Raw genomic sequence first — 144,179 nt, forward strand, 5'->3', positions numbered from 1 at the left:
GATGGTGCTGGTTACTGCAGCACTGCTCCCCTTTGAGCATAAACAGCTGATTGGCAGGGGTGTGGCATGTCAGATCCCTGCCAATCAGACTTTGATGACCAAACCTAAGGATAGGCCATCTCTAGTAAAAATTCTGGACAACCCCATCAAGTCAACAACAGAATGCTAAGTCTTAAAGCATGAGCTAGACAGTATTTGGAGAATGCTATATCTAATTAGGGAGAGCACCCAATTGGTGGGAGGAGTCTCATAGGCCAGGCAACGCTTGTCTGGAATTCTGGGAAGAGAGTATGCAAATGAGTTCCACGCTTCTTTAGCCAGACAGTAACACTGATCTGAGGAGCCATCCGCTTCAGTTTGTCATCAGTGGTGTGAGGTAATAGATGAGATCAAACATCGAGGCGCTAGCAAAGGGGTTGTCTCACCACTTGATGTAAAATAATAAAATAAGTAATACCAAATTCTGGACACCTGTAGGACATCAGTCTAACCTAGTGGACATAAGTCCTTCGCTTGAAGCTGGTACAGATGCCTGCAGATGTTTATTTGTGTGTTTATAGACTTAAGTTAGGATTATATAGGGTAATATTATAGGGGAATATTAGTGTATGCCAGTTTAAATCTTGGCTCTGTATGTTGTAGCTAAGTAAGGATACTGCACATTATTTGGGCACTATATGACGGTATTATGTGCACTGAAATTCCTAGAAAAACTGAGTAAAAAGGAGGGGGTGCTGAATCTGTAATACTGAATTCCCCCAGTGGTGGCACTGCAGGAAAAGTGAACTGTTGCTGCTGCCTTCCTATTTAGGGTGCATTCACATGACTGTATGTATTTTGCGATCCGCAAAACGTGGATCCACAAAAAATATGGATGACGTCCATGTGACATTCGTGTTGCATCCGTTCTTGTTTTATTTTGTTATTGCGGACTCATTGTAACAATGCCTATTCTAATGGGGCTGCAGAATGGACATATGGATACGTACAACACACGGTGTGCTGTCCGCATTTTTTGCTGACGTATTGAAGTGAATGAGTCTGCATACATTCCACAAAAAGTGCGGATCCAATGCTGAGCAAAAATATGGTTGTGTGAATGGGGACTATCCAATTCTAAAAATGCCCCCCACAATGCCCAGGCCCCGCCTATAGATCATACTTACCCCACTCCCCGACATTGGCATTACTCCGGAACCCTGCACAGACACCGCTGCATCTCCTCGCCGCACGGATCAAAATATCCGGCAACTAGGGGTGCAGCCAATAGCAGGGCGTAATGGTGAGCATTCTTTTGCTCTATAGGAGGGGCTCTTGCATTGTGGGGGGCATTTTTAGAATTGGATAACCCCTTTAAGATCAGGAGTTGAGTGTGAATGGAGCCTTAGTTTGAATGCACCATTATAACTAATTCCTGTGGACTCCGCTAACAATAACAGATTGTCCAATGCGCGAAAACCCCTGAAAGCCTCCATCACTGGATTCAGAACGAAGCTCCCAAAAGCGAACGCTGCAAAATAGACACATTTTATTAGGATCGCAGATGAAGGTTGTAAACATTATGGCTGCCCATGAAATAGATACAGATTGACGATGGCTGCTGTGATACTGACCAGATGTTTCAGAGTCGTATCCTAAGCTGTAAACAAGGAGAGGGCGCAGCATGGGAGCAGCGAAACGGCACAAGACATTAACCCTATACAGCCTAAACTGAGGAAATGTAGACATTTACGACCAAGATCTGTGGATCGATCACAATGACTGGTCACTCTGTATATACACGACAGTAGATCTGGTCACAGAGGAGGTCAGTGTGGCCCAGAGCTGACCATCGCTTCTTCAATGTCTGACCACTGGTTACTGAAGGCGGAAATAGTTCAGCCCAGAGAGGGAGGGGGGGCACTTCCCAGTGACAGCTCAGGTGGGCCCTGATTAGGATTTACTGTGAATCTGCTGCCTGTTCTGCCTATACTCCATAGCTGAAGGACCTGCGATGACATCATAGTCATGTGATCTTTTCAACACTGGAAGTGATGGTAGGACCTGTCACCATCATGTAACCAGAGCAGAAGGAGGCAGCGCTCAGCAGTGAAGACCTGTGATGCCGTGGAATGAATGTAAGTGCCAGAGAAATGCTGGGAGATGTGGTTCTCATAACACACTCCAAAATAACGTTAGATGGTATACGTTCAAGTTATAATCATAAATTCTACAGCCTGATAGAACGTTACAGGAAACAAAATAATAAATGTTTATTATGAACAATTGTATAAAAAGGGGGCAGTTACACCATATTCAGTCTTATACAGGCGAGCAGGATACAACTGGTTACCCCTCCCCCTCTGTACCCTTAATGAAGGCTAATAGCAATTCAATTATAACTTCTAGTAGAAATAATAAAGGAATGGCACAACATAGAGCCATAAGAATAGATGCTCCAGAATTATTAATCGCACAAAAACTGAAAAAACTATGGCTCTCAGACTATGGAGACACTAAAACATGATTTTTTTTTGTTTCAAAAATTAAAATCAGTGTAAAACTTACATAAATAAATAAAAAGTATACATATTAGGTATCTCCGCATCCGTAATAACCTGCTCTATAAGATATCACATGACCTAATCCTTCAGGTGAATACCGTAAAAAATAAAAATAAAAACGGTGTAAAAAAAGCCATTTATGTCACCTTACATCACAAAAATTGTAATAGCAAGCGATCAAAAAGTCATACGCACCCCAAAATAGTGCCAATCAAACCGTACCTAAGATAATCGCCCAAATACTGAAAAATCTATGGCTCTCAGAATATGGAGACACTAAAACATGATTATTTTTCAGTTTCAAAAATGATATTATTGTGTGAAACTTACATGACTCAAATGCCAACTTTGTATAAAAAAAAATGGGAAAAGTTGTCTTTTGCCGAGATATTTCTCTCACCCAGCATGGGTATATGTAAAATGACACCCCAAAACACATTGCCCAACTTCTCCTGAGTACGGCGATACCACGTGTGACACTTTTTTGCAGCCTAGGTGGGCAAAGGGGCCCACATTCCAAAGAGCACCTTTAGGATTTCACAGGGCTTTTTTTACACATTTTGATTTCAAACTACTTCTCACACATCAGGGCCCCTAAAATGCCAGGGCAGTATAACTACCCCACAAGTGACCCCACTTTGGAAAGAAGACACCCCAAGGTATTCCGTGAGGGGCATGGCGAGTTCCTAGAATTTTTTATTTTTTGTCACAAGTTAGCTGAAAATGATGATTTTTTTCTTTTTCTTTTTTCTTACAAAGTCTCATATTCCACTAACTTTTGACAAAAAATAAAAAATTCTAGGAACTCGCCATGCCCCTCACGGAATACCTTGGGATGGCGAAATAGCCGCAGGACGGATCCGACATGGTGAACAGCCTGTCGGATCCGTCCTGCCGCAAGTGTGAAAGTACCCTAAGGTGAAAATGAGCCCGATCCCTAAGGGGTTAAAGGGCATCTATCAGCAGTTTTGTACCTATGACACTGGCTGATCTGTTTTATCTGCACTTGGCAGCTGAAGACATCTGTGTTGGTCCCATGTTTATATGTGCCCGCATTGCTGAGAAAAATTATGTTTTAATTTATGCAAATGAGCCTCTAGGAGCAACGGGGGCGTTGCCATTACACCTAGAAGCTCTGGTTTCTTTGCAACTGCCACTCCCTGTCTACTTTGACAGGGCCTGGCAGTGAAAATGTCATCACAACTGGCCATGTCAAAGTGCAGAGGGCGTGGCAGTTACAGAGAGGGCAGAGCCTCTAGGTGTAATGGTGATGCTCCTAGAGGCTTATTTGCATATAATAAAACATCATTTTTCTCAGCAATGCGGGCACATAAGAACATGGTACCAAGACAGATGCCATAACTACTGTGAAGGGGTCACATATCTGGCCATAACTACTGTGAAGGGGACACATATCTGGCCATAATGATTGTGAAGGGGGGAAATATCTGGACATAACTATTGTTAGAGGCACATATCTGGACATAACTACTGTGAAGGGGGCACATATATGGCATAGCTACTGTGAAGGGGGCACATATCTGGACATAACTACAGTGAAGAGGGCACATATCTGGTCATAGCTACTGTGAAGGGGCACATATCTGGGCATAACTACTGTGTAGGGGGCACATATCTGGGCATAACTGCTGTGAAGGGGACATCTCTGGACATAACTACTGTGAAATGGGCACAGATCTGGGCATAAGTGCTGTGAAGGGGGCACATATGTGGGCATAACTACGGTGAGGGGAAACATCTCTGGGCATAACTACTGTGAGGGGGAACATCTCTGGGCATAACTACGGTGAGGGGAAACATCTCTGGGCATAACTACTGTGAGGGGGAACATCTCTGGGCATAACTGCTGTGAGGGGGAACATCTCTAGGCATACCTGCTGTGAGGGGGAACATCTCTAGGCATACCTGCTGTGAGGGGGAACATCTCTAGGCATACCTGCTGTGAGGGGGAACATCTCTGGGCATAACTGCTGTGAGGGGGAACATCTCTAGGCTGATATTATTGTGTGAAACTTACATAAATAAAAAAAGTATACATATTAGGTATCGCCGCGTCCGTAACAACCTGCTCTATAAAAATATCACATGACCTAACCCCTCACATAAACACCGTAAATTTTTTTTAAAAAAGCATTTTTTTGTCACCTTACATCACAAAAAGTGTAATAGCAAGCAATCAAAAAGTCATATGCACCCCAAAATAGTGTCAAACAGTCATCTCATCCCGCAAAAAATCAAACCCTGGCCAAGATAATCACCCAAAAACTGAAAAAACTATGGCTCTCGGACTATGGAGACACTAAAACATGATTTTTTGTTGTTTAAAAAATGAAATCATTGTGTAAAACTTAAATTAAAAAAGTATACATATTAGGTATCGCCGCATCCGTAATAACCTGCTGTATAGAAATATCACATGACCTAACCTTTCAGGTGAATACTGAAAAAAAAAAAAAACCCTACCTAAGATAATCACCCAAATACTGAAAAAACTATGGCTCTCAAAATATAGAGACACTAAAATATGATTTTTTTTTCTGTTTCAAAAATATTATTGTGTAAAACTTACATAAATAAAAAAAAAAGTATACATATTAGGTATCGCCACGTCCTTAATAACCTGCTCTATAAAAATATCACATGACCTAACCCTTCAGGTGAATACCGTAAAAAATTAAATTTAAAACGGTGTAAAAAAATGCCATTTTTTGTCACCTTACATCACAAAAAGTGTAATAGCAAGCGATCAAAAAGTCATACACACCCCAAAATAGTGCCAATCAAACCGACATCTCATCCCGCAAAAATCCTACCTAAGATAATCGCCCAAAAACTGAAAAAAACTATGGCTCTCAACTATGGAAACACTAAAACATGATTATTTTTAAAAAAATGAAATCACTGTGTAAAACTTACATAAATAAATAAAAAGTATACATATAAGGTATCGCCGCATCCGTGACAACCTGCTCTATAATAATACCACATGATCTAACCTGTCAGATGAATTCTGTAAATAACAAAAATACAAACAGTGCCAAAACAGCTATTTCTTGTTACCTTGCCTCACAAAAAGTGTAATATAGAGCAACCAAAAATCATATATACCCTAAACTAGTACCAACAAAACTGCCACCCTATCCCATAGTTTCTAAAATAGGGTCACTTTTTTGGCGTTTCTACTCTAGGGGTGCATCAGGGGGGCTTCAAATGGGACATGGTGTCAAAAAAACAGTCCAGCAAAATCTGTCTTCCAAAAACCGTATGGCATTCCTTTCCTTCTGTGCCCTGCCGTGTGCCCGTACAGCAGTTTACGACCACATGTGGAGTGTTTCTGTAAACTACAGAATCAGGGCCATAAATATTGAGTTTTGTTTGGCTGTTAACCCTTGCTTTGTAACTGGAAAAAAATTTTTGAAATGGAAAATCTGCCAAAAAAGTGAAATTTTGAAATTGTATCTCTATTTTCCATTATTCTTGTGGAACACCTAAAGGGTTAACAAAGTTTGTAAAATTAGTTTTGAATACCTTGAGGGGTGTAGTTTCTAGAATGGGGTCATTTTTGGGTGGTTTCTATTATATAAGCCTCACAAAGGGACTTCAGACCTGAACTGGTCCTTAAAAAGTGGGTTTTTGAAAATTTCTGAAAAATTTCAAGATTTGCTTCTAAACTTCTTCTAAGCCTTGTAACATCCCCAAAAAATAAAATATCATTCCCAAAATGATCCAAACATGAAGTAGACATATGGGTAATGTAAAGTAATAACTATTTTTGTAGGTATTACTATGTATTATAGAAGTAGAGAAATTGAAACTTAAAAATGTGCTAATTTTTCAAAATTTGTTGTAAATTTGGTATTTTTTTATAAATAAAAATTATTATTTTTTTACTCCATTTTACCACTGTCATGAAGTACAATATGTTACGAAAAAACTATCTCAGAATGGCCTGGATAAGTCAAAACTTTTTAAAGTTATCACCACATAAAGTGACACTGGTCAGATTTGCAAAAAATGGCCTGGTCCTTAACCACCTCCGGACCGCCTAACGCAGGATCGCGGTCCGGAGGTGGCTGTCCCAGGCACAGTCACGCATCGGCGCGTCATCTCGCGAGACGCGAGACTTCCTGTGAACGCACGCACACAGGCGCGTGCGTTCACAGGATCGGAAGGTAAGAGAGTGGATCTACAGCCTGCCAGCGGCGATCGTTCACTGGCAGGCTGTAGATGCGATTTTTTTTAACCCCTAACAGGTATATTAGATGCTGTTTTGATAACAGCGTCTAAAATACCTGCTACCTGGTCCTCTGGTGGTCCCTTTTGCTTGGATCGACCACCAGAGGACACAGGCAGCTCAGTAAAGTAGCACCAAGCACCACACTACACTACACCCCCCGTCACTTATTAACCCCTTATTAACCCCTGATCACCCCATATAGACTCCCTGATCACCCCCCTGTCATTGATCACCCCCCTGTAAGGCTCAATTCAGACGTCCGTATGTGTTTTACGGATCCATGGATCGGATCCGCAAAACACATACGGATGTCTGAATGGAGCCTTACAGGGGGGTGATCAATGACAGGGGGGTGATCACCCCATATACATTCCCTGATCACCTCCCTGTCATTGATCACCCCCCTGTAGGGCTCCATTTAGACATTTTTTTGGCACAAGTTAGCGGAAATTGATTTTTTTTGTTTTTTTGTTTTTTCTTACAAAGTCTCATATTCCACTAACTTGTGTCAAAAAATAAAATCTCACATGAACTCACCATAACCCTCACGGAATCCAAATGCGTAAAAAATTTTTGACATTTATATTCCAGACTTCTCACGCTTTAGGGCCCCTAAAATGCCAGGGCAGTATAAATACCCCACATATGACCCCATTTCGGAAAGACACCCCAAGGTATTTGCTGAGGGGCATATTGAGTCCATGAAAGATTTAACTTTTTGTCCCAAGTTAGCGGAAAGGGAGACTTTGTGAGAAAAAAATAAAATAAATCAATTTCCGCTTACTTGTGCCCAAAAAAAAAAAATCTATGAACTCGCCATGCCCCTCATTGAATATCTTGGGGTGTCTTCTTTCCAAAATGGGGTCACATGTGGGGTATTTATACTGCCCTGACATTTTAGAGGGGCCCTAAAGCGTGAGAAGAAGTCTGGAATCCAAATGACTAAAAATGCCCTCCTAAAAGGAATTTGGGCCCCTTTGCGCATGTAGGCTGGAAAAAAAATGTCATATGTGGCATCAACGTACTCAGGAGAAGTAGGGCAATGTGTTTTGGGGTGTCTTTTTACATATACCCATGCTGGGTGAGATAAATATCTTGGTCAAATGCCAACTTTGTCTAAAAAAAAATGGGAAAAGTTGTCTTTTGCCGAGATATTTCTCTCACCCAGCATGGGTATATGTAAAATGACACCCCAAAACACATTGCCCAACTTCTCCTGAGTACGGCGATACCACGTGTGACACTTTTTTGCAGCCTAGGTGGGCAAAGGGGCCCACATTCCAAAGAGCACCTTTAGGATTTCACAGGGCTTTTTTTACACATTTTGATTTCAAACTACTTCTCACACATCAGGGCCCCTAAAATGCCAGGGCAGTATAACTACCCCACAAGTGACCCCACTTTGGAAAGAAGACACCCCAAGGTATTCCGTGAGGGGCATGGCGAGTTCCTAGAATTTTTTATTTTTTGTCACAAGTTAGCTGAAAATGATGATTTTTTTCTTTTTCTTTTTTCTTACAAAGTCTCATATTCCACTAACTTTTGACAAAAAATAAAAAATTCTAGGAACTCGCCATGCCCCTCACGGAATACCTTGGGATGGCGAAATAGCCGCAGGACGGATCCGACATGGTGAACAGCCTGTCGGATCCGTCCTGCCGCAAGTGTGAAAGTACCCTAAGGTGAAAATGAGCCCGATCCCTAAGGGGTTAAAGGGCATCTATCAGCAGTTTTGTACCTATGACACTGGCTGATCTGTTTTATCTGCACTTGGCAGCTGAAGACATCTGTGTTGGTCCCATGTTTATATGTGCCCGCATTGCTGAGAAAAATTATGTTTTAATTTATGCAAATGAGCCTCTAGGAGCAACGGGGGCGTTGCCATTACACCTAGAAGCTCTGGTTTCTTTGCAACTGCCACTCCCTGTCTACTTTGACAGGGCCTGGCAGTGAAAATGTCATCACAACTGGCCATGTCAAAGTGCAGAGGGCGTGGCAGTTACAGAGAGGGCAGAGCCTCTAGGTGTAATGGTGATGCTCCTAGAGGCTTATTTGCATATAATAAAACATCATTTTTCTCAGCAATGCGGGCACATAAGAACATGGTACCAAGACAGATGCCATAACTACTGTGAAGGGGTCACATATCTGGCCATAACTACTGTGAAGGGGACACATATCTGGCCATAATGATTGTGAAGGGGGGAAATATCTGGACATAACTATTGTTAGAGGCACATATCTGGACATAACTACTGTGAAGGGGGCACATATATGGCATAGCTACTGTGAAGGGGGCACATATCTGGACATAACTACAGTGAAGAGGGCACATATCTGGTCATAGCTACTGTGAAGGGGCACATATCTGGGCATAACTACTGTGTAGGGGGCACATATCTGGGCATAACTGCTGTGAAGGGGACATCTCTGGACATAACTACTGTGAAATGGGCACAGATCTGGGCATAAGTGCTGTGAAGGGGGCACATATGTGGGCATAACTACGGTGAGGGGAAACATCTCTGGGCATAACTACTGTGAGGGGGAACATCTCTGGGCATAACTACGGTGAGGGGAAACATCTCTGGGCATAACTACTGTGAGGGGGAACATCTCTGGGCATAACTGCTGTGAGGGGGAACATCTCTAGGCATACCTGCTGTGAGGGGGAACATCTCTAGGCATACCTGCTGTGAGGGGGAACATCTCTAGGCATACCTGCTGTGAGGGGGAACATCTCTGGGCATAACTGCTGTGAGGGGGAACATCTCTAGGCTTTGCTACTGTAAAAGGGCACATATCTGGCATAATTACTGAGAGGGGGCACATATGTGGGCTAGGGCTGCAGCTATCGATTATTTGAGTAATCAAGTATTCTACTGATTAATCCAATGATTAAATCGAGTACTCTAATAAGAAAAAAAATAATTAAAATAACGTTTTCTATAAAAACTCATCAGCACCCTCTGCCATCAGTCTTCCCCCCCAGTGGCATCAGTTCCCCCTCCCTTGTGCCATCAGTTCCTCCCCAGTGCCATCAGTTGCTCCTCTCCAGTTCCCCCTCCAATGCAATTAGTGCAGCTGGCCAGCTAAGGCTACTTTCACACTTGCGTTCGGAGCGGATCCGTCTGGTATCTGTACAGACGGATCCACTCCTATAATGCAAACTATGGTATCCGTTCAGAACGGAACCGTTTGCATTATATTTCAGAAAAAAGTCTAAGTGTAATTTGTATTCAGACGGATCCGTCCAGACTTTACATTGAAAGTCAACGGGGGGTGGATCGGTTTGAAAATTGCACCATATTGTGTCACCTTCAAACGGATCAGCGTTCGGGTGTCCGCCTGCTGAGCTGAGGACAAACGCTGCCAGACTGAGGCATTCTGAGCGGATCTGCATCCACTGAGAATGCATTAGGGCTGGACGGATCCGTTCGGGGCCGCTTGTGAGAGCCTTCAAACGGAACTCACCAGCGGAGCCCCGAACACTAGTGTGAAAGTAGCCTTAGACCTGTCCTAGGTTGCTAGTATAGCTTATATGTGTATTAGCTAGACCTGCTAATAACCTTAATACAGTTCCTATGTTAAAGACAAAAGCAGAGTTATTTACGGTGACATCATGTTTTGGATGTCATACAACTGTTCTATTTTGTGTTCACAGAAGCAGAAAAAGATAATATGCCTTTAAGATTCATTTTATAATGTAAGGTAAGCTCAGTGACACAGCAGAAACAACAGAAAGTATAGTGTTAATCTGTTGTTGCTGGGCAAAAGTCTAGACCAATCACAGCCTGGTTCTCACACAGCAAGAGTTTTCAATCACAGCCAGCCTCACAGACAGTCTGTCTGGGAATTCCCCCAGCTCCTGCTGCTAGAATCATTATTCACCAGAGACAGGAGCTGAAGAGACATTCACTCCATTGAGAGCATAGTTTTATGGGAACAAAAGGCCAAAAATAGTTCCACCAAATACAAATTCAAACTACAGATACAATTGCAAACTACAAATAGCAATCCATACAAATTGCATACAGATCAGTAGCACTATCGGTCAAATCTTAGATATATCTCTCATAGAGATCATAAAGTGCTTAAATAACTTTAAGTGAGAGTACAGATAATCAAGAGAGAAATATATCCACTATTTTATGTTGAATAAAAAGATTGAACAGTTGAACCACCATCTTATGCATACCGCCATTTTGTGATATCTTTTCAACACGTGTTTTATAGTAGTTATATTCTTGTACATAGGAGGCAGTATTATAGTAGTTATATTCTTAACCAAAACTCTTTTTATTGAGAGTGCAAACGGTCTGGTCAAAAAATACGCATCAACATATAGCCATATGCAAATGGCAGCAGTAGAATGGGTACAAATATTCTTACAGACCATATCATATCTACTAACATAGTGAGTGTGAACAAATTTAGTTAACAAAAAATGAAAGAAAAAGACACGGACAAGAGTGGGGAATTGGGAGGAGGGGTAGAATGGGGTGGGTAGAGGGAGTTCTTCCAATTCACTCGGGATTGCGATACTTCTCCCACGTTCGCCACAGTTTGAGAAATTTGGAACGTGTGCGCGTTTCCCAATGGGCTAGTTCCTCAAATCTAAACAGTTCTTCTTCCAGAGGAGGGGTATCAACATACGTGCTGCAGTAAGAAGCATGGTCGGGAGGTCAGCCTTGGCAGGAGTAAGGGAATCATTGGGACACCAGGGGAGTACTAGTTTTGCATCCAGACGTACCTTAGAGGCACATATCATAGTAGTTATATTCTTGTACATAGGAGCAGTATTATAGTAGTTATATTCTTGTACATAGGAGCAGTATTATAGTAGTTATATTCTTGTACATAGGAGCAGTATTATAGTAGTTATATTCTTGTACATAGGAGGCAGAATTATAGTAGTTATATTCTTCTACATAGGAGCAGTATTATAGTAGTTATATTCTTGTACACAGGAGCAGTATTATAGTAGTTATATTCTTGCATATAGGAGCAGTATTATAGTAGTTATATTCTTGTACATAGGAGAAGTATTATAGTAGTTATATTCTTGTACACAGGAGCAGTATTATAGTAATTATATTCTTGTACATAGGAGAAGTATTATAGTAGTTATATTCTTGTACATAGGAGCAGTATTATAGTAGTTATATTCTTGTACATAGGAGCAGTATTATAGTAGTTATATTTTTGCACATAGAAGCAGTATTATAGTAGTTATATTTTTGCACATAGAAGGCAGTATTATAATAATTACATAAAGACAGAGGACAACTTGTCTTTAACAGATACAGAAAGGAATTTGTACAATGTTACAATTCTTATCTGAGAAGGAAAAGAACACATTTTCACCTAAAACTGTACAATGCTGCCATCTAGGGACCAACTATATATTTACAATACTTCTAAAAATGAGAAAAAAAATACAGTACATCTCTCCTGCAGTGCAATACTGATTCAGATAGTGTTGTAACGTAAATGTACTCTCCTCAGTCTTGCCCATTTTTAAGGTTGCTTGCAGCATATAGCATTTTCGTTCGTCACTGTCCAATAACCTAATTAAAATTCACAGCCGGATTAAATGACAAGTGTTCAAGAGCAGGCGTTTTAGTAGAAAAGTCCCAGGGTTCTGTTTTTACCATCTGCTCCTTACAACTGCCCACTTTGATGGTGACCTGAAGGTACTTACTAAAAAAAGAATTTTAAAGCCTTTATCCCTGTTTTGATGGTGCAGGCAAAGAAAAGAGAAAAGCTGTTCTTTTGATGGACGACTTAGAGCGGATGCTTCTGCTTAGCAGGGGGAGCTTTGAATGGTCTTTTCTATGAGACTGGAACTCTGTGTAATGACTGCAGAGGACAGATGGACCAGTGCAGTACAGGAGAACCTACCAGAGCACGTGGTGTAAGTTTAGTATCAGTTACTCTACACTAAGAACGATTTGTATACTTGCCACCAACAAGATTTACAGATTCTAATTTGCATGTTTCTACAGTGGTGCTTCAATGTTTCTGAACCTTTCAGGATTTTCTATATTTCTGCATAAATTTGACCTAAATCTACATCAGATTTTCCTACAAGTAGATTAGAGACAGACACTGATTTACAAACCGATGTTTCTCAACAATATGTATCCGAGCAAAGCAGATGAGAACAACTTTTCTAGTTGCTAGGCCTTGGGGGGGAACCTCTGGGTGGATACTATTTCTATTATGGAGACCAGTTGATATAAGTGATGACTATTGTAGGCTAGACAACGCCTCTCTTGATTTCTAGGGAAAATATTAGCAAGCAAATTATCATGTCTAACATCTGCTGGCAAAAGATAAGCTTAGGAAAGCTAAACTGAATATCTTTCTCTGAAACCCATAGGTGCATTGCCTGGTCTACAATACTGCGCACATGTACTCCGCATACTAGGGACTCTCCATAATGATAAAGAGTACTAGTTAGACAACACATATATATTGTCAAGAAACACAGGTTTGTATACTAATATCTCTCTCTCAACCACAAAAAAAATTCAGCTTCATGCGATTCTGAACTTTTTTCTGAAATTCGGAACTAATCCCAAACCAGTAAAACCAATTCGCTCATCCATTTTTGTCCATTCTTTGGTAGAACAACTTGTGTGCTTAGGGTCGTTGTATTGCTGCACGACCCACGTTGTCTTGCGATTCAGCTCACAGACAGATGTCCTGACATTTTCCTTTAGAATTTGCCGATATAATTCAGAATTCATTCTTTCAACAATGATGGGAAGCCATTCTGGCCCAGATGCAGGAAACCAGGCTCAAACCATGATCCTACCACCACCATATTTCACAGATGGGATAAGGTTTATATGCTCGAATGCAGCGTGTTGCATTCTGCAAACCTAACGCTTCCCATTTAACCAAAAAGTTCTATCTTGGTCTCATCCGTATACAAAACATTGCTCCAATAGCCTTCTGTTTTGTCCAGGTGATCTTTAGCAGACTGCAGATGAGCAGCAATGTTCTTTTTGAAGAGCCGCAGCTTTCTCCTTGCAATTCTGCCATGCACACCAGTCTTGTTCAGTGTCCTCCTGATGAACATTAACTAAATCAGAGAAAGGCTTTTAATTGCTTAGAGGTTATCTTGTGTTCTACTTCCTTTGTGGCCTCATGGACTATTACACACCTTGCTCTTGGCATGATCTTTATTGGTCAACCACTCCTGAGGACGGTAATAATGGTCTTGAATTTCTCCATTTGTACACAATCTGTTTGACCGTGGACTGGTGGAGTCCAAACCCTTTAGAAATGGTTTTGCAACCTTTCCCAGCCTGATGAGTATCAACAACTCCTCTTTTGAGGTCCACACAAATCTCCTTGGTTTGTGGCATGATACACGTCCACAAATGTGTTCTGAAGATCAGGCTTTAAGGGCTCTTTCACACGAACGGATCCCGTGCGTGGAATCCACTGCGTGAAAGTGCCAAGCCCAGTACCGGACAGCAGAGACACTGAGCATTACCATGATTGATAATGCTCTTTGCCTCTCTGTGGTCTTTTTACTACAAAATCAAAGAGAGGCATGGAGCATTATTATTCATGTTAATGCTCCGTGTCTCTGCTGTCCGGAACGGGGCTTGTCTCTCTTTCACGAAGCAGATTACCCGCATGGCATTCGCTCGTGTGAAAGAGACCCAATAGATCCCGGTTCTTTCCATAAAACAGGTCGACCACTCATACCTGATTGTCATCTCATTGACTGAAATCAATTTCACCTTCACATTATCTGCTAATCCTAAAGGTTCACATACTTTTTTCCCCACTCAATATTGGATCATTTCTCTTAATATTAATATTTTTGACTAATTTGTTTTATTTAGTTATCTTTATCTACTTTTAGGGCTTTGAGGTAGTTTTAGGTAAAAAAATAAATAAAAAAAATTAAGTTTCACAAACTTTCAAAACCACTGTAAGGGTCCATTCACACATCCATAATTTGGGTCTGCATTCGTTTCGCAATTTGCGGACCTATTCACTTTCAATGGGGCTGGAACGGATGCGAATCCGCATTTTTTGGGATCCCCATCCATTTTTTCGGGATCCGCAATTACGTTCCTGAAAAAAAATAGAACATTTTCTATTATAGTGTCTGTGTTGTGCGGTCCGCAAATTGCGGATCGCACATTGCAGGTGTCCGTGTTTTGCGGATCTGAATGGACCCTAAGTGGTATTTATTTTGACGGTTTCTAAGATGGAGGAAGGAGGAGGGGACATCAGCCATAGATCTTTATAGTGAGATCATTGCAACTAGAGATAAGCGAATTTCCGGTTATGAAATTTGTTTGCGATTTTTTATTTTATTTTTACTGGTAAAAGGTGAATTGGGTTATGGATTCCGTTACCATGGACCATAACGCAATTCTATGACGGGATGCCTTTATAGGCATTCCGTTTATTTATTCCGTCATAATAGAAGTCTATGGGCTGCATAGCGGATGCATCCCGTTTTCGTTATGCAGAAGAGGACTCACCTGCATAACGGAAACGGGACGGATCCGTTATGCAGCCCATAGACTTCTATTATGACGGATAAGCCATCAATATCTAAATAGGCAGGGGTCCAACACCCCATACCCTGTCAATCAAAAGTTCTGCAGTAGCTCAGGCGCCATAAATCAGAGCTAGAACTATACAGCTCCCTCCATGGATGCAGCTGATTACTGCAGCGCTGCTCCCATTGAAACGAGTACTGCAGTAGACAGCAGCATCCATTACAAGGTGGAGTTCCAACATCAGAGCTTCCCCAAAACAGCCGATTAGCTATTGATGGCCTTTCCCGAGAATAGGCCATCAATACTAAAATCCTGGACAACCCCTTTAAGACCATACTTTTTATTTTTATTTGTCGCACGCCACGTGTTGTAACTTTTTTAGTTTTCCGTCCCTGTAGATGAAGGCTTGTTTCTTGCGAGCCGAGTTGTATTTTTAAAACGACATTTTGGGGCACACAGGATTTATTGATTCACCTTTTTTGATTTTTGGGGGTAATAAAAAAAATAAAAATAAAAAAAATAATATGCATTTACACAATCCATTTGGATTTGTTTTCTGGGTTCCAATTTTACGGCGATCGCCATGCACTATAAGTGACATGCTAACTTCATTCTCGGGGTCAGTACGATTACGTTGATACAAAATGTATACAGGTTTTTTTATTTTACTACTTTTGCACAATAAAAAAAAAAAACTAAAAAAATAAAAATTCGTTTTTGTGTCACCCTATTTTGAACACCATAACTTTTTCCTTTTTGTACCAGTTTTTGGTATACAATTGTTGTACGCCCCCCCCCCCCCCCACTTTTTGCAACTTTTTGCAACTTTTTAAATGCCTGTGCGACAATATTTTGCCGCACCAGCGTTTTACGCCGCATAGGAATGTCGAAGGAGTGTCAGAGACGTGATGGGACTTTCACCCCAATACATTTACACTTGGAAACAGGAGTGAAAAACTACTCCAGCCGGGCACTGGTCTAATTTTTTCACCAGGCGCACAAACTGCACCTAATTTATGAAAGGGCGCATGCCTTGTCATAAATTAGGCGCAAAGCCAGCGCAAAAGACAAGTAAAAAGCCAGTCTTTGTGTTTCAATTCCTCATTAATGTCAAGATCCATGCTGGCTGTCAGTGACTGGGGAATATTCAGATCCAGAGTCTGAAAAACGTGTCTAGTACTTCTCATAGCAGAGCTCTTGTTACCATTGCATTCAGTCCAGATAATACTCTGTGTAATGGAATGTCAGCCATATTTGTTGTCACCCAGTTTTTTCATCCAAACTAAGGAAACGGATAAAAAATGTATTCCTATCTTCTCGTTTCTAAGGAATAGTGGAATTTAGTATTTGTTCTACTGATCCAATGCATAAAAGAAATGTCAAAAGTTGCAAATAGTCTTGATTTAAAGAAGAAAAAAAAAAAAAGATCAGTTTTCAGTACACAGCTCCTTTGTAGTTCGATGTGTTTCTATGACTACAAATTCTGTATAGTCTGATCCTACCTGGGCCACTCTCAATAAAGAAAGAAAGGAACATGTCTGCTAGAAGGGACCACACAGGTCTGTGAGGAGCTGTATACATAAGCTACCCATTAGTTGAATGCTGGTTTGGTCGGCAGCCATCATACACATTCAGCTCGACTAAGATGCCAGACATCTCTAACGGGGGTTGATCTCCTGGGACAAGGATGAAAGACAGTTTAATTTTCTGATCCGTCCCACCCAACAACCCCTCTGAGACCCTCACCTGTCTCTAGAAAGAGGCAGCGTGCTCACCAGTCACGGTTACGAGAGTCCCGAAAATAGCCACACGAGCTCACTTGGCCAATATCGAAAGCGGTGGACGGAGGGTGGACGTGGCGGCTCTGTTGCTCTCCCTTCACTTCAGGGAGCCCGTTCCGGAGGTGGTACCGGCACCTATCCGACATTGATGCCATGTCTGAGATGAGAAAACCCCTTTAAAGCAGTTGTCTGACCCCCTAAAGCAGTTTTGATTATGACCCTGAAAGTGATTAGCATAAAGACAAAAACAGACACTTACCGATTCACTGACGTTCCTGCACCAAGGTTCTCATCCCCCCCTGCTTATAGTTTGCAAGTGGTGAACGTGATGATAGACGGGACACTTTCAGTCCACAACTTTTTTTTCCCTCTCAAAAACGTTGATTAAAGGGGTCGTGCCACAAAAAATATTCTACATTTTTCAATCCAGCCCCTGGATCTGAATACTTTTGTAATTACATGCGATTAAAAAAAAATTGTATAGACGCTGAGCTAGTCAATAAAATGTATCTGCATAGCGCCACCTGCTGTTTCTTCTATTTCTTGTCCACCTCACTGAGGTGGTCGCACGCGCTCAGTTTAAATCTTCAACTGCCACCAGCCATATCTTCTGTTAGAAGCTGTGACAGTTAGGACCCTTGCAGATGAGCGTGTGCAGATTAGGTCCGGATGCTTTGCGAATGCATTCGGTAAAAAAAAATGTGCGATTTCGCAAAGTCAGTCAGTTTTGTCTGCGTTCAGCGATTTAATGCGTTTTGCACGCGCGTGATAAAAAAACTGAATGCTTACAAACATCATCATTTAGCAACCATTAGTGAAAAAGGCATTGCATCCGCACTTAGCGATTTTCACGCAGCCCCATTCACTTCTATGGGGCCAAGAAAATCGCTGAATATAGAACATGCTGCGATTTTTCACGCAACGCACAAGTGATGCGTGAAAACCAGAGCTCATGTACACAGACCCATTGAAATGAATGGGTCCGGATTCCGGATTGCAAGGAGAGAACAGGCGGGAATAATTGCACATAAATTCTTTATTTTTTTATTCTTTTTTTTATATTTAAATAGAAGATGTCGATAAGCGTCCACACGTCTCTGAGGTACAAAAAGGGATTTAAATAAAGTGGAATTACCAGAAACGCCAATCAGAAATAAAATAAAAAAAAATAAAATAAAGAAGGCACGTCATGGGATTATTAATATTAAGAATAAAAAAAATCTGCTCAGGACACCGGCGGCCTGGAACCTGATAGATAAAACTGAGGCTGGATTATTAATATTGCTTTACATTTAAAAAGTCAGACAAAATAAAAATCGCTCTGTTCCATAATAATATAGATATATACATCAAAAAATAGAATTCTAGGAAGGCATTGGATCGATGCGATTAAAATTAAAAAAAATCCTATATAAATGTGCAGGTGTCTTTATTGTAAGGGGAGAACCAGGAATTGCATTTATTCTTAAATAGCCATGGTACCTGCAAAGAAAAAAAAGAATATATTAAATATGATGAGAATACATTTTGCAATGGTTATATATGGGGTTTGGGGGGCAGAACCACACAAAAGTGGCAAAAAAATGAAATAATACATAACATTATGATAGAAAATGTTATAAAGGTGGCATAAGAGATATTGGAGGCAGAACCACACAAAACTGTACTTTTGTCTGTGGCTGTGTTTTTTATTGCAATTCATTCAGTTTAATTTAATGGTGCAGTACCAGACACAGCCTATAGAACAAGGGTGGCGCCGTTTCTTGAATTACAAGCAGACCCTTTATTCTAATTCTACAGAAACCCTTTATGATACGCGATTTACTTAATGCTGGTGATAACGGTCTTGCACGGCCCAATGTCTGTGGGAGATGACAATGGGGGATCCGGCTGTAATACATGGTTGGGCTCCAGCCGTAACTGCCGGAATCGGAGCTAGCATCGCTTCTCTCATGCTGTGCTGTCACTATTGTATGGAGAAGTGAGAGAAGAGGGGGTGATATTTGGGGAGTCACGGGAGGACTCGTAGGAGGGCCTGCTATCAGATGCTGGGCCCCCACAGTCGTCCACGGGGCCCGGTATAGTCATAAGCACCTGGGGAAGCTTCCCGATAAATATGTATACTAGACAGATGCCAGACAGTGCCATCCATTACCCATAGGCGATTATGGCATCCTCAGAGCTTTATAAAGTGGGAGGTTGTCACCCATTGAGGGTCCTCATTTATAAGCCAAAGCAAAGAGTGCATCTCTTGTGCTGGAGGACTGAAAACGTCTGCATATTACATGGACAGCCCATAGAGCTCAATGTGAACAGTGTAAATCACCACTAGGGGGAGCATATGTGGTTTATTATTTGCTTAAAGGGGTTCTGCAGTTCTTTTAAAATGATGATCTATCCGACACCCGGGACCCCTGCTGATCAGCTGTTTGAGAAGGCATCGGCGCTGGCAGGAGCGCCGCGACCTTCTCTCGGTTTCCCTCAGGCCCAGTGACGTCACGACTAGTATTATTGGCCTGGGCGAGGCGAAGCTCTGTTCACTTGAATGGAGTTTAGCCGCACCCAGGCCAGTGATGCTAGTCGTGACGTCACTGGGCCGGCGGTAAACAGCGAGAAGGCCGCGGTGCTACTGCCAGCGCCACTGCCTTCTCAAACAGCTGATCAGCAGGGGTCCGGGGTGTTGGACCCCCGCCGATCAGTTTAAAAGAACTGCAGAACCCCATTATTGCACAGCTGTGTGAAGCCTAGAGACTAAATCCCATGAGCCATAAAGATCTTCTGACGTCGCAAGGTCACCTGACATGCTAAAGTCACATGGCTTTGAAGCAGAAGTAGGATATACCATCAGGGGTCATGTGTACCCATGCGCTGTGGTAATAATAATTAGTAATATAAAAAAATAAAGCCTAATGATGCGGTGTTCAGTAAGGCTACTTTCACACTTGCGTTGTCGTTTTCCGGTATTGAGATCCAGCAGAGGATCTCAATACCAGAAAAATACGTTCCCGTTTAGTTCTAATGCATTCTGAATGGAAGGAGATCCGTTCAGGATGCATCAGGATGTCCTCCGTTCCGGCAGGATTCCATTTTGTGAATGGACGCAAAACTACTGCAAGCTGTGGTTTTGTGTCCGGTCATAAAAACGGGGAAAAATAAAAAACAACGCAAGTCAATAGTGACGGATCTCTTCTTTTAGAAGCCTAAAAAACGGATCCGTCACCCATTGACTTTTAATGTCTTTAGTGATGGATCAATTTTTTATGTTTTGATTTCACACGTCCGCAAAATGGGTCTGCATCCATTCCGCAATTTTGCAGAACAGGTGCGGACCCATTAATTTTCAATGGGGCCGGAATGTGCTGTTCGCATCCACATTTGCGGATCCGCACTTCCGTTCCGCCCCAAAAAATAGAACATGTCCTATTCTTGTCCGCAATTGCGGACAAGAAAAAGCCTTTTCTATGAGAGTGTTGGCGATGTGCGGTCCGCAAAATGCGGAACGCACATTGCCGGTGTTCGTGTTTTGCGCAAAACACATACAGACGTGTGAATGGACCCTAACAGAACGGATTCCTCCTGATGTGCAAAATCAAAACGGATCCGTTTAATTCCAGTATTGAGATCCTCTGCCGAATCTCAATACCGGAATTAACAACGCAGATGTGAAAGTAGCCTTAGGTGCATGGTGAGTTTGGGAACGAGGCTTGTGACCCTGCGACATCAGAAAGTCCTTACGGTGCATGGGATTTTTAGACACTACCCTGCGTGATGGGAAGTAGGAGGTTTGGAGCTCTGTATCAGAAAAGGAGAGTCCGGTTTATTAGAAATATAAATGGATTCTGAAAATTAAAGGGGTTGTGTCATTTAAGCACTGGTGACATATTGCTAGGATATGCCACCAATGTCTGATAGGTGTGGGTCCCACCTCTGGGACCCGCACCCATCTCTAGAATGGAGCCAGCGAAGTGAAGGGGAGCGGACCACACACGTGCCGCCACCCCCTATTTATTTTTGTGGGAGTGCTGAAAATCGCCATGCACGGCCACTGCTCCATTCACTTCTATGGAGCGGACAGAAAGAGGCAAGCTCGGCTAATTTAAACAGTCCTATAGAAACTAATGGAGGGTAGCCGTGCATTCTAGAGATAGGTGGAGGTCGTCGAGGTGGGACCCGCACCTATCAGACATTGGTGTCGTATCGCTAGGATACTTGTGATGACATAGCCCCTTTATTCAACACAGAATTGTTAATTGGTGTAATTAAAGGGGTTGTCCAGGAATGATTTAAAATGGCCGCCAGTAACCGGTCCTAGAATGTGAGCAGGACTGGTCGCCACCACTTGCAGAGAAGCCCAAGAGGGTGAGGGTGCCTCACAACCCACTGCTCTGCTGTACAACGGATGGGGATGATGCGATCCTGCCTACGATATGCCATCATGACTGAGCAGCCTGACAGGAACGCTCACCAATATGTAGTATAGACAAGTGCCAGAGTGTGGCGAGGACCCATCCTCTCACCCTCCTAAGCCGCTATGCAAGTGTAGGCAACCAATCCTGCTCACATTCTAGGACAGGTTGCTGGCGGCCATTTTAAATCAATCCTCGAGAACCCCCTTTAAAGGGACACTGACAGGCCCAATAAGCATATTTAGGTGTGTATATATATATATATATATATATATATATATATATATATATATATATATATATATGTACAGGTCTTATAAAGTGTATTAAAATCATCTAAGTATCCCCCCTGTCCACCTTATAAATACAGTAAACTGAAGTTTTATAACTTGCTTGAATCGTCTTCAATCTGCCCAAGGGGCGGCGTTTCATCTACACTTGCGCCCAGCAAGCCGCCCCCCAACTGCCGTTTTGAAGCGCCGCCCAGCTCATCAATATTTCACTTTGCTGGGCGGCTTCTGCTGTCCCCGCTCTGAAGCGCTGCGCTGAACAGTGCCCGACGCATGCGCATAATGCAGAGGCTGAAGCGGTCTCTAAGATGCTTACTGTACGCAGGCGCGATGCTCCCGGCCAGTGGGGGTGCCGGGCGCATGCGCTGAAGATGAGACGGAGGCCGATGCCAATAGGATTGTATTGGGCATGCGCCGGATCTTGTGAAGTCGGGGACAGTAGTAGCCGCCCAGCGAAGTGCATATTGATGAGCTGGGCGGCGATTCAAACCGGCAGTTGGGGGGCGGCTGTCTGGCCCCAAGTGGAGATGAAACGCTGCCCCTTGGGCAGATTGAAGACGATTCAAGCAGGTTATAAAACTTCAGTTTACTGGTGTACAGGGGGGATACTTGTATGATTTTAATACACTTTAGAAGACCTGTACTGTCATATATATACCTAAATATGCTTATTGGGCCTGTCAGTGTCCCTTTAAGCCTAAAGGGGTCCTGTTATTCTAGTTCTATGGGATATGTGCACATACAAACACATTAGGTGTTCTTACCAAAGACAGAAAATTATGTTTCCACAGAACTCTCTGTGTCACTTTCAGCGCTTCGTGCAAGTATGTCGGCCATTAATGCCTCTTCTAATTTCTTTCGAACGTGTTGCACTCTCTCCTCCTGTTTCCTGAAATACACAACATAAGACAGGAGTTGTGAGAAAGGCTAAAAGACAAAAAAAGAAAAAGAAAAAAAAAGAAAAATTTGAAGTGACCCTCCAGTTCAAGAAAAAAATAAAATAAAAAAATAACATAAATTAGGAAACGAGCAGAACACCAATTCCCGGGCTCCTTATCTGCCATCCAAGATGGCGTGCCGCTTCTCAGACTGATAAACACTGGCCCAGATTTTCTGTGTCTGCTCCAAATATATGTCTAAAGTGGCGCATATTGGGGTTTCTACACTTTTTCCGACATGATCGACAAGGGGTGGGGCAGGAGTTCATGGGAATGGGAAAGGGAGCAGGGCCTATGTTGCGCCATTTTGCACTTAAACTGTGCAGCAATTCTGGCGTAAGACTCTGTCTCAAAGTAAACCAGCCGATAGTTGGTATAGAGTCAGTCAGTCCCTGCACCACATTCATCATCCAGCCTGAGCCCCCGAGTTAAATCTGGTGCAGATCTAGACACCGGCCTAAGCTTACCCCATCTACAGGGTCAGTAATGTGCATCAGAAGTCCAAGACACTTTCTACTTGCATTGGCCCACATGGTTCACGTGAGTAGTGCTGGCCAAATCAAGGGCAGGAGGAAGGGTCTTGGGCTACCATATTAACAGTATGCATCAGGTAGTCGGAGAGGCGGTGTGGCCATGTGGGATGGCGGAAGAGGAGCCTAGATTGGCGGATCTGCAGCTAAATAAAGCAATCGTGTACTTCTCTACTGATCCTGAGTTACATCCTATATTATACTCCAGAGCTGCACTCACTATTCTGCTGGTGCAGTCGCTGTGTACATACATTACTTATCCTGTACTGATCCTGAGTTACATCCTGTACTATACTCCAGAGCTGCACTCACTATTCTGCTGGTGCAGTCGCTGTGTACATACATTACTTATCCTGTACTGATCCTGAGTTACATCCTGTATTATACTCCAGAGCTGCACTCACTATTCTGCTAGTGGAGTCACTGTGTACATACATTACAATACTTATCCTGTACTGATCCTGAGTTACGGTACATCTTGTATTATACCCCAGAGCTGCACTTACTATTCTGCTGGTGCAGTCACTGTGTACATACATTACATTACTTATCCTGTACTGATCCTGAGTTACATCCTGTATTATACTCCAGAGCTGCACTCACTATTCTGCTGGTGCAGTCACTGCGTACAGACATATCATTACTTATCCTGAGTTATACTCCAGAGCTGTACTCACTATTCTGCTGGTGCAGTCGCTGTGTACATACATTACTTATCCTGTACTGATCCTGAGTTACATCCTGTATTATACTCCAGAGCTGTACTCACTATTCTGCTGGTGCAGTCACTGTGTACATACATTACTTATCCTGAGTTATACTCCAGAGCTGTACTCACTATTTTGCTGGTGGGATCACTGTGTACATACATTACTTATCGAGTAACCATCCTGAGTTACATCCTGTATTACACTCCAGAGCTGCACTCACTGTTCAGTTCATGTACACTATTGGGTGCCGAGGATGACTGACTCACCAACAAGCCACTGTGCTATAATTAGGGTTTTTAGGTAAAAGGGGCAAATAGTCAACAAACTGCATTATTGACCAGAGCTGAATTCACAATTCTGTAGCCATCAGAGTTAAAGATTACAGCAAGTATTGATTCATATGGATTTTCATTCACAACTGGAGGTAAACTTTAGAGCTCACAGCCAAGAAAAGACCAGCAGAATTATAAATGTAGCCGTGGAGCAAAGAATTAGTACCTGGTAACTAAAGCTACATTTTTACAATATAGTTCACACTTGATATGTTTGTTATACATAGAATACTTCAAATCTTTAATGGGAGTCTGTCAGCAGTTTTGACCATGCGAATATGAAGTTTTATGCTGCAATGTTCTGCTCCTGCAAGCAACCAGGAGGTGGAGCTTCACTTTGAAGTGCTGTCTGCATTTGAGCTGCTTCACAGCCCCTCCCCTCTGTGACAGCTGGACTGGTCTCCCTGTTGGATGCTACAGCTGTCACTCAGAGCAGAGGGGCTATGAAGAAGCTTAAAGCAGAGAGCACTTCACAATGCTAAAACTAGCAGAACAAAACCTCATAATCACACTACTCCTGATAATAAAAGCTCCTGCTGTCCCCAGCCCCTACCTAGTGCTGCCAGCAGTTGTGCATGCTCAAAACTGCTGACCGACTCCCTTTAAAAACCAAATGCAGTTTTTCACAACTCATTTCTACACTGGAGATGTCAGAACTGTATATATTCATCATCATGCAGATAGCCCGAAAGACTGAAATCGGAGAATATCTGTGACGCACCGCGGGGCAGGCTGACGGCGCACAGACTACTAAGATCCACGATCAGTCACTGACAGAGTTTCAACTCCAGAGATGAAACTCCAGGGACGACTCCGAAAGACTTGGCAGGACAGAGGATTCGCAAAACGGCACCTTCAAGCGAGATTTGTAGCGCTGGGCAAGCTCCATTAATTTATTGATTAAACGACCTGCCTGCATTAAATCCTAATGAGCAGAGGCTTTCACACAAACTGCGTCTAAGCACAGTCCTGACCGCAGCAAGGAGAACACAGCGCAGGGGTATACAGCCAGCAACGCACCGTGCTTAACCCCCTAAAGTCCAGGCTTACAGAACACAGATTTTTATTTTAGTCGCTGCTTTCCAAGAGATGTAACTTTTACATTTTTCACTGACGTAGCTATAAGGCAGACTGAATTCAGTTTTTTGTTGGTTTTTTTTTTTAGGAAGAAGAGGATTTTTTTGGACAGCTTTCAGGAACTTATAACTTTGAAATTTAATCTCTTCATTTATTTATGGGAGAGGTGGGAAAAAAAATGCAGTTTCAAATCCAATTTTTTTTATTTATTTTTCTTCTACTTTTTTTCACCGCTGGCCATGCTACAGGCCGATTACAGAGGGATCAGCTTTTATCTCAGCTTTTCACCTGTGGGACCCGCACCTACAAGGAGAACGGAGCCGGGGAGAGTTGTGGCTGGAGGACCCCGGGTTTCCAGGGGCCAGTCCACCACCAGGCGCAGCTCCCCGCCTCTCCCATTGAAGTGAATAGGAGCGCACCGCGCATGCGCGGCCAGAGCGCCCATTCTTTTCTATGGGGCCGACAGAAATAGCCGAGCCAGCACTCCGCTATTTTCGGCGGCTCCATAGAAATGAACGGAGGGCGGCTGCGCATGCGCAGTGCGCCCTCCTCAAGTTTCTCCGCTCCCTTCTCCTTGTAGGTGCGGGTCCCAGAGGTGGGACCCGCACCTATCAGACAATGGGGGCATATCCTAGCGATATGCCCCCATTGTCTAAGATGGGGTTGTCTCATCATGGACAATGGGGGCATATCACTAGGATATGCCCCCATTGTCTTATAGGTGCGGGTCCCACTGCTGGGACCCGCACCTATATCGAGAACAGAGCCCCGCAAGTGAAGGAGGGCGCCCTTAATTCATTTTCTATGGCTCGGCTATTTCCGTCGGCCCCATAGAAATGAATGGGAGCGGGGGCTGCGCATGCGCGGTACGCTCCCATTCACTTCTATGGGGGGCCGGACTGGTGGGACCCGCACCTATAAGACAATGGGGGGCATATCCTAGCGATATGCCCCCATTGTCCATGATGAGACAAACCCTTTAACCCTGGGTTCACACCTGAGCGTTTCTGAGACGCGCGTATTTGTCGCACGTTTTTTGCAATAGTAAACGCGCGTTTGACGCGCGTTTGTGTGATTGACTGCAGTGTTGTCCAATGAGTCTATGGCCCAAACGCGCGACAAACGCCCCAAAAAAAGCTCAAGTACTTGTTTATGCGTCGGGCGTTTTACAGCGCGTTCAAACGCGCTGTAAAACGCTCAAGTGTGAACCAGGGCCATAGGGAAGCATTGGTTTTCACGTGTTGAGCGTTTTACAGCGCATTTGAACGCGCTGTAAAACGCTCAGGTGTGAACTTACGCTGGGTTCACACCTGAGCGTTTTACAGCGCGTTCCTACGCGCTGTAAAACGCACAACAGGCAAGAACCAAATGATTCCCTATGGGAAGGGTTCACACCTGGGCGTTTTACAGCGCGTACGATCGCGCTGTAAAACGCCCGACGCTCAAACAAGTACAGGAGCTTTTTTTGGCGCGTTTGACGCGCGTTTGGGCCATAGACTCTTTGGACAACACTGCTGTCAATCACCCAAACGCGCGTCAAACGTGCGTTCACTATTAAAAAAACCGCGCATAAAACGCGCGACAAAAACGCGTTTGAGAAACGCGCGTTTGAGAAACGCCTAGGTGTGAACCCAGGGTTAGGGTAAGGGCTTGTCCAGCCCTATTGAAAGGGAACCTATCACCATGAAAATGCAATGCAGGCTACAAGCGGCATGTTACAGAGCAGGAGGAGCTGAGCAGATTGATTCTGTGGGAAAAAAATTCTGTATAATGTGTATTATTATGTCAACATTTCAGGACGACACTGAAGACAACGGGAGCAGCGCTGCAGTTACAAGCACTTTTCACTACAATATGGACGGTGCCGTGCAGTTCTAGCTCCGGCTTCCGGTGACAGAGCTACAAACAACGGGTGCGGATTGCAGGGTGGTTGTAACCATGGAAACGAGCAGTGTATAATGTGATAGAAAAATGAATCCTGCCAGCAAAGGAGGCAATATGGACAATCACAATACATTAGTAAGTGCCTTAACTTTCTCTACATAATAAATGCTATTTTCTGAAGTGATAAAACCCTTTGGCCCCTTTCACACGGGCGTTGCGGGAAAATGTGCGGGTGCGTTACGGGAACACCCGCGATTTTTCTGCGTGAGTGCAAAACATTGTATTGCGTTTTGCACTCGCGTGAAAAAAATTGCGCATGTTTGGTACCCAAACCCAAATTTCTTCACAGAAGTTCGGGCTTGGGATCGGTGTTCTGTAGATTGTATTATTTTCCCTTATAACATGGTTATAAAGGGAAAATAATAGCATTGTGAATACAGAACGCATAGTAAAATAGCGCTGGAGGGGTTAAAAAAAAATATTTAACTCACCTTAGTCCACTTGATCGCGAAGCCCGGCATCTCCTTCTGTCTCCTTTGCTGAACAGGACCTGTGGTGAGCATTAAATACAGGTAAAGGACCTTTGGTGACGTCACTCTGGTCATCACATGATCCATCACCATAGTAAAAGATCATGTGATGGATCAGGTGATGACCGGAGTGACGTCACCAAAGGTCTTTTACCTGTAATTAATGCTCACCACAGGTCCTGTTCAGCAAAGGAGACAGAAGGAGATGCCGGCTACGCGAACAAGTGGACTAAGGTGAGTTAAATAATTTTTATTTTATAAAAAAAAAAAAAAAAATTAACCCCTCCAGCGCTATTTTACTATGCATTCTGTATTCAGAATGCTATTATTTTCCCTTATAACCATGTTATAAGGGAAAATAATAATGATCGGGTCTCCATCCCGATTGTCTCCTAGCAACAGTGCGTGGAAAATCGCACCGCATCCGCACTTGCTTGCGGATGCATGCGATTTTCACGCAACCCCATTCATTTCTATGGGGCCTGCGTTACGTGAAAAACGCACAAAATAGAGCATGCTGCGATTTTCACTCAACGCATAAGTGATGCGTGAAAATCACCGCTCATGTGAACAGCCCCATAGAAATGAATGGGTCGGTATTCAGTGTGGGTGCAATGCGTTTAATCCGCGTGTGAAAAATACTCGCCCGTGTGAAAGGGGCCTTTTTAGTGCCACCGTGGCAATTGACTGCAGCATCTAAAAGGTTAATGTGCCGAGATCAGAGTAATCTTCGGCCCTGGTTGCTGTAATAGCAGCAGGAATGTATTACATACGGCCTCTTTCCTGCTTAAAGGGGTTCTCCGGGCTTTTTAATACCGATGACCTATCCTCAGGATAGGTCATCAATATCAGATCGGCGGTGGTCCGACTCCCGTCACCCCCGCCGATCAGCTATATGATAAGAATAGGGCTTAAATCAGTGTTTATGACCTCCTAGCAAATTAGAGATAAGGGTTATTAGAGTGAAAGTACCAGTCACACAGCTAGACAAACAGAGAACTGCTCAATAGTTTTAATAAAGACCAATTGAAAATATGATTTTTAGTCCAAAATGAATAAAATGCAAACAAAGACCAGTTGCATGTTTCTAGCTGCTGCCATTCAGGAGATAGCAGCATCTAAAGCAGCCCTCCCCCCTCCAGTCAGCTACTTTTCCCACTGCCGGAGCTGGACATTAGCGATTTAGGATACAGTCAGCTCCTATCTGATCGTGGGTCTATCAGACATGAACTGACTGTATTATAAATCACTACGATGCAGTCAGTTCGGAGCCGCGGTCCGTCTGCAAGATGATACACGGCTGATATACGCGCCCAGTTTCCTGGACCGAGCACGGTCGTGTGAATTGGCCTGGAATAATGAGGGTCGTAGTTTTCCCACTGCTGCAGATAATGAAGTTCTCTGCTATATTTGCTGGTAGAGGGTACTGTGACTGCAGACTATTACTCCCAGGCAGACGAGGGGAATGCAGAAAGTCCACACACACCAGTAACACCAGTTACAATGAGCAGAGGTTTGGCTTTCATAAAGCCAGGATTCTTCCCGGTGTCTTCTCACACAATATCTCTTCATTTAGAAGACGCCGGGGAGATTCTCTCCCTCGACCAAAAGCATTTTTACAACCTTTTCACTGCCCTTTCAGCTCCTACGACATAAAACTTTCTGATTCCAGCCGCGTTTCTGTGTAACGTAGCCGCATTCTTAGTATTGGAGGGGTGTAAATCTAACGACTGATGGATCGGCTGGATAATGCACCCGAGATTCTTCACACAAAGCTCCCGATAAGGGGGATGCATCACCGAACGGCAGGGGAGACATTCGCCTTCGGAGATGTTATATTGCGCAGGCTGTCACTGCTGTGGTAGCGGCGTTGGCTGTACGCTTGTGAGAGCGGCTGATTTTTATCTTCAGCATTTTGAGGGATAATAGAAATTTACATAGGGATATTAGGAAAATGGTATGAATTTGTGCGCTTGGCCGAACAGCAAAAAATGAGTTTTCATAGATCATGTTAATTTACAGGCTGTAAAACCAGATCAGAAAGAATTACTCGTCGCTGCCACCTAGTGGGCGCATTGCAGAAAACCTCTCCCTGCACAACATACAGCGATCAGCCAGTTCTTGATGTGTTGGAAGCAGGAGTAATAGGCAAGAGTCAGGATCTGAGCTCTGACAGGGGGCAAATCGTGATGACTAGAGCACCTCCAAAATGGCCAGTCTTGAGGGTTATGTTTCTGGTAAGTAAACATAGAAACATAGAATGTGTCGGCAGATAAGAACCATTTGGCCCATCTAGTCTGCCCAATATACTGAATCCTATGGATAGCCCCTGGCCCTATCTTATATGAAGGATGGCCTTATGCCTATCCCATGCATGCTTAAACTCCTTCACTGTATTTGCAGCTACCACTTCTGCAGGAAGGCTATTCCATGCATCCACTACTCTCTCAGTAAAGTAATACTTCCTGATATTACTTTTAACCCTTTGCCCCTCTAATTTAAAACGATGTCCTCTTGTAGCAGTTTTTCTTCTTTTAAATATTCTTTCCTCTTTTACCTTGTTGACTCCCTTTATGTATTTAGCAGTTTCTATCCTATCCCCTCTGTCTCGTCTTTCTTCCAAGCTATACATGTTAAGGGCCTTTAATCTTTCCTGGTAAGTTTTATCCTGCAATCCATGTACCAGTTTAGTAGCTCTTCTCTGAACTCTCTCCAAAGTATCAATATCCTTCTGGAGATATGGTCTCCAGTACTCAGCACAATACTCCAGATGAGGTCTCACTAGTGCTCTGTAGAGCGGCATGAGCGCCTCCCTCTTTCTACTGGTAATGCCTAGTAGTGGTTAGAACCTACCAAAAGTGGTCCAAAGGAAATACAACTAGTAAACAGGTGACAAGGTCATGGGCACCTAAGGCTCACCGATACATGTAGGGAGTGAAGGCTAGCCCATCGGGTCTGATACCATAAAAGTGAGACTGTAAGACAATCTGCTGAAAGAGTGTCACGGTGGGGAGTGGGGGAAACCTCCCACCGTGCAGTGTCAAAGGGTAAAGGGGATCAGCCTGGCCAAAAAGGAGTAATAAGGGAGCAGGTCACCTCCTACAGCGTCCCTAATCCTCTCCCTGACTCCTCACCATATGAGTGGACCCCGATGGTGGGACGGCTCATACACTGGATACCTAATATCCTGAGTCGCCCTGAAAAATCGCTCACTTAGGAGCAGGGGAGAGACGACCTGTTCATCCACAACGCGGAGGAACAGGAGTCTCTAACTAAGGCCAGGCTGCAAGGAGGGGAAACGCATACAGCCAAAGGAGATGGCAGGTAAGCGAAACCAGTAACACACTTACCTGCCACAGACACACTGACTGGAACCCGTGCACAAGTGCTAGTGTCCACACCAACATTAAAGGACACAGCACACACCACAAACCACACAGGAACCCAGGACACCATTAGCTGCAATAAACGTGAGACACCATAAGAACATCTATGACCACAAGGGTGGCCCTCACTGGAAAGATGGTAAAGCCAGGAGCAGAAAACCACCAGCATACACCAAGGCTGAAGGAACCCTCAGCTTCAGGCATCCAGCAGAGGCTAAATAGCCCAAGCAGCCACACCCAAAAACTGAGTTAACCCTTCCAACACCAGACAGAGGAAGGAAGCCACTTAAAGGGGAAGTGCACACACAAGCATGCCAAACCACACGTAACCAACGGCAACAGCATGCGTGGCAACCATGTCACGGCAATCACCCAGAAGGCCGAGACCCTGCCACCGCATGCTCTCACAGCAAAACGTTGCCACGGGCAACCGGAAGTGTGGCAACAGTGTCACAGCGTACACCATAGGCCATGACAAAGAGTTACTGCTGGCGACATGGCAGACTGGTCAGAGTGCCCATGCTGTCCCCAGTGTACCATGGAAAGCGACTACAACTACAATAGGCACCTGAGCATCAGAAGTGAACCATGGAGCAATGGAAAATTAATGCAGCCTGGCCTGATGACATGTGTTACGTCATGTGGACAGCCTGGTGCGTGTGCGTCACTTACTTGGGGAAGAGATGGCGCCAGGATGCACTACGGGCAGAAGACAAGCCGGTGGCGGCAGTGGGATGCCCTGATCAATGTTCGGCTGGGAACCTTGAGTATGATGTGAATGTGATGCATATCACCTTCCTAAACACTGTACAGACACGAATCTCCTTCATGCCAGTGGTGGAAGTGCAGTGGTGGAAGTGCAGGCCACACAAAGACTGTTCAGGAATAGCTTGAGGAACGTGACTCCAAATTCCCCAGATCTCATCATCAAGCATCTAAGGCAGGCATGTCCAAACTGCGGCCCTCCAGCTGTTGCAAAACTACAACTCCCAGCATGCCCAAATAGCTGTAAGCTATCCAGGCATGCTGGGAGTTGTAGTTTTGCAACAGCTGGAGGGTCGCAGTTTGGACATGCCTGATCTAAGGGATGTGCTAGAAAAAGAAGTCTGATCCATGGAGGCCGCACCAAGCATGTGCCAGATACCACAGGACATGTACAGGTCCTTCTCAAAAAATTAGCATATTGTGATAAAGTTCATTATTTTCTGTAATGTACTGATAAACATTAGACTTTCATATATTTTAGATTCATTACACACAACTGAAGTAGTTCAAGCCTTTTATTGTTTTAATATTGATGATTTTGGCATACAGCTCATGAAAACCCAAATTTCCTATCTAAAAAAATTAGCATATTTTATCTGACCAATAAAAGAAAAGTGTTTTTAATACAAAAAAAGTCAACCTTCAAATAATTATGTTCAGTTCTGCACTCAATACTTGGTCAGGAATCCTTTTGCAGAAATGACTGCTTCAATGCGGCGTGGCATGGAGGCAATCAGCCTGTGGCACTGCTGAGGTGTTATGGAGGCCCAGGATGCTTCAATGCGGCGTGGCATGGAGGCAATCAGCCTGTGGCACTGCTGAGGTGTTATGGAGGCCCAGGATGCTTCGATAGCGGCCTTAAGCTCATCCAGAGTGTTGGGTCTTGCGTCTCTCAACTTTCTCTTCCTAATATCCCACAGATTCTCTATGGGGTTCAGGTCAGGAGAGTTGGCAGGCCAATTGAGCACAGTAATACCATGGTCAGTAAACCATTTACCAGTGGTTTTGGCGCTGTGAGCAGGTGCCAGGTCGTGCTGAAAAATGACATCTTCATCTCCATAAAGCTTTTCAGCAGATGGAAGCATGAAGTGCTCCAAAATCTCCTGATAGCGGCTGCATTGCCCCTGCCCCTGATAAAACACAGTGGACCAACACCAGCAGCTGACATGGCACCCCAGACCATCACTGACTGTGGGAACTTGACACTGGACTTCAGGCATTTTGGCATTTCCCTCTCCCCAGTCTTCCTCCAGACTCTGGCACCTTGATTTCCGAATGACATGCAACAGTCCAGTGCTGCTTCTCTGTAGCCCAGGTCAGGCGCTTCTGCCGCTGTTTCTGGGGAATGCGGCACCTGTAGCCCATTTCCTGCACACGCCTGTACACGGTGGCTCTGGATGTTTCTACTCCAGACTCAGTCCGCTGCTTCCGCAGGTCCCCCAAGGTCTGGAATCGGTCCTTCTCCACAATCTTCCTCAGGGTCCGGTCACCTCTTCTCGTTGTGCAGCGTTTTCTGCCACACTTTTTCCTTCCCACAGACTTCCCACTGAGGTGCCTTGATACAGCACTCTGGGAACAGCCTATTGGTTCAGAAATTTCTTTCTGTGTCTTACCCTCTTGCTTGAGGGTGTCAATGATGGCCTTCTGGACAGCAGTCAGGTCGGCAGTCTTACCCATGATTGCGGTTTTGAGTAATGAACCAGGCTGGGAGTTTTTAAAAGCCTCAGGAATCTTTTGCAGGTGTTTAGAGGTAATTAGTTGATTCAGATGATTAGGTTAATAGCTCGTTTAGAGAACCTTTTCATGATATGCTAATTTTTTTAGATAGGAATTTGGGGTTTTCATGAGCTGTAGCCAAAATCATCAATATTAAAACAATAAAAGGCTTGAACTACTTCAGTTGGTGTGTAATGAATCTAAAATATATGAAAGTCTAATGTTTATCAGTACATTACAGAAAATAATGAACTTTATCACAATATGCAAATTTTTTGAGAAGGACCTGTATATATCAAGCGGAGAAAAACAGAACTGGACCGCACATCCACAATGCTATGCTTGGATCTAATTAAATTCGCTTCTCAGCGCAATATAAAAGTGTACAGCCCCCTATACTGCCTGCTTCTTTACCACTGGTATCAGCACTCCTCCCATTCGGCACAGGTGGTTTTAATTTCGCAGAAGTCTGCATAGAAGTGGTCATTGACCTGTAGCTCCTGATAGCAATGGACATGTTGTGTTAGACAACTGTTCACATGATGCAGTACTGCGTGGTGGCCTTTGTGGCGCTGTGCTGGTGGGACCCAGTGTCATGGGTGGCATTGTCTGACAGCAGGGTTACTGTTTGACTCCTGGGTCCCGCCGCCTACTAGCGCAGTGCTGCTTTGTCCCTGCATTGTGCTGCACCTTTTTGTCAAAGTAGGTCCCACTCAGAGGCGACCTTGGCGTGGTGAGTGGGCTTATGCCTTTTGATCAAAATGTACACTAATGCCTCTTGTACAGCATTAAGTATGGGGGGATGTACACTTTAATATATCGCTGAGAAGCGAGTTTAATTAGGTCAAAGCATAGCACTGTGGATGTGCGATCCAGTTCTGGTTTTCTCCCCCGGACATGTAAGAGATCTTGTGGCGTCCATGCCTCAATGGGTCAGAGCTGTTCTGGCACAATTAAGGGGGTCTACCCAATATTAGGCAGGTGGCTTTAAAGGGCATCTGTCAGCAGATTAGTCCCTATGACGCTGGCTGACCCGTTACATGTGCTCTTTTCAGCTGAAGGCATCTGTGTTGGTCCCATGTTCATATGTGCCCGCAGTGCTGAGAAAAATGATGTTTTAATATATGCAAATGAGCCTCTAGGAGCAACGGGGGCGTTGCCATTACACCTAGAGGCTCTGTGAGTCTCTGTATCTGCAGCGCCCCTTGCACATTGACTGAGGGCCTGAAAGGTGTGATGACGTTTACACTGCCTGGGTCTGTCAAAGCGCAGAGGGCGCGGCAGTTTCAGAGAGAGCAGAGCCTCTTGGTGTAATGGTAACGCCCCCGTTGCTCCTAGAGGCTAATTTATATATATTTAAACCACATTTTTCTCAGCAATGCGGGCACATATGAACATGTAACAGATTAGCCAGTGTCATGGTTACAGATCTGCTGACAGATGCCAGATGGGGTTATCCGTATTCTGAAAAATCCCCCCCAATGTACCGGGCCCCTCACAGGTAATATACTTACCCTGCTCCTGGTCCCCGCACCGCCGCTTCTCCCTGCACACGAATGAAAACATCCGGTGTCAGGGGGGAGCAGCCAATGGCAGACGGGGACGAGCCTCCCTAGCATCGCCCGCGATAACCCCTTTAATTTTCCGGATGATCGGTGTATACACTACTGGAGTGAAGCATGGAGCTCTACTATAAATGTCGTAGGTAATGGGGAAATGTCTATACTCACAGGACTGGACGTGTGACTTCCTGCGCAGCGTCAGTGGTATCTCTCCTGTGTACACTCACACCTTCAATATAAACACTATGCACCTACTACACATAAAGTGCACCCAATTGTACACACAACAGCCTCTAAATACATTCGGCACCCCCCTGTGAGCTCAGGACTTAATGCACTGAAGCCCCATGGGGTATCATCATGTTCCTTCTCCCCCATCAAGGCCTTACCTGATATCCTCGTCTGTAACTATGAAAGCTTTGCAGAGCGGCTGCGATGTGTTTAACCAAACGGACGGGTTTTTCTCTACGGCTGCGGAGAGTTGTCCTGTGATTGGTGCAGAGCTGGTGTGCAGGGCGCTGGCGATGGCGGCGAGGAGGGTGTCTTCTCTGTTCCCTGGCCCGACCGCTATGGCGAAAGAAAAAAAAAAGAAAAAAATTGTTCCTTTTATGTAACGCACTTCACCAAGCACAAGGTTATTCTTACCGAGACGCGAACCTACAGCAACTTACCGTACAGTAAGTGAACGGAGGTTTCCCCAAAAGCTCATCTACAGGTAACAGCAAAAATAAATCTACACGGAAATCAGTCCCTGCTCATTCCTGTGCAGACAAGCAGCAGATTTTCACCCCTTAAACTATATAGAGTGAAATCTGCAATGAATCCATAATAGGTAACACATGGATTTTGCATAAGAATCGCACCGGTTTTAAGACCTCTGCTAGCTGTCAATGAATGCAAATATTCTTATTTACCTCCAGAGGGTAGAAACATGTACAGACCTAATACTCCTCACAGCAGAGGGGCTGTTGCAACTGCATCCAGTCTAATGGAACTCTACCATACAAAACCGCACGTAGTGTCTCACATGCGGGTTTTAATGCTGCTTTTTACCTAACATAAAGGGGCTCTCTGGGAATAAGGACATTTTAGCAAGTGCGCCCAGGCTGCCTCCCTAAGCTGAGTATTCATACTTACCTTCTCCCCGCCGCTCCGGTTCTTCGCGCTTTCTCCGCTGTGTCCATGTTCCGGTCCCCGCACAGTTGACATCCGACTTAGCAAGGGCATGGTCACATAATCCGCTGCAGCCAATGACTGGCTTCAGCAGTGATGTGCTGCTTTTGGGCAAGGACCGAAACATGGACACAGCGGATGCAGAGCAGGTAAGTATGAATCTTCAGCTTAGGGAGGCAGCCTGCGGGCACTACTAAAACGTGCATATTTCCGGAGAACCCCTTTAGGGGTGCTTTCATACGCTGAGGTCATGATGCATAGCAAAGAAGGCATGCGTTTCTACCGGCCACTGGATGTCCTTATATTAGAGAAAAGCTAAGCTCTGACCTCCATTACAAATATTAGCACAGTATTTTCCACATACTGCGGTATTAAAAGTTGGACATTCACTTAAAGGGGGTTCTGTTATGAGTAACATTCATCAGCGGCTGTGTCAGGAGGAACAGGGGTAGGTGGGTCTGCTGGCCTAGTGATTGGTGCAGTCAGTGTGCAGACCTACCTTGCAGACCCTTAGGAAGCTCCATGGACTTTAGGACTTGTTCCGTTACATCCGATGCACTTAGTCCTTGTAACCTCTTCTCCCAAAAAAGCTGGAAAGAGATAAAAGGATGGAAAATGATAAAACTGCAGCAGGCCGAAACGTGTACACGAGTGTGACCAGTGTATGGCCTGCAGACATTTATGGGTTCCAGAAGTAGCACACCCCATCCCCGTCCTGCCTGGTGGGGCCAGGAATGAATGGAGAGGTGGTCGTTACCATGTGAGCAGAGGTCTCCATCCACCTCTATGGGAGTTATGGAAACAGCCGTCTGTGCATGGCATACTGTCTGTGGGTGTGCCATAGATGTCTGGATCCCTTTAAAAGAGGTTATCCCATGAAAATTATTCATCACCCATCTACAGAATAGGTGATAAATGTCAGATCGTGGGGGTCTGACAGCTGCGACCTCCGGGATCCAAAAAGTGAGTCTTCTCTGTGAATGGCGGTGCGCACGTCAGTCCACTGCTCCACGGAGCGGCGGTGCGCACGTCAGTCCACTGCTCCACGGAGCGGCGGTGCGCACGTCAGTCCACTGCTCCACGGAGCGGCGGTGCGCACGTTCTCAGGAGTCTTAGTGATCAGACCCCTCACGATCTGTTATTTATTAACCCTTGGATAGGTGATAAATAATTTTTGTGGGATAATCCCTTTAACTTCTTCCCATGTACAGCACATGTTGGGTCTTTAAAGATGGCGCTCACTCAGGAGCAGAGCACCATAGACGCCCGGTGCCTGCTGTTACACACAACAGACACAAGGGGCAATGGTTTTGATCGGCGATAATGCCAATCATGGACACTTAACCCATCAGATTCCATGGGCAATTGTGACCACGGCATCTGAGGCGGTTTTTCCCAGGAGCTCTGCACTCCCGGAGCCCGAATGGCTCTGTCGTGCAGCGATTGAGCGAGCAGTTCGGTTGCTTGCGATGGCAGCCTTGTGCCCTCTGAAGGAGTTTTAGTATATGGCTGCTTTGCGCCGTTTCGGTTATTCCCCTTAGAAATGTATAAATGAAGGCCAACTGAATTCTACTATTCCCACTATCAATATGCTGTGGCCTGCACGATGCAGGGAGATGAGTGTCCCGTGCACGGGGGAGAGAAAAGTAGCCCACATACTGGGGGGGGGGGGGGGAAGGGTGGAGAAGAGTGGTCTGCACACAGGGGGGAGATGAAGAGACCGCTTGGCTTCTCTGACAGGTCTCTGTTTGCGCACATAGAGACACCCATCGATGAGCGCTATATTGGTGGTGTCGCCATTACAAACAGGAGCCACGATGTTCCAGATGTGAACAGAGCCCCAGACATCAGATCACCCTCATCATTGGAGAAGTCTCTACCTCCGGCTCAGTAGAAGGTGATCTCTGCAGCGAGATATCAGTTTCTCAACCACAAAGGAAATTAGTTGGGTGCAAATATAAAGCTGTGGCTTCCTGCATGTCACCCCCGCCATTCATTAACACTTTGCTGACTGGAACCTCTTTCGTGTACGTGAATGGCTGAACGAGTATCCAGGAATGATGGCTTATATGGTTGTACATTTAATGGGGTACCCAGTAACCAGTTATACCCCATAGCAGAGACTAGAGAGAGAAAGCTGTGCATGTGCAGCACCCTCTCCAATCATGGCAGAGCCCCCTTCATGAGAGAGAGATCCAGTATCCAGTCAGCTCCCCCTAGTGGCTGATGAAGGTAGGGAATCTGGAGCTCGGTAGCGACGGATCGGTCAGCGCGTCATACGGCACTTGCTTACCTGGCGAGGCTGTTCAATGACCCGCTGCGGGTCGGATCGGACTTTGTTGTTGGGGTGGTTGGTTATTTTGGTAACCGGCTGCTTGAAGATGGACGCCGTCTGACGTATGGGTAACGTCGTGTTCAGGTCTGGTTTCGACTGTTGGCGAGAAACAAACCAAAGTGACTCCCGGTGTTAAGCATATAAAAAGGACATATAATGTACACGCCATTACACGGGATGGTTGTGTGATGATCACAGAGGTGGAAACCTGCTACAATAGAGCACTCCGATAATGTCATGTGACCACCAGGAAGATTTTCATCCACTGAAAGCAAACCGTGAAGGTTCAAATTCAATGACTGCAAGCAGAGATCACATAAGAAAAAAAAAAAAAAAAGTTTGGAGCTGGCAGTGCACCATGGGAGCTCCAATGACCATTACATAGCTGTGCCGGGACCCACTGAGTCCCTCAAACCCACTTTCACTGCACATAACACAACTGTAGGAGAAAGTTTATAATATACTTTATTTCCCAAAGTTGCATTTATCGTCCCCGGTCATGTGACGCTTCTCTTCTGATACTCCAGCTTCTGCCAATGTCAAGTCCTTTACTAGGTCAGACTATGGACAGGACGTCATTTCCGCTGCAGACGGGGTGAGCACTATCCTTATTTCTCGTGCATGCGCACACTCCTGAACCCACCTTTTTTGCGCAAGCGCGTAAGGAAAGGGCAGGGTCTGTCCCCCCCACCCACAGAAAAACTGAAAACCTCATAAAATCATGTTAAAGGGTCACCAAGGTTTGATGTGTTAGCGACATATCAAACCTGATCGGTGGGAGTCTGAGTGCTGAGACCTCCACCGATCACTAGAACGAAGAGACAGAAGCTCTCACATGTTGCGCTCTCTCTCTCCTCGCTGCGGGAGAAAAAGCAGGAGGGTCTCAATCCCGTCCTCTCGTGATTTGTGAGCACTTCTCCCTCCTCGTTCTGAGCGCTGAAACCCCCACTGATCAGAACTTTCCATAGGTCTCTATGACGTATCCAAAGTTTTCTCACAGGCCTTTTAAACCGACCGTACATTTTAGACAGTCGTTGGGCGAACTTTCCTTTGCCCGACATCTACTCCTCCCGACCCCTCCATCCTTCCCGCCACACGCCCAGCATCCACATTTTCTCAATAAGGTAAGCGGGGTACATCACGACACATCTGAGGGCAACGTATCCTCCTTGGATACAGTGGATCGCCCATGGGGATCTCGGTACCAACAATCATAAATAAATAACCAATTTTCCACCCTTCCCCCCCAGAAATTGAACAAGGCCTCAATTAACAAAATGAAGAAGTGATACTGGCGCCCGAGAAACCACAACGCGAAATGAAAGTCGCTCTGGTGAGAAACAGGTGCACGAGATGGTGGCACTTCTGCTACAGCAACCAGACTCAGAAGCTCATCTGTCCTGAGGTCACTAGAACATTAGCAGGAAGCAAACTGGAGGCAGCAGAAGCTGAGGCCCCAGGAGCATCGGTAAGAGCCGCCATCAAACTGGGATGAAAACTAGGGATTTCGCCCTGTATCGCAACGCTCTCCCCTCTAAATTACATTGTGTCCCTTCCAGTCACAATATTACATAGTTATGTCAGCCATTATGGAGTATAATACAGGATATGACTCAGGATCAGTACAGGATAAGTAATGTATGTACACAGTGACTCCACCAGCAGAATAGTGAGTGCAGCTCTGAAGTATAATACAGGATGTAACTCAGGATCAGTACAGGATAAGTAATGTATGTACACAGTGACTGCACCAGCAGAATAGTGAGTGCAGCTCTGGAGTATAATACAGGATGTAACTCAGGATCAGTACAGGATAAGTAATGTAATGTATGTACACAGTGACTCCACCAGCAGAATACTGAGTACAGCTCTGGAGTATAATACAGGATGTAACTCAGGATAAGTAATGTAATGCATGTACACAGTGACTCCACTAGCAGAATAGTGAGTGCAGCTCTGGCGTAGAATACAGGATACAACTCAGGATCAGTAACAAAATGCACGTACAAAATTTACAATAATTAAAAATACCCTTTAAGAAATCCCATTTGCCACTGTTTTATTGCTTGTCCAAAGGGAAAGCACCATGATAACAAGATAACGCTGATCACCAGTAATCATTGAAGTAAAGCCAACTACCCCGCCCATCATTCATCCTCCAAAAGCAAGGACGTACTAGATTTTGCACAGCCATTTTCAGATATGATGTGTTAACCTCCGAGCTGATGCTAAGGTCAACCGTCACGGAATATACGACACTGCAGAAAAGTGCGTCGTATGAATATTGTTCTGTGATGAGGGCATCCACAGCGATCTATCTGACCAGTTCCGCAGTCACTACCGTCACGGCGACGACCCTCCCATAGGGGGCGATGCAACATATTCAATTGTAGAAAAGGCCTGCTTCAGTCAGACAGCGGCGTGCAGGCAGAGCTGTACCGTGTATGCCATGTGTGTGGAGGCACCGTGTCTGCGACAACCTCCATGTCCACCTGAGCTTTTACTGGTGCGGAACGAGACATAATATGGTGGGGAATAAAATATACAACCGGGGAGAGTATAGTCTACCAGCACACAGGCGTTACACTGAGTGCATGTGAAGGATATGCATTACTGAAAGATGGCGCGGGGTTAAAGAGTTCAGTGTAGCAGAGCCAGATTCGTTTGACTGGCTCTGCTATGCTGACTGGCTGGCTGGCTGGTGCCTATATACAGGGTATCCTGATGTAGTCAGTGTTATGTCCGACTCCATAATATAACCTAATATAGCGGAAAGCCAGGCCACGGGGGACACACTAGAAACGACGTACAGCCCCACTCCTCCTCTTTTCCTTTGATCCCAATTTGTCTAAGGGCTCATGCACACAAAAAACGGATCCGCAAAAAATGCGGATGACGTCCGTGTGCATTCCGTGTTTTGCAGAACGAAACAGCTGGCCCCTAATAGAACAGTCCTATCCTTGTCTGTAATGCGGAAAATAATAGGACATATGTTTTATTGCGGAACGGAAATACGAACATACGGAAACTAAATGCAGACGAAGTAACTTCCTTTCTTTTGCGGACCCATTGAAAAGAATGGTTCTGCATTCAGTCCGCTAAAAAAAAAAAAAAAAAACACGGAACAGACATGGAAAGAAAATAGGTTCGTGTACATGACCCCTTAGGCTTAAAACAGAATGTTGCTTTGTGTGCATTCCGTTTCCGTATGTCTGTTCCGCAAAACAACAGAACATGTCCTATTATTGTCCTCATTACGGACAAGGATAGGACTGTTCTATTAGGGGCCAGCTGTTCAGTTCCGCAAAGTACAAAATAAACACGGACATCATCTGTATTTTTTGCGGACAGAAAAATACATACGGTCACGTGCATGAGCCCTAACTGAACAATTACCGGGGTTCTCCGAGACTTTTATACTGATGACCTCTCCTCTGGATAGGTCACCAGTATCTGATCATGGGAGACTGACACCCGGGACCCCCGCCGATCAGCCGTTTGAGTAGTGCCGCAGCCTTCCCACAGCTTAGCCTAGGCCATGCGACGCTGGATTCATCAGTCACATGGCCTAGATGCAGCTCAGCCCCACTGAAGTGAATGTAGCTGAGCTGTGATACCAAGCACAGCCACTATACATAGTATGGCGCTGTGCTTGGCGAGTTGAGAGGAGGCTACACATAGGAGCGCCGGCCAATGCCTTCACAGACAGCTGATCGGTGAGGGTCCTGGGCGTCGGACTCCCACCGATCAGATACAGATGTCCTGCATCTGGCTGCAGCAGGAGCCTCCCCACCCTCTGCTCTGTCTGACTTTACGGGTCCCACCCCTTCCCCAAGCCCCATCCTCTGATCTTAAAAATGGAAGAAATAAGCAGGACATTAGCCCCAGTATTTTCTGCAGGATTTCTACAAGGCTTTTAGTTTCGGAAACATGCTGAGAAAAAAAAAAAAAAAAACGCACAAAAAGTGGGGGAAACCACCTAAACTCGATCCGCAGGATCGGATATTAAATAAATCAGCATTTGAGATTCAGACATGGTCAAAGGATCTAACGCACTCTGATGTCATTAAATTATCTGACCAAAATGATTCCTGTTATTCCTGATTGTACTACTAGCTACCACCACAAGGTGGCGCTGTAGGGAGGGGGATTTTTTTTTTTAAAATCATTTGTGCACACACCACTCAGGCCAAGTACATGAACATATCATTGGAGCATCTAACAAACCTTCGTCTGATTGAGAGGGTCATTTCTTAGTCTTTGTTTGTTCTTCTGTAATTTACTGGGCATCATCTTTCCCGTTCTGAAGTCAAAACTGCTGAGGTCAACAGAATTCCCCAGGTACCTGGCCAACTGAGGCTTGCTTCTGAACTTCTTACCGCTCGGACTGGAAAGAAGAAAATATATAAGTATGGCTCCCCTGAGACCAGAGGGGTCAGGAACAAGTCCTACAGCTCTATGGTCAAAGTTACAGATAAAACCCATCATCGTCCGCTTATAGTCCAAGTCCTTAAAAAAATTAACGTATGCATGAAATATGACTTTAAAGGGGTTGTCTCACTTCAGTAAGTGGCATTTATCACAGAGAAAGTTAATACAAGCCACTTACTAATGTATAGTTATTATCCATATTGCTTCCTTTGCTGGCTGGATTCATTTTTCCATCACATTATACACTGCTCGCTTCCATAGTTATAGACCACCCTGCAATCCATCAGTGGTGGTCGTGCCTTCACCCCCTATATTTCTCAAATTATCTCTTTCTTCAATCTCAGGTCAACAAAAAAAAACTAGTCCACAACATCCTCCCATCTAACGTTCTCACCCTCCTCCAGTCCATCCTCACCCGCATGGTTAGTCCGCCTCTGCCAATCCCTTCACTGCCTGCCCATTACTCAACACAATGTCCACCACATGACCGAATCTCTGACCTAATCTCCTGATCCCTCCTCAGAAGTAATCCATGCCTCCGCTCCACAAAAGATAGAACAGGTCTTATCTTTTCCCATATCTTGTGGATCCATCCAAGTCAATGGGTCGCAATACGGAGACTTACTGCCTTGTGAATGGACCCTTGTCCTCACCAAACCTACTTCTTTGCTCTCCTCCTGTCTGTTCCTCGCACAAATATCTCCAAGACTTCTCCTGTGCTTTCCCTATACACTGGAACTCCTACACCAGGGATGCCCAACCTGCGGCCTCCTCCAGCTGTTGCCAAACTACAACTCCCAGCATGCCTGGACAGCTTAGATATCAGGGCATGTTGGGAGTTGTAGTTCTGCAACAGCTGGAGGGCTGCAGGTTTGACATCCCTGCACTACACCATCAAATAAGGCTCTCTTCTCCCACCACAGAAGTAACCTGAAAATTCACCTTTTTAGGAAAAGCCTCCAATGACAACATCCCTGCTGCCAATCGAAAAGCTTCTGCGCTCACCTCCTGTCTCCTTCCCCCTAACCTTGTAGGCCGTAAGTCCTCAAGGGCAGGGTTTTCTCTCACTACGCAAGCTCATGTTTATCATACTTTTTACTGTTTTTTGTTATGCACTTAGACCATTTTTCATATGTACAGCACCTTGCAATTAAAAAGGGATGGACTATAGTACTGCTGATGCCAACTAGGGTAGGAGGGGTTGTCATACCAGTCAGAAGCACGGCTGGATCTCTTGCCGTGGTGACCCCATGCATTTCTATGGGATCACCGCAACTTAGCCATCCTGGCGTGTGACCAGTGTCGCCGTGTAGCCCTTGCCTTAACAGCTGGTTCAGACCTGAGCGTTTTACAGCGCGTTCCTACGCGCTGTAAAACACTCAACAGGCAAGAACCAATGATCGCGCTGTAAAACGCCCGACGTCCCAAGTAGTACAGGAGCTTCTTTGGGGCGTCTTGTCGCGCGGTCCCGTACATAGACTTCAGCGGGAACGCGCGACAATGGGCGTTCGCTTGTCTCTGTATGCGCAATTGCAAACGCCTGTACAATCGCGCATACAGAGCGTACGTTCAGGTCTGAACCCAGCCTTAGATATTTGCCCGGTCCTGCCACAAATCAGCGAGTTCAGCGGCCTCACTCCTCCTCCACTGTATGACTGCAGATCCTATGTTAAAGGGAATCTGTCACCTGTTTTGAGCATATAAAGCTGCTAACATAGCAATGTTCAGTAAACTACCTTCATTCCAGCACGTGTCTTCTTTCTTTTATTCAACTTTTCATTTAGATCAAAAAGCAATTTTTCTGATATGCTAATTAAGCTTCAAGGTGCCCAGAGGGGTGTTATTCCTCTTCTCTAGTGCCCAGTAACGCCCCCCTGCAGTGCCCAGCCCGCCTTTCTTCCAAGCCCAGCACGCCTCCTAAGAAATAAAATTTACTCCCACATCCTTGCCGGACGGCGCCGCCCCCTCCACTACGTCATGTAATTTATTCACCCCACCATCCTTGCGTCCTCCTTTCGTGGCCTCCGAAATCTCGCGCAGCCGCAGTATCGCTGACTGCCTGCGCCTGTACGATATTCCGGCAACAGGAGCCAGAGTATCGTACAGGCGCAGGCAGTCAGCGATACTGCGGCTGCGCGAGATTTCGGAGGCCACGAAAGGAGGACGCAAGGATGGTGGGGTGAATAAATTACATGACGTAGTGGAGGGGGCGGCGCCGTCCGGCAAGGATGTGGGAGTAAATTTATTTCTTAGGTCTCTTTCACACTTGCGTTGTCCGGATCTGGCGTGTACTCCACTTGCCGGAATTACACGCCGGATCCGGAAAAACGCAAGTGAACTGAAAGCATTTGAAGACAGATCCGTCTTCAAAATGCGTTCAGTGTTACTATGGCAGCCAGGACGCTATTAAAGTCCTGGTTGCCATAGTAGTAGTGGGGAGCGGGGGAGCGGTATAATTACAGTCCGTGCGGCTCCCGGGGCGCTCCAGAATGACGTCAGAGCGCCCCATGCGCATGGATGACGTGCCATGTGATCACGTCATCCATGCGCCTGGGGCGCCCTGACGTCACTCTGGAGCGCCCCGGGAGCCGCACGGACGGTAAGTATGCTGCTCCCCCGCTCCCCACTACACTTTACCATGGCTGGCGGGACTTTAGCGTCCCGGCAGCCATGGTAACCATTGAGAAAAAGCTAAACATCGGATCCGGCAATGCGCCGAAACGACGTTTAGCTTAAAGGGCTTCTGTCACCCCACTAAACCTTTTTTTTTTGCTTACTTATAATCCCTACACTGCGATTTATGCCTATATGATCTAATTATTCATTTTGGTCCTGTAGATTTAGTTTAAAACAAGCTTTTAAAATATGCTAAATACCTTGCTACCAGCAAGTAGGGCGGCTACTTGCTGGTAGCAGCCGCATCCTCCGATCGTAAAGACGCCCCCTCCGCATTGTGATTGACAGGGCCAGGGAACGGGATCGTTCTCTGCTGGCCCTGCCTGTTTGCATTTAAAATCTTGCGCTTGCACCGCGGCCGTACCTGTCTTCAATTGGCGCAGGCGCACTGAGAGGCGGCCGCTCCATCCTCAATGCGCCTGCGCCGGGTGTACATGTGACGTCATCGGCGCATTGAGGATAGAGCAGCCGAGCGAGCGGCCGCCTCACAGTGCGCCTGCGCCAATTGAAGACAGGTACGGCCGCGGCGCAGGCGCAAGATTTTAAATGCAAACAGGCAGGGCCAGCAGAGAACGATCCCGACGACGGAACTCTATGCCGGAAGAAAAGAACGCAAATGTGAAAGAGCCCTAAGGAGGCGTGCTGGGCTTGGAAGAAAGGCGGGCTGGGCACTGCAGGGGGGCGATTCTGGGCACTAGAGGAGAGTAATAACGTCCCTCTGGGCATCTTGAAGCTTAATTAGCAGATCAGAAAAATCTGAAGACCCATGCTGGAATGAAGGTACTTTATTGAACATTGCTATGTTGGCAGTTTTATATGCTCAAAATAGGTGACGGATTCCCCTTGTTTTAGCTAATATAACTAACGTTAAGCGAATCGGGTTCAGACTGCTGTATCCGAACCCAATTCGTTTGAAAACTTCATTAAAAAAGGTTTTGTCCGGGTTCAGAGCTAAGCCCGGACATATCCCCATTTTCACCCCCTGACATGAGTATCGGAGCATTTCATGCTCTGATACTCTCCCTTGCCCTGCGCGATGATCCACGATAGGGCTTTCTTGTTTAGGTTTTTACTCTGCTAGATCCAGTGAGGTACTGGGCTAGGGAAAGCTAGGTGGAGGCTTCTGCCCAGCAGTGTTCCCAGTGACGTCACCGGCTCTGATGGGCGGGCTTTAGCTCCGCCCTAGCTGTTTTACAGGCTAGGGCAGCGCTAAAGCACGCCCGTTAGTGCCAGTGACGTCTCCGGGCTCGCTGCTAGGCAGAAGCCTCCACCTAGCTTTCTCTAGCCCAGTACCTCACTGGATCGCAATATTTGCAGCAAGATCGCAAAGCCCTCCGTGGAGCCCATACATTTTACGGTAGGACGGAGCCTATATCGTTAATGAAGTTTTCAAACTGCTGTATCCAAACCCGATTCGCTCAACACTAAATATAACTAACAGCATTACCCCACAGAAGATTGCAAACGCATCCCAAACATACCTGTGGCTACTTGGTGTCTTCATTCTGTGTCCAGAAAAAGTGCTTTTCAGCTAGAAACCAGCTCCCAAGTGCCTGGCTGGGCGGGGTGAGCTGCTCAAAGTGCCCAAGGCTAACCAGACAGAAGAAGGGGGGGAGGGCGCCTTTAGCTGCTCATAGTATCTGAGGATTGGAAGAGCTATCAGCCTTGGCTTTCAACCAATAGCACAATCCCAGCATTATATCAATTACATCGGAAGATATAGCTTTTGGAAAAAGGAATGGCAGTGAATGCAGCTGAAAGTGAAAGCAAAAGCAGGTTTCACTGCTTTCATTCGTCCAGCTGGGCACTTGGGACTCTCTTTGGCTGATGGAGGGGACACGAGGAGTCCTAGGCAGGGAGGCCTGGCCATGTGCAGCCTTATAGCCAATGACCTACTTGTGCAATTGAGATGCGGCTCAGGTTTCAGAGCTAGTCCTTGTGTCCACATGTGATCAGTGGCCGGAGCCTTGATAATGCGTTTACTGACTCACTGCCCGTAGAAAGGAGTCAATCTAACAAAACGTCGCTCCCCTGGGATGTCACAAAGCCATTATTGACTGTGCATAGGATGAATGGGGTCATTCATGTCTTAGAAGCCAAAACATGGGCGGACAATGGTGTAGCCCTCCCAACCGCCAAACCAGCCCCCCGGACTGTGGATATAGCAAACCGTGACGTAGTGAAGTGTAAATTAACATATACATCAACATGGAAGACAATGGGGAGAATGCAAACGAAAGGAAGCGACGGAGGAGACAACTGGCTGCGGCCGAATTTGACCCGTTCACTGGGAAAAAAAAAGAACGCACGGGAAGGGATGCAATACGCATCCAAAAATTGACCTGTTTAGATCAAGTCTGAACATGAATCGTTTTTTACTTTTTTTGGTGATTGTTTTTCTCATCCAAATTTATATACCGGTAAGTAAAAAAGTCCTTTAGTTTGTTTTCACAATGGCCACTAGGCCACCAACGCTTCCTGTCCTGGAGAGATCACTCCTCAGCAGTCATCCTATTATCATTACAGTCAGGATTATACTGACAGTCCACACCTATATAGCAATAACGCAGAACCCACCATTCACAATAGGTAATGTCACAGCTCGCTTCCTCCCCCTCCCTGCACAATGACAAGGAGTCATCTCCAGACAACAGGTTTCTAGGGTCCATGTGGCTATGAATGCTGTTGACAGCGGCTCATGTAAGATGACCCGCCCCTGTAATTATGTACAGAAAATAGAACAAAATAAATAAATAAAAAAACTGGTTCATTTATGATAAAATAAATAAAAACAGGTTCAAGAAAAAGTAATATGTATCAATTAAAGTCTGTTCGTTGCGGATTTCATCCTTTTGTAAGTGTAAAATCCACCAAAACACTCATCTGTAAAAATTGTAGGCTTAATAGGTACGATGTAAAACGGCACAAAATGACAATTAGATAATGTTGGGTGACCACCTAGAATCAAACAGAAATTTGTGAAATGAGTGGTCAAATTTAAAACTTAGCATTTAATGAACGTAAATTAGAAAATAGGTCCCATGATATTTAGATAACATATAAATAAATAAATATGGAGCAGCACGGCAGTATATCACACAGGATCTGATGGTGCACAAGGTGGAATAATGCAATTAAGTGATGCTCGGCGGCACCAACAAATTATAGTCAGGTGGTCCTACCGCTTCGATGTGGCGCTCCAGAGACAACGAATCACTAGCCGGTGTTGATTGATGAGCACACCATAGCTAGCGACAACTGTATACTGCAGGGTGGTCTGTAGTACTGGCTGACCCTAGTGATGCCCTAGAGCCCTACAATGGCCTATGTGACCAGATGGCGGAGACCGCCACCAGTCACCTACAGGAACCTCACCCTGGAATTAGTGCGCCCTGTTTGGCCCTTGCTTACCTGGTCCCTACACGCATGTTTCGCTAGGGGATGAGTAACAAGCTCATCAGGGGAAAAGCCGGGAGCTTGGGCTAAGTCTGTGCACGGAGGGCTGACAATGGTGTCAAGCATGTGTCCTGCACAGAGAAAAAATCACACCTTGATCCGGATGTGGATCAGTGTGGTATAGGGGAAAAGGGAATTAGGATGAAAAACCCCTCTCCTAATAACCAGTTCAGGCGCATAGGTTGATGTAACCTGGTTACATCAACCTATGCGCCTGAACTGGTTATTAGGAGAGGGGTTTTTCATCCTAATTCCCTTTTCCCCTATACCACACTGATCCACATCCGGATCAAGGTGTGATTTTTTCTCTGTGCAGGACACATGCTTGACACCATTGTCAGCCCTCCGTGCACAGACTTAGCCCAAGCTCCCGGCTTTTCCCCTGATGAGCTTGTTACTCATCCCCTAGCGAAACATGCGTGTAGGGACCAGGTAAGCAAGGGCCAAACAGGGCGCACTAATTCCAGGGTGAGGTTCCTGTAGGTGACTGGTGGCGGTCTCCGCCATCTGGTCACATAGGCCATTGTAGGGCTCTAGGGCATCACTAGGGTCAGCCAGTACTACAGACCACCCTGCAGTATACAGTTGTCGCTAGCTATGGTGTGCTCATCAATCAACACCGGCTAGTGATTCGTTGTCTCTGGAGCGCCACATCGAAGCGGTAGGACCACCTGACTATAATTTGTTGGTGCCGCCGAGCATCACTTAATTGCATTATTCCACCTTGTGCACCATCAGATCCTGTGTGATATACTGCCGTGCTGCTCCATATTTATTTATTTATATGTTATCTAAATATCATGGGACCTATTTTCTAATTTACGTTCATTAAATGCTAAGTTTTAAATTTGACCACTCATTTCACAAATTTCTTCACGATGTAAAACGGCCAACCATGATAGACTACTAATATATAGTGACCAGAGGGTCCGCGACAGCGGCTGCAGCTCCGCTCATTATGCCGGGCTGACGATTCCTCTCCAGACCCCTTTCAGAGACGACTTCCCGTCACATTAGACAAATATAAAAAAATAATTGAATTACAATAAATGTTTTTTTTTTTTTATATTATCCTTTAGGTCTTCGTTGTCCAGTCTTTGCACTTTGACCGCGAGCAGCTGTTCTTAGGTGCCCTCTAATAAAATAGCGCCTCTGCAGGTAAAAAAAAGGGGGTTGAAAGGTCTCTCAAAGATATGCTGGTCCCAGAGAGTCCTGCTGCTCTGTCCCAATCCCCCCAGCAATCAGCTGTAACCTGTCAGTGAGCCCATAAGCAAGCGTTCAATTCCCCCACAGCGCCCCCGCAGGACAAATTCAGTATTACGCTTCTTAACGCACAGAACCACCTGGCCCTCTAGACCAGTGTTTCCCAACCAGTGTGCCTCCAGCTGTTGCAAAACTACAACTCCCAGCATGCCCGGGCAGCCTTTGGCTGTGCGGGCATGCTGGGAAGTGTCATTTTGCAACAGCTGGAGGCACACTGGTTGGGAAACACTGGTCTAGACAGCAGATAGAGGAGGGTCCAGAACAGGAGACCTTTCTTTCAGGACTGCCATGAGGGCAGATGTTGGGCACGCTGGGCTTGCCCGATTCTTTGACCCACAGGACGTAAGTTGTTGGCAGAGGCGTATGGCAATGGTTTATTCCCATCTCCCCCATTGAAAACACAGGCATGCACGCCCAAACTGAGCGAACGCGTGTATGGGACGGGGTGGGGGGGGTGAGGAAGAATAGCTTAGTGTCCACGACTTCCACTCCACAAAGGATGGTGAGATGTTAGGTGAAAAGAACAATAGCTGAGTGTGATCACCATGACTGAGGACATTAGGACGGTCACTGGTGTAGATCTCCGGTCCTTTTACTGTAAGCGAGAACATGGGGAAGCGATGAATCACCCCGGACATCGTCTATAGCCTAATGACTCTGCTGCTGCAGGATTTCATCATGGGATGCCCAGAAGAACTGAACAATTAACCCCTCACTGGCCGTCTTAGCACCTACACGTAGTGGTGAGGCTTTCCAAGCCATGTGAACAAATAAAAGTGAACCATAAGGCTACAGGGTGACTCTGCCCGCGAGGAACGCCAAATATCTGTGTGATCTGCCTCCATCATAACATCTGCCTCTGCTTCCCCAGCAGCGCATGCGCTGATGACATCATCCACCACCTGGAGGAGGAGACGCCTGGCTTCTTTAATGTTGAGGATGACATCATCCGTACATGTCCAGTAGTCATCTGTGCTGCTGAAGGAAGCAGATGCACTGCGCATGAGCTGGTGGTACAGGGGCCCGGTGAGATGCCCTGTCAATTAAGGGGATGGGGGATTGGCGCTAAGTGCAGAGCAGAGGAACGCTGGGGACCAAAGAGAGGGCGCACTTAGGGGGCCCACAATGGGCATTAACTCCTGATTTTGGCTTCGAAACACTGACGCAATGAGTGTGAACAAGGCCTTAGTAGACACACACACAGCGCCTACAGACCCATAAGCCCAGGATCGGAGCAGACGCGAGGCCTGATCTTCATACACACACATGTCGCCGAGCCCTAATCCAGTAGTAGTGACTGATTCCATGAAGAAAACTGAAGGCCGTGTTCAGACCTGGAGGATTTCCTGCAGCTTCCATGAGCTAAGTCACAATGTCCAGCCGCACGATGCACGTGAATGGACGGTCAAATCCACCGCATGCCGATTAGGTCGGTGGATTTATTTTTTTATTTTATTTTTTTAACGAGGCGTCTGAACTCGGACTTGCCTTGTGCAGGGTCTGAGGGGGCAGAGCATGACACAGGGGTTCACAGCGCCACGTTTGTCCATGGGTCGCATCTAGTATTGCAGATCCATTGAAAGGGACTGGGGCTGAGCTGCAATACCACACACAACCTGCAGGACAGGGGGTGGCGCTCTTTCTGAAAGAAGCGGCCATGTTTTTAGTAATTGCAGAGGTCATTACAAAAGACATCTACAACATGAAGGGGTGAAGTAGTCATCGGGGGCCGGGCTGTGTATGACAGCAGCACAGAGGAGATCAGCACATTATACTGCGCACATCCACTGTGACGGAAAGAAATGAATCAGAAGTGGAGGTGAAGAAAAATACCGTACAGTACTGGAGCTGTTTTATACTTTTTATTTTATTTTTTTCAGTTTACATTACTATAACCGTCCCTTGTCCTCTCCCGGAGAAGAAAAAAATAAATAAAATAATTATATTTTTTTATGCAATTAACCTTGGTTCTGGTATTTTTAATTGATGGCTTCAAAGCAGAAATATAAAAACATTTTTAACATTATCTGGACATTTCGCGCACACCACACAAAAGACTCTCTAGCTTTACAGACATCATCCGTTTCTGCAGCCTCCTCACAGCGCCATATGATGTATAGTGGCCGTACTTGGTATTGCAGCTCAGGCCCATTCATTTCAATAGGACTGAGCTAGCCCTCGGCCAGGGGATCAGCAACCTCCGGCACTCCAGCCGTTCTGAAACTACAACTCTCAGAATCCTCCTTTCACTTTTATGTGAGTTGCAAGTAAGTGTGCATGCTGGGAGTTGTAGTTTCACAGCAGCTGGAGTGCCGAAGGTTGCTGATCCCTGGACTAGGAGTAGGCCGCAGCCTCTTCAAACAGCTGATCGGCGGAGGAGACGGAGCCCCACCGGTCAGATCTTGACAAGCTATCGAAACCCCCTTTAAAATCCGCACCACTAGTCAAATCTCGGGCGGATTCGTTACAGATTTCAATTTCCGCATTACAAAGGGTGAAATCTGCTGCACATATCCGCAACGTAATCTACCGAAAACCTCCGCGGCAGATTCCGGCGCCATTTGCAATATAGAGACCGCGCCAAAACCCGCATGACTTTGCTGCTGCAGAAAATCCCACAGTGGAAATTCTGATACTGATGACCCGATATCCTGTCCACGGCGCCGTCCATTGTATAGTGGCTGTTCTTGGTATTGCAGCTCAGACCCATTCACTTGAAGGAGCTTCTCCTAGGTCATGTGACCGATGAACGTGACGTCACTAGGGCTAGAAGAGGCCTCAGCACTCATGGAGGGCCGAGATCTCTTCAAACAGCTGATCCGAGTGTCGGACCCCCAGAGATCACATACTGATGACCTATTGTGCCATCGGTATTAAACACTCGGACCGCCCCTTTAAACAGACGGCGACTCCCCGCTGAGATCGCCGTTCTTACAACATGTCGCCCGCATGCTGCAATGAACGGTCTTTGTTGCTGAAGCGTCCGGGGATTAGATCTCTGCCGCTTCTAAACTTAAGAGCAGACGTGCAGCCTCCAACCATCACAGCTGATCCCCACCGCCCAGGAGAAGACACTGCCCCCCTGAAGCGTCACCCCTCACGAGCAAATAAATAATACCGTACGCTATTTCTTATAAGGGTTGTCTGCTTTGGATGCTCCATTTTCATACAATTTGCAGCCATGAAGAGGGGGGTCCCATAATCAAGACCCTCGTCGGTTAGTTAAAGGGGCGGTCTATGAAGACGAGCCCTGTCCATCCTGTCTGTTCAGAAGGGGGTCCGCAGCTCACGTGAAAACGTCACAAGGAAGGCCTCATGCACAGCACCGTAATTTTGGTTTGTGTGCGATCTGCTGAAAAAAGGTTTTCTGTGGGTCCGCAAAAAAACAACAACGTTGCAAATGACAGAACCTGTCCGTTTTGCGGACAAGCAAAGGCTTCTTTACGGCGGGTCCCGCGAAAAGTGCGGACAGCATCTGTATTTAGCGGATCCGCGAAAAGGGGTAAGGTTGCGTGCAGGAGGCCTAAGACAGAGAACGAAGACAAGGAGAAGAGTCAAATGAAAGGGCCACGCCCGCCATAAATCCACCCTCCTATCATCAATACAGGACACGGGGCGTGACTGGTGACTCATCCACCCGTCCGACGTCATATAACAATCACGGGAAGGTGTCTGCAGCCGATACATCTGCCCACCGTTAGGCATCTGGGGGCGGCAGAAGCCATGTAGACACCTGCAAAGACTCATACCCAAACCGAGGGGAACAAGGACGCCTATGAGGAGCTGGAAGCATGTCTGCCCTGAGGGGCGTCCACCGGACAAGAGCAAAGGGCAGTCGGGTCACCCCAATGCATGTGTGTACAGCCTTAAAGGAGTGCCATGGAGGTCTGACCTCTGGCACTGGTCAGTGCTCAGCGGCCTCCATCAGTCCCATAGTCTTTGAATGGAGGTCGCTCCATTCAAACAAGGGATTTAGGACTCTTCCCCCCCTTCTTGTGATCTATGGGGGTCTTAATGGTCGGATCTAACAGTTTGATCGGTGGAGGGGTCCGACACCCGGCACCCCCACCAAACCGCTGTTTGCAGCAGTCGCTGGAAACAACAAAAGTTGACTGAGGCGTAAGCAGAAGGCGCCACCCAGTGTGCAGTGGTCGTGCCAGGGTACTGCAACTCATCTTCCATCATCATGACGCTGGTTGAGCAGGGATGGGTTCGCCCTGAGCCCTTCCAGCGGAGGTGACCACCCTGGATTTTCCCGCGTAGCCCCCTCTCATATTCCATCAGGTCTTGATTACTGCCACATGCATTCCCACTGTAGACCGCACCGTCTGCCAAGGAACGGGGCAGAGAACGCCCCCCAAGACACAAGGGTCTGAGACCAAATATAGCCCATGCCACCAAGGCCACCCTCCTTCTAGATGTGGCTCTAGGACTGCACAGATCCTGTCCACGCCCCCGGGCACCATGCCACCCTCCCACCAGCATACGTGCCCTCTCATGCCCAACACTAACAGCTTTTTGGTAAGTATTGTCAGGGGAGCCCCTGTCCACATGCGTTATGGATGGCCATAAAGGGGGACTCAAAAATTAGGACCCCCGATCTAGAGCTAACTGTTCAGTCTCTTGAGCACTTGGCACAACCATCCATTGAGTTCAATGGGCACAGCGTAATACTACATTTTAAGGCGGCAGACTAAATATGGACACAATGGTAGCTCCCCCCCCCCAAAAAAAAATAGTGATGGGGCTGCAGCAATACCACCCCACGCCCCCCTTCTCCCAGTGATCAGAGCAGGGACCAGCTGTTCTGAAACTACAACTCCCAGAATCCTCCTTTCACTTTTATGTGAGTTGCAAGTAAGTGTGCATGCTGGGAGTTGTAGTTGCACAGCAGCTGGAGTGCCGAAGGTTGCTGATCCCTGCCATAGAGAAATGAGGAACCCCCTTTAAATCAACGTATCATGAAAATGTCTACAACCTTCTGATTTGCTTTGGGTTTCAGTTCCTCACCACTAAGATCCCTGCTTGCTGTCAGTGAATGGAAGCATTCTTGTTTACACCCAGAGGCGGAAAAACCTGTCCAGACCAGAGGCCCTAACACTTCTCACCCCTGAGGTTTTGCTACAGTTGTATCCAGCCCGAAATCCTCTCACAGCAATTTTGTTACAATGTATCAACGGAGGGAACATGTATCGGTCTGGAGTTCAGGCGGTTTGCCAAGGGGTCCACCACTGTAATCAGCTGTGAGAAGAATGAGGTCTGTAGGGGGTTCTAGGAAAGTTTCCATTCACTGATAACAAGCAGAGACCTTGAAAATCGTGAGAAAATTAAGCGCAAAGTAAATTAGAAAATTGCCAAACTTTACATTACACAGTGGTTAAAGGGGAACTCCGATCTCGGGACCAGGACACCGCGCCCACTTACAGCACTGCTATGGAAGTTACGGAAACAGTGTAGCAGAGCCCGCTCCGGCAGTGGGGGTCCCGTTCTGGAGATATGTGGGACCACCACGGATATGTCAAAAATATTTAAAATAGGAATACCCCTTTAAGGTTTGTCCTGGGATGATTACTTATCACTGAGTGTCTAATCGCTGGGGATCCCACTGATAAAGAGAACAAGGGTCTCCTGCGCCCATCTTAACGGAGCGGCGGTCGGTCATCTCCCATAGAAATCAATGGAGCGGGAGTGCGCGTCCATGACCACGGGTCAGAAACGTATCACCCACCAGAGGTCCTCCGCCTGACGTGACACTACAACTCCCAGCGTGCTCCATTCACTTCCTTCCCAGAACAGCTTGCCAAGTGTGCCTGCTGGGAGTTGTCGTTTTCACGCTGACCCCCGACCCATCCTGTAGGTGGGCGGTAAGTGGTCATCGTGGGGGTAACCCCTGCTGGAAAGTTAAGTCGCGACTATTAACATCAGTCTACGACGTGATTAACTGGAAAACCGCGCCGGACGCACGTCGACGCCCACGACGTGTGAACATGCCTCAAAAAAGTCTTTGGGATGGCGCCCCCGATCACCTGACAGATCAGCCGGAGAACGACTTTATCTGGCGGACTACAAATACCATATCGCCTTAACACTTCTCGACGAGTCATATGACACGGAAAATGGGGGGGGGAGTGTAAAAAAAAAGGTCATATGGCCCTGACAAGGGCCAGCACCTAGGCAAACCCCCTGGGCACCACACCTCTAGTGCCACCCTACAACCTGTCACTTCGTGCCCCCCCTCACCTGAAGTAGTAGACATCGCTCTTGCCAGCGCTCAGCCCGGACTTTCTGATGACCTCCTCCTTCTTCCAGCCCGGCGGCAGTGCCGGACAGTCCATCCTCCTCTTCTCCATGGACCAGCACACGACCTACACCATAGCCCGGCGGCTCCTCTCTGCCCCCCGCCTCACACGGCGCTGTCAAGTGACAGCAGCGCCCCCTAGCAGCCGCGATACTCTTCCGCAAATTAGTCCCGGGCCCTGAGCTGGCGGAGGGATACCGCAGACCAGGAAACCGGTGTTCTGCTGAGTCCCCACGGTGACAGGCGCTCGTTTAACCCTTTCCTGGTGCGGTGACGCAAAATAGTCCGCGGGCTCGGTTTATGTATCGATTAAACCCTTTATCCCTTGTGTGAATGAACTACGACTCTCATCAGCCAAGCATGGTGGGGGGGCTGTGGGTTCCTGGGAGCTTTAGTTTAATCGGTACCAGAACGAATTTCGTTGTGTTCTTCCGAGAGGAATGGGCAGGGATTTTATATTCTCTGTGGTGCAGTTTAACCCTTTCGCTGCCAGATACCAATTACAAACGCGCGCCACGTCGTGTCCAATACTAATAAAATTTTCAAAAATTTGCTGGAAACGTTCTGTCTTTTCCATTTTCAGGGTTTGTCACAGTGTATCAGACTAGAGAGAAAGGTATCGGACTGGATACGGTTGTAACAAAGCCTCAGCTGTGAGCGGTATTAGGCCACGTCACATAATTTCCGCTGCGTCTGAACCTATTTAAAGCCTATATTTACGTTTCCATTCATCGACACCAAACATTCGGAGAACCCCTTTACCTATACATATACTTTACAATATAAAGGTAAACCGCCTCACGTGGAGGAGAGCGGTCACCCCCGGCTGCTCTTTCAGACGTGCGATCTGTCCAAAATGAAGGACTATTTTTCGGGACGGACCACAGAAGAACTGCGTCCGTGTGCGGTCTTGTTTTTGTCATGCACCCATTGACTTGAATGGTACCTGCTGGGATTTTCTCTTCGCGGACCGGATGATGGAAAAATCAGTCTGTGAATTGGTCCATTGGCTATAACGGGTTGGGGTTCAGTCCGGGTGCGATCCGTTCTACCCTCATCATCCGTCTGCATGAGGTGAAACCTGAATCTCCTGGTCCCAATGCTAAATCCGAAATGCCCCCCCCCCCCTTCTCTACCTATACTGGTGACCTTTTGGCCCCGCATGTACGTACCATGGTGTGGGCCGACCGCCTAAGCTAGGCGCCTGAACCCGTCCGACCTTCTTGACCCCACAGACCAAGTATCAGCAACCTCCGGCGATTCAGCTGTGGTGAAACTACAACTCCCAGCATGCACACTTGCTTGGCTGTCATGAGAACTCCTATAGAAGTGAATGGTGCATGCTGGGAGTTATAGTTTCACTGCTGACCCCTGCCATAGATATTAGAAACTGGCAGAATCCACTGTCAAATACTGCGGGGACCTGTAATGGAAGTGAAACTACAACTCCCAGCATGCACACTTGCTTGGTTGTCGTGAGAACTCCTATAGAAGTGAATGGTGCATGCTGGGAGTTATAGTTTCACTTCTGACTCCTGCCGTAGACGTTAGAAACTGGCAGAATCCACTGTCAAATACTGAATGCGGGGATCGGTAAAGGGAGTGAAACTACAACTCCCAACATGTCCCGACAGTCACTGATCTGATGTATACAGAGCGTGTATATACGCTCTATGCCTATAGGGGGTGCTGTAATTGGGGCTTTTCTGGGGCCATTTGCTCTCTCTTTAGGGTGCATCCACATGGGGGGTATATTCCACAGCTTTTTGGGTGGGATCTGCGTGAAAATTTAAATTTTAATTTGGGTTTTCTCACAGAGTGGGAATGGGTCCCAGTAGAGGGAAGGATGAAAACCGTCCTCTGCTGGGATCCGTTCCAGCGCAGGAGCATATTTTCCTCCATTACATCACCAGCCAGCGTCGGCAGTAGAGGGGTTAATCCATACACACCCATCCACTCCCATCATCCCGCATGGACTAGAACCTCCTGGTGCATTAGTTAGCTAGACTTCACATGACGCAGGCTCCCAGCTGACCCCTACCATACGCCCGGCCCCCACAAAGCCTGTATTCATAGCGCCATCACAATACGGGCGTCTGCCTGATGACCTCCTTCACATGTCAACCCGCCAGCGGCCAGAGGTGGAACAACGGGGGTCACAAATTCCCATTCACACAATGCGACAGAACACTGTGCGTTATTGAGCCCCTGTTGTTTCCTTTTGTATCTCTGGCATCTGTCTGCCGTTTTTACCCTTTTGAAAGGCAAAAACAATGTAAGTGTGTTTCACATATAGTACCTCCAGAGCCGCACTCACTATTCTGCTGGTGGAGTCACTGTGTACAGACATTACTTATCCTGTACTGATCCTGAGATACATCCTGTATTATACTCCAGAGCTGTACTCACTATTCTGCTGGTGGAGTTACTGTGTACATACATTACTTATCTTGTCCCTGATCTTGAGTTACACTCTGTATTATACTCCAGAGCTGCACTCACTATTCTGCTGGTGCAGTCACTGTGTACATGCATTACATTACTTATCCTGTACTGATCCTGAGTTACATCCTGTATTATACTTCAGAGCTGCACTCACTATTCTGCTGGTGGAGTCACTGTGTACACACATTACTTATCCTATCCTGATTCTGAGTTCTATCCTGTATTATACTCCGGAGCTGCACTCACTATTCTGCTGGTGCAGTCACTGTGTACATACATTACATTACTTATCCTGTACTGATTCTGAGTTACATCCTGTACTATACTCCAGAGCTGCACTCACTATTCTGCTGTGCAGTCACTGTGTGCATACATTACTTATCCTGTACTGATCCCGAGTTACATCCTGTATTATACTCCAGAGCTGAGCTCTAATATTCACTACTGGCTCACTGTCTGCATAGGGCTTTTGCTTGCTATTCACCTGCTTGGCTGTTTTTGGCACTCCCTTGAGCATGCGAGATTCTGATATTGATGACGTATCCACATGATAGGTCATCAGTATTTGGTCAGTGAGGGTCCAACATCCGGGACCCCCATCATCAGCTGCTTGAAGAGGACATGGCGCTCACCGAAGCACCACAGCCTTGTCACATCTTACCAAGCACAGCGCCGTACCTTGTATAGTGGCTGACTTTGGTATTGCAGCCCAGGCCCATTCACTTGAATGAGACTGAGGAGCAGGAAAGTCACGCGACCGATGAATGTGGTGGAGTCACTGGCCTACGAAAGAGGAAGTGCCGGGAGTCGGATCCTCTCTGATCTGGTATTGACCTGTCCTGAGGGTAGGCCATCAATATCAAAATCTCAGACAACCCCTTTAAGATTCGGTGAGAGGTGACCACGTGTTTGAGAAGCCTTCAGGGTCAGAGAACATGCCAGGCTTCCTCTTGTTATGTAAACTGCTGCATCCTACGAATTTAAAGGCCCCCCCCCCCCCTCCTTTCTAGAGATAAGCGGCAGCAGAAGTGCCCTCTGCACTTTAATGGACAGGGCCAGGTGTGATGATGTTACTACTGCCCGGTCCTGTCAATCACAGTGCAGAGGGCTCAGCAGCTGCAGAGAGAGCAGAGCCTCTAGGTGTAATGTTGACGCCCCCGTTGCTCTGAGAGGCTCATTTGCATATATTAAAACCTAATTTTTCTCAGCAATGCGGACACATAGGAACATGGGACCAACACAGATGCCTTCAGCTGCCAAGCACACATGTAACAGGTCAGCCAGTGTCATAGTGACCAGTGGCGTATCAAAACAGATGGAAGCGCTCATTGCTGGAGCGCCGGGAGCTGCGGTCCTGTCACTCACCGCTCAGCTCCCAGCGCTCCTCCCCTCCTTCAGGCCGAGGCACTCTGAATGTGAAGGCAGGAAGACTTCTCCCCGCTCCACCATTCAGCCTGCAGGCACGGATCGCTCTGTCGGCCTGTGTGGGCGGAGCCTGTAACACGAAAATCTGCATAAGCTCCGCCCACACCGTGTGAATGGGGCATAATGAAGGGTTAAGTACTTTAAAGGGGGCACAATGGGCATTACTACTATTAAGAAAGGGCATAACTACTGTGAGGGGGGAACAATGAGGGTATAACTACTGTGAATGGGGCACAATGAAGGGCTAAGTACTTTAAGCGGGCACAATGTGGGCATAACTACTGTTAGGGGGCACACATCTGTACAAAACTACTGTGAAGGTTGTACAATGAGGGCAATACTAATGTGAGGGGGTACGATTTTTTTAAAAGTATTGTGGGGGGAAGGTGCCAGAGAAAGGACCCGCCCCGGGTGCCAAACAGCCTAGGCATGCCACTGATAGGGACTAACCTGCTGACAGATGCCCTTTAACATTACATGATCCTTTAATCAGCATTGTCGACCATTACACAGGTTTGACCCCCGGAAATTATGCTTGACTGCTTGATGTCATCGCTTGATGTCCCAGAATTTCTGCCTTTTTTTATTTTTTTTTGTTGGGGGGAATGGTTGCAAGGGAGTTTGTCAGCAGTTTTCATCATTCTAAACTGCTGCCAGCAGTAGGTAGAGGCTGGGGAGAGCAGGACAAACATAACTGCTGTGTAATTTTAATTAGCAGGAGTAGTGTAAATAGGAAGTTGTTTTCTGCCAGGTTTTTACTCCTACAGGTGTCCAGGAGGAGGAGCTTCACTGTGAAGTGCTTTCTGCATTGAGCTGCCATCTTCTATCTGATTGGACAAGGAGGGTTTGATCTGACTGTATTGACCCTGATAAGCGGCAGCAGAAGTCTATAAGCTTATTAATCTCCGGGCTGACAGGCAACGGCTGTAGAATCTGATCCATTTTCGGCAATGTGTACCTATCTGGGTATGTCAGTGTGCCAGAAGTCGCGGGGCACACCTGAGGCGGTGGGCTTGCTGGCTCACTCTGCCATACCTCGCCCAATATCAGCCCAGGATAGGTGAGTGCCTGTATGACCCCTCCACCCATCACAACCCCCACCCCCACCCATCCCCCTCCACAGCCATCATAGGACAGAGGGGTGGTGTCACCATCTGGTCAGATCCAACCTACCTTTTACATGCTAATGTAGTGAGCAAGAGGAAAGATCTTTTCCATTTCTGCTCATGAAGGGGGGTAGAAGTCTGAGGTGGGGGGGGTTCTTCTTATATGTAAATAAATCTAAATGACTGTCTAATGTAGCCTTATTTACCATTTGTAAGATCTCTGATTGCTGCCAGCGAATGGTGAGGTGAAGACTGTAAAGCTATTTCTCACAACTAAGAAGTTGCTAAATTCTTTGTGTGCGTCAGCCACTAGGGGGAGCTGATTGCATACAGATCTATACTATACAGCCAGTATTGAGTTTTTAGGGAGCTGTAAAAATCTGAATTCATTGAGCTCCCCCTAGTGGTGGCTGCAGATAACCACAATTGTGTCTTTGAAGTAATATGGAAGTAAGAGATCTGTATCAGAAATCTGGAGCTGGAACCGGTGTAAAAATATAAAGTAGTGAAATAGATCAGCAGTCCTCACCACCCTAGACCACCGGAGACACTAAGTATTAACCCTTACAACACTCTAAACTATTAGGGATACTATAAACTGTACCATGGATGGACCCTGTGCATGCGCCGATGATATTTAGTTGTGTTCTAGGGGACAGCACATTTCCTCGACATACCCATTATGGCCGCGTCACCTTAAAGTTTGGCTGTCAGGGTGTCGGCTTTTCTTCTCACCAGTAATTATCTCGCCTTCCTTAACCCTTGCAAGCCACAACCTGTACCTCATTGCCTTCCATGTGCGCCCGATAGCGCTGAGTCCTGCACATGTCACCACAAACATCTGCAAGAATATACACGCCGCCGCTGCGTCTCATGGGATTCACCCGTCAGGGAGGAGGCGAGACGCAGCTAACACTTTGATGCCGGCTTCTGTTGATCCAGAGGGTTCAGCGTAATTGCCTGCTGTTCAGATCATGGAGGGCTATCGCTCATATGTTATGATGGTCACAGGAGTCTGAATACATATATGTTGGGTAAATAAAGCTTAAAGGGATGGCCTCAAATGGGGAGCCCCTTCTCCACAGCAAGCCATCCTAGTGGTCAGCTGCTGAAAACAAAAAAAAATGAAGATTACAGCTGGCGACCACTACAGGGGAAATGTGGTATTGCATGGAAGATCCTCGTGGGCAGGAACTTCTCTCCAATGTGGCTGATGATTGGACAACCCCTTTGATCATCAATGATAGGCTCCTCGGGGATAGCATCAGAGGTTTTTGGTCAGTCAATTGGCAGGGTATGCATGTTTACTGCAATTTCTTGTCTGCAGTAGACATATATCCTCCACCAGGCTGAGAATGTGGTATTACATGGCAGCTCCTCGTGGGCAGGAACTTTTCTCCATTGTGGCTGATGATTGGATAAACCCTTTGATCACCGATGATAAGCTCCAGAGGTTTTTTGCTGTTGATTGGCAGAGTATGCATGTTAACTGCAATTTCTTGGTTGCAGTAAACATGCATCCTCTGCCAATCTGAGCATGTGGTATTGCATGAGAGCTCCTCATGGACAGGAACTTGTCTCCAATGTTGCTGATGATTGGACAACCCTTTCAATCACTGATTATAAGCTCCTTAGGGGATACGTAGCACCAGACATTTTTTGTCAGTCGATTGGCAAAGTATGCATGTTTACTGCAATTTCTTGGTTGCAGTACACATGCATCCTCTGCCAATCTGAACATGTATATTTATACTGGCATCTGTTGGCTCCACAACATTAGCTTTTAACCAATAGTCTCTATGCATACCGGTGGCCTAACATCTGGATTTCAACATATTCATCCTCTGTTCTGACGAGAGATAAGCAGCAAACAGAAGCGGTCGGCGGCCACTTTTCTCCCTATTGCAGTAAGCGTACACGTTCAGCTCATCTGAGGATTCAGGATCTATAGCTGTCGATCCGATGAGCTTGCAGCTGACAGCTCTGTCCAGTTTACATCCTGTATCAATTTCGCATGATTTTCAAGATCTCTGCTTGCTGTCATTCTAAAAGAACCCTTAATGTTTGCTTTCAATAGAGTAAGAACATCTCCAGTCATCACAAATTGTTGATGTCAGTGTGTTTCTCCCCCTGCTCTCCCAGGGTAATGATTCTCACCCAGCTTTCCCAGGCTCCTGAGCTGATATTCTGACATTCTTCATTTTCCGCACTGCTGCATCGCTGAGTACATCCGCTAATCAGGACTCTGGGAAAGCTGGATTGCTAGGCCTATCAAAGCTGCAGTGCAGGCTACGTAGGTTGCCACCCAGCTTTCCCAGGATCTAAATAAGGCCTCATGCACAAGAGCGTATTTTCTTTTTGTGTCCGTTCCGTTTTTTTTCCGGACCGTATACGGAACCATTCATTTCAATGGGTTTACAAAAAAAGAAAACGGAAGTTACTCCGTCTGCATTCCGTTTCCGTATGTCCGCATTTCCATTCCGCAAAAAAATAGAACATGTCCTATTATTGTAAGCATTACGGACAAGGATAGTGCTGTTCTTTTAGGGGCCAGCTGTTCCGTTCCGCAAAATACGGAATGCACACGGACGTCATCCGTATTTTTTGCGGATTTGTTTTTTGCGGACCGCAAAATGCATACGGTCGTGTGCATGAGGCCTAACTAAGAGAAGCAGCATTGCATAATTCTGAACTGACAAGAGAAGTGCTGCAGTATAAAGCATGGCGCCAGGAAAAGTACATAATCACGCTGCCCTCACCTTTTCCAAAATCTTCACACTGGAATATTCCTGTATATAAAGAGAAGCTCAGGGCTTATAGGAGGTATCATGAATTCTTAACTCCTTCTCTACCAGACAATAGTCTATAACTTTGACTCTCTTTTCTTTTTTACTTTCGGGAGGGTTTACGGCACCCCTCAAACTCCTGCTAGCTTAAAGAGGAGCTACCCCCTCTCCTGCCATGTCTGTTTTAGTAACTGCTTGCATCCCCCTTGTAATAATAATTCTGGAGCATCCACTCTATGTTGTGTTGTTCCTCTATTATTCCTGCTGGAAGTTTATGAATGAAAAAAAAAAAAAAAAAAAGTCCAGCTGAGTGTTACCAGTTGCAGCTGTGTCTCTGCACAGTCTGACACTATCCAATCAGTGCTGCCAAGGTCAGACTGTATAGGGGCACACCCCAAACTGGTAACACCCAGCTGACCCTTCATTCATAACTTGTAGCAGGAATAATAGAGGAATGGCACAATATAGAGCCATAAGAAGAGATGCTCCAGAATTGTTAGTACATGGGGAATGCAAGTAGACATGTCAGGGGTTTGATGGATGAGGGTGCAACCATTGAGACCCCACTGTTTAGGAGAATGGGGGGGGGGGGGTCCCTGAGTCTCATCCACTTCAAAATCCCACTAGACTAGTAGAGGAGACTGAATGGAGTGGTGGTCACACGTGCTCGCTGCCGCTCCCTGAGATCACAGAGCACTGTACTTGGCTATCCCCATCAGTCCTATCAATGGCATGCCTGACCGCCGCTTCAATCAATCTCCTCTGGAACGGGGGGCTCAGGACCCAGTGTCTTATCGATACCCTCTGCCTCATGACAATATTATATCCTCCTTTGCAACCATTAATATATTGATCCAATGAAGCAACTTTGCACATGGATGCATAATAATCTCCTATCGTTTTGTGTATACAGCTCCTGCGCGGATCTATGTGTCTCTATGTACAGACTACAAAACAAATCCTGAGTAGCCTGATGCAGCAGACACGCGTTAATCTACTGTCCTCTACTTTTTGCAAACTGACTGAAGGTTACAAGAAAAGGAGGACAGAGAACTGCAGGATCCAACTACACGGGGTCTGTTTGTGGTCTGTAACCATGGAGGGGCATAGATTTGCATGGGAGCTGCAGACCTAAAAGTGATAGGAGATTTTCAAGGAAGACTATTTGCAAAGCTGGTAAAAAAAATTTTTTATTGGAGCAATAAAAACTGTTGCAAAGGGGGAGCAGAGTCTATTAAAGGGGGCCTCCTACAGGTGTCAGAGCAAGGGCAAAAAGACCTACTGGTCTGGGGAACCATCATGGATTAGGTGTCAGGTGTGTATGGTATTTCAGGAGGGTAAATGGGGACGCTCCGGAAGCTTCATCCAGCAGGACATCCGCAAAACAAAGGATATGAAGAACCCCTCTTGAAGACAGTGGTTCAAGGCAGCGACCGCTTCAGCACCTCGGAGGACCTCCTTATGAGTAATGATTGATGGGAACTTGTGATCAGTGCAGGTTTGACATCAACAGAGGGGGCACTGTGCTCAGTGGAGCTGCCCTGCGGGCCTTTTAAGCGCCAGCTTTGTCCATGCTCCGGGCCTGATATTGCTGCTCAGCCCCATTCACCGAGCACAGCGCCCCCTTCTTTGCTGTGATCAGTTGGGGTCCCTCTGGTCAGAGCTGCACCACTCACATAGCGATTGCAAGTCTTGAGCTATATGTCATCCTTCATTAGTACAGTCGTCTTTAAGGGTCCATTCACACGTCCGCAAAATGGGTCTGCATCCGTTCCGCAATTTTGCGGAACAGGTGCGGATCTATTCGTTTTCAATGAGGCCGGAATGTGCTGTCCGCATCCGCATTTGCGGATCCGCACTTCCGTTCCGCAAAAAAATAGAACATGTACTTTTCTATGAGAGTGTCGGTGATGTGCGGTCCGCAAAATGTGGAACGCACATTGCCGGTGTCCGTGTTTTGCGGATCCGCAAAACACATACGGACATGTGAATGGACCCTAACCCTTTAAGGACCATATGGGTCCATACAGCATATATCCTGCGATGCACAGCCCATCACACAGACCGCCTAGCCTGACGGAGGGTTGAAATATTAGTTTTCCCGTAATTTTCGGGCTGTTTCTATTTCGTAATGACGTCACACAAAGCTGGGATAGGGGCCGGGAGGACGTGACCTGTGTCTTCCCTGCATTCCTCCATGTACAGATCATTGATATTACGTCTCTGGTATGGGGCTCACATTGCTGCCAACTATTTGCAGGGACTCTCCCTAATTTTTTGAGACAGTCCTGGCAAATTAGGGCTTTTCCAAGCTGAAAATAAGTGGGTTTTATGTTATTTCCACCCATGAGTGGACAGAACTAGGTGTGTTTGGGGTCCTTCCTGAGCGTAGGGCTTTCATGCCCCAAATTTACCAACTATAATGTTGGTAAGTATGGGCTGAGCAGCAGGAGGGGCCTGAAACGCGTCACATACAAGTGCCTATTTTGGGTACCATAATCAAAGCTTTGGTAATGGTCATTTCCACTGACCACTTTGAGGCCGATTTTGGGCGTCGGGACCAGGAGGTTGGGTGAGGTGACAAGTTAGAGTCTGGACAAGCAGGGACTTAAAGAGGCTGCCATCAAAGTCAGACAGGTACAGGTCCCACCTCTGAGACCCGCACCTATTTCCAGAACAGACCTCCAAAGTGAAGGAAAGCGCACCACGCATGCGCCGTGTGCCTTCTATTCACTTCTATGGGAGCGCGAATATAGCCGAGCGAGAGCGATTGGTTATGTGACGAAGTCCTATAGGAATAAATGGAGAGTGCGCTGCGCAAGCTTTTATGAGACTGCCGGAGATAGCGGAACCAGTGCTTAACTATTTTCGGAACTCCCATGGAAATAAATGGAGGGTGGCTGTGCATGTGTGGCTGCTCTGCGCTCACTTCAGGGTCCCATTCTGGAGATAAATGCGCCTAGCGATATGCCACCCGTGGCTAAGATGAGACAACCATTTTAAAACTGGATAACACTTCTACTATATGGGTTGCGGTACCCTTTGTGGTAAGACAGATTCATAAAACTGCGTGAAAGAAAAACTATCTTGGTTGCCCATAGCAACCAATCACGGCACAGCTTTCATTTTACAGGAAGAGAATGCAAAATGAAAGCAGCGATGGGATTGGTTGCTATGGGCAACAAAGACAGCGGGCAGATATATAAAAAAAAGTCTAAACTAAAAACTGCCTGTTGCTCCTGGCAATGAATCCCAGTGTGGCTTTCATTTTCCAGGAGCAAAGTATGAAATGAAAGCTGTGGCGGGGTTGGTTGCTATGGGCGACAACCAGTTTTCATAAATCTGCCTCACTGGCTCTGTGGCCCATAGCAACCAATCACAGCGCAGCTTTCATTTTCCAGGAGCACAATCAGAAATGTAAGCCAGGTTGTGATTGTTTGCTACGGGGGCAACAGAGACCGTTTTATTTTAAGACAAATTTCCTAAATCTCGTCGAGCAGCTTCGCTTGTTACAGCACCCGAAGAGTTAACACCAAATCACGTGCTCGCGTTCTGTCACATTTCCCGTAAAACTTCCCCGCTCTTGACCGCCAGCTATCTCTCTGGCCCGTAGCCCTTGCTGAGTCACACTATAGTTATGCAATATCACGCAAAAACTTTTTTGCACCTTTTATTAAAAAGAAAAAAAAAAGAAACCCTATGGCCATTAAATCCATCGTCTCCAACCAGAACAGGCAGTGAAGGGTTAACCCTCTCCAGGCAGAGTGTGCAGTTCTTTCCGCTAGCACAGAACGTTCTGCCAGATCAGAGGTCAGGACGAGACGGGCTTGGCGCTGGTCATGGCGAATACCTTTGCTTTCCTTTTATATGGTTTGACCGCGGATCTGATCAAACTTAACCCATGAAAGTCCACCGCATCATGAGCGCATGACGCGCTTCCCCCCCAGGCAGTACCTCACTATCCATTCCAGACTTGTCAACCCCCGGTTGCCTGGTGCCAAAAAAAAGGTTGCACCATGGGGTATCTTCGGTTTTGGGGTTCCCCTTTAAGAGAAGACAATCGCAGAGCAAATCAAGTATTGGTTACTGTGACTTTAAGAGATACTCTGCTTGTCGTGGAGGCACTATGGCTGTCATGGGCGTGAGGAAGGTACGTGTCTGCTCTGTCACCCTGTGGAAAGCTGTGAGATCACATTGGTCGCTATATGGTGTTTTTATTAGAGCGCTGTATGGCGGTCTCTCGTACTTAGGTATAAGTATTGGTTACTGTCACTTTAAGAGGCGCTCTGCTTGTCATGGAGGCACCATGGCTGCCGTCAGGGTGTGGACTGTACGTGTGTATGAGGTTCGTGTAGTAAAAAGTCTCCCTGAAACCAGTTCCTAGGGGTGTGACACCGAGGATCGGGAAATCAGTTTTTCATGTCAAATCTGTTACGGAAACTTCTGGAGAATTGTCTCCCTGGGAATCATGGAAATCGAGGAGCAGGAAAAGTCACTCTCAGGCCGGAGACAGGACGAGACGTCTCCTCCTGGCATAAGTGACTGCACCGTGGGAAGATCCGCCCGGGACGCCGTCATCGGTTCGCGGTTATTTTTGAGGTGATTAAAGGGAGACGACTTCAGAATACGGTTACAACGTCCTGTCACTTATACTACGTTAGGGAGACCAGGCGTCTTCTTCGTCCCGGACATGTCCTCTTTCTGTAACCTAAAAAACTGTCCGGGATTAATATCCAGGATTCTCAAGGGGGGAGGCGCTATAACTAGTCTTAGGCCTTGTTCACATTTCTGTTCATTCGACATCCGTGAAAAAAATCAATCCGTGTTTCATTCGTGAAGGATCCATGTTTAGTCCGCGTGCCTGTTTTTTCCTTCCACGTGTCATCCGTATTCCACTGACACTTCTCAGTTGAAAATTTATTTAAAAAACATCAGTGAAAAATGGACGCTACACAGGTGTTGATTTGCATTGACCCATAGGCCTCAATGGGCGTGTTGGTCTGCATCGTGGACCAGCAATCCTCAGACGCACTACTTGGGGTCCCTTAAAGTACACATTTTTGTCGTGACGCCAGTTGCAGTGAAGCAACAAGGGCACAGGGCCCCTTTTAGTGAAATGGATGGTACCCAGGGTAGGAATGCCAAAGTGGTGTAGGATGGCCTAATGTCCCTTAATGGCGTTGCACTTGTCATGGTGCTCCTACCTGGATACGCTGGAACACCAGGCGTGGCCGTCCGAAAGCAGAAAAAGGGGTAGTTGAATGGTGGGATGAAGAACAAATTTAGTCCAGACCTTGTGATGAACTTGATAACAGCTTTAATTAAATAAACTTTCTTCCAACACGATTTATAGTCTTTGTCTTGGTTTCCAGCAGGCTTTGGTATTAACGGTGGCAGGCAAACAAACTCAACTCTGCTACATCTGTCGCTCTCTGGCTCTGCTCTGCTAACAGGATAACTGTAAAACTTAGCTTTAGCTGTACTTTCCTCTGTAATCTGGTCTCTAACTTTCTTTATCCAGGAAACTTTCTCCTCCTGGATTTTGAGGCTTCAGGCTTTGGCCTCTGTGTCCAGCAGACCTGAAGGTGCTCTAGCTGGCTTAGGCAGGGACGAGCTCCTGCAGCACAACCTCCCTTGGCAGGGGGTAAACTAGACTGACTTCAAACTGACTAAATTTCTCCCTCTCTTGGAGAGATCTAGAATGGAAAGGAGGTTCCATTCTCTGCAAATGTAGCTCTGCCATGCTTGCCGCCATCTGCTGGTGAACCAGTTACATTACACTGAAACAGTCACATAACAAGAAATAGCAATACACATTTTGCACGACCTGGAAATTAATACATGCAATAACATTAGGTTGACCATAGAAGACAGTAGCAAGGCGCAAAGGTGGTAATGCCACTCTGGGGCGTTACAGACCAAAGTAGCATAGGTCAGCAAAAAAATACTGATGTGTGAACAAGCGTGTTAAAATCAATGGGTACATGTGCCGTCCATGAAAAATGCAGACAGCACACGTCAGTGAAAAACAGAAATGTGAAAGAGGCCTTAGAGGTCAGGAGGCCTCAGGGAGTGGTGAATATGCGCTTTACTCACCGCTCCATGATCCTCTTCAGCAGGTGACGGTCCTGCATATCAGTGTGAAGAGCAGGAGTGGCGGCGCTCGGTGGAGTGAAGGAGAGGTGAGTATTCCAAAAAATTCCACCTGGTCTGAGGTTTGCAACTCTGCATTTAGGGGAATGAGGTGTTGGGTGGGCCGAAGGGGTAATTTCTGAGCAGTGGCAGCCCAGGGGTGTGCATGGCATACATTTGGGTCTTTATGAATTTGTGAGCTGATTTGGACTTTATTCTGGAGTCTGAATAAATTTGAGGCTGATCTGGGGTCTGTATGAATTGGAGTCTGGTCTGGGGTCTGTATGAATTTGAGTCTGGTCTGGGGGTCTGTATGAATTTGAGGCTGGTCTGGGGTCTGTATGAATTTGAGTCTGGTCTGGGGGTCTGTATGAATTTGAGGCTGGTCTGGGGTCTGTATGAATTTGAGTCTGGTCTGGGGTCTGTATGAATTTGAGGCTGGTCTGGGGTCTGTATGAATTTGAGGCTGGTCTGTGGTTCTGTATGAATTTGAGGCTGGTCTGTGGTTCTGTATGAATTTGAGGCTGGTCTGTGGTTCTGTATGAATTTGAGGCTGGTCTGGGGTCTGTATGAATTTGAGGCTGGTCTGGGGTATGTATGAATTTGAGGCTGGTCTGGAGTCTGTATGAATTTGAGGCTGGTCTGGAGTCTGTATGAATTTGAGGCTGATCTGGGGTCTGTATGAATTTGAGGCTGGTCTGGGGTCTGTATGAATTTGAGACTGGTCTGGGGTCTGTATGAATTTGAGGCTGGTCTGGAGTCTGTATGAATTTGAGGCTGGTCTGTGGTTCTGTATGAATTTGAGGCTGGTCTGTGGTTCTGTATGAATTTGAGGCTGGTCTGTGGTTCTGTATGAATTTGAGGCTGGTCTGGGTCTGTATGAATTTGAGGGGGGGTATGGGATCTGGGGTCTGTATGAATTTGAGTCTAGTCTGCGGTCTGTATGAATTTAAGGCTGGTCTGGGGTCTGTATGAATTTGAGTCTGGTCTGGGGTCTGTATGAATTTGAGTCTGGTCTGGTGTCTCTATGAATTTAAGGCTGGTCTAGGGTCTGTATGAATTTGAGGCTGGTCTGGGGTCTGTATGAATTTAAGGCTGGTCTGGGGTCTGTATGAATTTGAGGCTGGTCTGGGGTCTGTATGAATTTAAGGCTGGTCTGGGGTCTGTATGAATTTAAGGCTGGTCTGGGGTCTGTATGAATTTAAGGCTGGTCTGGGGTTCTGTATGAATTTGAGGTCTGATGCATGGTGGACTGGTTGTAGCAAGCTGCAGAACACCCCATGCATTCATAATGAAGAACACCCCATGAGGTGTGATGAGACACAGGCTGTGTTATATAGAGATGTAAATGGATGGTGTGGGGTCTGCTGATCCTCATTGTGTTGGAGGCATGGTGTTCTACAGTAGGGAGATCAGCGGCTGCAGAAGTTTCTCCGTCCATTTCCATCAGTATATAACGCAGTCTGTATCTCATTGCAGGCCGTTGCCACAGTTATAGCCTTCAGCAGCATATAGGAACAACCGAAGGGACGGCGCCCCCCACAGCCAGGTAGCATTATTTGATGTGCCTGTTGGCCAAATTTTCTAGAAACTGCCTTCCTAGTCAACCTGAACAATGTCCAAACACATGCAAATTCATGGAAGAATTACAGAAAGAATTCCTGTGTTTTTGTCTCGTGTCTCCCCCCCTTCCACCAAGTGCAGGTGTCCGACTGCCTCATGCCACCATCCTGCCCCAAGTGTCCTCCTTTTTGAAAACCAAAATATGGTCGCCTTATACTACATATAGTGAAGCTTGGGTTTTCTGATTTGTAAATAACATAACTGGGTCTACCTGCACCCACCACTAGGGGGAGCTCACTGCATATGAGCTTATACATCTGGTATAGAACTCAATGCATAAAGCTGTAGTCCAGGGATGTCAAACTCGTGGCCTGCCAGCTGTTGCAAAACGACATCTCCCAGCATGCCCTGATAGCTGTAGGATGCCCGAGCATGATGGAAGTTGTCGTTTTTGAACAGCTGTGGGGACACGAGTTTGACATTCCTGCTGTAGTCTAGTGGAAGCTGCAGGTACAACAGATTTGATAATTTACCTACTTTTGTCTGCCTGCAGCCGCCACTAGGGGGAGCCCTCTGCATATGAACTTGTGCTACTTGTAGAAAACTTAATGCATAAAGCTGTAGGTTCCTCCTAGTGGCAGCTGTAGGTTCCTCCTAGTGGCAGCTGTAGGTTCCTCCTAGTGGCAGCTGTAGGTACAACAGATTTGAAAAATAACCTGCACCAAGTACTAGCAGGAGCCCTCTGCATATGAACTGATACAGCTGGTATAGCACTCCATATATAAAACTGTATTCTGTAGGCTACCCCCTAGTGGCACCTGTAGGTACAACAGATTTTATAAATGCCATAATTTTGCCTGCCTGCAGCCGCCACTAGGGGGCGTTTGCTGTATATGAACATATACAACTGTATTTTGCGATCTGCAAAACGCGAATCCGCAAAAAATATGGATGAAAGCCGTGTGATGTCCATGTTGCATCCGTTTTTTTGCCAAACGAAATGCGCAGCTCCACTCGTGCAGCGGTTTGATCATGCGCTTGCACATTCGCTGTGTACGACGGAGCTATACCTCAGGAGGATCTCTCCCACATGGATAAACACTGACATATGTCACCTATAGGTTCCCATGAGTTGTTTTTGCAGGACGGCTGTTGTAGCAGTGGGTTAGGAACCACCGAGTCAACCTACAGATTTTACTTTGGGCTAATCCTAAGGGCATAATCCTGGCAGTCCCCTGGTTTTACCCCTTTAACCCCCCTGTACAGGGATCTGGAGTTCGCTGCAGGGGAACCACCAGGCCTCTACCTCCTGGAGTAGTCTCTGTTTGGTTGACAGCTGAGTCATGGGGGTCAGAGACACCAATGCAGGGCACCGGGGGATCAGGTGAAATCGTAGTCAGAGACAGGCCAAGGTCAGGGCAGACAGAGTACGAGCAATCTGAAGTCAGGGCAAACAGCGAAGTGTCAATATGGAGATCAGGCATAGGTCAGGTCAGGCAGCGGAGGGTCAATATCCAGGAAACAGGGAGAAATCAGTACACGGGCAGACAAACACAGCACACCTTTGCAGGTACCCTCTCATGGCGGTCACCAGCTATTGGGTGGTGTGAATTAGGGTACGCGTATGCTGGCCCTTCAAGACACGTTCACATGCGCCTTGCGGCAGTGGGCGGAGGCCATGCTAACATAAAGCAGACCCCAGAGGCAGGGCCCGCCGCATGGGAGCAGAAGACAGGGTGAGTGCACCAATGTCTGCCCGGGAGAAGAGGATGGCGGCGAGCACAGTGTGACTATAGTACTGGGGCCCAGGAGAGAGCATAGCCCTATAACAGCTGTCCCTGTGCTGCAGTGTGATATCAGGACTAATTATAAACCTCCTATAGCTGATATGTGATATCTACCAGCCGGGGGCTCAGGGAGAAAGGTTATCCACCGCTGTGATATGTACAAAGACACTGCTACACCATATTGTGGTACAGGGATGTAGCAGAGCCAAAGGTACTACCATTTTTAGAGTTTTGGGGTACATTCACATACTGAAGATTTAATGAAGAAATATCTACACATCTGCTTCATGAGGAATGAGGATGGATAGATGATAGATAGATAGATAGATAGATAGATAGATATGAGAGATAGATAGATAGATGGAGAGATATGAGATAGATAGATAGATATATGAGAGATGGATAGATAGATAGATATATGAGAGATGGATAGATAGATAGATAGATAGATAGATATGAGAGATAGATAGATAGATGCCATAGATTTTCTTAGGAGAGCAGCGCCACCTCTCGGCACTGGCAGTTAGCGCCACCTGGATAGATAGATGGATAGATAAAGATGAAAGAAGGCCAGCAGCACACCACGGATTTCAATGGAAAACGTGTAGTTTATTCACCCAGAGTCAGCAGCTAATAAACTACACGTTTTCCGTTGAAATCCGTGGTGTGCTGCTGGCCTTCTTTCATCTTTACATTGCATTAGACCTAGGTGCCGGTTCACACTGGCCTGATTTGCACCCGCAACTTACAGTGTGCTGCATCCTCATTTTTTTCAAAGCATAGATAGATAAATATGAGATGGATAGGAGATAGATGGATAGACATGAGATAGATAGATAGATAGATAGATAGACATGAGATAGATAGATAGATAGATAGATAGATATGAGATAGATAGATAGATAGATAGATAGATATGAGATAGATAGATAGATATGAGATAGATAGATAGATAGATAGATAGATAATAGATAGATATGAGATAGATAGATATGAGATAGATAGATAGATAGATAGATAGATAGATAGATAGATAGATGCCATAGATTTTCCTAGGAGAGCAGCGCCACCTCTCGGCACTGGCTGTTGGCGCCACCTGGCGGCGGTATGGCAGTAACACAGGAGGGGTGTAGGTGACGGCTGGAGGAGGTGACGTGCTGATGACGGCCCCGCGGGTTCCTCGCTCTCAGGCCGGGGTCAGGCTCACGTTTCCCGCCGGTCGCTTCTGCTGAGTGCAGGATGGAGTCTCCGCGGGAAGAAGAAGAGGAGGAGGAGACCCAGTGGTGGAGCCGGGAGGAGGAGGGGCCCCGGGAGCCCCCTGCCGCCTGTAAATACTGTGTGGCCGGTACAGCGCCCCCTCCTGACACGTGGCGGGGTGACTACTCTGCCCATCAGGCTGTGGATGGCTGAGGTCTGATCCCTGTCACTGCCCAGCTGTTATGACACGGCATAGGCTAATGGATGTTGGGGTGACCCTGGGACCCCCTGACACGTGACATGAAGTATGAGACCCCCTTCCCCCACACATAGCATAGAGTGATGAGACCCCCACTGAAACTAACAGGGTCCCTAGGGGGTAATAACGCCCTTCCCTGACAGGTGACATGGGCTGATGATGCCCCCCAGACAGTTGCCAGAGCGGTGACAGCCGCTAACCCTAAACCCATCACAGGGTAATGACACCCACCCTCGCCCCTGGCATTGCCACCGCCTCCATACAGCGTTGTCTAGATCTGCTGGACACATTGTAACAAACCCTCAGCTATAAGGTTTTAGGCCTCTATAGGTAACAGTTGTATTCTCATTCACTGACAGCAAGCAGTGATCTTGGAAATTATGAGGTAATGGAGGCCAGAGTGTATTAGTAAGTGGCAGAGGTTTTCACTGTGAAGCTTTATTGTCGGAGACCCCCTTTAACCCCTTGTGGCCCTGCAGAGCTGTAGGTGGCGGTGCCCCTGATCCCACATACTTCTTCTCTTCCAGCCTCGGGAAGTCCGTCTCTCGCCCGGCGGGTGATCCTGCACCTGGACATGGACTGCTTCTACGCCCAGGTAGAGATGATCCGGAACCCAGAGCTGAGGGAGAAGCCGCTGGGTAAGTGTCAGCCATGTACCCGCAGGGAGATGGGGGTAGGCCTGCAGGGACCATGCCCTCAGTGATGCCCGTGGAGCTCCTCTGTCTCTGAGAAGGCGCAGGTACACTGGTGGCAGGTACACTGGTATGGTATAGGGGGCACACTGTTTCTGGGATTGTATGGTGGGCATACTGACCAGTATGGTATAGGGGGCACACTAGCTTGTATAGTATAGGGGGTACAATGTGGCTGGCATTGTATGGCAGGCACACTGACTGGTACAGTATAGGGGGCACATTTGCTGTGTACTATATAGGGGGCACACTGTGCCTGGCACTGTATGGGGGGTAAACTAGCTGGTGTGGTATAGGGGCACTCTTTTGCTGGCACTATGTGCACGGTACACCGCCTGGCATTGTATGGCGGGCACACTGACTGGTATAGTATAGGGGGCACACTGGTTGGTATGGTATAGAGGCACACTGTTTCTGGGATTGTATGGTGGGAATACTGAGTAGTACGGTATAGGGGGCTCACTAGCTGGTATTGTATAGGGGGTACATTGTAGCTGGCTGTGTATGGCAGGCACATGGCTGGTACGGTATAGGGGACACACTGTGGCTGGCACTGTGTGGAGGGTACACTATGGCCTCCCACCAAAGTATAAGATGGCACATTGCTAGTATACGGCATTACTTAGGGTACGTGGCGGGTACCAGGTGGATGTGATGCGGTAAGTCCGCGGTGGCGTACAGAACCAGCAGTGTGCGCCACCGTAACCTGCCCTGCAGGGTCCTCAGCCTCTCAGATTCAGCTCAGACCCGCGGTGACCATGTTATACATGGCGGCACGCAGCTCTGGAGACCCAAGGGTTAAATTAAAGAGTTCCTGAGTGGGGAGGGGGCTCCTCCCTCTACCCTCATAGGGTAAAATCCCTCTTATTAACCCTTTGCTTATTTGCAGGCGTCCAGCAGAAAACACTTATGGTCACCTGTAACTATGTAGCCAGAAATCTGGGGGTTAACAAATGCATGTCCATCCGGGAGGCGAGAGAGAAGTGTCCACAGCTAGTCCTGGTCAGCGGGGAGGACCTGACGCACTACAGGGAGATGTCCTACAAGGTCACCAGTGAGTGCTGGGGGTGGGGCAGGCGGGGGCCCCCTCCCTGGGAACCTGTATAACTTTCCGTTGCATCCCAGGTCTGTTGGAGGAGTTCGGTCCGCGGGTGGAGCGGCTTGGCTTCGATGAGAACTTCATTGACATCACAGAGCTGGTGGAGAAGAGGCTGCGAGACCCTCAGTGTGGCAGAGCCATGGAGGCGTCTGGCCACGTGTACAACCAGCAAGGTTAGTGCCTCTGTGGGGGTCATTCACTGCGGTGCAGTCACACTGCTGCCTTCTGTGTCCTGTAGGCCATCGGGATCAGATCAGCGGGGTTCCGACCCCTGGCCCTGCATCGTTTTCCAGGCACAGCGCCTCACATTAGGTTGTGGCTGTGCCTGGTACTGCAGCCCAGACCCATGCAAATGATACCGCTGCACCATGCCAGAAACCCTTTTCTTCCCAGTTCCAGATGCCAATGACTGGACTCACCAGCGCCTCATCGTGGGCTCTCATGTGGCAGCGGACATTCGGGCAGCAGTGTACAGCCGGCTGGGGTTGACGGGCTGTGCTGGGGTGGCATCGAATAAACTGCTCTCCAAACTCGTGTCTGGGACCTTCAAACCAAATCAACAAACCGTTCTGCTCCCGGAAAGCTGCAGCTGTCTGATCAACAGTCTTAATCACGTCCATAGGATTCCAGGTGTGTGTGTGTAATACCAGTCACTGCCACTAGGGGGACGTCAAATATGAGCTTCCTTTACAAGTATCATAGTGCATAGTAATGAAAGCTTAAAGGCTATGTACACCTTCAGGGACAATTATTTTTTATTTTTTTATGATTGCATTTTACTTATTTTGGGCTAAAAATCATTTTTTCAATTGGTCTTTATTAAAAATATTGAGCCGTTCTGTCAGAAAGGGTTGACTGTTTATCTAGCTGTGTGAATCCTACTTTCACTTTGTCCTGGTCATCTATTAACCCCTATCTCTAAGAGGTCATGAACACTCATTTGTTAGATAAGATAAGGATTGAGCTATAATGAGTGTTTAGGCTGTCAGAGATGAGGAGCCATCAGCTAAGCTGCCTGACGGGAAACAGGAAAAATATAGAGCAGCTACTAGAGAATCTCAAGGCTGTACAGAGAAGGGGGCTCAAATTTTTGGTATTCCGTGAGGGGCATGGCGAGTTCCTAGAATTTAATTTTTTTTATCACAAGTTAGCGGAAAATGATGATTTTTTTTTTTTTCTTACAAAGTCTCATATTCCACTAACTTTAGACAAAAAATAAAAAATTCTAGGAACTCGCCATGCCCCTCACGGAATACCCTGGGGTGTCTTCTTTCCAAAATGGGGTCACTTGTGGGATAGTTATACTGCCCTGGCATTTTAGGGGCCCAGATGCGTGAGAAGTAGTTTGAAATCAAAATGTGTAAAAAATGGCCGGTGAAATCCTAAAGGTGCTCTTTGAAATGTGGGCCCCTTTGCCCACCTAGGCGGCAAAAAAGTGTCACACATGTGGTATCGCCGTACTCAGGAGAAGTTGGGCAATGTGTTTTGGGGTGTCATTTTACATATACCCACGCTGGGTGAGAGAAATATCTCGGCAAAAGACAACTTTTCCCATTTTTTTTATACAAAGTTGGCATTTGACCGAGATATTTCTCTCACCCAGCATGGGTATATGTAAAATGACACCCCAAAACACATTCCCCAACTTCTCCTGAGTACGGCGATACCACATGTGTGACACTTTTTTGCAGCCAAGGTGGGCAAAGGGGCCCACATTCCAAAGAGCACCTTTAGGATTTCACCGGCCATTTTTTACACATTTTGATTTCAAACTACTTCTCACGCATTAGGGCCCCTAGAATGCCAGGGCAGCATAACTACCCCACAAGTGACCCCATTTTGGAAAGAAGACTCCCCAAGGTATTTTGTGATGGGCATAGTGAGTTCATGGAAGTTTTTATTTTTTGTCACAAGTTAGTGGAATATGAGACTTTGTAAAGAAAAAAAAAAAACATTTTCCGCTAACTTGTGACAAAAAATAAAGTTATATTAACTCACTATGCCCATCAGCGAAAAAATTTACAACTGAAAGTGAAAAATTTTATTTATTTTTTTGCAAAATTTTTGTTAATAACAAAAAAAAGTAAAAATGTCAGCAGCAATGAAATACCACCAAATGAAAGCTCTATTAGTGAGAAGAAAAGGAGGTAAAATTCATTTGGGTGGTAAGTTGCACGACCGAGCGATAAACGGTGAAAGTAGTGTAGTGCAGAAGTGTAAAAAGTGCTCTGGTCATGAAGGGGGTTTAAGCTAGGGGGGCTGAGGTGGTTAAGGGGGTTGATACATATCCAGATGAATCATGTCAGCAACTTTATAATAATTAAAGCCTACAATAACCCAAAAACAGAACCTCACTCCCCAACCTACTGCAACTTGTACAAAAAAAGAGCAAGGATTTATGCAAGGTAAAAAAAATCTCATTTTATTCAATATAAATCACATGATCATTACAGGTAATGCTCAAAAGGGACAGGACATGGAGACTGGGCCACAAAGGGCTATACAATGTGGAGAATCACAATGGGGGATGATGTGACCATAAACAGCAGGGAACAACAATTTACCAGAGGCCGTGAACAAAGGTGTGGTTGCGGGTGGTCAGTGTTGATGACTGACAGGGATCTGCCGTCATCCCTACCCAATTATCCCCAAATCACTTGGAGAAGGTCCAGAACCCTGAAGGATATGTTGACAAGGAGCCATTATGTAGCAGACATTCCCTGGGGAATCTTTGGGGGCAAAGGTCCTCCATGGGGTTCGAAAGCTTGTGGTAAATGTGCCGCATGCATGTACATGGAACGTTCCACCACTTTCTATGACGCCTCCGGGGACGCGGAGTTTAAGATCGTTCACTATATAACCTGCACCACTGAGAGAGTCGTATACTGGCTAACTTGTCCGTGCCGACTGATTTATATCGGCGTGACAACAAGAGCATTGAAAACTCGGATATTGGAACATGCCAGCAAAATCCGCACAGCCTCACAATGTAAAGACCAGGACGTGGATGAATTACAGTCGGTTCCACGGCATTTCCTTAAAGGGCTATTATCAGCTTAATGATCACTGTTAAATCTGTTAATGATTTAACAGTGATCATTTTTCTAAATATATTTTATTAACAAATCCCCACCCCTTAGAAAAAAATAAACCTATACTTACCTGACTGTTGTCTTCCGTCTCCCCTGGTTACGGCCACCGCTCTTCTCATGAATCGCGATGGCCACGCGTGTGCAGACGACTTTTCTTTTCTTCTCCCGGCCGGCCGCGCGATGTACTGAACGCGCACGCCGAGTCCACGCATGCGCCCTGGTGACTTCTTCCTGGCAAGTATACTATACTGGCCAGGAAGAAGTCACCAGGGCGCATGCACGGACTCGGCGTGCGCGTTCAGTACAGCGCGCGGCCCGGCCGGGAGAAGACATCAATGAAGATGGAGCCCGGCCTCTGCCGAAACCAGGAAGTGGACGGCGCGCCGGGACCAGGTAAGTATGAAACGCCGTGTTGAGAAAACCCCTTTAACCACTTCAGCCCCGCTAGCTGAAACCCCCTTCATGACCAGAGCACTTTTTACACTTCGGCACTACACTCCTTTCACCGTTTATCGCTCGGTCATGCAACTTACCACCCAAATGAATTTTACCTCCTTTTCTTCTCACTAATAGAGCTTTCATTTGGTGGTATTTTATTGCTGCTGACATTTTTACTTTTTTTGTTATTAATCGAAATGTAACGATTTTTTTGCAAAAAAATGACATTTTTCACTTTCAGCTGTAAAATTTTGCAAAAAAAACGACATCCATATATAAATTTTTCGCTAAATTTATAGTTCTACATTCTAGTTCTAACATTTGATAAAAAAAAAATGTTTGGGCAAAAAAAAAAAATGGTTTGGGTAAAAGTTATAGCGTTTACAAACTATGGTACAAAAATGTGAATTTCCGCTTTTTGAAGCAGCTCTGACTTTCTGAGCACCTGTCATGATTCCTGAGGTTCTACAATGCCCAAACAGTAGAAAACCCCCACAAATGACCCCATTTCGGAAAGTAGACACCCTAAGGTATTCGCTGATGGGCATAGTGAGTTCATAGAACTTTTTATTTTTTGTCACAAGTTAGCGGAAAATGATGATGATTTTTTATTTTTATTTTTTTCTTACAAAGTCTCATATTCCACTAACTTGCGACAAAAAATAAAAAATTCTAGGAACTCGCCATGCCCCTCACTGAATACCTTGGGGTGTCTTCTTTCCAAAATGGGGTCACTTGTGGCGTAGTTATACTGCCCTGGCAATTTAGGGGCCCAAATGTGTGAGAAGAACTTTGCAATCGAAATGTGTAAAAAATGACCGGTGAAATCCGAAAGGTGCACTTTGGAATATGTGCCCCTTTGCCCACCTTGGCTGCAAAAAAGTGTCACACATCTGGTATCGCCGTACTCAGGAGAAGTTGGGGAATGTGTTTTGGGGTGTCATTTTACATATACCCATGCTGGGTGAGAGAAATATCTTGGCAAAAGACAACTTTTCCAATTTTTTTTATACAAAGTTGGCATTTGACCAAGATATTTCTCTCACCCAGCATGGGTATATGTAAAATGACACCCCAAAACACATTCCCCAACTTCTACTGAGTACGGCGATACCACATGTGTGACACTTTTTTGCAGCCTAGATGCGCAAAGGGGCCCAAATTCCTTTTAGGAGGGCATTTTTAGACATTTGGATCCCAGACTTCTTCTCACACTTTCGGGCCCCTAAAAAGCCAGGGCAGTATAAATACCCCACATGTGACCCCACTTTGGAAAGAAGACACCCCAAGGTATTCAATGAGGGGCCTGGCGAGTTCCTAGAAATTAATTTTTTTTTGCATAAGTTAGCGGATATTGATTTTTTTTTTGTTTTTTTTCTCACAAAGTCTCACTTTCCGCTAACTTAGGACAAAAATTTCAATCTTTCATGGACTCAATATGCCCCTCACGGAATACCTTGGGGTGTCTTCTTTCCGAAATGGGGTCACATGTGGGGTATTTATACTGCCCTGGCTTTTTAGGGGCCCTAAAGCGTGAGAAGAAGTCTGGAATATAAATGTCTAAAAATGTTTACGCATTTGGATTCCGTGAGGGGTATGGTGAGTTCATGGGAGATTTAATTTTTTGACACAAGTTAGTAGAATATGAGACTTAGTAAGAAAAAACAAACAAAAAATTTCCGCTAACTTGTGCCAAAAAAAGTCTGAATGGAGCCTTACAGGGGGGTGATCAATGACAGGGGGGTGATCAATGACAGGGGGGTGATCACCCATATAGACTCCCTGATCACCCCCCTGTCATTGATCACCCCCCTGGTAAGGCTCCATTCAGACGTCCGTATAATTTTTTCGGATCCGCAAAACACATGCGGACGTCTGAATGGAGCCTTACAGGGGGGTTATCAATGACAGGGGGTGATCACCCCCCTGTCACTGATCACCCCCCCTGTAAGGCTCCATTCAGACGTCCGCATGATTTTTACGGATCCATGGATACATGGATCGGATCCGCAAAACACATGCGGACGTCTGAATGGAGCCTTACAGGGGGGTTATCAATGACAGGGGGTGATCAATGACAGGGGGTTATCAGGGAGTGTATATGGGTGATCACCCCCCTGTCACTGATCACCCCCCCTGTAAGGCTCCATTCAGACGTCCGCATGATTTTTACGGATCCATGGATACATGGATCGGATCCACAAAACACATGCGGACGTCTGAATGGAGCCTTACAGGGGGGTGATCAATGACAGGGGGGTGATCAGGGAGTGTATATGGGTGATCACCCCCTGTAAGGCTCCATTCAGACGTCCGCATGTGTTTTGCGGATCCGATCCATGTATCCGTAAAAATCATGCGGACGTCTGAATGGAGCCTTACAGGGGGGTGATCAATGACAGGGGGGTGATCAGGGAGTGTATATGCGTGATCACCCGCCTGTCATTGATCACCCCCCTGTAAGGCTCCATTCAGACGTCCGCATGTGTTTTGCGGATCCGATCCATGTATCCGTGGATCCGTAAAAATCATACGGACGTCTGAACGGAGCCTGACAGGGGGGTGATCAATGACAGGGGGGTGATCAGGGAGTTTATATGGGGTGATCAGGGGTTCATAAAGGGTTAATAAGTGACGGGGGGGGGGGGTGTAGTGTAGTGTGGTGTTTGGTGCGACTTTACTGATCTACCTGTGTCCTCTGGTGGTCGATCCTAACAAAAGGGACCACCAGAGGACCAGGTAGGAGGTATATTAGACGCTGTTATCAAAACAGCGTCTAATATACCTGTTAGGGGTTAAAAAATTCGGATCTCCAGCCTGCCAGCGAGCGATCGCCGCTGGCATGCTGGAGATCCACTCGCTTACCTTCTGTGTGCGCGCCTTCACAGGAAATCTCGGCTCTCGCGGGAGGACGCGTATATGCGTCCACCCAGAAGAGCAGGACGCAATCCTGCGTACGGCGGTCCTGGAGTGGTTAAAGGGCTTCTGTCACCCCACTAAACAGTTTTTTTTTGTACTTATAATCCCCATCCTGCCATACTGCTATACCTTATGTTATTAATAATTTTCGTTCAGTAGATTTTGCAAAAAACATACTTTTATGATATGCTAATTACCTTTCTACCAGCAAGTAGGGCGTCTACTTGCTGGTAGCAGCCGCAGAAAACCGCCCCCTCCTCTTGTTGATTGACAGGGCCAGCCGCGATCTCCTCCTCCGGCTGGCCCTGTCAGCATTTCAAAAATCGCGCGCCTGTGTTGATTCGGCGCAGGCGCTCTGAGATAAGGAGGCTCGCCTCCTCAGCACCCCCTCCGTGCGCCTGCGCCGATGACATCACCAAAAGAGAAGACGTCATCGGCGCAGGCGCACTGAGGAGGCGAGCCTCCTTATCTCAGAGCGCCTGCGCCAAATCAACACAGGCGCGTGATTTTTGAAATGCTGACAGGGCCGGCCGGAGGAGGAGATCGCGGCTGGCCCTGTCAATCAACAAGAGGAGGGGGCGGTTTTCTGCGGCTGCTACCAGCAAGTAGACGCCCTACTTGCTGGTAGAAAGGTAATTAGCATATCATAAAAGTACGTTTTTTGCAAAATCTACTGAACGAAAATTATTAATAACATAAGGTATAGCAATATCGCAGGATAGGGATTATAAGTACACAAAAAAAAAAAAGAGGTTTAGTGGGGTGACAGAAGCCCTTTAAGTACCATAATAGTGACCCGAGTGTCCTGAGGGTAAGAGGTATTGACAGAGTTAGGTTGGGGGTGCGAGGTGGTGACGCAAAGAAGGCGTTACTACAAAAAGAAACGAAATGGATTACTGTGCTTGATACAGTATAGCCCTTTGTGGCTCAGTCTCCATGTCCTGTCCCTTTTGAGCATTACCTGTAATGATCATGTGATTTATATTGAATAAAATGAGATTTTTTTACCTTGCATAAATCCTTGCTCTTTTTTTGTACAAGCAACTTTATAATAGACTTTGGGGGGGTCTTTATAAATGGCCTTTGATATCTCCTGCACCACTAAAGGGGAGCTTAAAGGTGCCACTACTAGAAATGTATCCCACACCACAGAAATCGCTATTTTATCAATTTCCCCAATTACCACCATTGATCAAAACTGCCTTGTTCTAAAGTAATTAGCCTACCGTTGCGCCCTGCGGCAAATCAGTTTAATTATTCAGTCGTCGTTGGTTACATCCTGCATCGGAGCCTTCTAATGTAGGACGTAGAAACAGTCATTGGTAAAAACAAGGGGCGTGGTTATTGTCACATGATCTGCTGATGTCAGGACACATCTCACTGCAGCAGTCACGTGACAAACCAGGAAGTAGGATTCAAGCACGAGGGATAGGAGAAAACTGCAAATGAGGTAAATTTGAAAAAACAATAAACTATCCAAGGAGGCCTGGGAGCTAGAGTCATGGCTGACAATACACTTCAGAGTGAAAAGTAGTTTATGATGAGGGGCAGATGGAAATCGACTCCAGCTCAGTCGTCATGTATGGAACTTGGCAGTGAGCACCTTCTCGCAGATTCGCATTTTTGTCAGCCATCGTGTCACTTAGGGCTCACGGTGCAGCCCAGTTTTCTGTCGTTGGTGGTGATGATGTCATCGCTTGCCTTAATGACGTCATCTGTTTATTTGTGCAGGCATCGGATATAAAACAGCCGAGCGTCTGGAGGCTTTAGGGCTAGGCAGCGTCAGCGCCCTGCAGTCCTGTCCAATCACAGTCCTGGAGAAAGAGTTGGGGGCCGCCGTGGCTCATCGCATCCAGATGCTCAGCAGAGGAGAGGACAATTCACTGGTGACACCGACGGGACCTCCGCAGGTAGACGAGCTGCATGTTACCGAGCTCACATCCCCAGCACCTCCACTGCTGCTTCACGGTGTCATTCTGTTGATATCAAAGAGGGTGTCATCGTCCTTACGTCAGGCGCTGCCTGTGGGTGGTGACTTACGTCATTTTATGACCAGAGTGTTTCTCTCCGGTGTCCGGACATGATGCTTAGGGCCTTTTTTTTTTGTTATAGAAATGATTTTTATTTTCTCTATAATGTTATTGGGGGTAATGTGTACAAAAAGATAAAAAATCCTCTTCCACTTGATAGACCTTTATTCTTTAAATTGGTTACTTGACACTAAAATAAAGTACAGTAAAATGGGTTCCTATTGGGTTCGGCCACTTTGATCCATAGTGTGTCCGGGCTCTGGATGTGGCAGTGGTTGGTGTGGCAGTGCTTTTTCTCTGAGGGGCGTTTCCTGGCTGCTGCAGCTCTCTCTCATAGCTCAGGTTGCATGGCCCTTCTGTTGCAGCTCTCTCTCATAGCTCAGGGTTCTTGTGCTTTCTGCTGCAGCTCTCTCCATATCACAGCTCAGGGGGCATGTCCTTTCTGCTATAGCTCTCTGTCACAGCTCAGAGGACAGGTTTAGGGCACACACACCAGTTCTGTCCACTACATAATGGATGGAGCTGTGGAGTTCTGGCTGATGGGCGGGGTTATGTCAGACCTCCACCCGTCTGATATTGATGGTCTAGCCTGAGGATCCTGGACAAACCCTTTAAGACTTCTGATCTTTTCCTTCTTCTTGGATTTCAGTCTCTTAGTGAAGAAGACTCCTTCAAAAAGTGCTGCACGGTGTCAGATGTGAGAGCAAAACTGGAAGAACTGCTGCGCCTCCTACTAAGCAGGTAGGTGGCTGCCCCGGTAGGACGTGTTCAGACTGTACAGGCAGCGCCTCTCACCATAAGGTTCACAGACATCCACTGGTTATTGATTGTGGCGAGGACTGGGCGTTCCCTCACAGCCAAAACAGGTGCCTTCTATTCCGGGGCCCCGCAGAGTTAGGCCTCATGCACACGACTTTCAATGGGTCCGTGGAAAAATCGGAAAATGCACCGTTTTGCAGCCGAGGCCGTGATCCGTGTATCCTGTCCGTCAAAAAAATATGACCTGTCCTATTTTTTTGACGGACAACGGTTCACGGACCCATTCAAGTCAATGGGTCCGTGAAAGAACACGGATGCACACAAGATTGGCATCCGTGTCCGTGATCCGTGGCCGTAGGTTGCTTTCATACAGACGGATCTGAAGATCCGTCTGCATAAAAGCTTTTTCAGATCTAAGTTTTCACTTCGTGAAAACTCATATCCGACAGTATATTCTAACACAGAGGCGTTCCCATGGTGATGGGGACGCTTCTAGTTAGAATACACTGCAAACTTTGTACAAGACTGCCCCCTGCTGCCTGGCAGCACCCGATCTCTTACAGGGGGATATGATAGCACAATTAACCCCGTCAGGTGCGGCACCTGAAGGGGTTAATTGTACTATCATATCCCCCTGTAAGAGATCAGGGCTGCCAGGCAGCAGGGGGCAGACCCCCCCCCCTCCCCAGTTTGAGTATCGTTGGTGGCACAGTGTGCGCCCCCCCATCGGGCCCCCCCTTCCTCCCTCTATTGTTATAAATCGTTGGTGGCACAGTGTGCGCCCCCCATCGGCCCCCCTCCCTCTATAGCAGTAACAACATTGGTGGCAGTGTGCGGCCTCCCATCATTGGTGGCAGCGGAGTTCCGATCGGAGTCCCAGTTTAATCGCTGGGGCTCCGATCGGTAACCAGGAAGCTACTGCAGCCCTGGTTGCCATGGTTACTTAGCAATAGTACACAGTAGAAGATTCATACTTACCTGCTTGCTGCTGCGATGTCTGTGACCGGCCGGGAGCTCCTCCTACTGATAAGTGACAGTTCTTTAGCAATGCGCCGCACAGACCTGTCACTTACCAGTAGGAGGAGCTCCCGGCCGGACACAGACATCGCAGCAGCAAGCAGGTAACTATGAGTCTTCTACTATTGTACTATTGCTAAGTAACCATGGCAACCAGGACTGCAGTAGCGTCCTGGTTGCCATGGTTACCGATCGGAGCCCCAGCGATTAAACTGGGACTCCGATCGGAACTCCGCTGCCACCAATGATCGGGGGGGGGGGAGGGGGGTGGAGATGGGAGGCCGCACACTGCCACCAATGTTGTTACTGCTATAGAGGGAGGGGGGCCGATGGGGGGCGCACACTGTGCCACCAACGATTTATTACACTAGAGGGAGGACGGGGGGCCCGCAAAACTCCAATCCGATGGTATAAAAGAACTCCAGGCTTTACATTGAAAGTCAATGGGGACGGATCCGTTTGAAATGGCACCATATTGTGTCAACATCAAACGGATCCGTCCCCATTGACTTGCATTGTAATTCAGGACGGATCCGCTTGGCTCCGCACGGCCAGGCGGACACCAAAACGACTTTTTTTTTCATGTCCGTGGATCCTCCAAAAATCAAGGAAGACCCACGGACGAAAAAACGGTCACGGACCTACGGACCCCGTTTTTGCGGACCGTGAAAATAAACTGTCGTGTGCATGAGGCCTTAATTATAGGGTCTCTGTCACTAGAATTTTCACTATTAAACTGGCTGACCTTAGCGATGTGCTAATGTCAGCTGCACCTAACTCTGCTATTCTTGTGTGATTATCGATGCCCCCGTTACTGCAGAATTCTTACTTTTAAAATATGCAAATTAGCCTCTAGGAGTGGGGGGGGGGGGGCGTTGCTCCTGCTCCTAGAGGCTCCGTTCTCCCACCTCATTACACGAATTCTAGTGACAGAAACCCTTTAAATTAGTGCATATAATAGATTTATATCAATGAAAAGGTCGACAACTTCCTAATGTGATTTATTTTTCAGTCTCTCAACACTGTCAAAATCTCTGTTTGCTGTCAATGAATAATATCACTTGTTTCCATTCAAAGGCAGTAATCCTGTCTATAGCCAGTCCTGATGAGACCATTGGATCCAGTCTAGACAGTGCTCTGTGAGCTAAACCCATTAGCAGCAGCTGCATAGATCTCTCTGCTAGTTTGTTACAATGTATCAGTCTGGAGTCCGGGCTGTTTAGCTCACAGAGCATTGTCTAGACTGGATACAACTGTACTAGCTTGTTACAATGTATCAGTCTGGAGTCCGGGCTGTTTAGCTCACAGAGCATTGTCTAGACTGGATACAACTGTGCTAGTTTGTTACAATGTATCAGTCTGGAGTCCGGGCTGTTTAGCTCACAGAGCATTGTCTAGACTGGATACAACTGTGCTAGTTTGTTACAATGTATCAGTCTGGAGTCCGGGCTGTTTAGCTCACAGAGCATTGTCTAGACTGGATACAACTGTACTAGCTTGTTACAATGTATTAGTCTGGAGTCCGGGCTGTTTAGCTCACAGAGCATTGTCTAGACTGGATACAACTGTACTAGCTTGTTACAATGTATCAGTCTGGAGTCCGGGCTGTTTAGCTCACAGAGCATTGTCTAGACTGGATACAACTCTGCTAGTTTGTTACAATGTATCAGTCTGGAGTCCGGGCTGTTTAGCTCACAGAGCATTGTCTAGACTGGATACAACTGTACTAGTTTGTTACAATGTATCAGTCTGGAGTCCGGGCTGTTTAGCTCACAGAGCATTGTCTAGACTGGATACAACTCTGCTAGTTTGTTACAATGTATCAGTCTGGAGTCCGGGCTGTTTAGACTTGATGCAATTCTTTCCGTGCTTGGTGTAGAGGTTATTACTGATCTTTAACGACTTCTCGTCTCCAGACTGTCCACTGACGGGCGGAGCGCCCACACACTGCGCTTAACCATTCGCCAGTTCACGCCGACCAATAAATATTTAAACCGGGAAAGTCGTCAGTGTCCTATTCCAGTAAACGTGGCTCAAAGCATGAACCAAGGTGAGCGACAGACCATGAGTGACAGCAGCCGTGAGCCTTCATTACAATGTGGGTACACCAGAGTCAGAAAAAACTTCTACCTTTCAGAAACAGCGCCACATTTGTCAACAGGTTGTGTGTGGTATTGCCGCTCATCCCCATTCACTTCAATGAAACGGTAATACCAGACATGGACAGGGGTGGAGCTTTTTATGCAAAAAAAAGTAGCCATGTTCCATCTTCTCATCGTAGATACTGCCGTAACACATTAATACCTAAAGCTCATTAATATATGAAAATACCAATGATCTGATGAATGTATTATTACTGACGACGAGGATTCACGTGCTGACTGTAAGGTTTGCAGGGTGAAGAAGGAGGTTAATGAGCAAAACCAAAACATATTCACTGCAGTAGGCAATTAAACAAGACGCATAGCAAGAATGCAGATCCGCCAACAGCAACTTGCTGATGGTTTCCATATAGGAACATACATTTATTGCACTCCATAAGATCAAACCAATACTTTTATTGTTTCCAATGCCTTAAAACTGAACAATTAAGGAACTTTTAGTGAGGATTAAAAGTCTTGTACTATGAAACATCATAAAGCTCTGATCCAGATTTATATGTCTCCATGGTTACAGAATACGTGCCATGTGTTGTCTGATCTCGCAGTCACGTGTTACCTCCTTCTACCTGTCCCATCTTCTACTACTTGGAAGTTAGGCTACTTTCAAACCTGCGTTTAGGTGCGGATCCGTCTATCTGCACAGACAGATCTGCACCTATAATGCAAACGCTTGTATCCGTTCAGAATGGATCCGTTTGCATTACCATGAAAAAAAAAAGCAAAACGGATCCGTTTTGACTTACATTGAAAGTCAATGGGAGGCGGATCCGTTTTCAATTGCACCATCGTGTGTCAGTAAACATTGTAAGTCAGGACGGATCCGTTTGGCTCAGTTTCGTCAGACGGACATCAAAAAGCTGCAGGCCGCATTTTGGTGTCTGCCTCCAGAGCGGAATGGAGGCTGAACGGAGGCAAACTGATGCATTCTGAGCGGATCCTTATCCATTCGGAATGCATTGGGGCTGAACTGATCCGTTTTGGTCAGAGCCCTGAAACGGATCTCACAGGCGGACCCAGAAACGGCAGTGTGAAAGTAGCCTTACCAAGAAGAGACGGGAGTAACTATTGCCTGCAGGATCACGCTGCGCATAGTTCTGAATGGGAGCTGTAGACAAAAAAGGGTGGTACATTTTTAATCACAAAATGCTACATTTCTGTAGATAATTTGATTGATACGATTGTCAGCTGATCGGACCTTTCCTTCTCAGGATCAGACAGCGCTGCCATTGTCTCCGCGCTGATGGAGCTGCTCATGAAGCTCTTTCAGAAGATGATTGATGTCAAGTTGCCGTTTCACCTTACTCTCCTGAATGTTTGCTTTTCCAACCTCAAGGCTTCTCGGTCCTCGACCTCCTCACGGTGTTCAATTGGATTTTACCTCACTCAGAAAAAGTCGTCAGAAAATGATTGTGGAGTCAGCGAGGTAAGATTATACCTGGTAGAAAGGGTTAAAGGAGAGAAGGAATAATAATGTGTAGAGGCACTAGATCAGGGCTGGCCAACCTGAGGCTCTCCAGCTGTTGCAAAACTACAACTCCCAGCATGCCCAGACTAGCTTACAGCCTACAGCAGGGCATGGTGGGAGTTGTAGTTTTACAACAGCTGAAGAGCCGCAGGTTGGCCATGCCTGCATTAGATGTTATATTATTATCCTCTATACTACACCACACAGTGATGCTGACAGATCCTCTATACTACACCACACAGGAGAGCCGACAGATCCTCTATACTACACCACACAGGAGAGCCGACAGATCCTCTATACTGCACCACACAGGAGAGCCGACAGATCCTCTATACTACACCACACAGAAGAGCTGACAGATCCTCTATACGACACCACACAGGAGAGCTGACAGATCCTCTATACGACACCACACAGGAGAGCTGACAGATCCTCTATACGACACCACACAGGAGAGCTGACAGATCCTCTATACTACACCACACAGGAGAGCTGACAGATCCTCTATACTACACCACACAGGAGAGCCGACAGATCCTCTATACTACACCGCACAGGAGAGCCGACAGATCCTCTATACTACACCGCACAGGAGAGCCGACAGATCCTCTATACTACACCGCACAGGAGAGCCGACAGATCCTCTATACTACACCGCACAGGAGAGCCGACAGATCCTCTAATACTACACCGCACAGGAGAGGCTGACAGATCCTCTATACTACACCGCACAGGAGAGGCTGACAGATCCTCTATACTACACCGCACAGGAGAGCCGACAGATCCTCTATACTACACCGCACAGGAGAGCCGACAGATCCTCTATACTACACCGCACAGCAGACCGACAGATCCTCTATACTACACCGCACAGGAGAGCCGACAGATCCTCTATACTACACCGCACAGGAGAGCCGACAGATCCTCTATACTACACCGCACAGGAGAGCCGACAGATCCTCTATACTACACCGCACAGGAGAACTGACAGATCCTCTATACTACACCGCACAGGAGAGCCGACAGATCCTCTATACTACACCGCACAGGAGAGCCGACAGATCCTCTATACTACACCGCACAGGAGAGCCGACAGATCCTCTATACTACACCGCACAGGAGAGCCGACAGATCCTCTATACTACACCGCACAGGAGAGCTGACAGATCCTCTATACTACACCACACAGGAGAGCTGACAGAGCCCTATACACACCACACAGGAGAGCTGAAGATCCTCTATACTACACCACACAGGAGAGCCGACAGATCCTCTATACTACACCACACAGGAGAGCCTCACAGATCCTCTATACTACACCACACAGGAGAGCTCACAGATCCTCTATACTACACCGCACAGGAGAGTCCGACAGATCCTCTATACTACACCAGCACAGGAGAGCGACAGATCCTCTATACTACACCACACAGGAGAGCTGACAGATCCTCTATACTACACCACACAGGAGAGCCGACAGATCCTCTATACTACACCACACAGGAGAGCTCGACAGATCCTCTATACTACACCAACAGGAGAGCGACAGATCCTCTATACTACACCACACAGGAGAGCTGACAGATCCTCTATACTACACCACACAGGAGAAGCTGACAGATCCTCTATACTACACCACACAGGAGAGCTGACAGATCCTCTATACTACACCACACAGGAGAGCTGACAGATCCTCTATACTACACCACACAGGAGAGCTGACAGATCCTCTATACTACACCACACAGGAGAGCTGACAGATCCTCTATACTACACCACACAGGAGAGCTGACAGATCCTCTATACTACACCACACAGGAGAGCTGACAGATCCTCTATACTACACCACACAGGAGAGCTGACAGATCCTCTATACTACACCACACAGGAGAGCCGACAGATCCTCTATACTACACCACACAGGAGAGCCGACAGATCCTCTATACTACACCACACAGGAGAGCCGACAGATCCTCTATACTACACCACACAGGAGAGCCGACAGATCCTCTATACTACACCACACAGGAGAGCCGACAGATCCTCTATACTACACCACACAGGAGAGCCGACAGATCCTCTATACTACCCCACACAGGAGAGCCGACAGATCCTCTATACTACACCACACAGGAGAGCCGACAGATCCTCTATACTACACCACACAGGAGAGCCGAACAGATCCTCTATACTACACCACACAGGAGAGCCGACAGATCCTCTATACTACACCACACAGGAGAGCCGACAGATCCTCTATACTACACCACACAGGAGAGCCGACAGATCCTCTATACTACACCACACAGGAGAGCCGACAGATCCTCTATACTACACCACACAGGAGAGCCGACAGATCCTCTATACTACACCACACAGGAAGAGCCGACAGATCCTCTATACTACACCACACAGGAGAGCCGACAGATCTTCTATACTACACCACACAGGAGAGCCGACAGATCCTCTATACTACACCACACAGGAGAGCTGACAGATCCTCTATACTACACCACACAGGAGAGCTGACAGATCCTCTATACTACACCACACAGGAGAGCTGACAGATCCTCTATACTACACCACACAGGAGAGCCGACAGATCCTCTATACTACACCACACAGGAGAGCCGACAGATCCTCTATACTATACCACACAGGAGAGCCGACAGATCCTCTATACTACACCACACAGGAGAGCCGACAGATCCTCTATACTACACCACACAGGAGAGCCGACAGATCCTCTATACTACACCACACAGGAGAGCCGACAGATCCTCTATACTACACCACACAGGAGAGCAGACAGATCCTCTATACTACACCACACAGGAGAGCCGACAGATCCTCTATACTACACCAACACAGGAGAGCCGACAGATCCTCTATAACTACACCACACAGGAGAGCCGACAGATCCTCTATACTACACCACACAGGAGAGCCGACAGATCTTCTATACTACACCACACAGGAGAGCCGACAGATCCTCTATACTACACCACACAGGAGAGCTGACAGATCCTCTATACTACACCACACAGGAGAGCTGACAGATCCTCTATACTACACCACACAGGAGAGCTGACAGATCCTCTATACTACACCACACAGGAGAGCCGACAGATCTTCTATACTACACCACACAGGAGAGCCGACAGATCCTCTATACTACACCACACAGGAGAGCCGACAGATCCTCTATACTACACCACACAGGAGAGCTGACAGATCCTCTATACTACACCACACAGGAGAGCTGAGAGATTATCCCTAACTCGAGCTCCACCTGAAGATGAGCTTTTTGCTGAGAAAGTGTTTTATTTCTAAAAAGTAATTCAGTTTTTTTCATCTTTTCTGTAAGACATCGGGATTCAGTATAAAAGCTAATTCTGCCTTTCCTGAGAAGTCGGGTCACTCTGCCTGTCCTGTGGAGATGGATGGTGAGGTTTCTCTATCATTACCTGAGGACATTGACATGGACGTGTTTAGTCAACTCCCAGATGACATTAAGAAGGAGATTATCCAAAGCCCACATATGACAAGAAGGAGCAAAACTATCCAGACAAAGCCCCAAGCAGCAGCTGCTGGGGGGATACAGAATTTCTTCACTAGAGGTAAATCCGGGCCTGGGCTCAATTCTGCGAGAGATGAGGGGCATTCTCAGGAGCCACTGCCGTCTCCTCTGAAGAAACCTTTGAGAAAAGACTCTGAATCTCTCAGCAATGTCTCCGACACAGTCGTGCCTCCTTCTTGTACGCCGCACACTGCTTGTCCCCAGGGTACAGAACCAAACGTTGGGTTTGCAATGGATTGTACAGAATCGGTGGATGGTGATGCCGTCTCATCACTCCCTAAAAGCGTTGATGTGAATGTGTTTTCTCAGCTGCCGGTGGAGCTTCAGAAAGAACTTATGAGCGAATGGAAGAATCAAAAATTAACTCCCAAAATCCAGACCAAGAAGTTTCAAGACAAAGGAAAGACCTCAAAAGGTCAAAGGCCGAGCGCAGCGTCCCATCCCAACAGCCTGCTGAAGTATTTCAAGCCGAATTAGTGTTACCTGTAAAGAAGATGGGTCGTGTGTATAGTTGTAAATAATTTGTAATAAAAAGGTTTGAGAAAAGATTAAGGCTGAGCTTCTTAGGCTACTTTCACACTTGCGTTCAGGGCTCCGCTTGTGAGTTCCGTTTGAAGGCTCTCACAAGCGGCCCCGAACGGATCCGTCCAGCCCTAATGCATTCTGAGTGGATGCGGATCCGCTCAGAATGCATCAGTCTGGCACCGTTTGGCCTCCACTCAGCAGGCGGACACCTGAACGCTGCTTGCAGCTTTCGGGTGTCCGCCTGGCCGTGCGGAGGCAAACTGATCCGTCCAGACTTACAATGTAAGTAAATGGGGACGGATCCGTTTGAAGTTGACATAGTATGGCTCAATTTCAAACGGATCCGTCCCCCATTGACTTTCAATGTAAAGTCTCGACGGATCCGTCTGACTAACTTTCACACTTAGAATTATTTCTGAAATATAATGCAGACGGATCCGTTCTGAACGGATCCCATCGTCTGCATTATAGGAGCGGATCCGTCTGTGCAGACACCAGACGGATCCGCTCCGAACGCAAGTGTGAAAGTAGCCTAATTCCCATTATTCTGTGTATTAGGACCAAACTTAAAGGGGATGTCCTTTGGGACATACATAAAAATCAGTGCAAAACTCAGGATGGACCTCATCTCCTTTTAGGAGCTCTGCCATAATTTTATAGAGTTCCAAATGTGCTTCCCTTCACACCTTCTGGCTGCTGCAGCCACCACTAGGGGGAGCTCACAACATAGGGATTTATGCAGGAAGGGTTAAAGGGAACTTAAATATTGATGGCTTAGCTTCTCACCATTGAGCTTATGAAAGGGGCTGAGGTTCCCTGGGAACGCTGCGGCCTCCTCCTGTGACTTTAAATCCATTTGTTATATGGTGATCCCCTCCCACTTATGTAACTCATTCTTATTCAAATGCTACCTACTGATCCGCAATACCAAACACGGCCACTATACAATGTATGGCGCTGTGCTTGGCATAATATGAAAAGGAGCAGCCATCTTGTATGGCAGAAGGGAGAGGCTTAGGAATCGGCAGATCAGAAGTTGAAAAGGAGATGTGTCATGTCCACTGCCAGCTAGGCCCCATTCACATGACCGTATTTTTGTATGTGTCCGATCTCCACTTTTTACGGATCAGATACAGACCCATTCAAGTCAAAGGAGCTGCAAAAGATGCGGACAGAACACCGGGTGTTGTCCGCATCCGTATGTCTTGCAGACAAGAATAGGCATGTCTAACATAGGGCAGAATGTGCGGGACCGCAAAACGGATATGTTGTGGGAATGGGGCTTTAACGTGAATTTGAACTGGAGTCCTGGAGAACCCCGTTATGCTGGTTTCTCGCTCACAATTTACTAAGACCAGCATTTTATAAGCCGGTCTTGCCATAACGCCAGTTTGCATAAGATGTGCCTTAGTTATTAAAGGGGTTTTCTGAGACTTTTATACTGATGCCCGATTCTCAGGATAGGTCATCAGTATCTGATTGGTGGGGGTCTAATACCCGGGACCCCGCCAATCAGCTGTTTGAGAAGGCACCTGAACTCGCAGTAGCGCCGCGGCCTTCTCTCTGCTTTGCGTAGGCCGTGTGACATTGTGTTAATCGATCACGTGGCCTAGGTGCAGCTCAGCCCCATAGAAATAAATGGGGCCAAGTGCAATACCAAGCACAGCCACTATGCAATGTAGGGCACTTTGCTTGGTGAGCACAGAGAAGGCCAGGGTGTTACTGCGAGCATTGGTGCCTTCTCAAACAGCTGATGGAGGAGTCTCATTGTTCTGTTCTGGTAGGTCATCCAGGTATTGCAAAGACTAAAAATCTGGTCTCTCGGGCAGGCGAGAGTCCTGGGTGTTGGACCCCCACAGATCAGATACTGATGACCTATACAGAGGATAGAGCAACAACACTTTAGAGCAGCACCAGTACCTCGCAGACTCCCTCAGGAATGCATCGGCTCGTCCACAACCATAGATCCTCAACAGAAAACCAACAGATGACGGCAGCATATCCAAAACGAGGGTCCTTTATTCACCAAACGTCCATGAACAATGTACAAAAAGTATATAAAATGCAACGTTTCGGCGACATACTAGCCTTTGTCAAGCATGTTATCAAGTGACTATTGACAATATTTAAAGTGCTTCATGTCCCACCCACCATTATTAAAAACCAATCAAAGTGTCTAAACATATTTGGGATTCACCTACTCATTAAGATCTCTCCAATGAATACCTCTCATTCATAATGGACGTCACCTTAATCAAACATGTGAACTAAATAAGTGATTGCCTTATGTGATCATAGGTGTTCTCCATACTGTAGATGACGGGCAATGGAGTCCACATTACATGCACACCAGTTACATCGCAGCGTCTATCAAATTCCTCCGCACATGCTCACATGCTGTCCTATCACTTCCGCCGTGCCGGCATGACGTCGGTTCACCATGTGATACAAACAGGTCACATGACACACTCTGAACTACAAGAGCGTCCATATCTCCATGGAAATCGCTACACCGCGTCGCTACAAATAGTGCGCGCATCATGTGACATATCTCTGTACTAAACAACCAAAGGGTTGTTCCCGCCTCCATGGAGATCAATCGTCAACAGCCGCATAGCATGTATGTAAATAAGGCTACTTTCACACTTGCGTTTTTTGCGGATCCGTCATGGATCTGCAAAAACGCTTCCGTTACAAGAATACATCCGTCATGAACGGATCAGGTTGTATTATGTCTTCTATAGCCAAGACGGATCCGTCTTTAACACCATTGAAAATCAATAGGGGACGGATCCGTTTTCTATTGTGCCAGATTGTATCAGAGAAAACGGATCCGTCCACATTGACAGGACGGATCCGTTTGGCTCCACTTCGTCAGGCGGACAGCAAAACGCTACAAGCAGAGTTTTGATGTCCGCCTCCAGAGCGGAATGGAGACGGAACAGAGGCAAACTGATGCATTCTGAGCGGATCCTTTTCTATTCAGAATGTATTAGGGCAAAACTGATCCGTTTTGGACCGCTTGTGATAGCCCTGAACGGATCTCACAAACGGAAAGCCAAAACGCCAGTGTGAAAGTAGCCTTAGAGGAAACATCCATGTATCATACCTTCATATACCATACTCTCCCAATCTATCAAATGAAGAATATCCACTAAAGGCATTATAAATACCTCTTACTGGTGCATAATGTGTATCCACCGTCCGCCATCTTCCACATACAAAAAAGACTAGAACATAGTTAAAAACAATACTACAACTATAAAAACAATATATACTCTATACTGATGAATATTAATTATGAACTTATTCAATACCACTAACATTGAATTCAATATTCAACCCAAAGGGTTATAGAGACCTCAAAGTAAAACTCCACCTCAATTCTTTTTTTTTCGAAGAATCATCTCTCTGTCGCCTCCTCTCCTTAATGTCCAATTACACAAAACCTCAATTGGTTAATTGAGTGACCATATTCTATAAAATGTTTCACAACCGGTTTTTCCACCATCTTTTTTCTGATAGTACTTTTATGTTTATTGATTCTTTCCCTGATTTTCATAGTCGTCTCTCCAACATATATGAGACCACACAGACATTGGATCATGTAAATGACATCCTTAGATCTACTTGTATAATAACCTCTGATATTGAATGTATATCCAGTGTATGCGTGTACAAAAGTGTCCCCCTTAATTAGGTTACCACAGTTGCCAAATTGCCCATTTTTTTCGTGGGGCCAAGTAACGTCTCTCAACAAACCAGCTATATCTGCCTTAACCAACTTATCACATAGGCTAGTGTTCTTTCTGTAAGCCATGAAGGGAGGTGCCTCGAATTCCCGTATTTCGGGTAGGCCTCTTTGCAAAATGTGCCATTCTTTTCTCAAAATTCCTGCTATCTTACCACTATATGTGTCAAAAGATGACACAAAGGGAATCCTATTCATCTCCCAGTTGTGGACCTCTTCTGTAAAGTGACCTCTCTGTCAATGGCCAATACCTTATTACGGGATCTCTCCAATAGTCTACGAGGATATTTACGTTTGGAGAATCTATTGCACAGCTCATCAACCCTATTATAAAATGTATCAGAGACTACTCTTCTGACTCCATGGTAATGATTCAATCATACATCGCGGATGGTCACTATCATATCTTAACAAATTATTCTTATCAGTGGCTTTCTGAAATAAATCTGTCTTAAGAATACCTTCTTCCACATCCAAAAATTGTGATCTGTTACCGTTTTGGTAAATTGTAGTCCGGGGACTCCAATATTCAAATGCTGGTGGAAAGTCTCCAACTCTTCCAAAGTCCTACTCCAAACCAAGAAGATGTCATCGATGTAGTGCCACCAGCACAGGATCCTCTCCATAAATGCAGATTGAAACAATATCACCTGACCCAAGAGGGAGTCACAAGAACCACCCCATACATAGACATCCGACAATCCATCAGTATTAAAAATATAAAGTTTATTAGACACACCAACAAACACACATTCAAAATTGTATACAATTGAGACAAGGTGCGGTATACAGTATAATAAATATAACCGACACATACAGGTCCACTGAAATGCCAAGGATAAGCATATATATTATAAACCAGCACATAAAAATCCAATATACAGCATGAAGCGAATATAGAATGAGGTGAGACCACTAGAAATACAAACAGACCAAGATAAGGTCTGAGTTAGAGAGTCAAACCTAAATAAACTGCTGGTGCAGTGGACCTGAAAAAATGAGAAAGCGCCCAACGCGTATCGCCGGAGCAATCCGGCTTCCTCAGGGGTAAAGAGCGTTATGTTGGAGTATCACACTATATAGGGTAACAAATAAGATGAAAATGACATTCACCTGTGCAGCAGGGTGTTGTGAGCAATGAAGAGGCATGTCAGGCAGAGTATAGCCGGAAACCGGAAGTATGGGGATCACATGATCGGCAGGTAGAACGCATATGTGTTCCACCTGTCAGATCACAGCAATACATAATTATTAAGGATGGGGGAGACCATATAGCGCCATATATTCAAATAGAGTACATACATAAGACAGTCATATGCCCCAACAAAAGAACAGAACCGATAAGCCAGCTGAATGGTGGCAGTGTCAGAGCGGAAAAGGAGTTTATGGAAGTCAAATTTCCCATCACCCCGACTTTCTACATGCTCCCTAAGGTGCATAAGGACCTGACTGTACCACCAGGACGCCCAATTGTGGCGGGGATAGGTGGGTTATGTGAACAGGCGTGCATTTATCTTGACTTTTTCTTACAGCCCTTTGTCTTAGGTCTCCAGTCATATTTTAGAGATTCTATGCCGTTGGTACAATATCTACAAGAGATCCAACTTCCCCCGGGCACAATGATACTTACGTGTGATGTGGAGTCTCTTTACTCGAACATCTCGCATGGTGATGGCATACAAGCTACCCAATATTTTCTTCAAAAATCAACCTCTGGAGATCCGGTGCGTCACACATTTTTGGTGAGTTTGTTGGAGTTTGTTCTCCACCACAATTATTTCGTGTTCGACCGTGTCTTTTACAGACAGGTCTCGGGGACCGCGATGGGGGCACGCTGTGCGCCCTCCTACGCCAACCTTTTCCTAGGATGGTGGGAGGAGACACAGGTGTACCCCATGGCCATGTATAACGAACATGTTATAGCATGGTTTCGTTATATCGATGACCTCCTGATCTTCTGGCAGGGCACAGTGGAACAGTGCACTGAGTTTGTCAGCAGGCTAAACACCAATCCGTATAACATCGCCCTTACTTACAGGATATCGGACACTACTGCTGATTTTTTGGATCTAAGATTAAAATTGGATGACCAGGGCATTCGTACATCGCTATTCCGCAAGGAAACGGCAACTAATAGCCTGTTACATTTTGACAGCTTTCATCCGCCCACCTGCGAAAAGGGATCCCGAAGGGACAATTCTTGAGATTGCGCCGTAACTGCACTACTACGTCTGACTTTAGCGAGGCTGCTGGTGACTTGACAACCAGATTTCGAGCACGGGGTTACCCTAAGAAAGTAATCTCGGGGGCATTTGAAACCGCAAAGGTGGCCGACCGTCTGGAATTGTTGAAGCCGAAATCCAAGCCTCGGAATACACAAGTTCACCTTATTACCAAGTATAATAATCAATGGTGTGATTTGTATACAATACTAAATGTACATTGGCACCTCTTGCTGGCGGATCCTAAGCTGAGCAGCTACGTCAACCCAAGTTCTAAGATTATTGCACGAAGAGCCCCGAATTTACGAGACAAATTGGTACGTAGTCACTTCCAGAGGCCCACACAGGGACTGGGGAGGGGCGTCAGGTTATGCTGAGGACATATCCGATGCGGGAACTGCAAATTGTGCAATATAATGATCTGTACTGACTCCTTTCTCTACTTTGCCGGCATTCGACTGTATTTCCCTTGGGCCATTACATCAACTTGCCGGACTAGGAATGTGATTTACGCACTCATCTGGAATGTGGAAAAATTTATGTGGCCAGACCGGTCAGGAGGATACAGGAAAACGGACCAACAGCACCTATACAAACATTGCCTTGGCCCCGTGTGATCGGATTTCAAGCCAAGAAAACCCGTTGACCTCAGTTGCTGCGCATTTTTCTGGATTGCCACCAGTGCATCACCTCTTGGACTCAGGATTGTCCGGCCTTGATGTGGTGCGCACTATCTGAGGGGAGGGTTCACCCTACTTACTCAACTACTACGTTTAGATCCAAATGGATCTTCAATTTGGATACAGTGGCCCCACCATGGACTAAAGTGAAGAACGTACCTTTACGGGGTTCTACAACTGAACTTGGGGATCTTCATTTGTGATCTCAGTATATTTGGGAGGTCACCTTTCTTGGGGTTTGAGGACATACTGTCATTTTGCGAGCTATGAGGCTTGCTTCACAATAGGCAAACTGCTCTGATGAAATTGGGCATTTGGGCTGCCAGCTAATCCATGTATATATTGATGGGCTGTGTGATCTGGTGACAGTGTTGATGTGTGTAAAGATACTGATTTTGTGGCGATACGGGGATCTAAGCATGGGATCACAATATACATACATTATGCAGGGCCATTTGGCCTATTGCCATATTCTGAATTTTTTGTAATTTAATCATTTTCTCATGCTTTTATCAATTAATTTATTAATCATTCCTTACAGGTCTTCTTCACTTCTCTATTTTTCCTTTACACACGGGTGTGCACTCTTTTATTCACCTCACCAATTTCGTGGTCTTTCCCACGTTTTATTTTACTTTATTTCACTTTGTATTTTATTAATTTATCACTTTTTTCCTTTCAGGTAGGATTCACCTTTGGATCATTAATTAGGATCCTCATTATTGTTCATAATTATAATTATAATCATATCACTATTTTATCCTGTAGGAATGTATATCGTGGTCATTGTCATAACATTCATATTCTCATTATTTTTATTTTGCATTGTTTGGCATTTCGGCAGTTACTTATATCAAACTAACTGCCCTTAGCGTTTGGTATAATCCCACTACACTACATTGGATGATACTCTGCCATGTATAGTATTTATAACACTGCCCTCCTATTTAGTAGGCTCCACCGCATCTATTTTTGCATAATGCACCGCCCAGGCCCTCCTCTCCATGTGGTGAGCGCATTGTGCGCTTCACCTCTCCCCATGGGGCGCACTGTGCGCTCTACCCCTCTCTTGCATGGCGAACGCATAGTGCGCTCCACCATGCGTTCCACCGCGGCATCTGATTTCCGGTCATGTGTCTAACACATCCAGTTCACGACTGCCGCTCTGACACTGCCACCATTCAGCTGGCTTATCTGTTCTGTTCTTTTGTTGGGGCATATGACTGTCTCATGTATGTACTCTATTTGAATATATGGCGCTATATGGTCTCCCCCATCCTTAATAATTATGTATTGCTGTGATCTGACAGGTGGAACACATATGCGTTCCACCTGCCGATCATGTGATCCCCATACTTCCGGTTTCCGGCTATACTCTGCCTGACATGCCTCTTCATTGCTCACAACACCCTGCTGCACAGGTGAATGTCATTGTTATCTTATTTGTTACCCTATATAGTGTGATACTCCAACATAACGCTCTTTACCCCTGAGGAAGCCGGATTGCTCCGGCGATACGCGTTGGGCGCTTTCTCATTTTTTCAGGTCCACTGCACCAGCGGTTTATTTAGGTTTGACTCTAACTCAGACCTTATCTTGGTCTGTTTGTATTTCTAGTGGTCTCACCTCATTCTATATTCGCTTCATGCTGTATATTGGATTTTTATGTGCTGGTTTATAATATATATGCTTATCCTTGGCATTTCAGTGGACCTGTATGTGTCGGTTATATTTATTATACTGTATACCGCACCTTGTCTCAATTGTATACAATTTTTTATGTGTGTTTGTTGGTGTGTCTAATAAACTTTATATTTTTGATACTGATGGATTGTCGGATGTGCATGTATGGGGTGGTTCTTGTGACTCCCTCTTGGGTCAGGTGATATTGTTTCATGGTTTCTTCACCACCCCTTGCACTCCGTATATTATTTGGTGTGCCCCCTGATCTCTGAATTCTAATAAGTGCAGATTGATACACCAGCTCGTCCTCCACCTGGGCCATGAAGATATTAGCCACATTGGGCCCTATTGCTGTGCCCCGCTTCTGTTGGTAATAGGTGTCCCCAAAGAGGAAATAATTCCTCCTGAGGACAACCTCCAGCAGGCGGAGGACAAGCTGGGTAGCACCTGGAGAGGACCCTGCGCCGGCAAGCGCCACCCTGACCGCCCTCAAGCCTCTGTCGTGTTCGAAGAAAGTATAAAGTGAGACCACATCAAAACTAACAAGGAAGAAATATGTTGGCAACTCAATCTCTCGTAATTTTAAATTTTAAATTTTAGGAAGTGACTTGTGTCTCCAATATACGAAGGAACATTTATCGCATATGTACGCAATACTCTGTCCAGGAATACAGCTATGGTACTAAATATTGAACCCCTACCCGATACTATCGGTCTACAGGGGGGGGGGGGGGGTCAATGAGCCTCTTATGGATTTTTGGAAGTACATATAATAAAGGGGTAATGGGATGTTGCACTTTCAAATATTCCCCTAAATCCTGATCTATGACCTCATCGTCCATAGCCTTATTCAATATGTTCTCCAGCTGATTCATAATCTCAAACCTGGGGTCCCCCTTAAATACCTCATAAACCTCCTCGTCCTCCAATTGTCTCCATATCTCTTTAATATATTTATCAAAATCCATAATAACCACTGCACCCCCTTTGTCCGCGGGTTTTATCATAATCCTGTTGTTCGGTTCAAAAGACCTTAAAGCATTCCTTTCCTGTTTAGATATATTATGTACATAATTCTCCCTAGATCGCCTAGATCGCTCCCTTAATTTTCTAATCTGTTTGGAGACTATCTCGATATACGATTCAATTGCATGATTATTCTGAGGGGGAGAAAAGTTACTCTTATTTCTCAGACCTAAATCTTTTAGACATAACATATCTTTATTCGTATTATCATTAATCAATCTCATATTCATAAACGTATCCTTTGAAAAAAAAAGTTTTAACCGTAATCTCCTAAAGAATCGTTGGAGATCAAGTTCAACCTCGAACCAATCGAATGATGTTAACCCCTTACACAGCAGCGCCCCGCATGCGCATAAAGCAGACGCGCAATGCGATCCAGGCCAGTGAGGGTGCCGGGCGCATGCGCATAAGGCCTCATGCACACGACAGTATTTTTTCACGGTCCGCAAAAACGGGGTCCGTAGGTCCGTGATCCGTGACCGTTTTTTCGTCCGTGGGTCTTCCTTGATTTTTGGAGGATCCACGGACATGAAAAAAAAGTTGTTTTGGTGTCCGCCTGGCCGTGCGGAGCCAAACGGATCCGTCCTGAATTACAATGCAAGTCAATGGGGACGGATCCGTTTGATGTTGACACAATATGGTGCCATTTCAAACGGATCCGTCCCCATTGACTTTCAGTGTAAAGTCTGGAGTCCCTTTTATACCATCGGATCGGAGTTTTCTCCAATCCGATGGTATATTTTAACTTGAAGCGTCCCCATCACCATGGGAACGCCTCTATGTTAGAATATACTGTCGGATATGAGTTACATCGTGAAAACTCATTTCCGACAGTATATTCTAACACAGAGGCGTTCCCATGGTGATGGGGACGCTTCTAGTTAGAATATACTACAAACTGTGTACATGACTGCCCCCTGCTGCCTGGCAGCACCCGATCTCTTACAGGGGGCCGTGATCAGCACAATTAACTCCTCAGGTGCCGCACCTGAAGGGGTTAATTGTACTATCATATCCCCCTGTAAGAGATCAGGGCTGCCAGGCAGCAGGGGGCAGACCCCCCCCCTCCCCAGTTTGAATATCATTGGTGGCCAGTGCGGCCCCCCCCCTCCCTCCCTCTATTGTAATAAATCGTTGGTGGCACAGTGTGCGCCCCCCATCGGCCCCCCCTCCCTCCCTCTATTGTAATAAATCGTTGGTGGCACAGTGTGCGCCCCCCATCGGACCCCCTCCCTCCCTCTATTGTAATAAATCGTTGGTGGCACAGTGTGCGCCCCCCATCGGCCCCCCTCCCTCTATAGCAGTAACAACATTGGTGGCCAGTGTGCGGCCTCCCATCTCCCCCCCCCCCGATCATTGGTGTCAGCGTAGTTCCGATCGGAGTCCCAGTTTAATCGCTGGGGCTCCGATCGGTAACCATGGCAACCAGGAAGCTACTGCAGCCCTGGTTGCCATGGTTACTTAGCAATAGTACAATAGTAGAAGATTCATACTTACCTGCTGCGATGTCTGTGATCGGCCGGGAGCTCCTCCTACTGGTAAGTGACAGTTCATTTAGCAATGCGCCGCACAGACCTGTCACTTACCAGTAGGTGGAGCTCCCGGCCGGACACGAACATCGCAGCAGCCAGCAGGTAACTATGAATCTTCTACTATTGTACTATTGCTAAGTAACCATGGCAACCAGGACTGCAGTAGCGTCCTGGTTGCCATGGTTACCGATTGGAGCTCCAGCGATTAAACTGGGACTCCGATCGGAACTCCGCTGCCACCAATGATCGGGGGGGGGGGGAGATGGGAGGCCGCACACTGGCCACCAATGTTGGTAATGCTATAGAGGGAGGGGGGCCGATGGGGGGCGCACACTGGGCCACCAACGATTTATTACAATAGAGGGAGGAAGGGGGGGGGGCCGATGGGGGGCGCACACTGTGCCACCAACGATTTATTACAATAGAGGGAGGAAGGGGGGGGGGGCCGGGGGGCCGCACACTGGCCACCAAGCTATTATTACAATAGAGGGAGGGAGGGGGGTGGCCGCACTGGCCACCAATGATATTCAAACTGGGGAGGGGGGGGGTCTGCCCCCTGCTGCCTGGCAGCCCTGATCTCTTACAGGGGGACATGATAGTACAATTAACCCCTTCAGGTGCCGCACCTGAAGGGGTTAATTGTGCTGATCACGGCCCCCTGTAAGAGATCGGGTGCTGCCAGGCAGCAGGGGGCAGTCTTGTACACAGTTTGTAGTGTATTCTAACTAGAAGCGTCCCCATCACCATGGGAACGCCTCTGTGTTAGAATATACTGTCGGATCTGAGTTTTCACGAAGTGAAAACTTAGATCTGAAAAAGCTTTTATGCAGACGGATCTTCGGATCCGTCTGTATGAAAGCAACCTACGGCCACGGATCACGGATGCCAATCTTGTGTGCATCCGTGTTCTTTCATGGACCCATTGACTTGAATGGGTCCGTGAACCGTTGTCCGTCAAAAAAATAGGACAGGTCATATTTTTTTGACGGACAGGATACACGGATCACGGCCTCGGCTGCAAAACGGTGCATTTTCCGATTTTTCCACGGACCCGCGAAAAAAAACAGAAAACGGCACAACGGCCACGGATGCACACAGAGGTCGTGTGCATGAGGCCTAAAGCAGACGCGCGATGCGATCCAGGCCAGTGAGGGTGCCGGGCGCATGCGCTGAAGATGGCCGGGGACACTAGTACAGCGCTTCAGAGTAGCCGCCCAGCTCAGTGAATATTGATGAGCTGGACGGCGCTTCAAACGGCAGTTGTGGCGAGGCTGGCTGGGCGCAAGTTGATATGAAACACCGCCCCTTGGGCAGATTGAACACCAGGAAAGCAGGTTATAAAACTTCAGATTACTGTATTTATGAGGTGGACAGGGGGGATACTTAGATGATTCTAATACCCTTTATAAGACCTATACTGTCATATATACCCCTAAATATGCTTTTTGGGCCTGTCAGTGTCCCTTTAAGGACTTGGCCATTTTTTGCAAATCTGACCAGTGTCACTTTAAGTGGTGATAACTTTTTAAACGCTTTGACTTATCCAGGCCATTCTGAGATTGTTTTTTCGTCACATATTGTACTTCATGACACTGGTAAAATGAAGTAAAAAAAATCATTTTTATTTATAAAAAATACCAAATTTACCAAAAATGAAGTAAAGAATTGCAAATTTCCAAGTTTCAATTTCTCTACTTCTATAATACATAGTAATACCTCCAAAATAGTTATTACTTTACATTCCCCATATGTCTACTTCATGTTTGGGGATGTTACAAGGCTTAGAAGTTTAGAAGAAAATCTTGAAATTTTTCTGAAATATTCAAAAACCCAATTTTTAGGGACCAGTTCAGGTCTGGTCACTTTGCGAGGCTTAAATAATAGAAACCGCCCAAAAATGACCCCATTCTATAAACTACACCTCTCAAGGTATTCAAAACTGATTTTACAAACTTTGTTAACCCTTTAGGTGTTCCACAAGAATTAATGGAAAATAGAGATACAATTTCAAAATTTAACTTTTTGGGCAGATTTTCCATTTTAATAATTTTTTTCCAGTTACAAAGCAAGGGTTAACAGCCAAACAAAACTCAATATTTATGGCACTGATTATGTAGTTTACAGAAACACCCCACATGTGGTCGTAAACCGCTGTACAGGCACACGGCAGGGCGCAGAAGGAAAGGAATGCCATACGGTTTTTGGAAGGCAGATTTTGCTGGACTGTTTTTTTTTACATCATGTCCCATTTGAAGCCCCCCTGATACACCCCTAGAGCAGAAACTCCATAAAAGTGACCCCATCTAAGAAACTACACCCCTCAAGGTATTCAAAACAGATTTTACAAACGTCATTAACCCTTTAGGTGTTCCACATGAGTTATTGGCAAATGGAGATGAAATTTCTGAATTTCAATTTTTTTGCAAATTTTCCATTTTAATCCATTTTTCCCAGTAACAAAGCAAGGGTTAACAGCCAAACAAAACTCAATATTTATGGCCCTGATTCTGTAGTTTAAAGAAACACCCCATATGTGGTCGTAAACAGCTGTACGGGCACACGGCAGGGCGCAGAAGGAAAGGAATGCCATACGGTTTTTGGAAGGCAGATTTTGCTGGACTGTTTTTTTTGACACCATGTCCCATTTGAAGCCCCCCTGATGCACCCCTAGAGTAGAAACTCCAAAAAATTGACCACATTTTAGAAACTACGGGATAGGGTGGCAGTAATGTTGGTACTAGTTTAGGGTACATATGATTTTTGGTTGCTCTATATTACACTTTTTGTGAGGCAAGATAACAAGAAATAGCTGTTTTGGCACCGTTTTTATTTTTTGTTATTTACAACATTCATCTGACAGGTTAGATCATGTAATATTTTTATAGACCAGGTTGCCACGGATGCGGCGATACCTAATATGTATACTTTTTTTTATTTATGTAAGTTTTACACAATGATTTCATTTTTGAAGCAAAAAAAATCATGTTTTAGTGTTTCCATAGTCTGAGAGCCATAATTTTTTAAGTTCTTGGGCGATTACCTTGGTTAGGGTATGATTTTTGCAGGATGAGATGACGGTTTTATTGGCACTATTTTGGGGTGCAGTGTGACTTTTTGATCGCTTGCTATTACACTTTTTGTGATGTAAGGTGACAAAAAATTGTTTATTTAGCACAGTTTTTATTTTTTATTTTTTACGGTGTTCATCTGAGAGGTTAGGTCATGTGATATTTTTATAGAACCAGTCAATACGAACGCGGCGATACCAAATATGTATACTTTTTTTTATTTATGTAAGTTTTACACTATAACAGCTTTTTTTTAAACAAAAAAAATGATGTTTTAGTGTCTCCATATTCTGAGCCATTGTTTTTTTTATTTTTTGGGCGATTGTCTCAGGTAGGGGCTCATTTTTTGCGGGATGAGGTGACAGTTAGATTGGTACTATTTTGGTGGGCAAAACCACCACTATTTTGGTGTCTTTTTGATCGCTTGCTGTTGTACTTTTTGTGATGTAAGGTGACCAAAAAATGGTTTATTTAGCACAGTTTTTATTTTCTATTTTTTATAGTGTTCATCTGAGGGGTTAGGTCATGTGATATGTTTATAGAGCCGGTCGATACGGACGCGGCGATACCTATATGTATACTTTTTTTTCCCCCTATTTTTTACCAATTTTTTTAACTTTATTTGGGGAAAATGACATTTTTGTTTATTTTTACTTGAAACTTACATTTTTTTTGGGGGGGAAAGTTTATTTTTTCAACTTTTTTTTGTATGAGTAAGGCCTCATGCACACGACCGTTGTGTGCATCCGTGGCCGTTGTGCCGTTTTCCGTTTTTTTTTCGCGGACCCATTGACTTTCAAAATATGACCTGTCCTATTTTTGGGACGAACAACGGTTCACGGACCCATTCAAGTCAATGGGTCCGTGAAAGAACACGGATGCACACAAGATTGGCATCCGTGTCCGTGATCCGTGGCCGTAGGTTACTTTCATACAGACGGATCCGAAGATCCGTCTGCATAAAAGCTTTTTCAGAGCTGAGTTTTCACTTCGTGAAAACTCAGATCCGACAGTATATTCTAACACAGAGGCGTTCCCATGGTGATGGGGACGCTTCTAGTTAGAATATACAACGAACTGTGTACATGACTGCCCCCTGCTGCCTGGCAGCACCCGATCTCTTACAGGGGGCTGTGATCCGTACAATTAACCCCTCAGGTGCTGCACCTGAAGGGGTTAATTGTGCGTATCATAGCCCCCTGTAAGAGATCCGGGGCTGCCAGGCAGCAGGGGGCAGACCCCCCTCCCTCCCCAGTTTAAATTTCATTAGTAGCCAGTGCGGCCCCCCCCTCCCTCTATTGTAATAATAGCATTGGTGGCACAGTGTGCGGCCCCCCCCCTCCCTCCCTCTATTGCATTAACATTGGTGGCAGTGTGCCCCCCCGCCCCCCCCCTTCCTCCCTCTATCGTTTTAATACATTGGTGGCAGTGTGTGCCCCCCCCCCTTCCTCCCTCTATTGTTTTAATACATTGGTGGCAGTGTGCGCCCCCCACCCCGCCCTCCCTCTATTGTTTTAATACATTGGTGGCAGTGTGCGGCGCATTGCTTAATGATCTGTCACTTACCAGTAGGAGGAGCTCCCGGCCGGACACAGACATCGCAGCAGCCAGCAGGTAAGTATGATGCTTCTACTATTGCTAAGTAACCATGGCAACCAGGACTGCAGTAGCGTCCTGGTTGCCATGGTTACCGATCGGAGCCCCAGCGAGAGGGGAGGCCGCACACTGCCACCAATGTATTAAAACAATAGAGGGAGGAAGGGGGGGGGGGGGGCGGGGGGGGCGCACACTGCCACCAATGTATTAAAACAATAGAGGGAGGAAGGGGGGGGCGCACACTGCCACCAATGTATTAAAACAATAGAGGGAGGCCGGGGGGGCGCACACTGCCACCAATATATTAAAACAATAGAGGGAGGAAGGGGGGGGGCGCACACTGTGCCACCAATGCTATAATTACAATAGAGGGAGGGAGGGGGGGCCGCACTGGCCACCAATGATATTCAAACTGGGGAGGGGGGGTCTGCCCCCTGCTGCCTGGCAGCCCTGATCTCTTACAGGGGGCTATGATACGCACAATTAACCCCTTCAGGAGTGGCACCTGAGGGGTTAATTGTGCTGATCACGGCCCCCTGTAAGAGATCGGGTGCTGCCAGGCAGCAGGGGGCAGTCATGTACACAGTTTGTAGTATATTCTAACTAGAAGCGTCCACATCACCATGGGAACGCCTCTGTGTTAGAATATACTGTCGGATATGAGTTTGCACGATGTAACTCATATCCGACAGTATATTCTAACATAGAGGAGTTCCCATGGTGATGGGGACGCTTCAAGTTAAAATATACCATCGGATTGGAGAAAAATCAGATCAGATGGTATAAAAGAGACTCCAGACTTTACATTGAAAGTCAATGGGGGACGGATCCGTTTGCAATTGCACCATATTGTGTCAACGTCAAACGGATCCGTTCCTATTGACTTGCATTGTAATTCAGGACGGATCCGTTTGGCTCCGCACGGCCAGGCGGACACCAAAACGACTTTTTTTTTCATGTCCGTGGATCCTCCAAAAATCAAGGAAGACCCGCGGACGAAAAAAACGGTCACGGATCACGGACCTACGGACCCCGTTTTTGCGGATCGTAAAAAAAAACGGTCGTGTGCATGAGGCCTAATACTGTGTGTATAACTCATACAGCTTCCGGCCTGTGAGATCTACGGGGCTGGATCTCACTGGCTCGTCACCGGAAGGCAGCGCGATGCCTTCCTTAGACATCGCGCTGCCTTCCATGCCATCGGGTCCCCCCCTACAGCCGCATGGGGACCCGTTGGCACCGCCGACCACCGCCGCAACCGCAGGTCTGAATTGACCTGCGGTTTGCGGCGATCGCCGATACGGGGGGGTCACATGAATGAGTTCAGCCGGCATCATGTCACAATTAACCATCGCCGCGCCACAATCGCGGTTTAAACCCATACGTCATGGGTCCTTAACCACCTCAGCCCCGCTAGCTGAAACCCCCTTCATGACAAGAGCACTTTTTACACTTCGGCACTACACTCCTTTCACCGTTTATCGCTCGGTCATGCAACTTACCACCCAAATGAATTTTACCTCCTTTTCTTCTCACTAATGGAGCTTTCATTTGGTGGTATTTTATTGCTGCTGACATTTTTACTTTTTTTGTTATTAATCAAAATGTAACGATTTTTTGCAAAACAATGAAATTTTTCACTTTCAGCTGTAAAATTTTGCAAAAAAAACGACATCCATATATACATTTTTCGCCAAATTTATTGTTCTACATGTCTTTGATAAAAAAAAATGTTTGGGCAAAAAAAAAATGGTTTGGGTAAAAGTTATAGCATTTACAAACTATGGTACAAAAATGTGAATTTCCGCTTTTTGAAACCGCTCTGACTTTCTGAGCACCTGTCATGATTCCTGAGGTTCTACAATGCCCAAACAGTAGAAAAACCCCACAAATGACCCCATTTCGGAAAGTAGACACCCTAAGGTATTCGCTGATGGGCATAGTGAGTTCATAGAACTTTTTATTTTTTGTCACAAGTTAGCGGAAAATGATGATGATTTTTTTTTTTTTTTTTTTTCTTACAAAGTCTCATATTCCACTAACTTGCGACAAAAAATAAAAAATTCTAGGAACTCACCATGCCCCTCACAGAATACCTTGGGGTGTCTTCTTTCCAAAATGGGGTCACTTGTGGGGTAGTTATACTGCCCTGGCAATTTAGGGGCCCAAATGTGTAAGAAGAACTTTGCAATCAAAATGTGTAAAAAATGACCGGTGAAATCCGAAAGGTGCACTTTGGAATATGTGCCCCTTTGCCCACCTTGGCAGCAAAAAAGTGTGACACATCTGGTATCGTAGTACTCAGGAGAAGTTGGGGAATGTGTTTTGGGGTGTCATTTTACATATACCCATGCTGGGTGAGAGAAATATCTTGGCAAAAGACAACTTTTCCCATTTTTTTATACAAAGTTGGCATTTGACCAAGATATTTTTCTCACCCAGCATGGGTATATGTAAAATGACACCCCAAAACACATTCCCCAACTTCTCCTGAGTACGGCGATACCAGATGTGTCACACTTTTTTGCTGCCAAGGTGGGCAAAGGGGCACATATTCCAAAGTGCACCTTTCGGATTTTGCAGGCCATTTTTTACACATTTTGATTGCAAGGTACTTCTCACACATTTGGGCCCCTAAATTTCCAGGGCAGTATAACTACGCCACAAGTGACCCCATTTTGGAAAGAAGACACCCCAAGGTATTCCGTGAGGGGCACTGCGAGTTCCTAGAATTTTTATTTTTTTTGTCCTGGCAAAAGACAACTTTTCCAATTTTTTTATACAAAGTTGGCATTTGATCAAGATGTTTATCTCACCCAGCATGGGTATATGTAAAATGACACCCCAAAACACATTGCCCAACTTCTCCTGAGTACGGCGATACCAGATGTGTGACACTTTTTTGCAGCCTAGATGCGCAAAGGGGCCCAAATTCCTTTTAGGAGGGCATTTTTAGACATTTGGATCCCAGGCTTCTTCTCACGCTTTAGGGCCCCTAAAAAGCCAGGGCAGTATAAATACCCCACATGTGACCCCACTTTGGAAAGAAGACACCCCAAGGTATCCAATGAGGGGCCTGGCAAGTTCATAGAAATTTTTCGCATAAGTTAGCGGAAATTGTTTTTTTTTTTTTTTTTCTCACAAAGTCTCACTTTCCGCTAACTTAGGACAAAAATTTAAATCTTTCATGGACTCAATATGCCCCTCAGCAAATACCTTGGGGTGTCTTCTTTCCAAAATGGGGTCAGTTGTGGGGTGTTTGTACTGCCCTGGCATTTGAGGGTCTCTGCAATCATTACATGTATGGCCAGCATTAGGAGTTTCTGCTATTCTCCTTATATTGAGCATGCAGGTAATGAGATTTTTTTTTCCGTTCAGCCTCTGGGCTGAAAGAAAAAAATGAACGGCACAGATTTCTTCATTCGCATCGATCAATGTGGATGAAAAAATCTCTGCCAAAAAAAAAAAAATGGAGGGGAAAGGCGTCTGCCAGGACATAGGAGCTCCGCCCTACATCCATACCCACTTAGCTCGTATGCCCTGGCAAACCAGATTTCTCCATTCACATCAATCGATGTGGATGAATAAATCATTGCCGGGATTTTTTTTTTTTTTTTTTATATATATACAAAGTGTTTGCCAAAGCATAGGAACGCCGCCTCCTCCTCAGCTCGTATGCATCGGCAAACATATCTGTTACTGCAGAGGAGAAAATCCCGTCTTGCAGCGCCGCATACACCGACTTGCGTGTAATCTGACAGCAGCGCAATGCTTCTGTCAGAATGCACATCAGTGCTGCAGCTAATCGATCGGTTGGTCCACCTGGAAGGTAAAAAAAGAAAAAAAAAAAAAAAGAAAAAACCAGGCCGCAACGCAATAATTTTATTAACTTTGCAACAGAACATATAAACTTTAACTTTTTTAACTGAACATTTAACCTTTTTGCTTACTGGTGTTTTTTTTTTTTACCTTTATAGAACAAACCTCTCCTTCCCCATGGGTCAATGTGCAAAGCGCAAATCGCCCAAAGATGTGGCGAAGTGCGTTATGCACTTTGTCCCATGTGAAAGGAGACGTTTGCAGCAGCAGTGAGTGAATGGGGCCTAATAGCCCTGTGTGCCTGTCCTGGTGAGATGATCCCTATGCTAATAGTGTACCTGTGAGTGGTACTTCCGGAAACACTCTCCAAAGCATAGGGCAGGGTGGTGTCACAACCAGACAGCTGAGAAGCTCTGACAGAGGCCTTTCAGAACCTCCTCCTTGAGTTTCTGTGTTGTGGTATTCAGCTCCTCCTCTCGTCAGCCTCTCTCAGCTGTCATGTGTTGGACTAATTGCTTCCCTTTAAATTCTTCCCCAGAAGGCTTTTCTGGGCGGCTTATATTACTTCCTGGAGTGTGTGTGCACGCTGACTCTGTCCTCCTGTTTGCGTCAAAGCTAAGTGTTGTACCTTTATCTGTTATTATCTGTTTGCTGGATCCCAGGTGACCCTGACTCCCTCCGTATCTTGTGTAGGGAGCCGGTGGTCGTGTCCCCTCACTATTGTAGGGTGCTCAGGGCTTTATAGTCAAGGTTCGTGGATATGCAAACCTCCACCATTCGGATCTTTGCATAGGCTGAGCAGCCAGGGAAAGTGCCAGGTCTTCTGCAGGGGTCTCCCTTGGTTCCTTAGTTTTTGGATCCAGCGAGTCGTTTATACATGTTGCTTTGCCTTGTTTCCTGTACACCGTCCGTGACATTATAAGCCGCCATAACCGTCTCAAGCATGGATCCGGTTTCACTTTTGGCTGAACGCTTCCAGGGTCTTTCATTGGAGGTAGCTGATCTCCGTAAGACTTTTTCTCAGCTTCAAGTGACCGGTTCAGCTTGCGTTCATGGAGTTTGTTCTGAGCCTAAGATCTCGCTCCCGGATACGTTCTTCGGGGGTAGTGAGAATTTTGTGCGTTTTAGAGAGGCTTGCAAACTCCATTTTCGCCTTCTTCCCCACTCCTCTGGTGATGAGGAACGGAGGGTGGGGATCATTATATCGCTGCTCAGAGGTAACGCTCAGTCCTGGGCCTTTTCGCTGCCGGAGGGGGCACGGCCTCTCCGTTCAGTGGATGAATTCTTTTTAGCCCTGGGTCAGATATATGATGATCCGGATCGTATTGCTCTGGCTGAGTCTAAACTACGTCTATTATGCCAGGGTAAACAATCCGCAGAAATATACTGCTCAGAATTTCGGAGATGGGCAGTTGATACTGGTTGGAATGATGCTGCACTCCGAAGTCAATTTTGCCATGGTCTTTCAGAGGGATTGAAAGATGCATTTGCCTTTCATGAGAGGCCTATTTCTTTGGACTCTGCTATGTCTCAGGCCGTTCGTATTGACAGGCGTCTTAGAGAGAGAGGAGAGATGTCTCCTTCCTGTCATACGCAGTCCCAGGACAGTGCAGCGGTCCCGCTCTGTGCGCAGGGGTCTCAGTCGCCGTCAGCCCCTTCTGAGCAGGAGCCCATGCAGCTGGGGTTGATTGCTTCTGACAATAGAAGATTCAGCCCGCATGGGAGGGTTTGTTTTTGTTGTGGAGGTATAAATCATTTGGCAAATATTTGTCCCTCTAGGAGATTCAGGCAGTTTTCTGGGAGTAATAAAGAAACAAACAGGAAAAAATCTTTTAAAAATGTTCCGTCTGTTACTATTGGCAGGGTTGAGGCGGAAATTGAAGGTTTTCCATTTGCTTGTAGTTCCCGTTTTGTCCTGCCGGCTAGGGTGGCGCTAGAGAGCAAGAACATTTTTTGTGAGATTTTTGTGGATAGTGGAGCAGCGGTTAATCTCATTGATAATCAATTTGCGATAACTCATGGTTTCCAGGTGCGCACTTTGGGAAAGGATATTCCTGTTTTTGCTATCGATTCCGCTCCACTTTCTCAAAAATCATTAAAGGGCATAGTTCACAATATCCGTTTAATTGTGAGTGATGCTCATGTTGAGGATGTGTCATGTTTCGTCCTTAGCGGTTTACCCACCCCTCTGGTGTTGGGGCTGCCCTGGCTCACTAAGCATAACCCCACCATTGATTGGCAAGCGAGGCAAATAAATGGTTGGAGTGACTTTTGCAGAGAGAATTGCCTCATGACATCTGTTTCTGAGGTTGCTACTAAGACTGTACCATCTTTTCTCTCTGAATTTTCGGATGTCTTCTCTGAGAGTGGAGTTCAGGATTTGCCCCCGCACAGGGAGTACGATTGCCCTATTAATCTCATCCCAGACGCCAAGCTGCCTAAATCTCGTTTATACAATCTTTTCCAACCTGAGAGGATCGCTATGCGTGCTTATATCTCTGAGAGTCTGAGAAAAGGACACATACGACCCTCGAAGTCACCTGTTGCCGCTGGTTTTTTCTTTGTTAAGAAAAAAGATGGTTCTTTAAGACCTTGTCTGGATTTCAGGGAGCTGAACAATATCACAATTCGTGACCCTTATCCGCTTCCTCTGATCCCGGACCTATTTAACCAGGTTGTTGGGGCTAAAGTCTTTTCCAAATTAGATTTAAGAGGGGCATACAACCTGGTCAGGGTCAGAGAAGGGGACGAATGGAAGACGGCCTTCAATACCCCTGAGGGCCATTTTGAAAATTTGGTTATGCCTTTTGGTTTGATGAATGCCCCAGCCGTTTTTCAGCATTTCGTGAACAGCATTTTTTATCATTTGATGGGAAAATTTGTATTGGTGTATTTGGATGACATTTTGATTTTTTCTCCCGATTTCAAAACTCATAAGGAACATTTACGTCAGGTCTTGCTCATCCTGCGGGAGAATAAATTATATGCGAAACTGGAAAAATGTGTGTTTGCGGTTCCAGAAATTCAATTTCTGGGGTTTCTTCTCTCCGCTTCTGGTTTTCGCATGGACCCCGAGAAGGTCCGCGCTGTGCTTGAGTGGGAGCTTCCTGAGAATCAAAAGGCACTGATGCGTTTTTTGGGCTTTGCCAATTATTACAGGAAGTTCATTTTGAATTATTCTTCTATTGTTAAACCACTCACTGATATGACCAGAAAGGGGGTAGATTTTTCTTCTTGGTCAGTAGAGGCGCGTAAGGCTTTTTCTGATATCAAGGAGAGTTTTGCTTCCGCTCCCATCTTGGTGCAACCTGATGTTTCTTTACCCTTCATAGTTGAGGTTGATGCTTCTGAGGTGGGTGTGGGGGCGGTCTTGTCTCAGGGTTCCTCTCCTGCCAAATGGCGACCGTGTGCCTTTTTCTCAAGAAAACTCTCCTCCGCAGAGAGAAATTACGATGTGGGAGATAGGGAATTGTTGGCCATCAAGTTGGCTTTTGAGGAATGGCGCCATTGGCTAGAGGGAGCCAGACACCCTATTACCGTATTTACTGACCATAAAAATCTGGCCTACTTGGAGTCAGCCAAGCGTCTGAACCCGAGACAGGCCAGATGGTCGTTGTTCTTTTCTAGGTTTAATTTTGTTGTCACGTTCCGCCCTGGAGTTAAGAATGTGAAGGCAGATGCCCTGTCACGTTGTTTTCCGGGAGGCGGGAATTTTGAAGACCCGGGTCCCATTTTGGCTGAAGGTGTGGTGGTCTCTGCTCTTTTTCCTGAATTGGAGGCAGAGGTGCAGGCAGCCCAGTCAGAGGCTCCTGATCTTTGTCCTCCTGGGAGGTTGTTTGTGCCTCTCGCTTTAAGACACAAGATTTTTAAAGAACACCACGATACGGTCCTTGCTGGGCACCCGGGGGTAAGAGCCACACTGGATCTCATCGCTCCGAGATTCTGGTGGCCTGCGCTTCGTAAGTCGGTTGAGGGTTTTGTGGCAGCCTGTGAGACTTGCGCTCGTGCCAAAGTCCCTCATTCACGGCCATCAGGTCCTCTCCTTCCCTTACCCATTCCTTCCCGTCCTTGGACACATCTGTCCATGGACTTCATAACGGACCTGCCTCGTTCCTCGGGGAAGACTGTGATTTTGGTGGTGGTGGACCATTTTAGCAAAATGGTGCATTTCATCCCTTTTCCTGGTTTGCCCAATGCTAAGACGCTGGCGCAGGCATTTGTTGATCACATTGTCAAATTGCACGGTATTCCTTCAGACATAGTCTCTGATAGGGGCACGCAGTTTGTTTCCAGATTCTGGAAGGCTTTCTGTTCTCGCTTGGGGGTTCGGTTGTCATTCTCTTCTGCTTTCCACCCGCAGTCGAATGGCCAGACAGAGCGCGTCAATCAGAATCTGGAGACATATCTGCGTTGTTTTGTGGCGGAGAATCAAGAGGATTGGTGTTCTTTTTTGTCCCTTGCTGAGTTTGCTTTAAATAACCGTCGTCAGGAGTCCTCTGATAAGTCACCATTTTTTGGTGCATATGGGTTTCATCCACAGTTTGGGACTTTCTCGGGAGAGGGGTCTTCTGGTTTACCTGATGAGGACAGATTCTCCTCGTCTTTGTCATCTATTTGGCAAAAGATTCAAGATAATCTAAAGAGCATGAGTGAGAGATATAAGCGTGTGGCTGATAAGAGACGTGTGCTTGGTCCGGACCTGAATGTTGGTGATCTGGTGTGGTTGTCTACCAAGAATATCAAATTGAAGGTTCCCTCCTGGAAGTTGGGTCCTAGGTTTATTGGGCCTTACAAAATCCTGTCTGTCATCAATCCTGTTGCATACCGTCTTGATCTTCCTCAGACTTGGAAGATCCATAATGTTTTTCATAAGTCCTTATTGAAACCTTATGTTCAACCCATTGTACCCTCGCCTTTGCCTCCTCCTCCGATTATGGTTGATGGGAATCTTGAATTTCAGGTCTCTAGGATTGTGGATTCTCGTCTTGTCCGCGGTTCTCTTCAGTACCTTGTTCAGTGGGAGGGGTATGGTCCTGAGGAGAGGATGTGGGTCCCTGTGACGGACATTAAGGCCTCTCGTCTCATCAGGGCTTTCCATAGGTCCCATCTTGAGAAGGTGGGTTCTGAGTGTCCGGAGTCCACTCGTAGAGGGAGGGGTACTGTCACAACCAGACAGCTGAGAAGCTCTGACAGAGGCCTTTCAGAACCTCCTCCTTGAGTTTCTGTGTTGTGGTATTCAGCTCCTCCTCTCGTCAGCCTCTCTCAGCTGTCATGTGTTGGACTAATTGCTTCCCTTTAAATTCTTCCCCAGAAGGCTTTTCTGGGCGGCTTATATTACTTCCTGGAGTGTGTGTGCACGCTGACTCTGTCCTCCTGTTTGCGTCAAAGCTAAGTGTTGTACCTTTATCTGTTATTATCTGTTTGCTGGATCCCAAGTGACCCTGACTCCCTCCGTATCTTGTGTAGGGAGCCGGTGGTCGTGTCCCCTCACTATTGTAGGGTGCTCAGGGCTTTATAGTCAAGGTTCGTGGATATGCAAACCTCCACCATTCGGATCTTTGCATAGGCTGAGCAGCCAGGGAAAGTGCCAGGTCTTCTGCAGGGGTCTCCCTTGGTTCCTTAGTTTTTGGATCCAGCGAGTCGTTTATACATGTTGCTTTGCCTTGTTTCCTGTACACCGTCCGTGACAGGTGGTCAGGACAGTCAGGACAGAAATAGCGGGTGTCACGCCTTATTCCACTCCTGCTACAGACACGACATCTTTTTCGGGGTGACGGTTGGGTTGAGGTACCAGGAACGACATTGGGGAAATGTCGCTCGTGTAGACGGCTAACTACACTGGTGGATGGGGCCACGGAACCTCCTGGGTACAGGAGGTTCTCGATGATCTCTTCCTGAAATTTGAGGAAGGATCCAGTTCTCCCAGCCTTACTGTAGAGAACAAAACTATTGTACAGAGCCAATTGAATTAAATATACAGACACCTTCTTATACCAGCGTCTGGTTCTGCGGGAAACTAAATACGGAGCCAACATCTGGTCATTGAAGTCCACCCCTCCCATGAGCAAATTATAGTCGTGGACTGAGAGGGGCTTTTCAATGACACGGGTTGCTCGCTCAATTTGTATTGTCGTGTCTGCGTGAATGGAGGAGAGCATGTAAACGTCACGCTTGTCTCTCCATTTCACCGCGAGCAGTTCTTCGTTACACAGTGCGGCCCTCTGCCCCCTTGCAAGACGGGTGGTAACGAGCCGTTGGGGGAAGCCCGCGCGACTAGTTCGCACGGTACCACAGGCGCCAATCCGTTCTAGAAACAAATGCCTAAAGAGGGCCACACTTGTGTAAAAATTGTCCACATAAAGATGGTACCCCTTGCCGAATAAGGGTGACACCAAGTTCAAACTGTCTTCCCACTGCTCCCCAGGTAGTCAGGGCAACCGACCGGCTCCAGGATCTGATCTTTTCCCTCATAGATCCGAAATTTGTGGGTATAGCCTGTGGCCCTTTCACAGAGCTTATACAATTTGACCCCATACCGGGCGCGCTTGCTTGGGATGTATTGTTTGAAGCCAAGGCGCCCGGTAAAATGTATCAGGGACTCGTCTATGCAGATGTTTTGCTCTGGGGTATAAATATCTGCAAATTTCTGGTTGAAATGGTCTATGAGGGGCCGAATTTTGTGGAGCCGGTCAAAAGCAGGGTGGCCCCTGGGACGGGAGGCGGTGTTGTCACTAAAGTGCAGGAAACGCAGGATGGCCTCAAAACGTGCCCTGGACATAGCAGCAGAGAACATGGGCATGTGATGAATCGGGTTCGTGGACCAATATGACCGCAATTCATGCTTTTTTGTCAGGCCCATGTTGAGGAGGAGGCCCAGAAAAGTTTTAAGTTCGGAAACTTGGACTGGTTTCCACCGGAAAGGCTGGGCATAAAAGCTTCCCGGGTTAGCGGTGATAAATTGTGTGGCATACCTGTTTGTTTCGGCCACAACTATGTCTAAAAGCTCCGCAGTCAAGAACAGCTCAAAAAATCCCAGGGCCGAACCGATCTGAGCTGTCTCAACCCGAACTCCAGACTGGGCAGTGAAAGGGAAAACTACAGGTGCGGCTGAAGTTGGGGACTGCCAATCAGGGTTTGCCAGCACCTCTGGGATTCTAGGGGCTCTACGGGCACGTCTTTGCGGTGGCTGCGACGGGGTCACTACTGCACGTGCCACCGTACCAGCTTCAACTGCCTTTCTGGTGCTCGCTACTTCACCAGGTTGTACGGCAGTGCTGGTACTAGGTCCAGGGAGGGCTGGGCTGCTGGTGTATGCCTCACCACGTAATCCGACAGCACCAGCCCCACTCTGCTGCTCTTGAAGCGGATCCTGCGCAACCTGTGGTCTAGCGACACGGGGCCGGGTACGCCTGGTGGTATCAGGGACCTCAGCCTCCTCGTCCGAACTTTGGGTCAGAGAGCCACTGCTTTCTACAGGTTCGTATTCTGACCCGCTGGATTCATCAGATGAGGGTTCCCACTCCTCATCCGACTGGGTCAGAAGCCTGTAGGCCTCTTCAGAGGAATACCCCCTGTTAGACATGTGGGCAACTAAATTTAGGGGTATTCCCTGAGACTACCCAAGAAAAAAAAAGCAAGCCTGTCTTACAAAGGGGAGGCTAGCGAAGTACCGGAGGCCGCTGCGGTTGATAAAAAATATCAAAACTGATTTTTTTATCGCCGCAGTGCGTGTAAACTGATTGTGCAGTGATCAAAAAAAATTTTTGTTTTGTCACTGCGGTGGGGCGGGTGTGGGCGAATGCACGTGTGGGCGACCGATCAGGCCTGATCGGGCAAACACTGCGTTTTGGGTGGAGGGAGAACTAAAGTGACACTAGTACAATTATAGATCTGACCGTGATCAGTTTTGATCACTTCCAGATACTATAAAAGTACAAATGCTTATTAGCGATACGCTAATCAGCGAATAACGGACTGCGGTGCGGTGGGCTTGGCGCTAACCGATCCCTAAACTACCTAACCAAGGGGCCTAAACTATACTGAAACCTAACGGTCAATACCAGTGGAAAAAAAAAGTGACAGTTTGCACTGATCACTTTTTTCTTTTCACTTGTGATTGACAGGGGCGATCAAAGGGGTGATCAAAGGGTTAATTGGGGTTCAGGGGGGTGATCTGGGGCTAAAGTGTGCTGTTTGGTGTACTCACTGTGAAGCCTGCTCCTCTGTTGGATCCAACCGACGAAAAGAACCAGCAGAGGAGCAGGCCAACCATATAACAGATCATATTTACAAATATGATCTGATATATGGCTCTGTGATTGGCTTTTTTGAAAATCATCAGCTTGCCAGCCGCGATCATTGGCTGGCAAGCTGATAACGAAATGGTCCTCTTCGAAATGCCGGCGCGAACTGCGCATGCGCGGGCCGCATATCGCGTCATCTCGCGTCTCGCGAGATGACGCGTATATGCGTCGTTGTGCGCAGCGCTGCCGCCTCCGGACCGCACATTTGCGTTAGGCGGTCCAGAGGTGGTTAAGGACTCGGGAAACATGCCGTACCGGTACGTCATGCGTCCCTAAGGGGTTAAAGGACAGAATGTCAATCCACGGCTTAAAACCTGAACCTGATCCGCAGTCAACTCTATAGAGGAGATATTTACAACAAGTTGGTCTATTTCCTCTGGTTGCGTCTCGTCAATCTCCCGTGGGTTTCTTTGTTCTGTCCTAAATGTGTTAAAGGAGGTATGTTCCTTCTGGGACCTCCGATGTTTCCTTCCACCCCGTCTATATTTCCTCTTCCTCCTGGTTTGACTGTACCTAAAAAAGATTTACTCGATTCATCAGTGTATTCAGAGTCACAGGGGGTGAATCCAAAATGACCTTGTACGAATTTCCTCCCTTTTCTTCTCCTCGGTTTTCCTTATATTTGTTGACCTTGCCAATTGTACACTTTACCAGTTTGATCATCTTCCAAATCCCGATGCCACTTATCACGTTTTGTACGTTCCACTTCTGTTTTATGACGTTGTACATATTGTGCTATTTTCTCTTTATGGGTAGTGACTTCATCCGCTCCGAAAAGTTCCTGTATTTGAGCATCGAGTGTTGATATCACATGTTTAATAGCTTCAGCCTCCTTATTAAGATACTCTATATCCAGTAGCATAATTTCAAATGAGTATTTATTACTAACAAGTTCAAATTTTCTACAAAATTCTTCATTATTAGGGAAGAGATTAGGGCGTAAATGGGATCTCAATCCCCTCGGGATCCTTTGCATTTTATAATATAATAAAATAATGTTTTTAAATGCAACTCAATCGTGGTAAGTCTCTTGAACTTTTGTTCAAATTTCTTTTTCAACAGCTCCAATGAGGGTGTACTTAAAAAAGATGCATCATTTTCACCCCCATTGATCAATCCGTGTAAATCTTCATCAGTATACACTACGTGCAGAATTATTAGGCAAATGAGTATTTTGACCACATCAGCCTCTTTATGCATGTTGTCTTACTCCAAGCTGTAAAGGCTGGAAAGCCTACTACCAATTAAGCATATTAGGTGATGTGCATCTCTGTAATGAGAAGGGGTGTGGTCTAATGACATCAACACCCTATATCAGGTGTGCATAATTATTAGGCAACTTCCTTTCCTTTGGCAAAATGGGTCAAAAGAAGGACTTGACAGGCTCAGAAAAGTCAAAAATAGTGAGATATCTTGCAGAGGGATGCAGCACTCTTAAAATTGCAAAGCTTCTGAAGCGCGATCATCGAACAATCAAGCGTTTCATTCAAAATAGTCAACAGGGTCGCAAGAAGCGTGTGGAAAAACCAAGGCGCAAAATAACTGCCCATGAACTGAGAAAAGTCAAACGTGCAGCTGCCAAGATGCCACTTGCCACCAGTTTGGCCATATTTCAGAGCTGCAACATCACTGGAGTGCCCAAAAGCACAAGGTGTGCAATACTCTGAGACATGGCCAAGGTAAGAAAGGCTGAAAGACGACCACCACCGAACAAGACACACAAGCTGAAACGTCAAGACTGGGCCAAGAAATATCTCAAGACTGATTTTTCTAAGGTTTTATGGACTGATAAATGAGAGTGAGTCTTGATGGGCCAGATGGCTGGATTGGTAAAGGGCAGAGAGCTCCAGTCCGACTCAGACGCCAGCAAGGTGGAGGTGGAGTACTGGTTTGGGCTGGTATCATCAAAGATGAGCTTGTGGGGCCTTTTTGGGTTGAGGATGGAGTCAAGCTCAACTCCCAGCAGTGGTACAGGAAGAAGTCTGCAAGGTAAGAAAAACATGATTTTCATGCAGGACAATGTTCCATCACATGCGTCCAAGTACTCCACAACGTGGCTGGCAAGAAAGGGTATAAAAGAAGAAAATCTAATGACATGGCCTCCTTGTTCACCTGATCTGAACCCCATTGAGAACCTGTGGTCCATCATCAAATGTGAGATTTACAAGGAGGGAAAACAGTACACCTCTCTGAACAGTGTCTGGGAGGCTGTGGTTGCTGCTGCACGCAATGTTGATGGTGAACAGATCAAAACACTGACAGAATCCATGGATGGCAGGCTTTTGAGTGTCCTTGCAAAGAAAGGTGGCTATATTGGTCACTGATTTGTTTTTGTTTTGTTTTGGAATGTCAGAAATGTATATTTGTGAATGTTGAGATGTTATATTGGTTTCACTGGTAAAAATAAATAATTGAAATGGGTATATATTTGTTTTTTGTTAAGTTGCCTAATAATTATGTACAGTAATAGTCACCTGCACACACAGATATCCCCCTAAAATAGCTAAAACTAAAAACAAACTAAAAACTACTTCCAAAAATATTCAGCTTTGATATTATTGAGTTTTTTGGGTTCATTGAGAACATGGTTGTTGTTCAATAATAAAATTAATCCTCAAAAATACAACTTGCCTAATAATTCTGCACTCCCTGTATAAGTACATGTTCATGGTTTCTTGTCTTACCGTGTCCTGGGGTCCCCTCCATGTCAGTATATATGGGGTCCCCCTGTGCACGCTCCTTGGATCCACAGGATACAGCAACAACACTTTAGAGCAGCACCAGTACCTCGCAGACTCCCTCAGGAATGCATCAGCTCATCCACAACCATAGATCCTCAACAGTCAACAGACCAACGAAAAACCAACAGATGACGGCAGCATATACAAAACGAGGGTCCTTTATTCACCAAACCCATGTACAGTCCTGTATATTACACTGCACCCAAAGTATAGTCCTGTATATTACACTGCACCCTATGTACAGTCCTGTATATTACACTGCACCCAAAGTATAGTCCTGTATATTACACTGCACCCCATGTACAGTCCTGTATATTACACTGCACCCAAAGTATAGTCCTGTATATTACACTGCACCCCATGTACAGTCCTGTATATTACACTGCACCCAAAGTATAGTCCTGTATATTACACTGCACCCCATGTACAGTCCTGTATATTACACTGCACCCCATGTATAGTCCTGTATATTACACTGCACCCCATGTATAGTCCGGTATATTACACTGCACCCCATGTATAGTCTGGTATATTACACTGCACCCCATGTATAGTCTGGTATATTACACTGCACCCCATGTATAGTCCTGTATATTACACTGCACCCCATGTATAGTCCTGTATATTACACTGCACCCCATGTATAGTCCGGTATATTACACTGCACCCCATGTATAGTCTGGTATATTACACTGCACCCATGTAGTCTGGTATATTACACTGCACCCCATGTATAGTCCTGTATATTACACTGCCCCCCATGTATAGTCCTGTATATTACATTGCACCCCATGTATAGTCCTGTATATTACACTGCACCCCATGTATAGTCTGGTATATTACACTGCACCACATGTATAGTATTGTATATTACACTGCAGCCTATGTATAGTCCTGTATATTACACTGCCCCCACGTATAGTCCTGTATATTATACTGCACCCCATGTATAGTCCTGTATATTACACTGCCCCCCATGTATAGTCCTGTATATTACACTGCACCCCATGTATAGTCCTATATAATACACTGCCCCCCATGTATAGTCCTGTATATTACACTGCACTCCGTGTATAGTCTTGTATATTACACTGCACCCCATGTATAGTCTTGTATATTACACTGCAGCCTATGTATAGTCCTGTATATTACACTGCCCCCCTGTATAGTCCTGTATATTACACTGCCCCCCCATGTACAGTCCTGTATATTACACTGCACCCCATGTATAGTCCTGTATATTACACTGCCCCCCCTGTATAGTCCTGTATATTACACTGCCCCCCATGTACAGTCCTGTATATTACACTGCACACCATGTACAGTCCTGTATATTACACTGCAGCCCATGTATAGTTCTGTATATTACACTGCCCCCATGTATAGTCCTGTATATTACACTGCACCCCATGTATAGTCCTGTATATTACACTGCATCCCATGTATAGTCCGGTATATTACACTGCACCCCATGTATAGTCCGGTATATTACACTGCACCCCATGTATAGTCCTGTATATTACACTGCACCCCATGTACAGTCCTGTATATTACACTGCACACCATGTACAGTCCTGTATATTACACTGCACCCCATGTATAGTCCAGTATATTACACTGCCCCCCATGTATAGTCCTGTATATTACACTGCACCCCATGTATAGTCCGGTATATTACACTGCACCCCATGCATAGTCCGGTATATTACACTGCACCCCATGTATAGTCCTGTATATTACACTGCACCCCATTATGACAAAACCAACCTCGCCAGTGGGTGGTGGAGAAGCCTGGCTACCAGCCTCTTGCCCCAGGATTATGGGTCCTCTCATCAGCCAGGCCTCCTTTGTTCACAAAGGACTTTTACTAACTTTTGAACCCCTGGTCTAATTCGTACCATTTTGGGATATGTTAAATGTCTATGTGTACTGTAAAGGGTGGGACATTGTATATTTGAGTAGTGATGTCTGTCCTATTGTCCCCACGTGTGTATTGGCGATTTCACTTTGTCCTGAGAGATAATTGACTTACTCATCGGTTATCTCCAGGACAGAAGACACTGTGTTTTCTCCTGCCTGTGATACAATTGCATTAACCCATTGTGTGGGGTAATTGTATCACAGGCAGAGGGGAGGATTTTGTGTGGGAGTGTCTGAGTGTATTGTACGTGTTTATTGGTTGTTTTTACAAAACCCTGTGGGTGGTAACCTTGTTGGAAAATGTGTATGTCAATGCTTGTGTGTTCAATAAAGAGTTCCTGTTTTACCCTTCATCATGTTAAGGCTGGTGTTTGGGTAACTGATCGACACTGGGGATTGCTATACGCTGAAGATTTGCTATACTCCCCTGGTTATAACTACTAGCTCTTGTTCCAGTTACTTGTTCCTGCATCGCTCTCTGAAGGAACAGAGGTTCACCCACTGGAGCCTGGAGCCTTGTCGTAGGTCCAGGGTGGGTAGGAGACGGCGAGACCTCAACTAAGCTTCGGCGGTTCGTGGGGTCTGCAGTGCTTACGGTGTCGAGTGGAGTGCTTGGAGTCCTCGGGGAGCGCTAGGAGCATCCATCGACGGAGGTACCCGGTCGGGGTGCCAGGAGATCTGTTACACCCATGTACAGTCCTGTATATTACACTGCACCCCATGTATAGTCCGGTATATAACACTGCACCCCATGTATAGTCCGGTATATTAAACTGCACCCTATGTATAGTCCTGTATATTACACTGCACCCCATGTATAGTCCGGTATATTACACTGCACCCCATGTATAGTCCTGTATATTACACTGCACCCAATGTACAGTCCTGTATATTACACTGCACCCCATGTATAGTCCTGTATATTACACTGCACCCCATGTATAGTCCTGTATATTACACTGCCCCCATGTACAGTCCTGAATATTACACTGCAGCCCATGTACAGTCCTGTATATTACACTGCACCCCATGTATAGTCCTGTATATTACACTGCACCCCATGTATAGTCCGGTATATTACACTGCACCCCATGTATAATCCTGTATATTATACTGCACCCCATGTATAGTCCTGTATATTACACTGCACCCTATGTATAGTCCGGTATATTGCACAATAATCCACAGTTGTTTTATTGTGAACATGTTACATTATAGATAAATATCTGTAAGCTCTCCAATCATCTTACACAATGTATTGCTCCCATCCTCTCACACAATATATCACTTCCATAATCTGATATGCAATGTATCACTCCCATCATCTCACATACAAGGTATTATTCCCATCATGTTACACCCAATGGCTCTCTCTCATCATTATACATAATTTATCACTCCCACTATTTCTATCTCATACACAATATATTACTCCCATTATCTCACAGTGTATTACTCCCATCAGCTTGCACATTGTGTCATATTGAAAGTAAAACTGTCCTCGTTGCCCCTAGCAACCACTCACAGCACTGCTTTCTTTTTTTTTTCAAAGCAATTTTAGAAATGTGTGGCCTCCCCAATAGCGTATAGCTTGGGGGACGCATGGTGACACGGTCACGTTTTTTCTTTTTTGTGGTTTTATTGTTTTGGCGTATGTGGTGCTCTGGTGTTTTCTTCTCCCCCCTCCCCCTCTTGTTTTGATACAGGGCCCCTACCTGAGGAGAATCCGGTTCCAGGTGGTTCAGGTGTTCTTCTGCCTGGTGACAGCTTTATTGGTCAAGTTGTCCAACAGCGGGAAAAGGTGGATCAGCTGATTGGTAGAAGACTCCTGCGGCGGGAAACCTGTGTGCTTAAAAGAGAGGACATCGCTATTAGCTGCTGTCAGTTTGAGAAGACCTGGACCAGCGCCCGCCCACCCTCCCTTTATATGTCGTGTTGCTCTTATTAGGGGGATATTTGTCGGTGGACTGATTGGTCTATAGTTTTATTTGGTGATTGGTTAAATTATTTATTAATTGATAGTTATTTATGGATTATTTATTAAATATTTATTTATTTATCTGGGGTAACCCCGAATGAAGCAACACGGCCTAATTTTATCCACAAATAAATGTGTGGTCTCTTATTTAATTGGTTATTGGTTGAGTTATGTGACCTGTGTTACCATGAAAACTGAGAGGTTGAGAGATTTAGATGGAAATGGAGAAGATAAGTGGTGAAATGTTGCCCTTAGCGACCATTCACAGCCCAGCTTTTATTTTCCAAGAGCTAAATACAAAATGAAAGTTGCGCTGTGATTGGCTGTTACCGTTTCATAAATCTGTCCCATAATTCCACCTCTGGGGTCATGTATCCCACCCCTCACGCCAAAATCTATGTGAACAAAATAAAGAGACATGAAGAAAATTTCTGTCACCGCCAGTCCTGTGAGAAGGTCTTGCAGACGTTCTTCTCTATCTCTTGTATGATGTTCTTTGTTTTGGTTTCACTTTCTCATCTCCTTTCCTTCTGCCAGGTGTCACTTATTCAGACTAATCCTTTTCCTTTATATTCCCTCCCATACTGCCTCACTTTGCGGTTTATATTACTTCCTGGATGAAGTGGTCATTGCTGGAGGCTGTGTCTGCTGTTTGATCAGATAAGTCCTTTACTTTATTGTGTTTCCTTGCTGGATTGATTCTAGGTGACCCTGACTCCGTCCGTATTAAGTGCAGGGAGCCGGTGGTTGTGTCCCCTCACTTTTATAGGGTTTTCAGGTGTCACACAGACTTAGGTACGTGGGCATGCAATTGTCTATAATAAAGACCTTTGCATGGGCATAGCAGGCAGGGAGAGCTCTTAGGCCCCTTTCACACGGGCGAGTATTTTGCGCGGATGCGATGCATGAGTTGAACGCATTGCACCTGCACTGAATCCCGACCCATTCATTTCTATAGGGCTGTGCACATGAGCAGTGATTTTCACGCATCACTTATGCGTTGCGTAAAAATCGCAGCATGCTCTATTTTGTGCGTTTTTCACGTAACGCAGGCCCAATAAAAAAGGAATGGGGTTGCGTGAAAATCGCAAGCATACGCAAGCAAGTGCGGATGCGGTGCAATTTTTTACGCACGGTTGCTAGGAGACGATCGGGATGGAGACCCGATCATTATTATTTTCCCTTATAACATGGTTATAAGGGAAAATAATAGCATTCTGAATACAGAATGCATAGTAAAGTAGCACTGGAGGGGTTAAAAAAAATTATAAAAATAATTTAACTCACCTTAGTCCACTTGATCACGAAGCCGGCATCTCCTTCTGTCTTCATCTTAGCTGTGTGGAGGAACAGGACCTGTGGTGACGTCACTCCGGTCATCACATGATCCATCACCATGGTAAAAGATCATGTGATGACCGGTGTGACGTCACCACAGGTCCTGTTCCTGCACAGCTAAGATGAAGACAGAAGGAGATGCCGGCTTCACGATCAAGTGGACTAAGGTGAGTTAAATTATTATTTTTTTTAACCCCTCCAGCGCTATTTTACTATGCATTCTGTATTCAGAATGCTATTATTTTCCCTTATAACCATGTTATAAGTGAAAATAATACAATCTACAGAACACCGATCCCAAGCCCGAACTTCTGTGAAGAAGTTCGGGTTTGGGTACGAAACATGCACGATTTTTCTCACGCGAGTGCAAAACGCATTACAATGTTTTGCACTCGTGCGGAAAAATCGCGCGTGTTCCTGCAACACACCCGCACATTTTCCCGCAACGCCCGTGTTAAAGAGGCCTTAGGGTTTTATAGGGCTCACCTATATGCTCCTTAGTTTGGGATCAAGCCAGTCGCTCGTTTATTTATAAGTTCCAGCTTTCTGTTAACTTCATCCGTGACAATTTCAGGCAAAAACATGTACTGTATGTAGTTGCTGTGATATTAAACATTTTTTCCCGATAACACCCCTAAGCGCAAACTGTAAGCCCATTACATTCAATATGGCCGCTCTCATGCTAAGGCACTTTTTGTGATGCCATCATTAGAATGCCACGGTCATGCTTTTCCCACTGCCCCCCCTCCTTGTTATGCCGCTGGCATTACCTCTATGCTTGTGATGTCATAACAGGGGGGCATGACTCGCTTACTTATGACATAATAATCAGGGGGTGTGGTCTAATCTCTTAAATCGTGGTCGCCCCCTGACACCAGTGTCAGTTTCTCTAGCTGGCTCTCACCATGGGGAAGTCTACGAAGAGGAGGAGGTTGATAAAGACAGTTCCTGTGGTGAAAACAGTAGAGAGTATGGATGTTGGCCCTCGCCAGTATCCAGATGATATCGACATGGAGTCTGTTCACGATGATGAGGATAACAAGATGTATGTTGGCCCTCGTCAATATCCAGACAATGTGGAGATGAAGGACCTTTCGGGGAGCTTCACCAACATCAGGGCTTCAAGCCCCCGTAAGAGAAAGCGGCCATCTTGTATCATCTGCCGCCGGCGATAACATCTGCCGCTAGGCCCTAAACTAACATCTGCCCCTGGGCCAACTAAAAACCATCTGCTGCTTGGGTCCCATTTACCATCTGCCTCCTGGGGCCATTTACTATCTGTGGCTTGGGGCCCATTTACCATCTGCAGCTTGGGGCCCATTTACCATCTACCCCTTGGGGCCCATTTACCATCTACAGATGGTTTGTACCTTCCAAACCATATGAAATTCCCATGAAGACGAGCAGAGCACCACCAGGTACGGTAAGTTTGGTCGCTTCCCTCCGTCTTTTCCTTGTGTTTTTGTAAACTGTTTTTCTTTTTTATAACTTTATTCAGATGTATAAAGTATATAGTTGCATATTACAGAAGATAGAAAACATGGAATGTATAACCATTATCTCTATCAGAAACGTTCACATACATCTTTTATGTCATTAGTTTACATCAAGCATGTCAAACTCAAAGGCTAACATGGGCCAAAAAAACAAAATTTAAGTTTATGTGGGCCGCATCAAAAAAATAATAATTTTTTTTTACAATATAATGCAGACGGATCCGTTCTGAACAGATCCACCGTCTGCATTATATGAGCGGATCCGTCTCAGACGGATCCGCTCTGAACGCAAGTGTGAAAGTAGCCTTAGGGGTGAGAACCTGGGATCTTTCATCCCTTGTCCTATTCAGCTCTATCAGGGTGAATAGGACTTCACACTGTCCCTGCTGCTCTGTGCCTTGTGCACACAGCATCAGGGATGTTACCATGGCAACCAGGGCTTCTGTAGCGTCCTGGCTGCCATGGTAACTGATCGGAGCCCCAGGCTTACACAGCTGGGGCTCCGATCAGAAGCTGCCACTGTACCACCAATGAGGGGGAGGGGAGAGGTCCCTGTGGCCACTGCCACCAATGATTTTAATACTGGGGGGGTTGAGAGGGGCTGGCGCACTGTGCCACCAATGATTTTAATGGGATGGGGGGTTGAGGGGGGGGGGCACACTGCACCACCAATGATAAATTACCCCTTTATACAGGAGGCTGGTACTGGCAGATCAGCAGTTAACCCCTCAGGTGCGGCACCTAAGGGGTTAACTGCCTCTGATCACAGCTCCCTGTCAGCGGCAGTACTCAGGAGAAGTTGGGCAATGTGTTTTGGGGTGTCATTTTACATATACCCATGCTGGGTGAGATAAATATCTTGGTCAAATGCCAACTTTGTATAAAAAAAATGGGAAAAGTTGTCTTTTGCCAAGATATTTCTCTCACCCAGCATGGGTATATGTAAAATGACACCCCAAAACACATTCCCCAACTTCTCCTGAGTACGGCGATACCAGATGTGTGACACTTTTTTGCAGCCTAGGTGGGCAAAGGGGCACACATTCCAAAGTGCACCTTTCGGATTTCACCGGTCATTTTTTACAGATTTTGATTGCAAACTTCTTCTCACGCATCTGGGCCCCTAGAATGCCAGGGCAGTATAACTACCCCACAAGTGACCCCATTTTGGAAAGAAGACACCCCAAGGTATTTTGTGATGGGCATAGTGAGTTCATGGAAGTTTTTATTTTTTGTCACAAGTTAGTGGAATATGAGACTTTGTAAGAAAAAAAAACCAAAAAACATCATATTCCGCTCACTTGTGACAAAAAATAAAAAGTTCTATGAACTCACTATGCCCATCAGTGAATATCTTAGGGTGTCTACTTTCCGAAATGGGGTCATTTGTGGGGTGTTTGTACTGTCTGGCCATTGTAGAACCTCAGGAAACATGACAGGTGCTCAGAAAGTCAGAGCTGCGTCAAAAAGCGGAAATTCACATTTTTGTACCATAGTTTGTAAACGCTATAACTTTTACCCAAACCATTATTTTTTTTGACCCAAACATTTTTTTTTTTTTATCAAAGACATGTAGAACAATAAATTTAGCGAAAAATTTATATATGGATGTCGTTTTTTTTGCAAAAGTGAAAAATTTCATTTTTTGGCAAAAAAATCGTTAAATTTCGATTAATAACAAAAAAAGTTAAAATGTCAGCAGCAATGAAATACTACCAAATGAAAGCTCTATTAGTGAGAAGAAAAGGAGGTAAAATTCATTTGGGTGGTAAGTTGCATGACCGAGCGATAAACGGTGAAAGTAGTGTAGTGCAGAAGTGTAAAAAGTGGCCTGGTCATTAAGGGGGTTTCAGCTAGCGGGGTTGAAGTGGTTAATTCTAGTGTGAATAAGGGCCGCTAAGTCCCACGGCGTCGCCAGTTCCCTTTCCACCCTACCTGCCGAAAAATGATCAGTTTTCCCTATCCAGTCCCTTACGTGACGGAATAGGGCCGCCAGGTTATATAACCTAATATCTGGCATATTTAATCCCCCTTCCCATTTCATTAAACATAGTTTCCTGTAGGCTATTCGGGGCCTCTTCTTATTCCAAAGGAATTTCACAAATGCTGATTGCAATTTCCCAACATCAGCATGTTTGAGAAGCAGGGGAATCGTCTGTAACGGATATAGCATTTTAGGAAAACTGATCATTTTAATCAAACAGGCTCTCCCCATCAGGGACAATGGCAGATCTTTCCATTTATCAAGTTCTTTGATAATTTTAATTATAAGTGGAGGATAGTTTAAGGAGTAAATTGAGGAAGCTGTTCTACCTATTTTAACCCCTAGATATGTAATCTAGTCTTTACGTATCTCTACCCCTAGTTGGGATTCGGCTTGTGCATTTCTATCCCCTAAAAATAACAGTTGACTTTTGGTCACATTTACCTTGTAGCCCGTTACCCCTCCATAGTTGTGAAATAACTCCAAAATAGCTTTCAAATGATTGCCTGGTGATTTCATGAAAATCAGCAGGTCGTCTGCAAAACACGCAAGCTTCAAAACTTCCTTCCCCACCTTGATCCCTTCATATACATCTGACTTCAAGAGGTACAAGGCCAGAGGCTCCAAAGCAAGGTCAAACAATAAAGGAGACAAGGGACACCCCTGTCTCGCTCCTCTGTAAAGCCATATGACATTCGACAAGAAGCCCGGGATATGTATCTAAGCCTGAGGGACTGTATACATCGCTGTCAGATAGTTCCGGAAGGCCCCTCTTATTGCCATTGTATCCAAGACATGATTTAGCCACTTCCAACTAACATTGTCAAATGCCTTTTCGGCATCAACGGCAAGGAGGGCCTGCGTTGCTAGGGATCCTTTACTCCGCAAACTATCCTGGACCGCTAATACTTTCCTGATATTTGTAACCGCTGAGCGACCTTTGATAAACCCCACTTGATGTTCCCCAATCAGATCGGGCATAATTGATGCCAATCTGTTAGCCAGTATCTTTGAGGCCAATTTGAGATCCTGATTGATCAGCGAGATTGGCCTGAAAGACTCCGTCCGTGTCAAGTCTTTTCCTGCTTTTGGGATTAGCTTAATATAAGCCATGTTACTGGACGGGGGTATCCTCTCCCCCTTAAGCACCGCATTAAACAGGGCCGCTAACGTAGAAACTATCTCAGGTCCTATTAGCCTTATAAAATTCTGCTGGGAACCCATCAGGGCCCGGAGATTTCCCATTCTGTAGGGTCTTTATAGTCAGCTGAATCTCGGACTCTGTTATTTCAGCATTAAGGCTCTCTAACATTTCTGCCGACAGGGTTGGAAGCTTCACCCGACGCAAAAGCTCACTCGCTTTCTGAGGATCATAGGGCACATTGAAGTACATACCTGCAAAGTATTTTTCCAGTTACTCTAGCATCTTTTTAGGATGTGAGTGTAAATCTCCTTTCTCATCCCTCAGGGAAAATATTTGTGTACGTCTGGTATATGGGCGAGAGAGATTTGCAAGTAGTTTGCCTGCCTTGTTCCCAAATTTAAAGAGAGTGGCTTGTCTACCGTCAGCAAACCACCTGACTTTCCCTTCCTGGTAATAATCGTAATTATGCTTGGCCGTCACCCACTGCACCTTATTTTCCTCTGACGGATTACTGAGATACCTGGTGTATGCTAGCCTGACCTGTTGTATAGCCTGATCGTATTTCTTCTGCACCTCTCTTCTTTTCCCTATTGTATATGACATAATCCGTCCCCTCAAGACCGCTTTTGCAGTTTCCCAAAACAATTCAGAATTTTGCCTATGGGCTTCATTATCTTGGGAATACTCCCACCAGCAACCTCTCAGTTTGTCAATGAAATCCTCATCCAGATCTGGTCTGTACCCCTGGGGAAAGTGTCCTCAAGCTCAATCCAGAGTGGAGCATGATCTGAGATCAAGATGTCTGTTAACTCAGCCCTGTGGATTCTGGAGACCAAATCTGGAGACACCATAATATAATCAATTCTGGACCAGGATCTCTAAGAAAAAGAGTAATGTGAGTACTCCCTTTCAGTAGGATGACACCTCCGCCAAATATCTATCAGATCTAAGTTTTCTAGCATCGGGGTGAGCGTATGGGAGCCCTCTGGATTCTGCAAAAACCTATTTTGACCCGCCTGTTTTCTATCCTCTACACTATTTCTTACTCTATTAAAGTCACCCGCTACTATCATGGGTGGTCCTTTGTCTTGCAGAACTAAGTTTTCCAGGACTTGATAGAAGTTTGCCTGCGCCGAGTTAGGGGAATATATGTTATACAATATACATAATCAGGTTTCTAGCTCCCATACTAAGTTCCACTTTCAACCTCCTACCTTCCTTATCGGCCTCACTACTAATTAATGCATACTGAAAGTTTTTATGGAAAAGTATCATTACTCCCGCCTTCCTCCCTACTGATGACGAACCTAGAACCTGGCCTACCCAGTGTTTGCGCATCCTCCAAAAGTCTTGTTCCTCCAGGTGTGTCTCCTGCAGCAAAGCTACATCCGCTTTTAGCTTCTTAAGATGTCTAAGCACCATATTGCGTTTGGTCTGAGATCGTAGACCTTTCACATTCCATGTCACTACTTTCATACAAATATCTCATACAAAGCAATTACTAGAGACACACCTGGAGAAAATCCAGACCGCCCTTCTCTGTGAAGAAAGCACAAGTTAGCAGCAAGCAGCAGTACAAACATTTCCCAACTCAGACCCCCCCCCCCCACCCTCCCCTCCATGAACACAACAAACAACTATAGGCGATATCAGTCTCATCATATGGACTTCTCTTTTTTCGCGCATCTTCCGGAACTATCGCAATTCCGTATCCCTATCTACTCACGACAGTAGATCAAGAGAAAACTCCTATCCCCAAAGCCCTTTGCATCGTGTCGTTCTTATAACTTATACTTAAACCATTCGCTACCCCTCCCTACTGAATCAGGATTATGGGTTTAGTTTCTCCCACCCCCCCCCCTCTTTCTTATATAACAAACCCAATAAGACATTGCAATCTAGCTATGCAGGAAAAAGAAATATCTCAAGTCTTTTAACTGTTATCTGGTGACCCACCATACAAGACAAAAGTCCTCAGAGTCTCCTCTCTTCACCCTTGGGAGTCGTCTATGGGCTCCATGAAAGTCGGGGATTTTCTTCGATACTGAGGATCTGAAAGTCTCTCTTTCCTGCGGTTGTGATTACCTTCCGATAATTTTCTTTCTCCCCCGTTCCTTAATTCTTCCTCTATGCTTTCTTCAAGTGCTCCCATAGCCTCCTTCGGATTGTGGTAGGTGTCGATGCAACCGTCTTGGCGAAATATCCGCAGCGTGGCAGGAAACAGCAGCGCGAACTTGACTTTCTTTCTGACCAAGATAGAGCATATTTGCGAGAAGGCTCTTCTACGCTTAGTGACCTCCATCGAATAATCGCTAAAGAGGAAGATTTTCGCGCCTCTCAGCACAATCGGATGTTGAGCCCCCTTATATTTCTTCAAAATCGCCTCTTTGGCGGCGTAGTTTAAATACTTCGCAATAGCTTGCCTCGGTCTTGTGTTCCCCCATTCTGCATCTGCTGGTCTGGCCGGACCCAATCTATGCGCTCTTTCGACCGTGCACTTGCCTTGGAGCCCAAAGGTCTGAGGGAGTTCTACTTCAAAGATTTGAAGCAACTGCGATTGTGGGATATCTTCGGGTAGTCCCACCATCCGAAGATTATTTCTTCTGGAACGATTTTCCAAATCTTCCAATTTGTCTTTAAGTGTCTGATTATTCGCCAACACCTCTCGCACTTTTATTTGAGTCTGCTCCAGCTCTTCTCCCACCAGAGCTACCCTCTGCTCTAACTCAGTTATCTGAGCAGAATGTTGAGACACATCCGTTTGTATCTGGAGGAGAGTCGCCGATACTGTGGCTTCCAGTGTGGCTTTAATATCCGGCGCTAACAACTTTGCCACTTCCAGCACCATAGTTTTGCAAGAAACCGTAATATCCTGGTCCTGAGCCAAAGTAACCTCAGAACCCTCCGGCTCTGCATCGGTGTTTCTGACCAGCGGCTGTGCCACCGACCTGGTTAGCCTCTGTATCTTCTCCGGCGCCGCCATCTAGCCTTTTAATTGGCGCTCATCACTCTGTGAATGCCGCGTCGGGGTGCTCGGCATGCCATCCTTTTTCAGATATTTCTCCATCCTTTATGTTGTACGGCACACGCGGAGATCATAGGAGGGTATAGTCACCTCTGGAGGGTCTTGTAGCTCGTTTTGCGGGCTTCGGGTGTCGGAGCTCCGGTCTTCTTCACCCTTACATAGGCACGCCGGAACCGGACGGAAGTCCTAAACTGTTTTTCTTATTTGGATATTTTCTCTTCTAAGATCTGGCTATAAAGCAACATGAGGAACCTCTCGTTACACTTTTCCGTCCCTGAAAATCTGTCAGAGGTGTGAACCCCGACCTCCCCTCTACAAGTTAGAAGACCAGAATTTAACTAGTCCTGAAGACGGAGCCACCGTCTACCTTAAAAAACAAAAGCCGCAAAAAATGCACTGAAATGCTAAAATGTTTTATAATAAACATAGTTTTTTTTTAAAGAAAAAAATGGTGTCTTATTTTTCTTAATTGAAAAATTGCACAAATTGTACTCAGCCTTTATTTTCTATGAGTATCCTGTATCCTAAGGGTGTAGGAAGTAAGTTCAGAGAGCTGAAGCCTGAAGGGGTGACTTACCCATTTTCAAAAGGATGCAATTCACACATATTTACTTTAAATCTGTATGGGGGAGATTTATCAAACTGGTGTATAGTAGAACTGGCTTAGTCGCCCATAGCAACCAATCAGATTCCACCTTTCATTTTTTACAGCTCCTTTGAAAAATGAAAGGTGGATTCTAATAGGTTGCTATGGGCAACTAAGCCAGTTCTACATTACACCAGTTTGATAAATCTCCCCCTATGTGCCAAAGTTTATGACTTTTAGTTTTGCCAGAAAACTAGCACAGGTCTGAAAATAAATTACCCCCCCCCCCCCCCCCCGGGTAATACTTCATCCACTAGTGATATCTCCCTTAACAGAATTTTCATAACACGTGAGCCTATTACATTCAAGATGGCCGCTCTCATGATAAGGCCCCTGCTTGTGATGTTATCATTAGAATCCTGGCATGGTGACACTTTTTGTGATGTCATCATTAGAATCCTGGCTATATGAAGAAAATGAAGAGACATGAAGAAAATTTCAGGCAAGAACATGCATGTAGATGCTGTGATATTATTATTTTTTTCCCTAAGAACACCCCTGAGTGCAAAGTCCATTACATTCAATATGGCCGCTCTCATGCTAAGGCACTTTTTGTGATGTCATCATTAGAATGCCACGGTCATGCTTTTCCCTCTGCCCCCCCCCCTTGCTATGCCGCTGGCATTACCTCTATGCTTGTGATTTCATAACAGGGGGGCAAGTGTCTGATTATTCGCCAACACCTCTCGCACTTTTATTTGAGTCTGCTCCAGCTCTTCTCCCACCAGAGCTACCCTCTGCTCTAACTCAGTTATCTGAGCAGAATGTTGAGACACATCCGTTTGTATCTGGAGGAGAGTCGCCGATACTGTGGCTTCCAGTGTGGCTTTAATATCCGGCGCTAACAACTTTGCCACTTCCAGCACCATAGTTTTGCAAGAAACCGTAATATCCTGGTCCTGGGCCAAAGTAACCTCAGAACCCTCCGGCTCTGCATCGGTGTTTCTGACCAGCGGCTGTGCCGCCGACCTGGTTAGCCTCTGTATCTTCTCCGGCGCCGCCATCTAGCCTTTTAATTGGCGCTCATCACCCTGTGAATGCCGCGTCGGGGTGCTCGGCATGCCATCCTTTTTCAGATATTTCTCCATCCTTTATGTTGTACGGCACACGCGGAGCTCATAGGAGGGTATAGTCACCTCTGGAGGGTCTTGTAGCTCATTTTGCGGGCTTCGGGTGTCGGAGCTCCGGTCTTCTTCACCCTTACATAGGCACGCCGGAACCGGACGGAAGTCCTAAACTGTTTTTCTTATTTGGATATTTTCTCTTCTAAGATCTGGCTATAAAGCAACATGAGGAACCTCTCGTTACACTTTTCCGTCCCTGAAAATCTGTCAGAGGTGTGAACCCCGACCTCCCCTCTACAAGTTAGAAGACCAGAATTTAACTAGTCCTGAAGACGGAGCTACCGTCTACCTTAAAAAACAAAAGCCGCAAAAAATGCACTGAAATGCTAAAATGTTTTATAATAAACATAGTTTTTTTTAAAGAAAAAAATGGTGTCTTATTTTTCTTAATTGAGAAATTGCACAAATTGTACTCAGCCTTTATTTTCTATGAGTATCCTGTATCCTAAGGGTGTAGGAAGTAAGTTCAGAGAGCTGAAGCCTGAAGGGGTGACTTACCCATTTTCAAAAGGATGCAATTCACACATATTTACTTTAAATCTGTATGGGGGAGATTTATCAAACTGGTGTATAGTAGAACTGGCTTAGTCGCCCATAGCAACCAATCAGATTCCACCTTTCATTTTTTACAGCTCCTTTGAAAAATGAAAGGTGGATTCTAATAGGTTGCTATGGGCAACTAAGCCAGTTCTACATTACACCAGTTTGATAAATCTCCCCCTATGTGCCAAAGTTTATGACTTTTAGTTTTGCCAGAAAACTAGCACAGGTCTGAAAATAAATAACCCCCCAAGGGTAATACTTCATCCACTAGTGATATCTCCCTTAACAGAATTTTCATAACGCGTGAGCCCATTACATTCAAGATGGCCGCTCTCATGATAAGGCCCCTGCTTGTGATGTTATCATTAGAATCCTGGCATGGTGACACTTTTTGTGATGTCATCATTAGAATCCTGGCTATATGAAGAAAATGAAGAGATATGAAGAAAATTTCAGGCAAGAACATGTATGTAGATGCTGTGATATTATTTTTTTTTCCCTAAGAGCACCCCTGAGTGCAAAGTCCATTACATTCAATATGGCCGCTCTCATGCTAAGGCACTTTTTGTGATGTCATCATTAGAATGCCACGGTCATGCTTTTCCCTCTGCCCCCCCCCCCCTTGCTATGCCGCTGGCATTACCTCTATGCTTGTGATTTCATAACAGGGGGGCATGACTCGCTTACTTATGTCATAATAATCAGGGGGTGTGGTCTAATCCCTAAATGGTGGTCACCCCCTGACACCAGTGTCAGTTTCTCTAGCTGGCTGTCACCATGGGGAAGTCTACGAAGAGGAGGAGGTTGATAAAGACCGTTCCTGTGGTGAAAACGGTAGAGAGTATGGATGTTGGCCCTTGCCAGTATCCAGATGATATCGACATGGAGTCTGTTCACGATCATGAGGATAACAAGATGGATGTTGGCCCTCGTCAATATCCAGACAATGTGGAGATGAAGGACCTTCCGGGGAGCATCACCAACATCAGGGCTTCAAACCCACGTAAGAGAAAGCGGCCATCTTGTATCATCTGCCGCCGGCGATAACATCTGCCGCTAGGCCCTAAACTAACATCTGCCCCTGGGCCAACTTAAAACCATCTGCTGCTTGGGTCCCATTTACCATCTGCCTCCTGGGGCCATTTACTATCTGTGGCTTGGGGCCCATTTACCATCTGCAGCTTGGGTGTGGTCTAATCTCTTAAATCGTGGTCGCCCCCTGACACCAGTGTCAGTTTCTCTAGCTGGCTGTCACCATGGGGAAGTCTACGAAGAGGAGGAGGTTGATGAAGACAGTTCCTGTGGTGAAAACGGTAGAGAGTATGGATGTTGGCCCTCGCCAGTATCCGGATGATATCGACATGGAGTCTGTTCACGATGATGAGGAAAACAAGATGGATGTTGACCCTCGTCAATATCCAGACAATGTGGAGATGAAGGACCTTCCGGGGAGCTCCACCAACATCAGGGCTTCAAACCCCTGGAAGAGAAAGCGGCCATCTTGTATCATCTGCCGCTAGGCCCTAAACTAACATCTGCCCCTGGGCCAACTAAAAACCATCTGCTGCTTGGGTCCCATTTACCATCTGCCCAGCTCCTGGGGCCATTTACTATCTGTGGCTTGGGGCCCATTTACCATCTGCAGCTTGGGTGTGGTCTAATCTCTTAAATCGTGGTCGCCCCCTGACACCAGTGTCAGTTTCTCTAGCTGGCTGTCACCATGGGGAAGTCTACGAAGAGGAGGAGGTTGATGAAGACAGTTCCTGTGGTGAAAACGGTAGAAAGTATGGATGTTGGCCCTCGCCAGTATCCGAATGATATCGACATGGAGTCTGTTCACGATGATGGATGTTGGCCCCCGTCAATATCCAGACAATATGGCGATGAAGGACCTTCCGGGGAGCTCCACCAACATCAGGGCTTCAAACCCCCGGAAAAGAAAGCGGCCATCTTGTATCATCTGCCGCCGGCGATAACATCTGCCGCTAGGCTCTAAACTAACATCTGCCCCTGGGCCAACTAAAAACCATCTGCTGTGCTGCTTGGGTCCCATTTACCATCTGCCTCCTGGGGCCATTTACTATCTGTGGCTTGGGGCCCATTAACCATCTGCAGCTTGGGGCCCATTTACCATCTACCCCTTGGGGCCCATTTACCATCTACAGATGGTTTGTACCATCTAAACCATCTAAAATTACCATGAAGACGAGCAGAGCACCACCAGGTCCGGTAAGTTTGGTCGCTTTCCTCCGTCTTCTCCTTGTGTTTTTGTAAACTGTTTTTCTTATTTGGATATTTTCTCTTCTAAGATCTGGCTATAAAGCAACATGAGGAACCTCTCGTTACACTTTTCCGTCCCTGAAAATATGTCAGAGGTGCGAACCCCGACCTCGCATCTACAAGTTAGAAGACCAGAATTTAACTAGTCCTGAAGACGGAGCCACCGTCTCCCTTAAAAAACCAAAGCCGCAAAAAAATGCACTGAAATGCTAAAATGTTTTATAATAAACAGGTTTTTTTAAAGAAAAAAATTGGTGTCTTATTTTTCTTAATTGAGAAATTGCACAAATTGTACTCAGCCTTTATTTTCTATGGGTATCCTAAGGGTGTAGGAACTAAGTTCAGAGAGCTGAAGCCTGAAGGGGTGACTTACCAATTTTCAAAAGGATGCAATTCACACATATTTGTTTTAAATCTGTATGGGGGAGATTTATCAAACTGGTGTAAAGTGGAACTGGCTTAGTCGCCCATAGCAACCAATCAGATTTCACCTTTCATTTTTTACAGCTCCTTTGAAAAATGAAATGTGGATTCTAATTGGTTGCTATGGGCAACTAAGCCAGTTCTACATCACACCAGTTTGATAAATCTCCCCCTATGTGCCAAAGTTTATGACTTTTAGTTTTTTTCCAGAAAACTAGCACAGGTCTGAAAATAAATTACCTCCCTGGGTAAAACTTCATCCACTAGTGATATCTCCCTTAACAGTATTTTCATAACGTGTGAGCCCATTACATTCAAGATGGCCGCTCTCATGATAAGACCCCTGCTTGTGATGTTATCATTAGAATCCTGGCATGGTGACACTTTTTGTGATGTCATCATTAGAATCATGGCTATATGAAGAAAATGAAGTCATGAAGAAAATTTCAGGCAAGAACATGTATGTAGATGCTGTGATATTAATATTTATTTTCCTAAG

At 46.1% G+C, this 144,179-nt stretch overlaps 2 protein-coding genes across 4 annotated transcripts; one reads left to right on the forward strand and one right to left on the reverse strand.

Moving 5' to 3' along the window:
• Positions 1-18,156: 18,156 nt before the first annotated feature.
• Positions 18,157-57,015, reverse strand: LOC122939226 (methyl-CpG-binding domain protein 2). Its single transcript, XM_044295263.1, has 7 exons — positions 56,823-57,015; positions 42,984-43,143; positions 38,715-38,852; positions 36,921-37,011; positions 35,638-35,815; positions 22,583-22,707; positions 18,157-18,604 (listed from the first exon to the last, which is right to left on the reverse strand). Exons 1-6 carry the CDS (start codon positions 56,930-56,932, stop codon positions 22,596-22,598), a joined length of 789 nt encoding a protein of 262 aa, XP_044151198.1. The 5' UTR covers positions 56,933-57,015; the 3' UTR covers positions 18,157-18,604; positions 22,583-22,595.
• Positions 57,016-68,463: 11,448 nt separating this feature from the next.
• LOC122938012 (DNA polymerase iota-like) lies at positions 68,464-95,381 on the forward strand. Of its 3 annotated transcripts, none has more exons than XM_044293260.1 (10): positions 68,464-68,792; positions 76,108-76,218; positions 77,162-77,326; positions 77,398-77,544; positions 77,765-78,001; positions 85,552-85,730; positions 86,500-86,591; positions 89,543-89,676; positions 90,997-91,211; positions 94,621-95,381. In XM_044293260.1, the coding sequence occupies exons 2-10, from the start codon at positions 76,155-76,157 to the stop codon at positions 95,308-95,310; spliced, it is 1,923 nt and encodes a 640-aa protein (XP_044149195.1). In that variant the 5' UTR covers positions 68,464-68,792; positions 76,108-76,154; the 3' UTR covers positions 95,311-95,381. The 3 variants fall into 3 exon arrangements, with proteins under 3 accessions (XP_044149195.1, XP_044149193.1, XP_044149194.1); XM_044293258.1 differs by lacking the exon at positions 68,464-68,792 and adding an exon at positions 75,266-75,469; XM_044293259.1 differs by lacking the exon at positions 68,464-68,792 and adding an exon at positions 75,266-75,451.
• Positions 95,382-144,179: the final 48,798 nt, after the last annotated feature.

The sequence above is a fragment of the Bufo gargarizans genome, chromosome 5 (assembly GCF_014858855.1).
Source record: "Bufo gargarizans isolate SCDJY-AF-19 chromosome 5, ASM1485885v1, whole genome shotgun sequence".
NCBI lineage: Eukaryota > Metazoa > Chordata > Amphibia > Anura > Bufonidae > Bufo > Bufo gargarizans.

Coding starts and splice junctions, on each gene's coding strand:
- LOC122939226 (XM_044295263.1), bottom strand. CDS start 56,932: ATGGAGAAGAGGAGGATGGACTGTCCGGCACTGCCGCCGGGCTGGAAG. Junction 37,012..38,714: donor TCATTGAACAGCCTCGCCAG/GTAAGCAAGTGC, acceptor ATCTCTTTCCAG/CTTTTTTGGGAGAAGAGGTT. Junction 35,816..36,920: donor GCTTCCTAAGGGTCTGCAAG/GTAGGTCTGCAC, acceptor CTTTCGCCATAG/CGGTCGGGCCAGGGAACAGA.
- LOC122938012 (XM_044293258.1), top strand. CDS start 75,364: ATGGAGTCTCCGCGGGAAGAAGAAGAGGAGGAGGAGACCCAGTGGTGG. Junction 77,327..77,397: donor GATGTCCTACAAGGTCACCA/GTGAGTGCTGGG, acceptor GTTGCATCCCAG/GTCTGTTGGAGGAGTTCGGT. Junction 91,212..94,620: donor ATGATTGTGGAGTCAGCGAG/GTAAGATTATAC, acceptor CTTTTCTGTAAG/ACATCGGGATTCAGTATAAA.